Raw genomic sequence first — 144179 nt, 5'->3', positions numbered from 1 at the left:
GGTAGTAGCTGAACACAGGGACTTTCACTCTCACTACACTTTTACAAAGAGAGTTCTGCCAGCAGTTTGACAATTAATCGTATATATATAAAGCAGCTACTGCACATCCGGAATCGTGCTGAAGACTTTTTTTTCAAAATTGAAAATGCTAAGCATTTAAAGGGATCTATTTCCCCATCTCTGGAAATTTTTGCCTGTTGGGCTCAAGACAGCTTCTCCTTCCTCCCTGCAGAGGTTTGATTGCCATCTCTCAGTGGACTTTTAATGTCAGCAGAAGGATAGTGCCAAAGAAACGGAGCCAAAATAGTGGTTGAGGAAAGGAGGCCTTGATTGAATTCACTCCTACGGTCACTAGAGGGAGCAATAACAAGGTGGTCAGCATTGCGAGGTTAGCGGTACCCATGAAGATGATTGTTAGCATCAGAGACTGCGGGGGGGGGGGGGGGATGATGATGGTATGGAAATGCTTAAGTACTGTGTGTTATATAAATTGGTTTTGGGTCTTTTGACAGTAGTTGGGTTTTGTTTTGCTTTTTGCATATTCTGTTACTGTTAACCCTCAAGGTGAGCTCAGTTCTTGATGGATTTTATGGGCTAAATAACCAAGCAGTTTTCTTGGAGAAGTACTGAAATAGTTTGCCACTGCAAAATTTTGGGATGTTTTTCAACTTTTCATTCTAGTCTATAGCTCTAGGACTTTCTACTGATCTCGTATCCATATACTAATAATGCCTAACCCTGCTTAGCTTCCATGTTCAACCAAATTATGCCATCTACAGAGAGACCTATAATATACACATAAACACAGGGCCACACAAGTCCATTATAGCATGAGGCACCCACAGCATTGATTCAAAATGTCCCCTCTTTCTTGGGAAATGTACAACAATATTATTATTATTTTTTTGAGAAATGGTTCATCTACACATATTTACAAGCTGGAGATGATAATAAGGGGATGAGAATCTTTTTCTTTATTTAAATACTTGCAATCCATCCTTATCCATTTTAGATTAGAAGTGGAGGTGTGTGTGTGTGGGGGGGGGGATGTCATTCGATGTTTCCCAAGAAGCATCACCCAATGTCTCTTAAGATTGTATTTCCAGATTTGGGAGATAAAGAAGAAGCAAAGTAATTTTAGGTGCAGGAAGTGCTTCATAACAAGCTTCAGTGGTTAACTTTTGACGATATCTATAAGATTAATTTACAGAACAACAATATATTATGAAAACATTGAAAATAACACATACATAGCCCAATCTATTTATACCAACAGTTATTGCAGTCCAATAGAAATAAGCATATTTGAAGCTGTTAGTAAGAGTTGACTTTGTAATATATGTGCATGTATGTGTGAGACAGAGAGAATGCGTATATATAGCTGTATAAAATTGCAGCCCATGGCTAATTTTACATACACCATAAGGCTATTTGTTTGCTTATAAGTTACAATGCCATCACACTTGACTTGGTGTGAACTGTATTAATCACAAATGGTTCAACAAAAAAATAGTTTCATATATCTTGTGAAACCAGACAGTATATTAGCCAATAATAAGGCTATTCAACTCACTAATAAAGATTAGCATTATTGAAACAGAATCTCATATAACTTGTTTGTTTGGAGGTTCTAGCAGGGGAGCGCAGCTATAGTATACCCTTGACCGAAGATCGGTACACTCCTTCTATCTGGGATGGTCGTCCTCTTCCACCAAGTGCGCAGCTTCGGGAGGGACGCACATGGAGCGGTGAGGGAGGAAGGGGACACCCGCCTAGCCAGCCAGTCAGCCGAATCAACCCTGGCGATCAATGGGGTGACAGATGTCGCAGCCAGATCTCCCTCACATCCCTCATATAACTTAAATGATCTGAAGAGTAGAAAATTGCTTTTCATCTTGTGAAATATAAACAATTATTTTGCACGGATCCTAAGAAGCAGAAGAAGCAAGTAGTTAGCAATGTGGAAGTGAGTAGATGGTTGCACAGAACAGGTATTAGTGGGCCCCAGAACCAAAGAACAGGTTCATATAACCAGGGGTGGCCTGCTGGGGGTTTGCAGGGGTTCGGGAGAACCTCTAGCTAAGATTCTGTGCAGTTCGGAGAACCTCCAAATCCCACTCCTGGCTGGCCCCGCCCCTTCCACCCCTCCCAAGAGTCCCCACAAAGCCCGTTTCAGATGCAGGCAAGTGCAAGGCCCATGTAGAGGCTCGGGGAGAGTGAAAAATGGGCCTACCGGAAGTTCGGCTGTTTTTGCCCTCCCTGAGGCTCGAGGAAAACCTCCGGAGCCCGGAGAGGGCAAAAACACCCACCACCATGGCCACGCCCACCCAGAAACTGGGCAGAGAATCCCTTGCTAAAATTTTTGAAGCTCACCACTGCATATAATTGCAGCTTTAGAAAAGATTAGAAAGAATATACGTCTTACAATGCCCTGCACGGCTAGCTTGAAGTTCAGAGAAATGGAAACATATTAACCCTATGTTTTCACTTGAAGCAATGCTGTGAGAATGGGATGTTAGAAGATAGAAGAGAGCTTGTACAATAGAAGAGTATCTAACCTTATTTCATATTATAAATCATTTTGGGGATAATTTTATTTTATTTCAGCCAGGCTTCAAATTCAAAGCAGCTTTCATTGTGACAAATGATTCTCCTGCAGTATTTCTCAACTTTGGGAACTTTTAAGATACATGAAAATCAACTCCCAGAACCAGGATCCTGGTTGGGAAGTTCTGGGAGTTGAAGCCCACATACCTTAAAGTTGCTAAAGTTGAGAGACTGCTTTAGCGGAATGCTGTCTTGTCTCAGGCTTTGAGGTCACCTTGAGATCTCTCTGCCAGGATCAGGAAATCCAAGATGAAGGATTGGCAGGCGTCTAACAGGATGCTATCTTTTGTTTTTTTCTCCCCTCTATAACTGAGTAATTATTTTGTTATACGAGGATCAATACTTTCACATGGCTACTGGGATCAAAAGAGCCAATTACATTGCATGAGGGAATATATAATTCTGAACACCTAATTAAACATCACCTTGAGACAGATTGCAAAATCTGGATAACGGTTGAATGACATCAAAGTCTTTTCTATAGTTCTTTGCTGCTATCTAGTGGCCATCTGGATGCTTATAGGCTAGGTCTGGTGGCCTTTTATTATTATTAATAAGGATTATGGTTTTTACCATGACTTCATCATCATCATCAACAACAAATAATTTGAAGAATTACTATGCAATGTATGGAGGAATACTATTCAAATAATCTCTCATCTGAACTCTGGGAGAAAAATAGATTTGGGACTGAGCTTTGAATCAAAGGCAGGAGGCAAGTAGGAAGATAATTTCCGAGCTGGGTTTATTCTCCACACAAAATGCCTCCCTGTTGTGATAAGGGCTAAAATAGCTCCAGAAGAAGACAGCAACGAGAGGAAAGATTCTTAGGAAATGACCATTTCAGTTGCTAGGGTCACCTTGAAACAATAGCTCCCCCCCCCCCACCAAGGAGTCAGTTTTCGTCCTGTCTGGAAAGGCAATGGGAGAAATGAAATCTGCCTTGTAAGATAATGAGAAAAAGATTTAGGGAGGACCACGTTTTGCATAAAACACTGAGCTCTGGAGTAGCGGTCTCCAAACTTTTGGGCTTTGTGGATTGGCAGGGGGGAGAGGGGATTGTTTTGTGTGAGTGGTGGGTGAGTATTGGAAGTGGTATTCAGCAGATTCTGACCAGTTCTGGAGAACTAGTAGCAGACTGGCCACGCTCTGATCTATTCTCTGCCTCCTGAGTCCCAGCTGCTCGGAAGGGAATGGAGATTTTACAGCTTCCTTCCCCTGCCATGCCCACTAAGCCATGCCACACCCACAGAACTGGTAATAAATTTTTTGAATCCCACCACTGGCGAGTATGGGCAGCTCCATTTCCATAAGCGGCAGGCACATGCACTCGCTGCTTGCACAAATGTAGGTACATGTAAGCGTAAGTGGAACTGCATGCCCATTCATTCGCTGTTTCTACGTTCAGGTTCTGAATGGACTGTGGCCCTGAAGCAGGCCACAGCCCAAGGGTTGAAGACTCCTAACTTAGAGAACCTTCATAATAAGGGGTGGGTTGCTGCCGGCATTACTGCCGGTTCGGTGCACAAAAAAAATTGCGCCCGGGCGCTCACTTCACTCACCCACATGCCAGACGCGCACTCTTCACATGTGCACATTTCCACCTAAAAAGTTCTGCGCATGTGCATGATGTTAGAAAAGGAAAAAATTACATTTCTGCTTATGAAGATTGTTCTGCGCATGTGCAGAACCTAAAATCAAGATGGTGCCACCGGCGATAGAACCAGTTCAGGGGCGTGGCAGGCCGAGTTGCTATCTACTCAGCCAAACCAGTCTAAATGGGTAGGAATCCACTTCTGTTCATAGTATACCTAAAATATATTATACCACGGATGTCAAACTCGCTACGTCATGTTGCCATCATGTGACATATCACAACTTTTTTTCCCTTCGCAGAGCTGGGGTGGGCATGGCCTGTGCATGATGCACCTGGCCCACAGTCACCATTTTGACACCCCTGTATTAGACCAACAGCCTGAGGCCCCTTGTCTGTTCTGGGTACATGCCTCTTGTTGACTGTGATGATATTTTTAATTGGCCTTTCAGAATTTGCTGGTATTGCCTAATATATAATCTCCCAATAATTTTAATGTGTCTACCTATGGGATCCAAGTTAAGTTTAACTTTAATATAGTTTTATTTCTGTTCTATACAGCCTGGAATAGACAAGCCTTGCGTTAGCAACGATAAAATTCTCATTCCTACTGATACTTGCAAAATTATTATAAATTCACTCAAAATTGTAGCATGCCAAGGTTATTTATGAGTTGAATTGCACATACTGGGGACTTCCCAGGAGGAAGAAAGTGTTATTTAAGCAGCATTATTGATGTGGCAGACAGAGGGCCCCCTTGGACTATATAATTTTATAGGGGAAAAAAAGCTGAAGCAGTTCTAGATTTTGTGGAGAAAAAGATTGACTAAGGATTCCCACTTCTTCAAGTGAAGAAGAACGTAACTTTTTCACTGCCCAAGTATGTTTAAGAAAACAGCCTTTGCTCTGCAACATTCTCTGTGCAAAGAAGATTCATCTTTTTCCCTGTCATGATGAGCAAAAAATGAACAGGGGAAACTTGTTAAGCCGGATGAAAAGCTTGTATAAGGCAGTTATTGGAATACTGCAGTTTTTCTGTTTGCAGCAAGAGAAGGAAATGTTACCAGTTTCCAAAAGGTGTACCAATCTTCCACTGTTTCTAAGGTCTCTTTTACACAACAGCACAAAAATGAAGAGAGGCAGGAAGGAAAATACCTCCTTGAATGTCCCAAGTAGGATTGGGGTGCTGGCATCTACGGAACCGTGCTCAGCTTCTTTTCTTAATAATGTAGTAATGGAGACTTTAAATATCTTAACATCAACTGATAAACAAACTGCAGTTAGTAGGAGATTTAACAGGTTTCTGAGGTGCCTAACTGACAAGTTTATCATCCAAAAGATGGAGGCAAGAACTAAAAGATCATACCAGGGGTGGGCTGCTATGAGTGTGCCCGGGTTCAGGAGAACCCATAGCTAAGGTTATGGCCAGTTTGAGAACCTCCAAATCCAGCCCCTGACTGGCCCTGCCCCCCCACCCCTCCCCCTCCCAGGAGTCTCCATGTGGCCCATTTTGGATCCGAGGTAAGTGCAGGGCCCACAAGGAGGCTCAGGGAGGGGGGAAAAGGCCCTCCCAGAAGTTCCAGAAGGCTGGAAATGCGCCAGTTTCCAGCCTCTGGAGGGCTTCTAGAGCCTGGGGGAAGCAGTTTTGCCCTCCCAGAGGCTCAAGGAAAGCCTCCAAAGCCTAGGGAAGCCGAAAATCCCCCCCCCACCATGGTGTATGAGGCCAACTAGGCCACACCCATCATGGCCACGCCCACCGAACAACTGGGCAGAGAACTCATTGCTGAAATTTTTGAAGCCCACCTTTGAGCTATACCACAATATTAAAACAATGTTGAGATTCTGGAAAGTCTGCAGAGAAGAGCAACAAAGACGATTAGGGGACTGGAAGCTAAAATGTGTGAAGAACGGTTGCAGGAAATTGGTACATCTAGTCTAATGAAAAGAAGGACTAGGGGAGACATGTTATCAGTGTTCCAGTATTTGAACGGTTCCTGCAAAGACGAGGAGGCCAAACTATTTTCCAAAGCATTTAAAAGGCGAGAAGAGAAAGAATGGATGGAAACTAACCAAGGAGAGTCGCAACCTAGAACTAAGAAGAAATTTGCTGACAATGAGAACAATTAACCAGTAGTACAGCTTGCCTTCAGCAGTTGTCGGTGCTCCATCACTGGAGGCTTTCAAAAAGAGACTGGACAATCATTTTTCTAAAATGATATAGGGCAGTGATGGCGAAGCTTTTCAGCACTGAGTGCCCAAACCAGAACGTGTGTGCATGCACATGCCAGAGTGCCAGAAACCTGAAGACCAGCTGGTCTTTGGGTTTTGCACTGGCCAGTTGGTTTTTGCACACGCCAGAGTGCTGGAAACCCACATGTGCACCTATCAGCTGGTCTTCGGGTTTCCTGCATGCATGAAGACCGGTCACATTGGAAACCAGAAGAGCAGCTGGCAACGGCGCGCGTGCCCACAGAGAGGGCTCTAATTGCCACCTCTGGCACGCGTGCCATAGGTTCGCCATCAGGGATATAGGGTCTCCTGTTCAAACAGGGGGTTGGACTAGATGATCTCCAAGGTTCCTTCCAACTCTATTATTCTATGTTCCACTGGACAGAGTGGAATTCAAAAATTTTAGCAACCGGTTCTCTGCCCAGTTGCTTGAGTGGGCTTGGCCAGGGTAGGCGTGGCCTACTCTGCCTCCTGCACCATGGCAGGGGGAATCTTCACCCTTCCTAGGCTCTGGGGGCTTTCCTCAAGCCTCTGGGAGGGTGAAAACAGTCTTCCCCAGGCTCCAAAGCCCTCTGAAGGCTGGAAACGAGCCCATTTCTGGACTTCCAGAACTTCTGGGAGGCCAGTTTTTCACCCTCCCACAGCCTCTGTTTGGGTCCTGAACTTACCTAGCATCCAAAACTGTCTCCTGGGAGAGGTGGGGTGGGATGGTTGGGCCAGCCAGTTCTTGCAACCAGTGGTTTGATGAACCAGATGTAAAATTAGTATCCGGTTCGCTCGAACCGGTCTGAACCAGCTGAATCCCACCCCTGCCATGGACTTAATTCTAACTAATAGAGATAAACTGATTGAGGGAGTGGAAGTTTCAGGAACTTTGGGGGAGAGCAAACATGATATATTAAAATTCATTCTAAGGCGGACACAGTTGAGTGAACAATTTATGTCATTTGGATTGACATAAATACTGGGGGAAACTGGAAAAGATAATCAAACAGCAGATTTGTGAGCACCTAGAAATGAACAGGGCAATTACTAAAAGCCAGCATGATTCCAATGAAGATATGGCCAGGACTCTTTGGATTGTCGTTTTTTCCAACTCAACAACAAAGAAGGAACAGTCTTCCTTTCGTTTATCTGATTCTCCTGAGTTAGGCTCAGAATTATCCCTCAAAATCCTCCAGTAACAGCAACAGTCTGCCAGCAGTTTTAGCAACCGTGTTCCAAAATAGCTTGTGAGCTGAAACTGAATTTGAATTGAAACCACAAATACTTTGGGCATAATTCAGAAAGCTCAAAAGAAAAGTATCAAACTTTTGAAGATATACATTGACAGCAGCAAAAACAAACCTGACACAATACTGAGAAAGAAATTCTGCTGTTGATAGAAGATTAGGAGATTAAAATTGCTGAATAGGTAGTAATAGCAAAACTGACCATCTATAGTTATAACAGAGGTTTAACCAAATTTAAGCAGCAATGGCTCCTTGCAGCAAGGCAGATTGAAGCATTTGGAATATGGTTTCTAAGAAAAGAGTCAAGAGGCTAAAGACAACAGATGGGTGAAATGACTTAAATAGATATAAGGAAAAACCTCCAATGCTTTGTAAAGTATAGCACAAATATTTAAGGAGTGGTTAGTGGTCGGAGGAAAAAAATAGAAGTGAAGGAGAAAGTGTATCACCAAAAATTCCATTCATAATGTTTTACTTATATTTTATTTTTCACTTTGCTTTTTGTGTTGCAGCCTCGTAAGTCCTCAGACTTACGAATGACAGCTCGGCAGCAGCCAGGCGCGTCTTAGCCAATCAGACGCGCCTGCCGGTTGCCAGGCTGTCATACGCGAGGCGATTGGTTAAACCGTTTGACAGCCGGGTATAAAAGGCTGTCAAACGACGGAGACTTGCCGGTCTACTTACTGTTGATGTTCTGAACGTTCTTGCTTGAATAAAAGGTTACGGTTACCTCAGACGCCTCTGTTAATTACTGCGACCGATCTAACATTTTGCATCTTTATTCTGTTCTATACTCTTTAAATTTAAGCAGAGTAACAAAAAATAAATAAAAGAAAAAGACTAAATTAGGCACTATGCACATGCATTGAGTGATAAGTTGCGTAAAAGTTGCAAGAACAGGATTTCTTGCTCTGCAATCAAGAATCTGGAGCAGGGGTGTCAAACTTGTGTCATCACGTTGTCGTCACATATCACAACTTTTGCTCCTTTGCTAAATTGGGGGTGGGCATGGCCAGTGTGTGATGTGTCTAGCCCACAGGCTGTGAGTTTGACACCCAATCCAGTGGTGGGATGCAAATTTTTTTACTACCGGTTCTGTGGGCATGGCTTGGTGGGTGTCGCCTGGTAGGCGTGGCAGGGGAAGGATATTGTAAAATCTCCATTCCCTCCCCACTCCAGGAGAAGGTTACTGCAAAATCCCTATTTCCTCCCGATCAGCTGGGATTCAGGAGGCAGAGAATAGATGAGGGTAGGGCCACTCAGAGGTGGTGTTTATCGATTCTCAGAACTACTCAAAATTTCCGCTACTGGTTCTCCAGAACTGGTCAGAAATTGCTGAATACCACCTCTGCCCTGAATCTAGAGGCAAGAAGCTATGCCATGCATGGAACAGGGTTTTAAAAATCAGATGATCTAAGTACCGTATTTTTTGGAGTATAAGATACACTGGAGTATGACACACCAAGGTTTTGAAGAAGCAAATAAAAAAAAAAGTTTTTGCACTCTGCAGACCTATCAAAAACAGCCCATTTTTCACGAAAATGGGTCCTTTTTTCCCCTCCAAAACAAGGACATGAATAGTCATTAGGAGGCTTGTAGAGTGCTCCTGAGGGGTGGGGGGGCAAAAACAAGCACAAAAAACCCATTTTGCACAAAAACAGGCCCATTTTTTGTCACAAAAAGGGAATGCATAGCCTTTGGGAGGCTTATAGAGTGCTCCTGGGGGCTGGGAGAAGGCAAAATTGAGCAAAAAACGGCCCGGTTTTCACTCATTTCTGCCCTCCCCAGCCCCCAGGAGCACTCTGCAAGGCTCCTAAAGGCTCTGTACGACCATTTTGATGAAGGGACAGGGTTTCAGGAGGCAAAAAATGCTGTATTCAGTGTATAAAACACACCCAGTTTTTCAGCCTCTTTTTTGAGGGAAAAGGGTGCGTCTTATACTCAGAAAAATACAATAGCTTATGTTAAGTCAACTAGTGGTCAGCTATGTAATGTTTTTATGTAGGTGGACTATTTGACATTCGGGGTGGGTTCCGGCAGTCATTACTGCCAGTTTGCTCGAGGCTGTGCCATGAGCGTGTGTGCTTGATGCGCACTATACGTGCATGCGCAGTGCAATAAAAATTACTCTGCGCATGTACACAAGCAAATAACAAGATGGTGGCGCCTATGGTGCTAGCCAGAGAACTGGTTCAGGGGTGTGGCAGGCCTGGGTCGCTGCAGTTTCCAAATCACTATGGGTTCGGCCAAATCGGTCCAAACTGGTAGGAACCCACCACTGTTTGACATCCTCAATTAACCACAACTTCAATATATATTAAAGCATTTCTTTCTATGCCCTGTTTCTCAGGCATTCTTTATGTTGGCAGACCATAACCATGCAATCCCAGAAAGTAGGTGTATGATTTAAGGAAGGGTCAACAGCGCCCACCTCCATTCTGAGGTACCTTGTCACATTCTGACAGGCCTCTCTTTAGGACATATGAACACTTTCTGGGATATGGTCTCCTGAGTTCAGGAAAAGACCCAGCTTCTTTAAGAAGACATCATCATTAGCACCCATGACTGACTCAAAGCAACTTTTTTCACATTGCGGTCAAAACATTGCACATCATTACATTTAACTAATGAAATAGTCTTCTCTGCCTGTCTCAAACTGCTAGTACTTTGACCTCCAGGGGTCATCTCCTTGCCAAACTTGTAATATTTGTGCTGAAAACAATAAACCAGTGTTTTTTCAAAGACACAAGATGTATGGATTTCAGTTCCCAAAATTCCTCAACCATCGTGCTGGCTGGGGGATTCTAAGACTTGAAGTCCACACATTTGGCAATTTCCATTAAACAGAAAAAGGAACAATACTGTATGCATTCTTGTCTAAGCTCCTTTTTCTATTTTGAACCATTCCGTTTCTCCAAATTCAATTATAGTAATTTCCCATTGATTGTCAAGAGTCCTCATAAGACTACTATAGCCAGTTATTCAAATGCATTTAGCAGCCATAATACATTCATACGCTAACCTATGCAGTCATAACTCATTGTAATAAATGAAGCAAAGGTAAATCCTGGGGGATGGGGTGTCTATAGATTCCATAATAGGGTAGAAAGTAGCACTGCATCCTTGCTATGCAAGTTCCACCCATTTTCTGCGTTTGACACCACAATGAAGGTACAAAAAGAATGGACTGTCATTTTGTCATTTGTCTCCTGACTTCTTGCAAATGCCATGAGCTATGTCTTTTCTTGCTCTTTCCCTTATCCATTTATAGTAGCTGATGGATCTTGTGTCCCTCTACCTTTTCTAAAACATGCTCATTCATTTGGCATTTTTCTCTCCATTGATGGCTATTTTCTTCCTTCTAAGTCTTTAACTCTTAACTCCAACTCTACTGATCTGATGGATTAGTGCAGTTATCCAGTTTTTGTGCAATCTCTTGCATCTCCATTTTTCAATAAAAGCAGGTAGACCAATCTTTTCAATTTCTAGGTCATACAGGCTTGTTCCTTATTTATTATCAAACAGCTCCCAGTCTCTTTTCCTGAGGTTTTAAATAGTTCGCTGGGTATTTCATCTGCACCTGATGCTTTCCTGTCTGACAGCTGGTCTATTGACCTCACTTTCTACTGGAATTAGTTCCTGAACATATTCTCTCCCCACAAATGCTTCTGTCGTTTGGAATCTTGTTTGTAAAGGGTTTCAGTGTGGTTTTCCTATCTTCTTTTAACCTCATTTGCTTTTATCATATTTCTTTCATGCTTATACTTCAGCATTTCTAGATCGGTTGAAAAAAAAATCCTGTGATTTATTTGATCTTCTTTTTTAAAAAGAATGTTCTTTTTCCTTCTCTTGTTATATTTTAGTTGGTTGACATTCTGATTTGAGATATCCTTTCTTGTCCTTTCTTACTTAACGTTAACAGCCTGTGTTCAGTTGCCATATGCTATTTTAATTGCCCAGGGGCTTCCATTCTCTGTTTATATCTGGCCATCTGAATACTTTCTTGTGAAAGCCACTTAGATCTTTTTCTTTTTGAAATTTTAGGGACTTTTCATTGCTTAGTCTCTTATTTCCTCCCATAGTTCCTCATGTTCACTTTCTCAAAAGCTAGGAGCACTAAATTTTGTATTTACAACATTGAAATTATACCCTTGACTGCATGTACCCCAGGCCATATCCGGTTGATGCATATGCTCTAATGGGAGACAGATCATCCTGCAAATAACACAGTCCTGTGCCATGAAGGGTTTTATAGGTATTAAACAACACTTTGAACTTTACCTGGAAGCCTCTTCCAAGCCAGTGCAGCTTATACAGCTTTTTAGAGAAGGTGGTGGAGAAGACGATTACTCACAGCTCCAGAGGATCTTGGAAGAACTAGATTTTTCTGGGCATTTTTTTTAAAGTGAGGATTCAGGCCCAGTTACACGACAGCATTAATCCTGCTTGCGGAAGCCCTCTGGCAGGCCTAGGATGGAGGTAGTGCATACATTCTTTCCCTTGTTGATCTCTCAGTGGCTTTCAATACCATCAATCATGGTAGCTTTCTGGGTGACTCAGAGGGTTGGGAATGAGAGGCACAATATTGTGGTGATTTTCCTCTTTTGTATGGGGCCAGACAGTGCCAGATTAACAGTGAGAAGAACCATTAATCAATGGAACAACATGCCTCCTTGAGTTGTGGGTACTCCATCGCTGGAAGTTTTCAAGAATAGACTGGACAAGCATTTGTCTTGGGTGGTATAAGGTTTCCTGCTTCCAAGGACTAAAAGACCTCCAAGGTCTCTTCCAGCCCTATGATTCCATGGGTAGGGAGTAGAGGTTAATTAAGTCTGAGGTCACTGGTTTGTGGAATACTTCAGGGTCTACTCTGTCTCTGCTCCTATTTAACAACCTCCTATCTACATCAAATTGCTGGGGAAGATCATCTGCAAACATAGGATGCAATCCAGAGGTGGGTTGTTACCGGTTCACACCAGTTTGGGTGAATCAGTAGTGGTTTGTTAGCCTGGGCTGCAGAACTGGCAACGACCCAGGCTGGCCATGCCTCCGAACTGGTTCCCTGGTCACGTTGGCGTTGCCAGCATGGTTTTTTGTCCTTTTAAAATGTTCTATGCATGCGCAGAACAATTTACAGACAACTGCACACACACATGCAGTAGTAACACCAGCAGCAACCCACCCCTGATGCAATCTCATCAGTATGTTGATGATACCTAGTTATCTCCACCCTGAGCTGACCATATGATGCCAATACTGGTCTTTTCCCAGTGCTTGGAAGCTGTAAGAGTCTGGATGGGGTTGGGGGAGAAGTCTTTGGCTCAAGCCTGGGTAAGACTGCACCCCAGTTTTAAGTTCTGCAAGGGCAGGATGTATTTCCCTTCTTAGAGGTGGTGCCCTGGACCTCGTTCACAATCATTCATATCTTAATGTGTGCAATGGCTCCATGGTTAAAAACATTGATCTTGTCAGCTGGAGAGCTGACAGCCTGGGATTGAGACCTGAGCACCATGTGACAGGGTGAGCTCCTGTTACATACCACAGCTCCTGCCAACTAGCAGTTTGAAAGCATGCAAATGTGAGTAGATAAATAGGTACCGCTTTGGTGAGAAGGTAACTGGATTTTGTGCACCTCTGTGTATAGTCAGGGTAGCCGCAACCATGGAAAGAGTTGACTCCCTCAGCTAAGAAACAGAGATGAGCACCACTCCCTAGAGTCCCTAGAAATGATTGGACAGGGAAATCCTTTACTTTTAGGTTATGCATAATTATCTGCCTTTTTACCATAGTCTTCACTGAGAACAAACTTTTCCTTTGGAAGTTGTGTTCCTTCATCTCTGCCCATAGCAGATGTTAAGTGCAGCACTGGCTTTTTCACTTCTACAGCAGAGAACGCCTCTACTGCCTTACCTTAGGTTGGTCCCCACTGGAGCTGGCAGATCCAAAATGGTAAAGAAACTCCCAAGTCAAGCTCAGCTTGAGAACACGCAGTTTTCTTGAAAATAGTTCAGCACTGCCTTCTTTTAGGATTTATTTTATCAGATTACTTGGGAAATTTCCAGTAAAAATGGCATTTGAAGAACCCTGCTTACTATATGCGTCCTCTTTCGCACACTGAAGCACAGATTATTCACTCTTGAAATTAAAGGATTGTCTACTCCACCCTACCATTATCCATGCAATCTCACATATATCTACATGGCAATAAATTCCATTTAAACCAATTAACTGGAATGCTAAATCATGCAAACACTCCATTTGCAACATCGCCCAGTTCTTTCCACCTGTTCACTATGAAAATTGCTGGTAGCAAAACATTATCCACACTCTTTATTGAAGCCTAAACTGATTTTTTTCCTCTACCACTTGTCATCTGTGTATGTATTTTGGAGGAACCCCAGCCCCAATTTCAGGTTGTGTGACATAGCAAGGAAATATTGCTGGATGTAAACATGGTTCACTACGCAAGGGATGAGATGACAGAACAAAAAGATCTAACCCAGTACATGTAAACATGGCAAATTTACATATGTATCAATTAAGTTTCTGGGACAACTATTTATTAATATCTTTAGAACTTTAGATCTTATCAACAATCATATAAAATTGGATTCCATATATGTTCAGGATAATCCAACGTTAATCTTCTTTACCTTGAAAAAGGTAAACTAATTGCTGTAAGCTCATCATCATAGGCTCATCTAAGCTATCTGCTCAATAGGAGCTTTTAAAAAAGTCCACGTGTATAATTATTTTTATATTACCTGTTTAATGAGAAATGGGTGTTAGCAATCGGAATGTTTCAGCTGCACTTCTTTATGTGATCACCACAACTGAGGCCTTGTTCAGGTTGTTACCTATTGGATTTTTGGTCTTCAACGAAAAAGCATTAGCTGAACTGCACAGAATGTTTAACTGCCTATTTTTCAGAGGTCATCATTGCATTCAGTCTCTTTTTTTCTATGTTCGCAATATTCCTTTGGGCACTGGGCTAGATATTTTCACAAACAAAACACTAAAGTATATGAGCATGTAAGTGCTACTGCATAGAGATTGAGTTCATTGTTGTTTTATCCTGCAGGCTAAAAAAGATAAACTATTTAAAATTACATTTTCCTACTGTGAAACAGATATTAAGTTACAGGTATTAAAAAAATAATGGTAGGTCTGGTTTGTATTTCATAGAAATGGAACGAACTATCCAAATCTTTAATTGGGGGAATCAACTCCCTCTCTTAATGATGCTCTATAGCAGTGGTCTCCAACCTTGGCAACTTTAAGACCTGTGGACTAAAACTCCCAGAGTTCCTCAGCCAGCTTTGCTGGGTGCTCCACAAGTGGGTGCTGGGAGTTGAAGTCCACAAGACTTAAAGTTGCCAAGGTTGGAGACCACTGCTCTATAGGACTGTCTTACTCAGGATTAACTATCCAGATTTCAGAATGCACTCATCGCTAATTGGTTCTGGGTGGTATGATAAATACCAAAAATAATGATTACCAAACAAATTTATCAATAAGGAATAATGTAGTGAGTTATAAGGCAGCCGACACCAACATGTTCTAGCTTGTGCATTGTGCACCAAACCAAGGAGGAGTACTGGGACAGAATTTTCATATCAAAATGCATTAAATACCAAATTCTATGAGTTTCAAAGCAGTTGTGATGAGGTACATATGCAATACAGTCAGATGATAGGTCAAACGGCTCATTTATTGCTCCAATTTTCCCCCAAACGCTTCCACGTTTATGGCAAGTCCCAGAGCAAAACGCTCACATACACACCTTCAGCAGCCTCTGGCTGTGAATAGTTCAGCAAAATGCTATTAGCACAATGGCTTCTAGGCAGGACGTCCAGTGAGGCAGGTACAAGAGCCCAGGTGGCGCAGTGGTTAGGGTGCAGTACTGCAGGCCACTTCAGCTGACTGTTATCTGCAGTTCAACGATTCTAATCTCACTGGCTCAAGGTTGACTCAGCCTTCCATCCTTCTGAGGTGGGTGAAATGAGGACCCAGTCTGTGGGGGCGATATGCTGACTCTGTAAACCGCTTAGAGAGGGCTGAAAGCCCTATGAAGCGGTATAGAAGTCTAACTGCTATTGCTATTGAACAAGGCAATGAGTTCACGAAGCAAAAGACTTAGGCAATGAATCCACAAACTCCAAACATTGGCAACAGCACACAAAACTCCATGAATTCAGTGTTTGTTCCTGAAAAACGCCCCTCCTTAAGTCTCTGACCCCAGGTGTGCCTTGTGAAGAGGGCGGGGTGCTCTCGTTGAAGTGGTTGGGTCAACCTGCACTGTTCCCGTCTCATCTCAACTCTCCATGCTCAGGGATCAGGAGGGGCAGTCCTTGCTTGTTGCCTGAGCTCCGTAGCTCCTCATCTCCACTGCCTGCCCTCTCTTCCCCCCACCCCTCATTCATTCTGCTGCTGTTCTTCCCTGCTGGCAAGCCATCCCAAGCCCAAGGGACCTGGGGCTGCCTCATCCAGCTTCTCCCCACGTTCATCCAAAGCCAACAAGGCTGCTCCCTTGACCTCTGTCAGCCCCAGCTCCAGCTCATCCTCCTCCGTGGATTCAGGCTCCAATGGGGCAATGACAGCAGTTGAGTACCAAGGTATCACTGTATATCCAATATCAAGACTAAATAACAAGATTGTATTTTTCAGAACATTCCTTTTATACCACAAAATAGCTTCTGAAAATAGTGTGTGTGTATGTATGTGTGTGTGTGTATGTGTGTGTGTGTGTGTGTATGTATGTATGTATATATATATATATATATATATATATATATATATATATATATATATATATATATATATATATATATATATATATATATATATATATATATATATATATATATATACACTTAAAGTCACAACCCCTGGTATGCCCAAGTATGGGAGGAAGGTCACACTTCCACTCTCTGTCATTAGGCTCGTCACAAGAGACCATCCAGACAGAAACCCAATATTTTTTACTGTTTCCTTTTTGTTACATTTGTTATATTTATGCTGATAAATAAATAAAGAGAGACTAGGAGCACAGGTTCGATTCCCAAACATGGGTATGGCTAGCTGATGAGAGCTAAATAGCTTGAAATACAGGGCGGGGCATAACCTTTTCCTAGGGGGTCACAGCAAGATCGACAGCAGTTTACAACTTCCGCGACACCTCATTTTAAAGCCCATAAAAAACTGAATTGAATGAGCTATTAAATGTTAAATTTGCTTTAAGAATGGCTGGAAAATTCGATTCGGAAGAACAAAGGATCATTGACAGAATAAAATGCATTGCCTTTCGAGAGGCTCGCGATGCTGGAGCGACGTTTATCAATCGAAAATGGATTGCAAACAAATTGAAACGTCATCCGGATTGGGTTACTGATAATTGGAACAAAACAGCCCAAGAATGTTTCACAAAATTTGGAGAAGGGCGTCCTCTGCAACTGTCCCAAGAAAGCAAAGCCATCATTGCAACTGGCAGTCGCAAACAACGAAAAGGAAACCGAAAAGTGGCCCAAGAAATCCTTCAAATTCGTGGAAAACGAGTTGATCAAAGGACAATCGGCCGATATCGAGAACGAGAAGGTTTGAAGCCATTCCACGTCATTTGCAAACCATTGAAAACTCAAACACACGTTCAAGATCGGCTTTGGTTGTGCGATTGGTTGTCTGAATGGACCGAGGAAGATTTTCTTCATTTGGCGCCATCTGACGAATTCTTCGTTTATGCCATTCGAAAACTGAATTTCCAGAACGATCGAATTTGGGCTAAAGACGTCGACGACATCGCCAAACATGAACGATATCGACAAATCGTTCGCAATCCGACTTGCATCGGGATTTTCGTCATTTTCACAGCCAAGAAACTGCATTGGGTTTTGAAGGATAAAGGGGAATCCTGGGATGGCAGTTATTTCCGTGAGAAAATTTTATTGGAGAATGTCATTCCATTTCTCAGTGATCCAGACAATGTCTTGGTGGTTGGTGAGGCTGTCTTTCTTCATGACAAAGCTCCTTGCATGCGTGCAAATGCGACTCAGCAATTGTTAAAGGAAAACAATGTCGAATTTTGGGGCAATGACGTCTGGCCGGGAAATTCGCCAGATCTCAATCCGGCAGAGAACATTGGGGCCATAATTAAGGATGAAGTGGAAGCTCTGATGATTCAGGAGCAAGGTCAAAATCGATATTCGGTTGAAACTTTGAGAATGAATTTGGAAACTGTGTTGAAAAATCTGGAAAATCGAACGGAACTGTTTGAAGATTTGTTGTGTTCTTATCCACCTCGTTTGAATGCTGTTCGAAGGGCTAATGGTGGTCATACTGACTATTAAATCGTGTCAATAAACTCAGTTTTTGATGGGCTTTCGAATGGTGTATGAATTATTTGTGTTGTTATTACAAGTGTTGCTGTGACCCCCTAGGAAAAGGTTATGCCCCGCCCTGTAGATCTATACTAGTCTCTCTTTATTTATTTATCAGCATAAATATAACATATATATATATATATATATATATATATATATATATATATAGATAGATAGATAGATAGATAGATAGATAGATAGATAGATAGATAGATAGATAGATAGATAGAGGGGGGGAGATGTGTGTGTGTGTGTGTGTGTGTGTGTGTTTTATTTGTGCTGATAAAGGGAGACTAGTATAGATCTATTTCAAGCTATTTAGCTCTCATCACCTAGCCATACCCTTACTGGGATTCGAACCTGGACACAAATATAACAAAGGCAACAGTAAAAATATTGGGTTTCTGTCATGATGGACTCTTGTGACAAGCCGATTGACAGAGAATGGGAGCAGTTAGCTTCCTCCCATAATTGGGGCATACCAGGGGTTGTGACTTTAAATATATACCTTTCTCCCTGGCTCAAGCTGATATATGCCTATACAAAACCACAATGATGTTATGTGCATTATGAAGTAAATGTTATCTAGTACATAATTTCCATTATTTGGGTGATGTCACAAAGTATGTCAGGGGATGCAGTGATCCAGAGGCTAAGACGCTGAGCTTGTCGATCAGAAAGTTCGGCAGTTTGAATCCCTAGTGCTACATAAGAGAATAAGATCCCGTTACTTGTCCCAGCAGTTCTACCACAAAACCGCGGAGGACAAAATCGCGGTCGACGAAAGCGCGTATGTGACATCATCACAGTGCGACGGAAAAGATTGAAAAAGATCGAAAAATGTAAAAATAAAGCTAAAACCTTCCCCTAACCCCCCCAAACCTAACCCTAAACCTAAACCTAAACCTAACCCTTAACCTAACCCTAAACCTAACCCTAAACCTAACCCTTAACGTAACGAAAAACCTAACACTAACCCTTAACCTAACGCTAAACGTAACGCTAACGCTCTAACCCTAACCCTAACCCTTAACCTAACCCTAACCCTAACCCTTAACCTAACCCTTACCTTTATGTGAATCGGCTTGCTGTAATTTAATTTTTATTTCAATTTTTCGATCTTTTTCGTCGCGTTGTGATGACGTCACATACGCGATTTCGTCGACCGCGCTTTTGTGGAACGCGCTTTTGACGGGTCACGGTCCCAGCTTCTGCTAACCCCAGCAGTCCGAAAGCACATAAAAATACAAGTGGAAAAATAGGGACCACCTTTGGTGGGAAGGTAACAGTTTTCTGTGCACCTTCGGCATTTAGTCATCCTGGCCACATGACCACCTAGACAGTGCTAGCTGTTCCGCTTTGAAACGGAGATGAGCACCACCCCCTAGAGTCAGGAATGACTAGCACGTATGTGCGAGGAGAACCTCTACCTTTACAAAGTATGTGGCATCACTATTTCTCTCCCTCAACATCTGTAAGCCTATCTTAGTACAGCTAGCTGTTTAAATTAACACTTGCTATGTTGTCCCCCAAAGTACAGATATATGTTAAATACTCCATTAGTTTTATAATATTTTGTTATGTCCTTAAATGGAATTCCTGGGTGTGTCCAGATAAATAATTGAAAGAATAAATTATCAAAAAGTACTGTGTGGAATAGCTCCATCTTTTCCTTCCTAATGGATTTTCTCTGAAAATAAATTAAAAAGGAAAAATAGGTAGGACTACAAATTTGGGGGAATATTGTTTAGAGCCTGTGTAAAGTGTCAAATAAAGCAAAAGTTATTATGCAATAAAATTAATATCTAGAAACCTGAAATCAAGCAGCTGCAACGTTTGCATTTTTTTTGAGCAAAAAAACCTTATCTCTCTGAAAACCTGGCAACATAACAAAAGTGAAGTGCTTCCAAAAAAACATGTTTGGCAATTTGGATAGAGACTATTGATATTGTGTTGTACCTTGGGGGTGGGTGGGTTATATTGTTAAAGAGGGAATCTTAGGAAAAATTGGGCAGAAACAGCACTTCGAGTCTGAAGCCTGAAGATGCAAGTCAATGTTTTAGACAATATTTTAGACAAAAGAGCCAACACAGTTCTAGGCTGCATAAACAGAGGGATAGAATCAAGATCACGTGAAGTGTTAATACCACTTTATAATGCCATGGTAAGGCCACACTTGGAATCCTGCATTCAGTTTTGGTCGCCACGATGTAGAAAATATGTGGAGACTCTAGAAAGAGTGCAGAAAAGAGCAATAAAGATGATTAGGGGACTGGAGGCCAAAACATATGAAGAACAGTTGCAGGAACCGGGCATCGCTGGTCTAATGAAAAGAAGGACTAGGGGAGACATGATCGCAGTGTTCCAATATCTCAGGGGTTGCCACAAACCAACCCCTGAGATATTCCCCAAAGCACCTAATGGTAGAAGAAGAAACAATGGGTGGAAACTAATCAAGGAGAGAAGCAACTTAGAACTAAGGAGAAATTTCCTGACAGTTAGAACAATTAATCAGTGGAACTACTTGCCTCCAGAAGTTGCGAATGCTCCAACAATGCAAGTTTATAAGAAGATGTTGGATAGCCATTTGTCTAAAGTGGTGTAGGGTTTCCTGCCTAAGCAGGGGGTTGGACTAGAAGACCTCCAAGGTCCCTTCTAACTCTGTTATTCTATTCTATTCTAAATTACTTCCATTTCAGCAGGCCCCAACCCAGCCTCATTCACTGGGTAAAGTTAAGGAGAAAACCTAATAATGGGATTTGGTAGCCTCCATTTGAAAAACAAATGCTCCCTCCTTTTCTTATTAATAACAACCATTGCCAGGATAAACTTTAAAATGATTTAAATATGAATGCAGGAAAGTCCTTTAATTTCATGTATGTTTGGCTTAAAAAAATATTTAATTTAAGATAACCGAAACCATTGTACATGGATGTCAGTGAAAAGCCTCTTTTATTATGACAAGATCATTAAAAGCAGGTACTGAAACCCTTCTTATTCAGCGCCTTTCCAATCACATCTCCCAGCTCCCCAAAATGATGGCAGGGGTTTTCTGCCTATGTGCAAATCACAGGATTGGAGGAACATGCTGCTTGGCCACCCCGTTCATTTAGTGAAAGCTTGAAAATATTTTTCAGTTCCTATTCCCTTGATTGTAGGAATAAGCCCTTCAGTGACTCTTGCTGGGTGGTCCCTACGACTTGACTGATATCAAGCTTCCTAATGTTTGTTTTATTCTTCTCCATCCTTCCGTTTTCTTCCCCAGTACATTCCTTTAAGAAAGCTCTTTATTCAGTGTAGGTATAAACGGAGGGAGGTAATCTTAACACTAAACAGTTCAGAGCTGTGGAGTTCCCAGATATTTATGTCAGTGATTCTCAAGCTTTGTGGGACCACAGTCCCCCAAATGATTAAGTGACTCTGCATGGAGTAAAACGAATGATTTTATTGTGGTTATGACTGGACAAAAAATAAATACATCACCTGCAATAATTAAATGTTAATCTATATATTAATATGTACAGCAACTGTCCACGATGGGCTTATGCAAGCAAAGCAAGGAGCAAAATCCCAGAGCAAGCTCCCACTTTGCCCCCAAAAACTTGATTGGGACTTTTAAATATTGTACCTCCCCAACTGCTTATAGCACTTAGACTTATATGACGCTTCACAGCGCTTTCCGGCCCTCTCTAAGCAGTTTACAAAGTCAGCATGTTGCCCCCAACAATCTGGGTCCTTGTTTTACCGACTTCAGAAGGATGGAAGGGTGAGTCAACCTTGAGCCTGGTGAGATTTGAACTGCTAAATTGCAGGCAGCCAGCAGGCAGCAGACGTAGGCTGCAGTACTGCACCCTAACCACTGTGCCACCGCAGCTCAGTGACTGAGCTTATGGTTCTCACACAAACCTGTAGGAATTTCAATCATCAGCTCAAGAAGACTTGCTTTAGGTCTGGGTTGTCAAACCCACGGCCCACGGGCCCAATGCATCACACTGGTCACACCCACATCCGGTTTAGCAAAGGGGGAAAAAAGCCTCGCTATATCATGTGACGCCACCTTGACAACATGAGTATGACAGCCCTGCTTTAGGTTATATAAGAATAAGCTAGCAAACTGCCCTCATCCAACTTTTAATACAATAGGGCTTCCAGCCAGGCCTGGTCCTTTAGTAAGACCTGTGAAGCTGAAATTCATATACGGGTAGTCCTCCACTTATAACCAATTGTTTAGTGACTGTTCAAAACTGCAACAAAACTTTAAAAAAATGATTATGACTGGTATTCATACTTACATCTGTTGCAGGATCACTATGATCATGTGATCAAAATTCAAGCATTTAGAAACTGGCATGTATTTATGACAATTGCATTGTCCTGGGATCACGTGATCGCCCTTTGTAACCTTCCCAGTCAGCCTCTGACAATGGAGAAGTCAATGGTGGAAGCCAGATTTGCTTATTGACTGTATGATAATAACTACAGTGATTCATTTAACAATTATAGCAAAACGATTGTAACATGGGGAAAAACTCACTTGACAACTCCATTGCTTAGCCACAGAAATTTGGGGTTTAATTGTGGTCATAAGTCAAGGACTATCTGTATCCTAAGTCCTACCTAAGTAGAATTATTAAATGTTAGGCAAAAGGCGAAAACACACCCCTTTTTGTCCTTATCTCTCAGTCTGGCAAACCCAGCCTTGAAATCAAATATTGTCTGACTTTTTGAGTGTCTTGTATTCATTTATTTATTTAGGTCTATTTTCCAACAGTAGCCATTCAAACTTTTGTGTATTATGACTTGTAAAAATGACAGTTTATTTTCCTCATCCTCTGACAGCCTAAATTTATATGATTTAGTTTATTTTCTGATCCCAGCAGTCAGGATTATATAAACCAGTTTATTAGACTCGACCGAGAGAGCATGTTGAAGATACCATTTGCCAGGGACTACATTTGGTGGATTCCAGGTGGTGAAAGGGATGCAATGTCTCAGTGGCTAAGAAGTTGAGCTTGTCAATCAGAAGGTTGGCAGCTCAGCGGTTCGAATCCCTAGTGTCACGTAATGGAGTGAGCTCCCATTATTTGTCCCAGCTTCTGCTAACCTAGCAGTTCGAAAGCACGTAAAAATGCAAGAAGAAAAATAGGGACCATTTTGGTGGGAAGGTAACAGTGCTCCGTGCGCCTTCGGCATTTAGTCATGCTGGCCACATGACCACGGAGACGTCTTCAGACAGTGCTGACTCTTTGGCTTAGAAATGAAGATGAGTACTGCCCCCCTAGGGAGGAAAAGACTAGCACACATGTGCACCTTACCTGGGTGGTGAATCTTCTCTGTCATGGCACCTGCCCTATCAGATATTCTCCCTCCTGACATTATATCAGCTCCATTGCTTTTGCTATTTCAGAGGTTCCTCAAGATTTGGTTATGTTATCAGGCCTGGTCAACCCAAGGAACCTGAGGCTTGATTAGATGGCTCCACTCTTGAGGATGGATGCATTTGTTGTCTTTCAGTATGGGATTTGCATACTTTTTAGTTTTAATTAATCTTTATCCTAATGTTACTTTTTAATTTTTTAATGTCTTGTATGTGTGTATAGATAGGTAGGTAGGTAGGTAGGTAGGTAGGTAGGTAGATAGGTAGATGATAGATAGATAGATAGATGATAGATAGATAGATAGATAGATAGATAGATAGATAGATAGATAGATAGATAGATAGATAGATAGCCTCTTGTGAGATGGATGGCTATATACAATACAATACAATACAATACAATACAATACAATACAATACAATACAATACAATACAATACAATACAATACAATACAATACAATACAATACAATACATATAATAAAATCTGCTGCAATCCATCCCCTTCAATCTAGGATATCTCTAATCTGTAGATGACATAATTTGTTCTACATTTTGGGACAGAAATATTAAATGGATGATGTCGACTACATATAACGAAAAATTGTATTCAATGTTTTATAGATGGCACTTTACACTGGCCAGACTGGCAAAAATGTTTAAAGACAGATCAGCTAAATGTGGGCAGTATAGGCAAGCATCTGGTTCATACTATCATATGTGGCAGACATGCCCCAAAGCAAGAAAATATTGGACGAAAATACATACATAGCTGGAAAAATGGCACAATATATAGATTTGAAACCAGAGATATTTTTGTTGGGCATTCTACGATATTTTTGTTGGGCGTTCATTATCATAAACCTATGATAAAAAGACCACATATTTGATCTTGCATATCTTAACTGTAACTAGAATTGCATTTGCCCAACAATGGAAAGATGATGAGATTCTGTCTGAGGGGAATGTGACCAAGAAAATTTTAGACTGTGCAGAAATGGATAGATTAACACTTGCTATTAAGGATAAAGAAGAAACGGAATACTTTTTCATATGGGACATATTTTATCAACGGCTAAATAATAGAAGTTAGAAAGGAGTACAATTGGAGGAAATGGTAAAGAGGAAAGTTGTTAAAGAAGATGTCAAATGTTAAATATTAATGTTATGATATTATTATGTTACATTATGAATATGATGGTGAGGAATAATAACAAAAATGTATATGATTACATAAGCACAATTGTACCCAGAACACACACTGTTCGGTGAAAATTTGATGTTACATTAAAAAAATGAATAAACTTGAAAAAAAAATGTCCTACATTGCTATAATAAAATTTGAAAAGTACCGGTATGTTGCCATAAATTTCTACATAATTGCTAGCATATCTTCTTGAAAATATACATTTGTTGGAAAAGTAGATGACTGAGAAAGAACTGGAAAAGCTTGGGCATGCCTTTTCAGAACAGATAAGGAACCGATTGGATGCGGTATAATATTAAGACATCTCTCCTCAGAAATTACTCCTATTAAAAGCCCATGCATCTATAACGAGGAGGGGAAAACATATATTAAACTGTAGCCTACACAAGACAGGAATTTGGGAGAGATCACATCTACTCATTCTCTTTTATTTATCTGCTTTTTGGATTAAGAGTATTATAGGATTAAGTGTATAAATCTCAGATACAATTTTCCTGACTGCATATATTTCTGACATATATCACCCAGGAAGGGAAAGAAAGAGCAACAACACCTGAAATGACAAAGGAGAGAATGGATACTAGTTAAAATAGGAAAGGGGTACAGGGAGCTTGCTCAATACAAGCCAATCCTTGATATGATATAAATAAAATAACAAATACTGTGTGAGACACTTGCCTCCATTATTGTTTATTGCAGGAGTAGCAGCACAACGATTATCAAACAATTATGCAATACAACTACCGATAGTAGCAGTATAACACAACTAGCCTATTTCTAGCCTATTCTCCTAAGAAGTGGCCATCTCTCCCAGTATTTGGTGGGTATTTTCCTCATCAAAGGCATGGCTGAAATTTGAGTGTCAGGGTTATATATTAGAGGTTACTCAGTCCATCTCTGTAATTCAGAGTGGCGTCTTAATTCATTTTGTAAGTAGTCAATCCACCTTCCCTTTGCTGTGGGAAGAAGAGAGGGAGCAATGTTCAGTTTTTCTTTCCAGCAGCAGGATTTATTTATGTGCCAACGACGTAAGCCTACCCTCCCTTCTGCAACAATAAATGACATGCAGATTTAGAACGAGAGGTTTTGTATTATGTTGCTACAATCCCTCTGCACCGGCTTCCTCCCCCTCTCCCCCGCTCCCCGAACACCGGGGCATTTCCTTTTTAAGAGCTTGCAAAAAAAAAAAAACCTGAAAGGGAATGAAGCACAAAAAGAAAAATCTAGCCCCTTTTAAATTGCAATTCTGCCTGCCTGTCTCTCTTTAATCTGCACCCAAAGCCCAGGATCAGAGGCTGACGTCATCCTGCCCCTGAGCCTCCCTCTCTGATTGGCTGGGGATGACGTCAGGTGCTTTTTTTCAAGGCATGACCTAATCCTCAGTTCATTTTTAGTTCTAAAGTGCAACCTTCTGTCTTCCTGGATCCTTCAGCCCTGTTTAATGCTTATCTGTGCTATTCCCCCCCACCCCCACCCGCTCCTCACATAACACAGCGCGCGCCCGCCCGCGTCCCCGCTGCGGGAAAATGCCTGCTCCCTAGTTTCCTCGGCTGACATAATGACCGCAGTTCGGTGTGGTTGCGTGTTTGTGTTTGCAAAAGGCTGAGAACTTGCCTTCTCAGCGCTTGCCCAAGTCTTTCCAAGCTGTTCCCATCAAATCCTCTCGCAATTGTGGTTTAATCATCCTGGCGAATGTGCAGCATTTTGCAACTCGTCGGAGCGCTGCAGGGGCTTTGATCTTGGGCTGCGGAGGAAGTGCCAGGCGGGTAAGTGTTCCCACGTATGAAGGGGTTGCCTTGCATGGGAGTCGGGGAGAATATAGCGGGGGGCTTCCTCATCCCGCACAGCACTGCAGGATCATAGGTACGTTGCGGGTCCGAAATCTTGTGGGAACCTGACAAGGATTTTTCCCCTTTATGTACCGCAATGCCTTCCACATCAGAGTCCAAACGCCTCCTCCTGCGTACCGCAGATGGAAACGGGGATGAAATGTGGCTGCGGAATGGGTTTTGTTTACGACGGTGCGTGAATTTGGTCTGCCTTTCCCCCCCTGTAAGAGGAAGTTTGTTCGGGCGGGGGCAGGTCCTTTGGTGGCGGAGTTTGCCTGTGCGCGTTTAATGCACAATTGCTGCAGGGTCGAGTAGGAACGCTCTTGCGGGCGTTCGCAAATCCGCAGCAGCGATAGCGGTGATGCGGAGAAAGCAGACCTGCAACCAACGCATCGCATATTTATGACGTCTGTCGAAGTACAAGGAGGATTAAAGGGGGTTAAGGGGGGGGGGGGAGATACGGGTTATACTCAGGGTCAGTAAAAAAAAAGAATAGATCTGAATAGATCTGAAGGTGGTGGTGGTGGTGGTGGTGGTGGTGGTTATGTATAATAGCCTCTACTCCCCTTTATTGTCGTTCATGTAGAGACGCTTGGAAAGAAAGCCCAAAGGGAGGAGACCAGGTTCACACACTCTTTTTGGGATGCTGACATTTGAAGGCTCTGATGCTCTTGGGAGACGTGGTGGTGGTGGTGGTGGTTGTTTTACAGGACTGGCTATGCTTCTGATGCTACCAAGAGTTTGCTCAGCAGCCCCCAGAGCCTTGGGGATAGGGAACTTGTGCCTGTGCAAAGTTCCACTTGCTGGTGTCTTTGGCAGAATGGCTAAGTCAATACATAGTGAATTAAAGAGATTCCGACCACAAAGCGTTTGGAGCCAGGGCTCCTGCCAGCAACTGTGTTTGTACTGTGAGTCAGCGCTTGACTACTCCAAAACACGGACTTGTAAGCCCGGGTAGCCCTGTTTAGGAGCAAAAGATTCTTACTAAGGCTCTGCACCCCTATTTTCTTGCGTCTAGTTCAACAAAGCCCAGGGAGAAACTTTTTTCAGGGTGGGCCAAGGTAAAGAAGGGTTCTGGAAGTCTGCTAATGTGGTATCTAGGCCAGGTTGAAATCTTTCTTGTAAGAAAGAGTAATAGTGATGGAAAATGGGGATACTTAAAGACAAAGATCCTGGCTCCGCTATTGTATTGTGGTTCTACAACAACCAGGCCTTTTCAGCAGGTTTAAAAAAAAAAAAAAAGGTGGAACTGTCTTTATTTCCCTTTTACTAAAGGTGTGATGTGTGTTTGTTTCATAGCTTCATAGCATCGTTCTCAGCTTCATGGTCTATAAACTGAAGTTCTGTTTTTGATTAATTTGTAACCTTAGAATGAACCGTTAACATATGATTTCTAAAATTCTGCAACTTTTTTTGCAGAGGTTTTTGCAGAAACCTCACTGAGCTATGAAAAATTCACTGGGTTTTGCAAACTAGAATTTGGCTGCAGCGTGCCTTCAAAGTACCACAGTTTACTTTTTAGAATTGTAGAACATGTAAGGAATTTGAAACATCTCCAAACCTACAGGAGAAGGTAGGCTGTGAAGTAGTAAAGGTGAATAGGGTTTTGAATCTTGATTTAGTGTCTATGTGGGCAGGTGGTTAAGGAGTTGAAATGGCACCAGAAAGACTAGTCATACAAGCTCAGTGGATGATTTCCAGCCAGCCATATTCTCTATTTCTTTCTTTCTGTCTGTCTGTCTTGGTGAAGGCTACCTTACTAGTTCATTTTTCAGAAAAGTAGGAGGAAGGTGGGTCCCTTTGAGCTCTTCAATGCAAGGCTGGATGTGACTGTAATCATTCAAGCTGCTAAATCAAAGTGACTCTGAAACATGATTTAATGTCTGACCCTGATATACTGTCTTGACGTAGAAAAGAGAGAAAGAGTAAATGAAAGAAAATTATTTTTAAACCCAACATGCATTTTGACTTTTGTAGTTCAACTAATATATTTTACATCTGGACATTTCGAATAGCACTTTTAGTGCTATGGATGAAAAAGCCCTTTGTCGGGAAGCTTAAAGAGCCTGTGTACACCCAACCCAGGGAAGTGTGCTGAGCAGGCAGCAGTGAGAAAATCTGATGGGTCAGCTGACTCATTTTGCATGTGAACATGCAAGCCTGAATGAATTTATGCATTTGTGCCTGCGCAATTCTACGTACTTGTCTAGTGAGCATGCATGGATGTGAAAGGTATGATGGAATAAGAAGCTTTTAGCTACACTAGCCTAGTTGCATTGTGTTTGCCTTTCTGAAGGCTTGAAATCAACCATTATTAAAGATTACATACAGCTACACACTGGCATATATTTTGCCAAAGACTACCATGTAGCCCTATTTTATTCCATTCATAAAGTCCCAAAGAGTTCAGAGGAGAGCAGCCCACCTCTCCTTCAGTCCTATTACAGATGTGGCTTGCAAAAGACACAGCTTCATTGATGCTTCCCATTCGCTGCATGCTTGCCTCCCTCCTCCCTACCTTTTCTTATAATCTGTCAAGAGCAGCATTAAGATCTCTGCTCAGACAGGCAGGTAGAAATGGCTGGTCAGCCGGAGAACTGTACATTTGGAAAAAAGCCACAATTACTGTACGGTTATTCAAAAGGTGGTACTATATTGGTATAAATTGCGGGGAGGGTCTGTGTGTTGTGATTTACACTTCATTTGCATAGAGTCTCAGTCACCAGGGCAGCAATGTATCTGGTCAGGAAGAAAGGCTTGACCAAGAGAAATCACCCCAATTCCAAATAGAGTCAGATCTAGAATGTGTACCGGGGAATTGAACCATAAGAGACAAGGGGAATCCAGAGGTCTTGTTGCCTCCCCTGCAGAATATTCTGGCTAGGCAAGAAATCCATTTTCCTTTGTGATAGTATATCTTCTCCTGGTAAACATTTCCTAACTTTCAGTTTGATGTTGTCTGTGGCAGTAAAAGGCCCAGTCAGTTGCTAGACAAAGGACAATTTAGAAACATTTTTATTAGTGTGCAATTCTTTTGTAGCAATGAACAGCATATTTTACAGCAAATGCAAGGCCTTGAGCATTGAGAGTCTAACTAAAATAAGTCTGAACAAAGGTGGAGGATTTTCTTCGACACAATAGAAAGCGTAATCCGGAATGACTCCATACACATAAAATGAGGAGGTTGAGTTTTGATCGATTCTTTTTCTTTTAACAAAAAAATTCAATTTTTGTTAAGCAGAGTCAAGTAGTTTGGTTTTTCATTGAGAAATATTTGAACGAATACCGAACTGGAACAAAACCAAGCACCCAAGCAAGCAAACATTTTAAATAAAACCCCTTTATTCTCAAACAAAAGAAGGAATTATAGCCATGTTGGGCTATGAGAAAAATGCAGATTCCATAGTTGGGTAATATATTTTTATTTGGACTAAGCAAAATAGCACCAGCATGATAGTGTTGTAGTATCTTCTCAGTTCTTCCAAATATAAAATAACAATAACCACTACAATAGTAATAGAAAATAACACAAAGCAAAGGCCTGCAAAATAGAAATAGGACGACTGTGGCAAAGGAAAGCAAAAGTAGTACCAATACCAATAAGTGCTTTGGATGCAATCTCAAAACACCTGGAGCACCACTTGAACACCATCGACATTGACAAAACCAACATCAGTCAGTTGCAACTTTACTTAAAACAGTTTACTACTTATGACGATACATGTAACACCATAAAACATCCACATCACCCTATCCAGGCCCTTGGGAAGGACTCAATAGCTGGATAAAAATGCCAAATCCAATCTGAACATCTGGCTAACTGTGCGATGAACCATAATATAGGTAAGGCTGTTATCTCAAACTATCACAGGATTTGGACCAGAATCAGTTCTGGTTCGATGCTCCGATGCTGCACACGTGCATTTGGTGGATGCCGGCCCCGTTGCACCGTACCAGTTGCAACGGGATCCGGAACCCACCACTGCACTGATGTCATTTAGCCCAAAATGAAGAGAGATGATTGCCATATCAGATGATGAAGACACATCCGAGTTCTTACATGTATGAAGACAACTTTGGGCATGAAAAATCTACAGAATATTTAGATGAACTTGCAAACAGATCAGGCTTAATGAGTAAAAGTTGAGTAAAGGAGGAATTAATAGGGTATTTTACTAGTAAGCTCTTTGGAAGTGGCTTATTGTTATAAATATTTGTGAATTTGTGAGACTGAGTGCTTTGTGTCTTAGATTCTTTGGCATATTAACCCTTGATTGGACCCTATTCTCATTCTCCACTTTTCATTCTTTGAAACTTTTGAATAGTAGTCAGGTGGTTGGTTTCTGGACCAATTCACTGGCTATCATCCTACATGTCACTTTAGCCACAAATAATCCTTTTTGGAATTAGATATCAGATTGTGTAAGCAGGTCAGTTCTCCAAATGTAGGCCTGACTCACACAGTAGGGTAGAAAGTTTTGAAGAACTCCAAAGCCCTGCTCTTTTAATTTGCCAAATAAATAATTCTAAAAGTTCAAAAAGTTTGTGAATTCTGATGTATCTTAATAAACACACACTCTGATTTTAGATTATTCTGGCAGTTATTTCCTCATTGCTGTCTGCTCTGCGAATGAGATTAATATGGGTGACAACAATAACATCAGATGATTAAGATGGCACTTCGGTTTATTTGTATTTTGCTGTACAGTAAATTGTTCAGTGGGCTGAACTTCATAATTAAGCTGATATTTAAGCTCATAGCTTACTATTATGAATCCAACAATCTAATTATAAATGTTACACTATCTCTGTAAATAGCACTTTCTTCTCAGCTATAATTTTATGCAACTTGGAATGAATTGCATTGAGTAGAATGGGACTTATTTCCAAGTCATCACAGTGAGTCTTTCACCTGATGTTGAACTATAACTCTGAGTATCACTTACTATTGACCATTGTGGTTGGGCCTGATTGGATTTAAAGTTCAGAAATATGTGAAATTCAGATTGTACCTACATAAAAGTAACTCTGTTGTTGCTTTTTAGTATAAAGTATGTATAGGAGATGACCAGGTAGAGCTTGAGGGCAGAGTCAAAGGCATCATCAGTCTATAGTCCCTGCACCCCTGAAAGAGACTTAAGTCCCTGTCCTCTGAAGTCTGTTGACTGTTATCTGGCACCAATTTGCCTTGACTGTTAGTAGATCAGATTCTTGTGTATAGGTTGAATGGAACAAACTCACAGTGCTTTTGAACTCTATCCTGGCTCCTGTTACTTGCCCCTGACAGTGGGAATGTATATACTATATATAAAGTTGGTGGTTTAGGGAAGTATAAAGGCAATTTGCTCCTTAAAATATTCATTGTGCAGTATCTGTATAAATAAATCAGGATTGATTGAGAAAGCACTCTAGGTAAAGGTTTACTGACTGAAAATGGTGAAATGATGAATAAAACAGAACACAATATCAGAGTTAGAAGGGACATTGAAGGTCTTCTGGTCCACCCCCCTGCACAAGCAGGAGACCCTATTGCATTCGAACAAATGGCTGTCTAATCTCTTCTTAAAAGCTACAGAGATGGAGCATCCTCAACTTCTGAAGGCAACCCATCCCACTGGTTAATTGTTCTCACTGTCAAGAAATTTCTCCTTAGTTTGAAGTTGGTTCTCTCCTTCATTAGTTTCCATCCATTGTTTCTTGTTCTGCCTCCTGGTGTTGGGGAAAATACATTGATCCCCGTTTCTTTATAGCAGTCCCTCAAATATTGGAACACTGCTCTCATGTCAACCCAGTTCTTCTTTTAACTAGACTAGAAATACTGAATTCCTGCAACCATTCTTCATACATTTTAGCCTCCAGTCCTAATCGCATTTGTTGATCTTCTCTACATCTTTCCAGAGTCTCAACATCTTTTTTATATCGTGGCAACCAAAACTGGATGCAATATTCAAAGTATGGTCTTATCAAAGCATTATAAAACAGTACTAACACTCCTCTAGGCAGTCCCTTTACACATCTCATATCCTAGGATTTTCATTTTATATTTTGAAATCTGATGTGGTTAAGATATTGAGAATAGTAGCTACTGCATAGAATAGTGTATATTCTGATAGAGCAGAGAAGACAAAACATATCCATGTGACATCTTAAGATGATATTTCATTTGGCTTTTTAAGTGGTGAAAAAATGTGCATGATATTTAAATAAGGCATCATACTTATGTACGTTCTTTCTGAATTATATTCATGTTTCTGAGTATTTGTGAAAAATATCCATTAGTTCCACTGCTGACATAATGGGCAGCATATAATCTTTGCATACTGCAGATTTGTAGTGTCTTGCATCCTAATATGTGCAAAGGTTAAAACTGAAGCTGATGTTTTCATGGCATACTTCTTTCCTGTTTCTTTACCTGATTCTAAATTTTGGAAAGAGAAGGGGGAATTCTGTTAAAGAGCCATTCAAGTTGAAGTAGAAAGGACAAGGTAACATAAGTGTCACAATAGCAGTCCCCAGTCTTTCTGGCACTACAGACCAGCCGGGGCGGAGAGAGGGGATGGTTTCACACACATGCTTACCACTTACACAAATGGAACTTTGTGCACTCACCCATTGCTTCTGCAGCCTGGTTACCATTGGGCCATGAACCAGGGTTTGGGGATCCCTGGGTAAGAACTCATTGTATAATTAGAATTATCTGGTGGTTATGAATATAACTGATAGTTCAGCAAAAAAAAAGTGCATCAATTTTGATATGAAGAATTATTTATTTGTTTATTGATTTTAATTTATTGGTAGCTGCCTCCAGTGGGTTGAGTTGGGTTTAAGAAGGCAAAAGGGGCTCTTAAATGGTGAATGTATTTTTCTGTTAATTAGCAACTCTTTTTCTTTTGGTGCCTTTGAATGGTTTTTTTTTTTTACTTGTCTTGACTACCTGGGCAAAGCCTAGGAATTTTCTTGGCAAGATTTTTCAGAAGTGGTTGTACTTTGCTTCCTTCCCAAGAAAGACAGTTGACTTCGTTTCTAAGGCAAGAATAAAACTCATAAGAATCCCAGTTTCTAGCTTCATTCCTTAACAACTACCGTACACCATGCTTGCTCTCTTATATGTAAACCTGCTGCTTATATTTTAATATGCCTAAGTACATCTTTTGGGGAGATCTTTGATTATATTGTTGAAGGATGGTAGAAATTGTAAGTTTGCTCATCTGGAAAAGATCAGGTTAGGGAAAGCTTGTTAAGCATGTTTTCATATAGTATGGGTCAAGATACAAGATGGCATGTACAGCAGAAGTCCAACCCCTTATACATATTTTTGGTCTATGGCTGTCAATCTTTAATTTAATATAGGGTTCCCATGCTGTATAAATAAAAGGGATTGAGTTTGATTGCATGATTTCAGCCACCTTGTCCTCCATGGAGATCTTGATGGGTATTTGCATAATGTATATACAAAATAATTAGGGATTGATTTCCAGTCATTGTTGAAATCCTAAACTTTGCAGCTGAGCTAATAAAGTCACAGGGATGTAAGATTTGTTTTAGTGTGTTTATTTCTTTACAACTTGAGCAGTTAGATGAACCAAGACTTTATTTTGTAGTGATATAATGGAGCCTTCATGGTGCATTTATGCTGATTTAGCTATTGTTGGTTTATTCACTTTTCTGGCATGTTAGTGAAAACTGAAAGCAGATGCTCTCGTAAAGACAAAATGCTTTTGAAAATGTAATAGGCAGCTTTTGGCAATTTTTCTACAGACACAGAGTGGCTTCTTACAGTAATGTTAATGGACTGTTGAGAGAATAAAATTCCAGAGTTTTGCATCTTATCGCCATCAAACTGAATGAGAAGAGGAGGAGAAAATATAGTTAATAAAGCATATGTAGCAGAATAGCAGAAATATATAGAAATATACAGATGTACGCAGTGCAGGTATTTCTTCTTACCACAGTAAGGTATTACTATGGTTTGCAATAAGATATGTTGCATTTCTTATTTGCATAATTTTATAACATCTAGGCTCTCAGAAGTGTTTGTCAGCATTAAAAAATCCTGTGAAATAGGTAAAGCTGGAGCAAGAATTCTCTGCTTCATCTCCATCCCTTTCAAGGGAGCAGACATCAGGAGCAGATATTCAAATGCAATATTTGGGTACTTTGGCTTATTCTGAATTTTATAGATATTTATAATGCAACTTTGCCACTTCAACCTTAAAAGTACTGATCTGTTTTACAGTAATTTTGGTTATTGTTTGTTGGCTTCTGAGGCGATACTTGAATAGTCGGCTGCCTTGCTATTATTCCTCCTTTGAATTTGGTGGGCTATATTTTGAAGGACTTTAAGGCACCAAGCTGTCCTTTAAGTACGGTTCATAGAAGGTGCCAACATTGGCAATGCCTGTCCACCAACCAAAGTTTGCAAAATAAGAACAAAAATTGTGACATCTATTTCTAAGTGGTGTTTTAATAAGAGCATCCCCATTATTTGTGTTTAGAGAAACAAGAAATATAATTACCTTTTCCTTCACTAGAAACACCTCATAGTGATTAGACTAACTTTCGATTGATATTTGCTATCACACAGTTCAGTTACTTGATGCTGACTGATATGATTGTCAGGGTTTCAAATAGCATCCTCAAACAAGTAACACTCCAAGGCAAGAAGTTCTTGAAAGTTGCAATTTATTAAAAGAGCCATGTTGGTAAATCTGGGAAAACCCGAATCTGAAAGCTTCCAGGTTTTCTCACCTAGTTGAAAGTTCAAGATCCTGCCCCAACACCCACAATTTCATCACATGGTCCAATCTTTCACTGCCACGAAGACAGATTCCACCCATCCAGCCAGGTGCAGAGACAAAGATGACCTTGGCTTTCTAAGAAGAGTGTTGTTATGGCTACATATCACCCAACTTCATATAAACCCCCCTCCTATTTTTCCATACAGTAGAAAGTGTGGCAGGCTTGAAGTCCAAAAAGGGAAGATGGCTTGCAAGTATGACAATAATATTGATAAGTGAAAATACGCTTTGATTGCTTGTGCTTAGTCTGTTACCTAGATCCTGGCAATTGAGGTAGATTCAGCAAAGTGAAGTGAAGGAAATCATGGCTTAGCATGCTATGCCTATGAAGCTGTTAATTTTTCCGCAGGGCTTCATATTTTTTGAAAATGATTTGGGATACTAAACAGCAAAGACCTTCTTTTTAAAACAGTCAATTTTTTTTGCAGGCTTTCATGCAAGCCTGAAGGTATCTTGAACAAAGCTGCTTAAAGCAGCGTTGTCTCTTCCAGGCTCATATAGAATCCTAAAAAAAATTGAGCTGTCTAAAGATTCTATGTGTGCTCTTGAATGCATTGTGAAATCCCTCTTCTGAATAGATTTTGAGACCAGCACAGTTCTCTTATTTCCACAAGTGAAAGAACTGAAACAGAAGGTGTGGGGATTCCCCCCCCCTCCCTGATTTTGGTATAATGTTTACTTCTTAGCAACCATACTCTAATTCTACTGAAATGCTATAATTGAGTACTACAGCAAAGTATAGATGAGGTGGAAAGATTAAAACCTTGCATAATTAAATCTGATTCAAACACGCCATATTCTCTACAGTAGCAATTGAGTGTTAAGGCCCTCAATAGGCAGTTACATAAACAAAAGCAAATGTAAGCCTTCAGATGAACTCATGTCTGCTTCAAAGCAGATAGAAATGCTATAGCGGAGTGATCAATCATCTAATGGCCATTACATAACAAGCTTAAATCCTTGCCATTGACAAAATAGGATCGTATTGTGTTTCTGGCAAACTTTCAAACAGAAGCTCAGAACAGTGTGCATGATTTCTCTGCATGCCCCTTGCAAGTTTCTAAGCTATCACGAGCACGCGTAGGATTACCATTCAAGTTTTTTTTTTTTTACAAAATTATGTTTGCAAGCAGTGAGCGTTGCATGGTTCAGTAACTGTTCAGTCACACAGAATTTGTATCCCACCTTACTGGAAAGATAGCAGAGCTACAATGAAAGAGTTGTAATACCAAAACATGAATCCTACTGTGGCTGTAAGAGAAGGACAGGCAGACCCTGGGAGCTGAGCAAAGAGAGAAATCAGCCTAGAGTCATTACATTCTCATAAACAATCTTAATTCCAAGCCCCCTTGAATTCAGTTGATTTTTATCTAGTGCAATTTGGTGCCAGCTAGTTAGTTGATAAGATATTGTATACAGGCATGATCAATAAATCAGCTTAACTGTGGTCCTGGATACCTCAGACAGACAAATGGGAGGCTTATTGTTGGCTTTTTATACTAGGATGGTAGGGTTTATTTTTTTAATGCAAAACTGAAGAAGGTGAGCGATACACTCAGTTTGTGGCCAAGAACAAGCTATTGATTGGCTGAACTGTATCTGTCCTGATCTATTGGCCAATAAATTAAGATTGGCTTTCTGTTCTCCATCAGAGAAATAAGCATGCTCATCCCTGCAGTGGCATGATTACTTAACTCATCAGAATGATATATGTGAGAATACAAGATTTGGCCAACAGAAAAAAACTCTGTTTTTTTCCCCAATTTTCAGGATTGAAGACAAATGCTAGAAATACCTTAATTATATATCTAAAATCATTCACAGTAGAATAAATAGTCTTTCAGGGTGAAATTATTGAGAAAAAATCTTGGTCAAAGTGGTGTATGGTCTGTACAGACTTCTACATTGCTTTTGAAAGCACATTGACATCTTCTGTTTCTCCTTTCCCAACCAAATCGATTTAAGAGCTGATCCCTTTTGCCAGCTGGAATGTTGTAGTCCATCTGAAATTGTTAATCTTGGTCTCAGTTGTTTAAAAGAAGGTGGGAACAACAGAAGAAATTTTTCATTAATTGTGCAGTATGGTGAATATTGTTCCACATATGGGTGGAGGAACGAGAGTAAGTAGTTAGTTTCCCATTCTCATCCCCCAAGGATTATAAAATGTTTGCTTTTAAATTGTAAATTCTAAACTAAAAAAATGAGAATGTTGTCTTTTATAATATTAGCCCCAACATCTGAATGTCAGATGCTCCTTCTCCTTTATGCTTCATGTAAAGATGGTGACATAAGCAAAATCTCTCCAGATTCCTAGAGTATTTATTCTTGTTTTTTTAAAAAAAAAAATAGTGCTAACAAGTATATGTATACAAGAAGCTATTAGATTGTTAGCAGCACCTAACAGTTAAGTGTTAAATACAACTAGTTTGCCATATAATTGTGGTACATTTCAGTGTGCTATCATGTTTGGAAAGTCCTCTCACTAATCCTAGGTTAACCTTGTTGATGAACTGCTGCAGAATGAGATGGATGAAAAGAAGGGATCTTTGGGCAAAACAATCCGGGAACAGAGCAATACCACTTCTCTCTCAGTAAAACGTTGCTTAGTGAGTTGAACTGATCTACTCATGTAAGCGAATGGGTAGACCTGACACTCTGAAAAGTCCCTCAGTTCTTTCTGAATGTTTACTAGCATGGTGGTGCTTTCACAATGGTGGCCTGCCATATTTAAACATTCCAATGGTCAAATCTCTATATTTATATTTTAATAGAATAGAATAGAATAGAATAACAGAGTTGGAAGGGACCTTGGAAGTCTTCTAGTCCAACCCCCTGCTCAGGCAGGAACTCTATACCATTTCAGACAAATGGTTGTCCAATCTCCTCTTTAAAACTTCCAGGGTTGGAGCATCTACAACTTCTGGAGACAAGTGTTTCCACTTATTAATTGTTCTCACTGTCAGGAAATTTCTTCATAGTTCTAGGTTGCTTTTCTCCTTGATTAGTTTCCATCTATTGCCTGCCTTCAGGTGAGTTGGAGACTAGATTGACTCCCTCTTTTTTGTGGCAACCCCTGAGATATTGCAATACTGCTATCATGTCAACCTTCTTTTAATTAAACTAGACATACCCAATTCCTACAACTCTTCTTCATATGTTTTAACTTCTAGTCTTCTAATAATCTTTGTTGCTGTTGTCTATACTCCTTTTAGAGCATGGGTGTCAAACTTGCCACAATATATTATCATCATGTCATGTTTCATGACCTTTTCCCCATTCATGGACTGGGGTAGGCATTCGCCTGTGAATGATGCGTCTGGCCTGTGGGCCACCAGTTTGACACCCCTGTTCTAGAGTCTCAACATCTTTCTTATGGTTACCAAAACTGCATTCACTATTCCAAGTGTTGCCTTACCACATTAAAAAAAACTTCATCTACCTGAATTACTCACTGATTAACACAGACCTTTCTTAGTCTACTCTATGAGTTGGCCTGTGTACCCAAAAGTCCCATCAGGTTGAAGCAAGCATGAGGTGCGCTCTCAGAGGGGAAGTAGTAGAAGTAGGAAGTAACCTTGCCCCCAGATCTGTGAACCATAGCCTGATTTTGTCTGCCTCTCTATTCAGACATCCCATATTTCCAAGACCCAGTGCAGCTGTATATGTTGGACTCTTTTAAAGTAACTCTAGTCCTTTGCAGAGACACAGTGGGACTTATAACATGATAGGAAATAATGTGTTCCAAAGTAATATTATTGGAAATAAACTTTTATGTGTGAAGTGATTGACTTGGATAATAGCCTCTACTGACTATTCTTCAGTGTCAAATTAAATTTCAGTTATTCTGTGAAGCGTAATATAGCATATATTTACTATCTTTTAAGAGTTGATATATTTACTTCTCTTATAATATTTAGTATTAAATCTGGGTTCCTTTGTATACCAAGAGAACAGCAGAAATTAGGGTTTTTCAGTGTTCCAAGTAACACCTCTAACAAAAAAAGACTCCGAGGCTTGAGGTTCCTCAAAGTTCCATTTTATTAAAGATGTCAGATTGGCACATCTGGGAAAACCCAAATCTGAAAGTTTCCAGGTTTTCTCCACTGAAACAAAAGTTCAAGTCCCTGCCCCAGCACCCACAGATCCATCACATAGTCCAGTTAGGCACTGTCTCCCAGTCACACCTCTCCAGGTGCAGGGCAGGACATCCTTGACTCTCCGAGAAAGGAATGTTATTTTGACTATATCTATCCCACTCCATATGATTCCCCCCTACCAATTTCCCTGTGGCACGTCTGAAGGCCCAATGCAAAAGATGACTTCCAGGCCTAAAAGGTGTAATATGAAAGCAGGGATTGGATATTTATCAAATTCATAAAGCCACCCTCCTCGCAAATGTGACTCACTTGTTTATCCTAAAGTGAAAAAAGACACACAAAATTGTATGACATATGAATAAATGCAGTTGGAATATATTCCAAATTTATACCTGGAATTATATAAAATACATTAGTGTATAATCTAGTATTTATCATACTCATAACTCACGTAATTGAAAATGTCAATGCTAATTAACTTTTGCAAAACAATCCTGCTTATCCTTAGTCAAGAGAAATTAAATTTTACATAGGCTATAGATTTTGGGCTGTGTATGTACCCTTGCATTATGTTTTAAAAGACTTCATTGGATCAGGGAAGAGTGATCGTCATGCTATTCTCTTCCATTTAGAAGCATACTACTTCATCACAACAAATAATTATGTAATGTACGTAAGCTTTTGGGCTTGCATTCCATCCTTCAGTATACCCAGTTTCCCTGTCAAGTATGGTAATAAGCATTGTAAGCATGCAGATGATATGCAGTGTGCCTTCTTTAGTGGTGCTTGTTTAGAACATTGGTTGGTTTATTTATTTATTAGTTTGTCAAACATGTACAAGATAGCAGGTATAAATATGAACACAGACATGAACAAAGGAAATGAATACAAATAAATGGGGACAGTAGGACAGAGACGGTAGGCACGTTGGTGCGTTTATGCACGCCCCGTTTAAGGACCTCTTAGGAATGGGGTGAGATCCACAGTAGACTGAGGTTGAAGCTGTGAGGGTTTGAGGATGTAATAATGGAGTCAGGTAGAGCATTCCAGGCGTTGACCACTTTGTTGCTGAAGCTGTATTTTCTGCAATTGAGTTTGGAGTGGTTTATCTTGAGCATGTATTGATTGTTTGCCCGTGTATTATTGAGGTTGAAGCTGAAGTAGTAGTCGACAGGTAAGGACATTGTAGCAGACAATTTTGTGCACTATGCTTAGGTCCAACTCCTGGAGGCACAGTTCCAGATTGTCCAAGCCCAAAATTTTGAGCCTGGTGGCATAAGGGATTCTGTTCTGAGCATAGGAGTGGACTACTCTTCTCATGAAATTTCATTTTATGAACCAGCCAAATATATTGTAGGGACCAGTCAGAAAAGAGAACAAGCCAAGTGGAAATCCCTCTGATACAGTAGATACAAATCCCCGGTTACACTGACTCAGATATATTAAATTCCCCCAGCAGATCACCTTAGCTTAAAGTGTGCTACCTCTAACAGGGCAGTAATTTACATTTTGGATCCTATCGCCAGATGTTCCAGCTGCAAGAGGTTTGTTTCAGTGGCTGAGAAACCTGAGAGCCAGGCTATCTGCACTGCAAATCCTGATTAACTTTTGCCTGGCCTCTAAGGTAGAGCGGTTGCCTGGCATTTCTGAAGTTGCTGTGGAAACGTAAGGTGCTAATTCTTTAATAAGACTTACGCCTTTTGATTGGCAGTGCTGCAGAAATATGAATAATTTGGTAGTAGCACTGTGATTTGAGGGGATTTTTCATAAGGCACTGAGTGGGTGGTAAGAAAGCAAGTTGTTAAGCTCTCAAAAGGAGCAGGGATGGTTGGGGGATTTCCTCTGCAATGCCTAATTTGCATCTTAATAAGAATAGATAGCTGCTTAGTTTAAGCCATCCTGCCACCATTTCAGATTCTAAACCAACAGTTCCTTTTGGGGAGGGTAGGAATCCATCCTACTTATAATAAACTGCCATTCTTGAATCTGAATCAAGGATTGCATTCTGGCATTCCTATAGCTACTTTATTCTGAAGTTTGACATGCAGAAGTATAATTTACTTTACCAATAAACATGAATATTTGTAGCTCTGGATTGAAATGAGGGGTCCTTGGTGCTCTCTGAACTTGGTTGTTTTCTTGCAGATGTTTCATTACCCAAACGAGGTAACATCATCAGCGCTAGTCACTAGCATGTTACCTCGTTTAGGTAATGAAACATCTGCAGGAAAGCAACCAAGCTCAGAGACCACCAAAGACCCCTCATATTTTACTTCTTAATTGCTGTCCTAGGAAGTAGGTACCAAATGTAGTATACTTTAAATTCACAGCATATCATTTTATAGAACAAAAAAAAATCTGTGGATGCTGGTTGCTGCAACTCTGAGAATCCCTCATCAGCTTCAATCACAATAATACACGGGCAAACAATCGATACAAACTCAAGGTAAACCACTCCAAACTCGATTGCAGAAAATACGACTTCAGCAACAGAGTGGTCAATGCCTGGGAATGCGTTACCTGATTCAGTGGTTTCTTCCTCAAACCCCCACAACTTTAACCTTAGACTGTCTACTGTTGACCTCACCCCATTCCCAAGAGGTCAGTAGGGGTGTGAATAGCACACTAGCATGCCTAACGTCCCTGTCCTACTGACCCCATTTATTTGTACCCATTCCTGTATTCTTATTCATGTTTATTCTTATTCCTATCATCTTGTCCATGAGTGACAAACTAAATATATATAAAAATATAAATATAAATATAAATATATATATATAAATATATATATATAAATATAAATATAAATATAAATATAAATATAAATATAAATATAAATATAAATATAAATATAAATATAAATATAAATATAAATATAAATATAAATATAAATATAAATATAAATATAAATATAAATATAAATATAAATATAAATATAAATATAAATATAAATATATAAATCTGGAGAAGTGTAGACTTCTCATAACTATTTCCCCTCTCTTGTCTTGAGAGGAAAAGAACCCTATAACATGCTTTGTGGCTACTCTGTCTCATTCATCCTACTCTGACTTTGCACTTTTAAAAAGAAGTAAACACTTGATTGGTACTTTTTTGTTTCAAGTATTTTAAGAGAGTTTGACCTAGAAAGACTAATGTGCTTGTGTCAGTATTGTGTTCAGATGTGAAGCTATCAAGTCTATGTTTGCCATCAGATAATCCGTTCATTGAAACAGATTTCTTCTATGGGATGAAATACAGGTAGTCTTTGATTTACAACCATTTGTTAAGTGGTTATTTGCAGTTGTAATGACACTGAAGAAAGTGACTTGCGACCGTTTTTCACACTTATGACTGTTGCAGTATCCCCAATAGTAACGTGATCAAAATTCAGATGCTTGGCAACTGGCATGTATTTGTGATGGTTGCAGTATCCCACTATCCTCAGCTTTTTCTAGGAATGTGAAAATTTGGAATATAGTGATCAGAGATGGAATTCAGCAGGTTCTGACCAGTTCTGGAGAACCAGTAGAAGAAATTTTGAGTAGTTCGGAGAACTGGTAAATACCACCCCTGACTGGCCCCGCACCCATCTATTCTCTGCCTCCCGAGTCCCAGCTGATCGGGAGGGAATGGGGATTTTGCAATAACCTTTCCCCTGGAGTGGAGAGGGAATGGAGATTTTATGGTATCCTTCCCTTGACATGCCCACCAAGCTTACAGGTAGGGACATTGTAGCAGACAATTTTGTGTACTATACTTAGGTCACACAGTAGGTGGTGTAGTTCCAGGTTGTCCAAGCCCAAAATTTCGAGCCTGGTGGCATAAGGGATTCTATTGTGAGCAGAAGAGTGGAGGACTCTTCTCGTGAAATACTTCTGGACCCGCTCCGTTGTATTAATGTCAAATATGCATTGTGGATTCCAGGCAGACAAGCTGTATTTGAGAATTGGTCTGGCAAAGGTTTTGTATGCCTAGTTTGCAGTACAATGTATTGGAGAAGAAGCTTCGCAAAATTTGGTTAACAACTCTTAATGCCTTTTTGGCAATTCTGTTACAGCGAGCTCTGGGGCTTAGATCATTTGAGATGAGTATTCCTAGGTCCTAAACAGAGTGAGGGTCGTTTATTTAGGATTTAGGCTAGAACTTTCAACTATCTGAAATCTCAGTCCCTTGTACTGTAATTGGAAATAGGCAATGTAATCTTAACAGTTAATGCTGTTTTCTTCCCTCAGTTTTATTGCCTATCTTTACTCTTCAGCATTTACATTCAGGGAGTTTAGTGCTTTCTTGGCATGACTATCTCTGTTGTGACTTCCTCCATCCTGGTTCACCATGGGAATCAAATGCTGTACTTAAAATAGATAGCTTATTTATTAATCAATTTATATGACCTCCTAATTCTCACCTGTCTTAATAAGATGTCCACCTTGTACTAAGCATGTGCCTGAGGATCTCCGGATTTATTACTTTTATTCAGGCCCTGTGTCTGTCTGTTCATTATTACCATTCAAGAGTGAAGTGTGGGATTAAAGGATTATGGAAATGTTCTTAAGAAGCACTCAAGAGGATTATGGTGGCTTTGATAAACTGATAAAAAGGTCCCCAAAACCCTGATTTAGGTCCCATGTTAACCTTCTCCCTCTTTTAAGTGTCAGTATGCCCTTATTGTCCTGGGATGGTAAGACATGTGTCAACCCTTAGTTTTATTTCATGCCTTACTTTTTTAATTACTTCAGAACTATTTAGGATTATCACTAGGTTGGCATGGAAGTCCATAGTGCCTTCTTGTTGATATAGTACACATTTACTTCATAATACTTGTGATGTAATTTGGTAAAGCTCATCTGTGACAAGTCAATACAATACAATAACAGAGTTGGAAGGGACCTTGGAGGTCTTCTAGTCCAACCCTCTCCCTAGGCAAGAAATTTCAGACAAATGGCTATCCAACATCTTCTTAAAGACTTCCAGTGTTGGGGCATTCACAACTTCTGGAGGCAAGCTGTTCCACTGATTAATTGTTCTAACTGTCAGGAAATTTCTCCTCAGTTCTAAGTCGCTTCTCTCCTTGATTAGTTTCCACCCACTGCTTCTTGTTCTGCCCTCAAGTGCTTTGGAGAATAGTTTCACTGTGAAACTTACATAATTATGTGTAAGTCTCTATGATATCTGAAATGGACTTTCAGAACCTTTCTTTTTTAAAAATTGAGGCCTTCTTAGCACATTTACTTTGAAAGCAATTATGTCTGAGAGAACATTACTTCTTCCATTTTGCAGAGATTGAGAAATAGTACATTCCTCCAGGTTATTAAACAAGTTAGGTTAAATTGTAATCTTAGATCTATTGTGTGCAGCTTAAGTCAAGCTTTCTTATGGTTCCCAAGAAGGTGTCATTACTTGAGTTGGCAATCTGATCAAGAAAGGACTGGAAAAGTTTCAGACTCTTCCCTTGAAAACATGTTGTTTATTTATCTAAGAAGTATTAAAAAAAATGTTTGAAGGAATAATCTTCAGTTGCTTGTTATGTAGCTTCAAGGAGTGCAAAAAAGTAAGATTTTCAATCTGGTATATTTAGGTTTGACTTTTTTTTAATGACCACATCACAGAAAGGCAGATTGCTGACTACCAAAGCTTTATGTTGGCTTCACCAGGTGTTTAATAAATATTTTTATTCCGGTAGACTTAATTAAATTAAGCTTAACGTGAGTATATAACATAGGACATTATAGAGTTTTCAGGGGATATCATGATGCTTTCACAAAATGATTGCTGGGAGTGAGAATCATCAGTCACAAAACACTCATTTGTCAACAGAGTGAAGGTATATTTCATCACACCTAACATGTAAGGTGTTTGCTTTTGTGATTTGGGAGTGGGCTGCAGCCATCCATTGTTTTATTTTCTGGGGATGGCCATGAAGATGAAGTTTGGCTCAGATTTACTATGGGAGAAAAAGATTATATTATAAATTAGGCCTTTGTTTTGCAGTATATAATCCAAACATATGCAAATTATAAATATATTAAAGGCAGCCAGGAACTTGTCTCTGAAGTAAAATGGTATGCACAAAAATGGAAAAAAATACGTTCATTGCAGATATTCTGCTGAATAATTTTAGTTGGGCTGAGGTTCAGCGAATAGAAAACCCAGAACACTTTGATAGTTTTAGAATTTGGATAAAACATATCTAGACAGATTCTAGAGTAATTAAGTGTCACCTTTTAGGGGAGACACAGAGCATAAACATTTAATAAACAGACAAATCCCACAACAGCTGCCAACATGGCATGTCCCACTTCCTTGTCCATTTTCACCTTTTCTGCGCCTTCTGTCGTCTCCCCATCTTGTCTCCCCTGAACAGCTGATTTACCAACATGTCCCACCAGTTTGCCCATTCCTAATCTTCCTTATTCCTTACCTCCTTCTCTTCAGCTACCACCACCAGTGTCCCAGTACAGCTTATCCACAAGTCGGCCGCCCATACCGTATGATCTTCTTAGCACCTTCATTTCCTTTCTTCCCCCCCTGCTACCTATGCCCTGACCGATGTTTCTGTTTTCTTCACATTCCATCAGCTTGCCTGCAGTCCTGTATTTGCTTCAATTTTAAGTTCCTGTGGTGAGGAGGGGAAGAGCAGGCAGGTGATATGCTGGGATCACAGCAGTGTCTGAGCCAAGAGAGGGAGAATGGAAAAAAATGCTGAAAGGTTGGGCAGGCAACCTTTCAGCATTTTGCTGGGGAATTGCTGAGGGAAGGTGCTGGGAAGATCGATTGATTGAGTGGATGGGAATGCCAGTGGACAGCAGCAATTCCTTTCATCCATCAGGACTTTTGTTATAGGTGATGCTTCTTTGCAGGCAGTGTTTGCAGAAAAATATTCCTTTAGAAGCTCCCTGAGAGGCTCCTGAGAGAATGGCACTCTCTGCAGAGGGCTGTTTTCATAAGGGTACTCTTGCCGGTTCTAAAAATGGGGAGGTCAACCTTCAGATTTCACTGATATCTCATTGACTCCCAATGAAGGCAAGATTATAACTGTAGAAACATTCCAGAACCATTTAAAGATTGGGCAAGGGGCTTCATTGGTATTTTATACTTTGATAAGTTTAATAAAGTGATTATTTAAAAAAAAGGTTAGGAGAGAGAGAGATTGAGAGAGAGGGAGACAGTGCTTCTACAGTAGCGATGCCTTACTGAGATGTACAGATAACCATGGAACAAAAAAAAGAAAGAAATAAATTCTGTAATGTAATGGTGTCACTTCGAGGGACAGGATTATAGGTTTCGGCCCATTCAGGGAGAAAGATTATTCTCATAGGAGACGAGTAAAATAAAAATTGTGGTTTTTTTTTTTAAAAAAAAAAGTAGAAAAGAGATTATAGGCTTGAGACACTATTGCCTAAAACAGTGGGGGCTAACCTTTTTGTCATCACATGCCGAAAGCGTGCGCCCACCTGCACCCATGACACAATGCGCATGCGACACCCCCTGTGCATCCTGACCCCCTGCCACATGCGCATGCACATGTGACTCTCCCCTCCACCTAGTAGGAGGCCTAGTAGGCCTCCCTGCAGTCTCCTGGCACCAAAAATAGGCCACTGGAGGGCGCTGTTCCCCCCACCCGCTGCACACGCATGTACGATCCCCCTGCCTGCCCTCCATGCGTGCACACGCATCTCCCACATGCAGTCCATCTCCGTGCATGCACAACAGACCCAAAAAATCAGCTGGCCAACAGGAGGCATGCGCGGTGGAGCTGAGCTGGGGTGAGGGCTCTGCATGCCACCACGGGCCTCAAACGTATGTAAAGGGATGGTGATAAAATATTGGTTGGAGGTAATATTCTTCCCTAGCAGCCTGGTTCTGCCAATTCTAAAGGATGATCACTTCTCATCGTGGATATCAATAGTAGACTTGAGACTGCTCACTACAGATTTGTTCCATGCTCTCAAAGTTCTTCCTTTGTTTTAAAAATGGTAAAAATGTCTATTTCTCACTAAAGAAAGATTGCACAATATGTGTCATCTACGGCAGTGTTTCTTAACCTTGAAAACTTAAAGCATGTTGGTTGGGGAATTCTGGGAGTTGAAGTTTGCACCTCTTAAAGTTACTGAGGTTGAGAAATACTGATCTAAGGCATCACACGCTCATAAAGTTGTTGATTCTATTTCTGGAAAGCAGCTTGTGAATATCTGAGCCTGTCTCTGGGTTGATGGTTGACATTACCAAGGCAAATGCGTGAAGAAATGCAGAACATTTTAGTTAGCGAAGTCATCCTAAACAAACCATTTTCACTGTTGGAAACAAAGGGAGGAGGCAGTGGCTGGAAATCCATTCTGCAGAAACAGGTTTATATTAAATACATACTCTCTTCCTTTGAATAACATTTTTAAACAATTAGTGCTAATTTTCTCTTCTGCATTACATTATTTCCTATTTGTTACTGAAGTACTTTGTGTTTTTGTCCAGAGAAAATCCAAGACATGATAGATAGATAGATAGATAGATAGATAGATGATAGATAGATAGATAGATAGATAGATAGATAGATAGATAGATAGATGGATGATTGATAGATGATTGATAGGTAGGTAGGTAGGTAGGTAGATAATGATAGATATGATAGATATGATAAATAGAAACAGATGAAGAGAGAGAGAGAGATTTGTAAAAACATTAATATTTTCCAAATCTTGACCTGTCTTTTGAAAACCCTGGATCTTGGCCCTTCTTTGTGAGCTTGAAAGTGGAAATAAAGATGGAATTCTTGTTCATTGGCTGACCTTTGCTCTTTGATCAATCCTCAGTTTCTTTTTACTGTTTCCTTCTCTTGCCTTTGCCTGTGTAATCTAGCTCTCTTTAGGGAAATTCCTTTGTCCATCTGTTTCAATTAATATTTCTCCAAGTGGAATTTGGAGAAATGTTCAGCTGGTCCTTTCCTCATTTTTCCTCTCCTCTCCCTCTCCATAGATAAAAGATTGAAGAAGGCAAGGAGTGTGGGGAGCAGATGAGAAGCCAATTAATTTGCATCCTTTTTGATTATCTTCATTTCTGTAGCAATAGGTACAGCAGGGAATCCTCTGGGTGGCTGAAAGCACATAATGAAGTATACTTTAACACTCACAGGAGCCTCCATTTTCCCCTTCAGACTTCTCTTAATTAGGAGCTTTTCAGCTTATCCCAAAATACCAAAGAGAGAAAGGGTTGTTCCAGCCAACTGCCATAGGAGCAGCTCATCTTTTACCAAAATACAAATAATAAAAATTAAAATCCACACTGGAGAGAGAAAGGGATGGGCAAGTGATGTATTGAAAAGAGGACTTTTGGTATTGTTATCAGGGTTCCTCTACGGTACCCTTTTCATTTTAAAAATAGGCTACTGTGATTTCTCTCAGAAGGACGTCCTTCTCCCGCCAAATGTTTCAGGTAACCATAATAATTTGAGTCTCTTAGCAATGGGCCTGACAGAAGATGTGATTATACTTTTCATGCCTGGTAGCATACTATCAGTGTTTGTTGCAGAAAAATCAAATCCAGAAACACACACAGATAACCGATGCATCAGGATTCATTAACTTCTTTATATACATAGGAATAGTTGAATAAATGTGCAATATCAACAGGTGGTTCTTCCAAGTAAACACAAGGCAGAACACAAGCAGTTATTTCATTTCAGCAGACAAGCCCAAACAGACTGCTAGTTTACTTCACCCAGCAGCAGACTGGTTAAGTTTCTATTTCAATTCTCTGCACAGACTCAGATCTGTTTAAGTTCCCATTGGCTGACTTAGTTGCTATGCTTATTCATTGGCTGACCTTGTTCCCATGTCTCTCCCAGTCATGAATATTTTAACATAGGCCTTTTCAAGCCTACTTGATACCAATAAAAGGGTATATTTGGAGCTCAGGGTTGAAATGAGGGGTCCTTGGTGCTCTCTGATCTTGGTTTTTTTTCAGCACTGATGATGCTATCTAGTTTTGGGTAATGAAACATCTGCAAGAAAACAACCAAGCTCAGAGAGCACCAAGGATCCCTCAAACCTACTTGGAAATGTGGTCTATTGAAATGCACTGGGATTTAATCAAATACAACTATATATGTACCTTTTAAGTACCATTGAAGTTCATGAATCTTGTTTCTAGCCAGAACAGTGCAAGGTTTTCTGATAATAAGAAAGACAGGTTGTCTTTCTTTTTTAATTACAAATGTACTGCAAATCATTTATGTTTTATAATGGTTTTATTATCAATAGGCAACTAACCTATTTTTTTTTTAGAGAATGTATGCAGTTTGACAGGTTTAAGCTATGAGGCTAGTTTCTTATATCTATTCTTTTACTGAGAATCTCAGTAAGTAAGAATTTTTAATATAGTGGCTTCCAACCTTGGGTTGTGTTGAAACCATTAATTCCCAAAAATGAAAAACTGTTATTAAACTTGACTTTCTATTATTATTTTTTTACCAGCGGCCCAGCTTTCTTTTTTAAGGTGTACAGCTATACGAATCTTTTAACACTATAAAGAAGCTGTGTATGGATGCAATCTGAAGCATATCCTAGATCCGTGATGGCAAACCTATGGCACATGTGCCAGAGGTGTCACGCAGAGCCCTCTTTATGGGCATGCGCACCAAAGCCAACTGCTCTTCCAGGTTCTATCACGTGCATGTGTGAAGTCCAGCTGGCTGGCATGCATGCACACTCTGGAACCTGGAAGAGAGCAGCTGGCCAGTACGCATGGCCAACTGCTCTGTTCCGGGTTCTGGTGCTCCGGTATGCACGCACACTCCAGTTTCGGCACTCGGTACTGAAAAAGTTAATCATCACTGTCCTAGATGATGTTTGGTCCTCCAAACGCAGTAGGTGGTGTTTTATTTTATTTTTAAAAAAATTATTAGATTATGGTTATATACACCATCTTGCCTCTAGTAGTTCAAGTTGGTTTACTTGGAATCTCCCTTCATTTTATTCCCATAACAATAAACCCGTGAGTTGGATTCAAGCAATATTGGTTGGCTTGATCATCCAGTGAGTTTTGTGTCTGGATGGAGACTTTAATTAGTTCCTCTTAATCCCTGCCTGATGTTTCAACAAACATATGATCAAACAGAAATACATATGCATTTCTTAATGTGCAAAATTAAATTATGCATGCTCTGTCCTGTGATTTTTGCAATGGTGGAAAGGAGTTTCATATGCTAGCTTTTGTAGCTTTCAGCTCAATATTCCGGATATCCCTCTCATAATGGTTTGGGTAATGAAAAGTTTTGAAGGGATAAAATGCATACAATGTACTCTGAGGCAAACACGTGGAAGGCTGAGTTTTGCCTCAGGTGAATTAAAAGTATATGCAACCTGGAATATGTGATTCTGAAGGCTGTTGGATGGAAGCAAGCAAATTACTTTAGTAAAAGTAAGAATTCTGTATTTTGCAGAAGCCTTAGACTCTTCAAAACATCAAAAACTCTGTATTGTAAAGAAGATTATTAGGGAACAATAAGACAGTAATCAGTAAATTATGTGAAGTATAGATGAAGCATCTAAGATTAAATCAAAATCAGATGTGACACATGATATAAGCTATAACTTTAGGATACCTTTTTCTTTTCCTCTAGCTCATTCATTTATCCAACTTGGTGCCTGCTGCATGGGGAATAAGTTGAATGCTTCTGGAGGATACCAGGTTGAAATGGTAGCATTAGGTAGAGCTTTCTTTAGACTCTAGACTCTAGGCGCTTGACAATCCTAGACCAGGATGTCAAGGCCCGCGGGGTGCTTAGATCTCGCCTGTGGGGCCGACCTGGAAACAGCGAAGGACTGCATGCGGCCCTCTGAGCTCTGTTTTCGCTGGCAGAGGGTTGCAGTAGGTCGTTGCGGGCGAAAATTGAGCTCAGGCGCCCCTGATACGAGTTATGTCAAGCTGGCCATGCCTCCCAAGGTCAAACACAACCCTGATGTGGCCCTCAATGAAATTGTGTTTGACATCCCTGCTCTAGACCAAGGGTCTCCAAACTTGGCAACTTTAAGACTTGTTGACTTCTGGGAATCGAAGTCCACAAGTCTTAGAGTTGCCAAGTACCCCTGATCTAAAGACTATAGTTTTCCCCAGATCTGAGCTAGAGCAAAATATATCAGTACCAACATGGCATACTTACAAAATCTGACTACTTTTTCCTCCTCTTTTTCTTTTTCCCTTTCTCTCTGCACTTCCTAACAGGTTTGGCACAATGACTTGTCATACAGGGCTTTAGCAGCGTGGCAGAAGTTGGCTGTTTTCAAGTTGCCTTCCCCCTTCCCCCTCCTCCTTCACTTCTGGGATATCTGAGCTGGCTTCTCTTCCCTGGGGGTTCCTTTCCTTCTCCTACTTGCTGCAGAAGGGACCAGTCTACCATGGCCGGAGACAAACTTCCACCCAAAGTGATGGATCCTAAGAAGCTTGCCAGACTCTTGAAGAGCGGGACCGAAGGAATGTTGGTCATTGACAGCCGCTCCTTTGTGGAGTACAACTCCTGGCATGTTCTCAACTCTGTCAACATCTGCTGTTCCAAGCTGGTCAAAAGAAGGCTTCAGCAAGACAAGGTATCCATCACAGAGCTCATCCAGCCAGCCTCTAGTATAAAGGTACTTAACCTTAGCCCTTAGTTATCCACCAAATTCAAATCGTAGTGTGACTCAATATTCCTGTCTTAAGTCCTAATTTTAAAGAACCTGCTCCATTATACATAGCATTGGTGGGTTAGGTTTAAAAAAAAAACATCTTATAGTCAGAATTTCAAATGCAAGTCCTACATTTGATTTTATAGCCCTTTTCTTTCATGCATTTTTCTATTTTTATCTAATCCTATGGGGGAGGGGGAAGAGATAGCCCTTCTTCCATCATTCTTTCATTCCTGATTATAGGTAGATTTGTTGCATGATAACAAGCAGTGGAATACTCACTGGAAGAGAGCCTAATGCTTGGAAAGATTGAGGGCAAAAGTAGAAGGGGATGACAGAGAATGAGGTGGATGGATGGAGTCACTGAAGCAGTAGCCATGAGCTTAAATGGACTCCAGAGGATGGTAGAGGACAGGAAGGTCTGGAAGAAAGTTGTCCATGGGGTTGCAATGGGTTGGACACGGATTCGCAACTAACAACAAATAGAAAGCAGTGGTGGGGTATCTGTGGCTCTAACTTCAACTCTTAAGTTTCCTGTTTATTGATAACACTGGTTGGGGTTTCAATTCAGCAATATGGAGACTACTATGATAGCCACATTTTCGTTATTTGGTTACGAAGAATAAGAACTCCATGTAATGTGTAGTTCCATCTTAAACCAAAATATGGGCACAAGAGAGCCAAACATTATCTAACATGGGTATAGAATGGGTGCTGGGTAAAATGTACTGTTTCCTTTGGGATGGAGCTCAGTTGAGGAATCTTGAGTTTTAGTTTTACAAATTCATAGATTATGTGAACTTGCGCTTTTCTATCCCTATTTAGGGCCAGTGTTTTATTTCTTCCTTTCTGATTTGTTTATTAGTTCTCTTTATTTCTGGGACTTGTCACATAGGTGTTACAATATGGAGATCATGTATTGTCTCCTTATGACTATTTTGATTTGTGTGATGTCATTACTGAGAACAAATGAAGCCAATTCAAAGTGAGCTTTCTTTTGTGTTATCAGAAAATCCTCCCTCTACATGAAAAACAACAAGAATGAATGGGAAGAAGGTTTGTGTTAGGGGAATGACATTTGGATTCCAAATGTACATTTTAAAAATTATCCTGTCAACCAAGAGAATAAAGAAAGACATTAAAGTATCACTGATATATTTTTTCCAAGCAGGAATATAATTCAAAGGTTAACTATTGTGCTTTAGTTATGTTGGTAGAAATTTGCTTATATGTTTTAAATATTTGGAGGAATAAGTCTTGTTAAGAAAGCATCCATACAGCTTTAACATAAAAATCTTGTATCACCAACTATTTTGGAGGTGATAACAAGTAGGAACATGGCAAAAATCCAGTAAATTCTACTTGGATAGTCAAAAAACTGTTGATAGCCTTTCAACAGAAGCTACTTAGCTGACCTAGGCTATGAATCAGTTCCTGTATGGACAAACAATTGATTAAAACAGGAAGAGAAGGATAGAACAAATTCTATGGGAGCTATTCAACTTCCCTTTCAATAATTTACAGCAGCACTAATGCTATTTACTTGTTCTATGTAATCTGCACCAGAAAATGAAATTGAATTGAATCCATGCTGATAGGATGGGTGAAAGAGGAACCACTAGTGGATTTATCCATCTATCTCTCTCTCTCTCTCTCTCTCTCTCTCTCTCTCTCTCTCTCTCTCTCTCTCTCTCTCTCTCTCTCTCTCTCTCTCCCTCCCTCCCTCCCTCCCTCCCTCTCTCCCTCTCTCTCTCTCCTCTCCTCTCTCTTTTATCTTTCTCTCTCTCTCCTTTCTCTCTCCTTTCTCTTTCCTCTCCCACCCCCTCTCTCATCTCTCATAGTATAATGTTCCAAATTATATGGACCCAAAAGTACTGTACATAAGAACAAATTTACTGCTAACTTTAATCACTTATTCAGAATTGAAAACATACATTTAAGAATCAAGAATGATTACATCAGGCATTACACTATGGAAGAAATATATACTTCTTTGCTTTTTTTGATAATATTAGTTTTCTTCCACATTCCCCATCTCTGGAAAGCAATATCCTTGTTTAGCTATAAATGGGAAAATAATGGGAAGAATAGAATAAATTATCTCAAACGGAATTAGCTGGTTAAGATAAAACTATGTAAAATGCTATGTGGAATTTCCATTGCAGCTCTACTTTTAACTAATTCTGCTTCTCCCTGAACTCCTGGCCAAATGCATATATTCTGTTCTCAAGAATTTCAGGTTAACAGAAGTATAATCCTTTGAAGTGGGATTTATGTCAGTGACAATTACTGCAGGCAGAGCAAATTGTGTGCTGAAAGAGGAAGACCATAAGCAATCCTTTTACCTTACTAAGGTTTGAATGTCCATAGATATCAGAAAAGTTGTATATGTTTATTTAACTGAGAAAGTGCTGAGTGCTACTTTTCTGAAATTGGAGAGAGTAATTAAAGGAGAATATTTGTAGCTCAGGGTTGAAATTAGGGATTCTTGGTGCTTTTTAAAGTTGGTTATTTTCTTGCAGGCATTTTATTACTCAAACTAGGTAACATGAGTTTTAATGCTAACGTCAATAGCACTGATGATGTTGCCTAATTTGGGTAATGAAACCTCTACAACAAGGGTGTCAAACTCGATTTCATTGAGGGCTGCATCAGGGTTGTGTTTGACCTTGGGGGCTGGAGTGGGCGTGGCCCGGGTGGGCATGGCCAGCTTGACATCACTCGTGTCGGGGGCGTCTGTGGTGGCCCAAGCGCTCTGCCAGCAAAAACAGGTTCCAGAGGTCCGTTTTCAGCTGTGCCGCCCTCCTGCCGCCCTCTACTAGTGAAAATGGGGCTTGAGGCGCATGGACCCCACCTGAACTCCATTTATGCTGGCAGAGGCACCATGGGCCACTCCTTTGCTGTATCAGGGTGGCCCCATAGGCCAGATCTAAGCACCCCGTAGCCGGATCCAGCCTCCGGGCCTTGAGTTTGACACCCCTGGACTACAAGAAAACAACCAAGCTTGGGGAACACCAGAGACTCTTCAGAGTGGTTACTGTAATGGATTTGAGAGTCTGCAGGCAGAGTGGAGGTATTCCAAAGCAGTATAAAGCCAGTATTCTTTTCCAGTGAAAAAGTCAGGGATAGGGTTCAAGATGGGATGGACAATTTGACTTTCCTCCCAAGTCAGTACAGGTAGTCCTCAACTTAACAGCCATTAATTTAGCAACTGTTCAAAGTTACAGCACCACTGAAGAAAGAGTCTTATGACCAGTCTTTGCAATTACCAGAGTCGTAACATCCCCACAGTCAATTGATCAAAAGTCAGGCGCTCGGCAACATGCATTTACGATGGTTGCAGCATCCCAAGGCTGTGTAATCATCATTTGCAACCTTTCTAAGCGGCTTCTGGCAAACCAAGTTAATAGCAGAATCCCGATTTGCTTAATGGCCCCCTGATTCGCTTAACAATTGCAGGAATTCCTTGAACAATCTTGGTAAAAGGGTTGTAAAATTGGACGGGACTCACTTAATAACTACCTTGCTTAGCAATGGAAATGCTGGTTCCAATTGTGGTCATAGGTCGAGGACTACCTGTAGCGAGGACTATAGCAATAGATTTCCTTTTTGGGACTCAGATCTTTTCAAGAAGAAGGCTGAAGCATTAGGAATGTTTTATTTCTTTTCAGTTGCTTCCGTGCTTAATTGGATAGCTGGCTGAGGAATTCTGGGACCTGAAGTCCAAACATCTTAAACATGCCAAGGTTCAGAAACCCTGGCAGTTTTTACTCTTGTTCACATTCTAAGGTGTGTTTTTTTTTAAATTTGAGTTGCAATGGTTAATGATTGCTCAAGTTTGCATATAGTCGGAGGCTTCATAACTTAGTTTAGCTCTCTTATTCCTGAAATAGGTACTTTGTCCTTTTTACTATTTTTAAAAATCCTTTATTTATTGTTATTTTGATAGGTGGCTTACCTAAGCACCATGGACTGTTTGGGCCTTGTTTTCTGGATAAAAGGGGGACACTGGAGCCACTCATTTAAAAACGTAATCCTGGAGAAGAGGATTTCCTCTTCTGTTTTACCCAGATTCCAGAACATTGTCAGAAAAGGGGAGGGCTATCTTCTCACAACAGGTGGCAGCTGCTTAGCTTATCCTGAGTGGAATTCTTCCAACTGAGGCACAGCTATACCCAGATACCCGGAGGGAGATATCCGTCAGGCTTGTGTTATATGACCTTCCAACCAAAGGTGGTTCCTATTTTTCTACTTGCATTTTTACATGCTTTCGAACTGCTAGGTTGGCAAAAGCTGGGACAAGTAATGGGAGCTCACTCTGTTATGTGTCTCTAGGGATTTCTGTAGCCCTGTTCTATAGTGAAATTATGCTCGGTTGCCTACATTGCATAACGTGGTTGGTTACATGATGGAAGAAGAAGACCCAGGAGGTGGTTTTAAAAGAAGTCGGGGGGGTGGTACGGTGGGTGAGGTTGTGTTCCAAGGAAGTTTCTGCCTGGAATTTTTTTTTTCAAATAAGCACATTGCACATTTGGCAGTAGATCCCATTCAATTAAGTTGGATTATGTGACAAGGTAAGCCTGTAATGGACCAGAGGTTTAATTATCATTCTTTGGTACTGCATGTTCTCATTTACTTTAACCACAGTTCAATTTGCAGCACTTAAGCAGGTTCCCACCATGTTATCCAGATGCCAAGAAAAAGCTTCATTTTTTCCCTTGTTCCTGTATCAGAAATCTCCCTTGTTGTGGGGCATGCTTTTCTTTTTCTTCTTTTGAGTCCCTGGGATTTAAATCTTTGCCTGTGCTGCTCCCAGCCTAAATTAGGAAAAAGCAAGGTGCTTATATAGAGTTCCCTTCTTTTGGTCCACTGCATAGACCTGGCTTTTCTTTAGAAGAAGCCAGCTACTTTTTAAAGTTCAGCAGCCATTTTTTCCCAGAAGCTGCATTGGGTTGGCTTTTTTTTAGTATTTCTTCTTTGTTTCCTTCCCCAATTTTTATTGTTTTGTAGCAAAGGAGGGCAATTCAAGTGATTAATCAAATGCTGGGCCCAGCTGGAACCATCTGTAGGGTCTTCATCTTCCCCTCCCCTTAAATGTATGCATATGGTTTATTGAATTTGGCTAGCAGTGACATCATCCCTGCCTGAATCTTTGTCTGTGTGTGGTGGTGGTGGTGGATCTTTTGCCTTCTGTCTGCTATATTCAAGGCCATGAGGAATTATTTTTGAATGTTTTTCTTTAGCCACTGATAACACTGGAGAACAGAGGAACATGATGCATTTTTAGAGGTCTTTTTGGGTGAGCATAGATATATGTCAATGTTGAATTCTCAGAGAGCTTTTTGGCTTTATTAATATTTTCCAAATAGAAAGTAGCTAAATAAATTTGTGGTAAGGCACAGAGTCAAGAAATGGGCAAGGAGCCACTTCTAAATGGACATTGCAGCGTAATCCTGAGTTTCCTTCCTTCCTCCCTCCCTCCTCAAATTTTCAACCATTCTGGTTGTAACATTGGGCTTTAGATAAATAGATGGGAGAGTTGTGCAGCAGTCCAGATCTGAAATGACAGAGCACTTGTGGGCATACCTGCTGCACCTGGCAAATTGTTAAAGACACTTTTGTCTTTTCCTGGGATTATATGATTATATTTGAGTTGAAAATACTTTTGTGCTAAAGTCTTACTGTACTGTTGACAGTACATGGTAAAGAGCAGTGATGGGTTTCAAATTTTTTGAAAATTTCTTCTGTAGGTGTGGCCTGCTTTGTGGGAGTGGCTTGCTGGCCATGTGACTGGGTGGGAGTGGCTTGCCAACCATGTGACTGAGTGGGAGTGGCTTGGCAGTCATGTGACTGGCTGGGCATGGCCAACTTGTAAAATGTGGTGAAACTCATATAACAATGCTCTTGCTTAGCAACCAAAATGTTGGCTCAGAAACTCTGGCATTTGAAGCATGCAAGTCATAACGCTGTCAAGTTACAAGACCCTTGCACCCATAACCCTTTAGGAAAAAACCCCCAGGGGTGTTCAAACTTGACAGCTTTAAGACTTGTGGACTTCAACTCCCAGAATTCCTCCTCCAGTCATGTTGGCTCAGGAACTCGGGCATTGAAGTGTGCAAGTCTTAAAGCTGTCAAGTTACAAGACCCTTGCACCCCTAACCCTTTAGAAAAAAAACCCAAGGGTGTTCAAACGTGACAGCTTTAAGACTTTAAAGTTTAGATAGGACTCTTAGAGGTGGGCAGGGCGATTGGTGAGCCAGCCAATCAGTGAGCGGCGGGTGGGGCAAGCGTGGTATGGACGGGCGGGGGGAGGGAGCTGGAACTGGTTCTAAATGGTGTGTTATATTTGTTGAACCTATTCTATAGAAGAGGTTAGAACTGGCAGGAACCCACCCCTGGTAAAGAGTATTACAAATAATCAGGTACAAAATATAAGAAAAAAATGTTCTGTGGCAGGTGTTCTCAGACTTTGGATTCCAAAGCAAACAGTCAATCAATCTAGCAAATGATGAATGGAGTCCTTGGTGCTCTCTGAGCTTGTTTGTTTGCTTGCAGATGTTTCATTGCCCAACTAGATAACATCACCATTACGCAACTAGTAATTTCAGCAGCACTGATTATTTTATTTGCTTATTATCTATTTATTTATTTAACATGTTGCCCATCTCACTACTGATGATGATACCTAGTTGGGTAATGAAGTGTCTGCAAGCAACAACCAAGCTTAGATAGCATCAAAGACTCCACAGTTCAATTCTGAGCTACGTATATTCTCTTCTATGGGAAATGATATACATATCTGGGCTCATATCTTGCTAGATATGCTTGTCAGATATTAGTAGATTCTCCTTCAAGTCAAAGGCAACTCTGGATCACTTTGTACCAGTGGTGGGATTCAGCCAGTTCACACCTATTCGGGCGAACCGGTTGGTAACTTTCTAAGCAGTTCAGAGAACCAGTTGTTGGAAGAAATCTCCCCACCCCCCACTTTACAGAGCTAATCCTGTAAGGAAGGCAGGAAGGAAACATTCTGGTGTTGTTTCTAGCCTAATCTTTATTGTCCTGCTTACAGAAACTACCTCTCCAGTTAACCCTTATTACCATTGTAACAACTAAGGCGAAGTGCCCATCGACCTGAGTGACATTGACTTGGCCACGCCCACATGATCACATGACCACCGAGCCCCGCCTACCCAGCTGGTCATTAGGGCAGAGAACTGGTTGGTAATTTATTTGAATCCCACCACTGCTTCGTACACACATCCCTGTAACTTTCTTGGCAGTGGTGCAACATTTTTTAGGGGGAGGGGGGGTCTTCAAGTCAGGTTTTTATTTTTAACTTGTGGCAACCACCTGAACAATTCCTCGAAGTTTTCTTGACAAGATTTTGAAAGTGGTTTGCTATTGCCTGCTTTGTGAGGCTGAGAGAGAATGACTGGCTCAAGGTGTAATTTACTTGTCTTTGTACCTAAGGTGGGACAAACAAGTCTCTTGGTTTCTGGCCAGGTGCCTTCACCACTACATAAACTGGCTTTCAGGTTTGCCATTGGTATTTCCTTTTGTGACTTCCAGCTGAGCCTAAAGCCCAGGATCTCTCCTATCTATTCATCGGGTCCAAAGCTGCTTAGCTTCTGAATCCAGGTAAAACTGATCTGTTCTGCCACATGCTGAGACCCAGTTGGTGATACTTGTGCCAAAAAGAAATCCTAATGATCCCCTTTCTCTTAGGGTGGTCTTTTTTTATTCTACTATGTTTTTTCATTTTAACTTCCAGCTGCTTTTGAGCCCCATGTGGCTTTTTAATCATTTAATTGATACTCCTGTTTTGTACATTTTAAAATTCTACCCTACATAAAACAGAGTGAAACAAGAAAAAGGCCATAAAAATCTCAAAAGATAATGAATATGTCATGTTGTGCAGTTAAATAATTAATACTGAAGTCAGTTGAGTAGGGAATTAAATGTACAAGCAAATATATTTCTAAATAGTCTCCCAGCAGGTTCTTCAAAACACTGCACAATTGACAGAAAATGGGTGTCCTTCCCAGTTTACAGTGCCTATTTGTTTCAAATGATAAAAGAACTTAATATTCGTTTCTATTGGTAATTTTCATACTTGCTTTCTGAAATTCATTTTATTTTACTGGGAATCACTTTACATCTCTTTTTAGTAGATGCTAGCAGCCAAGATTGAAAAAATCAGGTTTATGAAGGAGATGTTAAACCAGGAGATTTTTATTTAATACTTTTTATTTCTCTGTCCCCTCCTGCCTCCATCTACCCTCAGGTTTCGTATTACCTTTTTAAAGGTGAAAACTGTTCATTGCTTCATATGAAGATCAACTTATTGAATATTCTGTTGAAGCAATTAGAAATGTATAACAAAATAGATTGACACCCTACCTTCTTCGTGGCACCTTCTTAGATATTGGAACATTGGTATCATGTCACTCCTAGTCTTTTCATTGAACTAGACATACCCAATTCCTGCAACCGTTCTTCATATGTTTTAGCCTCCAGTCCTCTAATCGTCTTTGTTGCTCTTCTCTGCACACTTTCTAGACTCTCAACATCTTTTCTATATTGTGGCGACAAAAACTGGATGATATATTTCAAATGTGGTCTTACCAAGGCATTATAAAATGGTATTAACACTTCATGTGATCTTGATTCTATCCCTCTGTTAATGCAGTTTAGGACTGCATTGGCTTTTTGGGGGGCAGTTGCAGCCCACTGCTGGCTCATGTTTAAATGATTTCCCACTAAAACTCCAAGATTCCTCTCACAGTTTCTGCTGTTGAGCCAGGTACCACCTATTCTGTACCTGTGCGTTGGGTTTTTCTTGCCTAGATATAGAATCTTACTTTTCTCACCATTGAATTTCATTTTGTTAGATAGGACCTAATGACACAATCTATCTGCAAAAATAAACTAGGTTCTCTCTAAACCAACCAGAGAATATTGCAATTTTGAGATTTGAACCCCAGTCATTCAGATCCATGTATTGCACCATCTCTCTTGAAAAGTTAAATATGAACAATAAAATAGTCTCTGCTGTGACTTCATTTCAGGCTTCTGTAATTTTATTACTTCATCCCACATGTTTTGAAGAAAATCTGTGTTGCAGGTCAGGCACAGCATGACTGTGCATTCTGTTTATATAGACCTTCCCTATCTGTGGTCTCTACAGGTATTAGAAATAATTCCTGATGTAGCTGCCAAAATAAAAATAATTTATTTATTTATGCCCCAAATGTTAGGAAATTGCTAACTCCTGCAGTATTTTCAATTTGCTTAGAAACAGGATTTCTCAAGATTTTGGCTATTTACCTTTTTTTAAAGTTAACATTTCATTTAATTTTGCAACACCATACACACTGTTGGAAGAAATATCCATCTGGTCCAGTTCCAAGTTGGGAAACGATACTGGAAACATGGAGGCTGATTGGATAGATGGTTTAATGGTGAAGCAGAAGCACATGGGTGACTCTGGACAGCTGATCACATGGAGTTGAGAGTTAATATCTTCTCCTGGGCTTTGAACTTGAACTTCCTGTTCCTATGCAAGAACATGCATTCTATTGTTTTATCAGATTCCTATGGTGTCATGTTTGTCTGAGCTCCCAGGTTTAGTTGAAGTTTGCTGAGGGATGCAATTAGGAGATTGTGCAATGCAGTGAGCTCTGTGTCTTCTGCTAAACGGTCTTATTATGTCTTGAGAGTCATGTCTTAATCCCATCATCCTGGAGCTGAAGGTCTTTTGTCTTGTAGATAGGCTGGCCCAGTCTTTCTTAATGGGCACTAAATATTTACTGGGGGTAGGGAGCTGCTTTCTGTCTTTAAAACATGATTCTCCATTAGGGAAATACAATATTCTGCATTTTTAATATTTCTCAAAATATTTCATTCTTCTAGGAGAGGGGATCTTCCCTCAATACTGTTGAATACTACTTATGACATTTCCTAATAGTTTTCAGTAGTAATATAAAGATGTATATATAAAGGAAAAGTTATGAACCGCTAAATGATTAGCTTATTTAAATAATTCACCTACATTTGATTACAAGCAAGCATGAAGGTCTGAAATCAGTTCTGCCTCTGATCTCTTTTAAGGAAGAGAATTCTGAAGGCACCCTCACACCCAGAATCATAAATGCAGAGGTCCATATCTACTCAGCATCAATAAGATTAGTAAGCTTGGTTGTACAAACAAAAGCCTGTCTAACTGTTAGTAAATGTATTGTAACGTATGTAAATGTATGAGAAAATGAAAAATATCCATCTGAGGACAGTGAACCAAAAGAGATTCAGGGACAGGATTAGTGTATGTTGTACAAAGAATTACTTTTTTAGCACTTACTTACAGCTGCTGGCCATGATTATGCACATGATTATGTTTGTGTATTGTAGGAGAAAGTTGAGAAAAAGTTGATTTGTGTCATACACGAAGTTCATAGGTAAATCATGCTCCTTTTCTTTAGATTTCCTCAAGTGTAGAGAAAGCCAAGGGACCACAGAAGCTATGGTTTGACTAATCCTCAGATTGTCAATGACATTTGATGTATTGGTATTTCACAAGATATAGTATTATTTTACTTTATAAATATGTTATGGGGGCAAAATAAAAAGCAGTAAACTTTTTTAAAGTCTTGCTTTCCAGATTCTAGTCCTCTATCATACTTTTATGGTAGGGGTTTTCAGAATTCTTGGTTGGAGGGCATATTAGGAATTATCAGGTTATTGGTGTTCCCACAAAATTTCTTCTAGAGTAGACGAGATAAGTTGCAAAATAGAATGTTGCTCTTTGTTATCCTCTCTAGTTACTAGGACACTCTCTATTACTTCAGCTACCAGGCCCTTCCTTCTATACAAGTAGATATAATTCTGAGCAAAGTACTAGGCTATGGTCACCCATCACATTTATTTTATAAGAATATCTTGAGGAATTATGTGATATCCAGAGAATTTCTTCTAAATTAGGGGGTAAGTATTGTTTTTGTGGCCACATGTTATCCATTCTATTTTTAATCTACTGCTTTTGTGCTTAGAAGCTTTAAGAATTTATTGCTCTATGTTGTTGAATTTTACAGTTCAAGGTAAGTACTATAAAAATGGAGACTGCATTTCATTTTGCTATTGAATTTCAGTGATACAATCTGATTGTTTCCCGGAAACAACAAGAAGGGAGGTTGGTGGATTGCATACAAGGTCATGGAATGTCTGCCTGTTATAAATGAAGATGATATCAGAGGCTTGTTTTGCTTTGTCAGCTGTCTCTGCATTTTAAAAGTTAAAATGATTGAATAAAAAATAAGGTCAGTAAAGGCGGAATTAAAATCAGGATGCTCATGGGCATCATGCTTACCATATATACAATACAATACAATACAATACAATACAATACAATACAATACAATAGCAGAGTTGGAAGGGACCTTGGAGGTCTTCTAGTCCAACCCTATACTGTTCCAGACAAATGGCTATCCAACATCCTCTTAAAGACTTCCAGTGTTGGGGCATTCACAACTTCTGGAGGCAAGCTCTTCCACTGATTAATTGTTCCAACTGTCAGTAAATTTCTCCTCAGTTCTAAGTTGCTTCTCTCCTTGATTAGTTTCCACCCGTTGCTTCTTGTTCTACCCTCAGGTGCCTTGGAGAATAGTTTGACTCCCTCTTCTTTGTGGCAACCCCTGAGATATTGGAACACTGCTATCATGTCTCCCCTAGTCCTTCTTTTCATTAAACTAGACATACCCAATTCCTGCAACCGTTCTTCATATGTTTTAGTCTCCAGTCCCCAAATCATCTTTGTTGCTCTTCTCTGCACTCTTTCTAGAACCAATTTTAATTGGTTCATTAGTTTTTACCCTCATCTTCAACTTGTGGCCACAGAGTCATTTCTCTGTATGCTGCCGAGATGGAAGAGAACTTCATGAGATAGTTCAAGGAGCACATGTGTTGGAATCATGAGCCTTAGGTATTCAAAAATATGGTGGTCTCTCCAGATTTTGCTCAAATTGAGCTCTGCCTCTTTTAGGTCCCTTAAGTTACCTTGAATTGTAGTTGTGCAGGGGATAGAAGAAAATTAGTTGTGTATGTTGGATCAGCCCTGATTTATGACATTGTCTGTTGCATTCCCATCAACACTTGGATCTTAATGCACATGGAAGGCAACATGTCTTCAGCCATAGATATGAAAATATTCTTCCTATGGATTGTCACCTGGAATGCATGGCTACCTTTTAGAGCCAGATTCATTGGGATGATATTGGTGGGAGGGCTTCAGTAAGGTCAGCGCCATTGAAAAGCATTCAGGGGGACACGTCACTTCACTGAGATTCCCGCTGCTACAAAATTCAGGAATGCAGCAGCTCTCTTATTACACAATATCACCACATTGTATTGCCACCAGTCTTGGCCTTCATTGTTGTGACTATTTAACAAACAACCCCCAATACATTGAGAATAAGGGTTGTGCTTTTCTTTTGTCACCAGTGATGCTTCTTCAGCCTCTCTCGGAAGGAGAAAGAGGGCACTGGCAAAGTAATTCCGTCTTCTGTTGTTGCACGAAGCCTTCTAGTTATAATGGGGGAGGGGATGGAGGTGAGTGGAACTGCTGCTGAATAGCAGATGGCAGGAAGGGTGACATCATAGGCACAATTGTCCTACCCCATTATTCTTCCTGACAGGCCCCTACCCTCCTTTATTGTTTCCTGTGGACATAATTGGAAGCTTGGGAAGGGGAAAGAAAAGCTTGCCAGAGTTCCTAAAAAAAAAGTCCTCCCTTTTGAGTAAATTGTTACTTAGTAGTCATCAGATTCAGATTATTTCTAGAGCAGTATAAGTAGATAATGATCAGAAAGAAGCAAGCCCGCCTTCTGACTTGTGATTTGAAAGAACGGCACTTAAAGAAAGAAAAGGGAGAGGAGTGAGAAGAATTTAGGCACGCTCTGTGAAATGGGAAGAAACTTGTGTCAATGGGTTTTGCAAATGATTACCATTCTAGAGCAGGTGTTCACTGGGGATTTATAAGAGACTGGGAGATTGTCGTCAGCATTTTATCCAACTGCTAGGGAAAGTAACTCAGACGGTACGGTTGATGTGTGTTGAAAGAAATGCCCATTTGGGTTCAGTTCCAAGTGGGGAAAAAGACACTGGAGACATGGAGGCTGTTTGGAAAGATGGTTTAATGGTGGACAGGATCACATGCCTTGGAGATCCTGAGTGAAAAGGGAAGAGATGCTGAGAGTCCCTGGGTTGTATGTCCTCTCTGGACTCTGAACTTCCTGGGGCACAGGAAGAGTATCCTGATTGATTGCTGTCAAAGGTCATCGCTAGCTTGGTAGGTTGTGTGCTATGTTTGGTTGAAACGTGGTGGGTGGAGCAATGAAGGGCAATGAAATGGGTTCTGCCTGAAGGAGGTAGATCTTTGTTATGTAGAATAGACTGGCTCAGGCCTTAATGGCCCATTAACAAAGGTGGGGGGGTAGGGCTTAGTTTCTGCCTCTCTGAGTTTCCACTTCTCTTTTTAGGGGAAATATTCTGCCTTTTTGATATTTCCTAAAACATTTCATCTTCTAGGAGAGAGGTGGGTTTTAACTTCCTACAAGTGTCACCCTCAGGAGGTGGGGTTGAAGTGTTTTCTGATGATGTTCTACTCCACCTGACATTGAAGTCTGTCTATCTAGAAGAGACCATGGAACCCATTTTTTTTTAAATGAGGTAGATGAAGACAAATAAATGGAAATTTAATCTCAGACAAGGTTGAAATCTCACAGGTAATGAGACTAAGTGTTGTTGATGGAGGTTTATCACCCATTTTGAATAGCTTTTCATTCCTCCTGAGGGCCTAAAAAGGAAGAGAAGGTCTGCACTATCTCTACATTTCCTTGGCAGGCATTGATGATTGTGATAGCCAAGAGTCTCTTCTACCAGCTTATGCCAGATGCAGAATATCTGGAGAGGCTCCGCTGCTAAATACAGTCTTCATGGAGCTGCTTTTGAAGATGACTCATAAATTTCACTGAAGCAGAAGAAAGCTTTTGATGACGGACTGATTTTGTGGCTCTATTCTACATAGTTGCATTAGTTCTCAGTGTGTTTCTCTGCCTCGTTTGAAGTGCTTGCATTTCTTAGACTGTTTGGAGCCAAGCAACTTGAAGAAAATTGTTCACCCAAGTCAACCTGCCCAGGGTTTAAAATCGGGAACAGACGTTCTTCCATTTTAGGGCTGCTTTTCTTCCTTCCTTCCTTCCTTCCTTCCTTCCTTCCTTCCTTCCTTCCTTCCTTCCTTCCTTTCTTCCTTCCTATCTTTTTGTGCCTTCAAGTCAGTTTTTATTTCTGTCGATTGCCTGGAAATCTTTTGCAGTTTCCTTGGCAAGATTTCAGAAGTGGTTTGCCATTGCCTCCTTCCTAGGATTGAGAGAAAAACACTGGCCCAAGCTACCCAGATGGCTTTGTGCCTAAGGCAGAACTAGAACTCACACTCTCCCAGTTTCTAGTCTGGTGCCTTAACCAACATACAAAACTGGCACTCTCTTAACAGCTTCTGTTGATTAAATAGGAGAGAAGAGAGAGACTTCTGGAGGCCCACATTTTTGGAATGCCTTGCTGTTTATCTTTGCTGGATCCCATCTTTACTAGTCACCCCATTACTGCAGTAAATTGCTGTACTTTTTCCCTCAGCAAATTTGTCCAGAAATTGGTTGGAACTGTTGTTTGTATTTTGTATAGTATTTTGTACTGTCTTTATTTCTGGTTTTCATATTAGTTTTTATTAATATATTATTTGAGAGGTGCAGTGCTCAGGGGCTTAAGGATGCTGAGATTGTCAACTTTCTGGTCAGCTTCCTGAATCCCAGCAGTTCAAGCCCTAGCACCACGGGAGTGAGCTCCCATCCCTTGCCTCAGCTTCTGCCAATGTAGTAGTTTGAAAGCATGCAAATGTGAGTATATAATTAGGTACCACTCTGGTGCGACTAAAGGTGGAAGCAAGAAACCAACTGGTGCCAGACCAGTCTGAATGTGAGGCGAAAACCGGTTGAGAGAAAGGCCCTGGATGACACTGACTCTCTTGCAGAACGCTTTGTATGTGGAGATAGTTCACCCCTTGTGGTGCACTAGATAGTGAGCGAGCAAGCAAGAACTTGAATGAACTCGCAATCTTAGACAGACAAACTACTACTCTGTATTAACCTTATAACCTGGCTCTTACACTAACTAACTAACTAACAAACAAACAAACAAATAAATAAATAAATAAATACATGTTTTATTCTTTTATTAGATGTAAACTGCTTAAAGGGGAGATTAACCCTTGAAGATGACTTATATATATTTTACATAATACAAACATTAAGGTGTAGCTCTTTAATTTGCAAATTTCTAACTCAAAGGTTTTCTTTGTTTTAATTGAACAGTCCTTCTCTCTCCTCCTCTCTTCCCTTTTTCTCTTCGCTTGACTGTGATGAGGAAAGCTTAGTTGATCGAATGCTTGCTTATCCCTGACTTTGGAATTGGCATTATAATGTTGCCAACACTGAAACCTTTGCATGGGTCAGTTTTCGGAATTCGATATTCCTTCTCCTTGCTCTGGATGCTTCTTAGCCCTCCTTCCTGATTGGAGCCAGGGAGAAGAAGATATTCCCAGAAGAGAAGATAGTCTTTCTGCAAATTGCAACAGATTGTGCTTGGAGGGAAAAGGCAAGCGTTTTGAAAAAGAAAAGAATTGACAGGAGGTTCAGGCCTTGAAGTGGCTTAGTTAAGATTTTCCTTCATTATGCCTGGAGCTGAGTAAGGAAGATAGCCTTAATACAATTATGCAAGAACCTAGAGCAGTGATGGCTAACATTTTCCGGACCGAGTTGCCCAAAGCGCACAAGCGCGAATGCGCATGCACATGCCCAAAGCCCCAAAATGCAATGTGTGCCCCCCGGATGCCCCCACGCATGCACGCACATCCCTGTATATGCATGCACACACCCTTCACACACACCCGTGTATGCATGCATAATCCCCGTGCATGCACTCTGTCTCCCCACGCACTTGCATGCAACCCCCGCCCCCCACGCATGTGTGGCAGAGACCCAAAGGCCAGCTGGTGGGTCGGAGGTGTGCACACATGTGCAGTTGGAGCTGAAATGAGCTGACAGCTCATGTGCAATGAGGGCACTCTGTGCCACCTCTGGCACACGTGTCATAGGTTTGCCATCATGGACCTAGGAAAAAGGAGGTAAAGCATTTTTTAGGCACTAAGAAATAAGAGTGTATTCAGAAGTGATTTGGGTAGATGACTCCCTGATTCACTGTGGTATAAGCAGGTGTGTGTGTTTCTTGTAAAAATCTTTATTATAACCAGGTATAGAGAGGTAGGATGAATTTATATTGCTTTCCTATAGATTTCACTGACGTTTACTTTTGGCACTGAATGGGAGCATTTAGGAACAAGATCTGATCAGTTTGTTTCTGTCTAATTTACAAAACTAGTTTCTACCTCACCTTCAGAACATAATTGACAGGGAAGTTGAAACCTGGGTGATATAATTGGCTTGAGGGAACAGACTTTTTTTAAAAAAGCGGGGGAAATCCAAAGAAGTTTGTACTTCATGAAGGGGTGACATCATTGGTTCTCTTAGATGTGCAAACTCTTTTCTGTAATCCAAGCAAGTTAAAGCATAGCCTTTTTTTAAAAAAAGAAAACTTTAAAAGATTTTTGGAGGCTATGATATTTCTATTATTTGAAAGATCCTTTCCTTGTATTCTCACAAGACAGAGACAATAGAACTTGGTTATCTGCTTTTGCTGGGAACTTCTTGGAAGTTTTTGCTCAGGGAACATAGATGCAGAGGAGGTTAAGGTCACCTGTAGCTTTCTCCAGCACAGCTTTTTACATAATTGGTGGGTGTAGCAGGGAGGGGGGGAATGATGACACAGGTTTAATGGCACAGAGTCCCCTCCCTCTTCCTCTCTAGAGAGATGTAGTTCCTTTAATGGAAGCCATACAGAACTTCACCTGCCCTGTAGCCTCCATTTAGTAATCCTCATTTGATCAGTTAATCCAACAGCTGCCCCTTAAAACACATCCATCCTTAACTGCTAAATTTTCTATAGATAAAGCCCTTTTATATTATGAAAAAGGCGGGAGGTAGAGGATAAATGTAGCTAGACTAGCCGTGCATTTAATTTCAGAGCATGAAGATGTGCATTTGAGTGATCCTTGATGCTCTCTGAACTTGCTTGCTTTCAGACATTTCATTAACCTAACTAGATAACACCATCAGTGCTAGTAAGGAGTGCTGTTTGCTTGTCAGTATATGCTATATACTTAGACGGAGGCTCGCTCTAACTTTCTGCTCTTGTTTCTCTCACAATCTGACCTCTGCTGTCTCAAAGAACAAGGAAGGGGATGGAACCTTCTGTGTTGAAGTAAGGGGGCTATGCCAGTACAGACAGTCCTTGACTTATGACCGTCATGGAGCCTGCCTATCATGATCATAAATCATAGAGATTTTAAATTGGATCATCCACCTGACCAATCCAATTTAATGACTTTTTCTGCATTGATTGTTAAGCGAATGCTATCATTGTAAAGCAACCACCACAGCTATTAAGTGGACACCATTAAGCAAACCAGTGGTTCTCTGTGGGCTGGTTTTATTAAAAACGGGAAGTAAATACCAGTTTTTGACAAATCCGTGATAAAACACAGTCACATGTCCACGGTACACTGCAAACAGCCATAAATTCAGGACCTGATATGCAATAATTGCCATAATTGCAGGAGTGGGACGAGCACTGGAACTTCAGAACTGAGTCATTAGTACTTCAGAGAGATCTGTCCTGGGTTGAAGACTACCTGTAATGGCTATGGTCCTAGAGTAGCAGCACAGAGATTGTAGGCAGTAATGAGGCAATTAAATGTTCTGTTCCTCTTCCCTTCAGAAAAAGTGTGGATCAGATACTTTAAATCAGTGGTCACCAACTAGTGGTCCGTGAGAAAATCTTGGTGGTCTGCAGAAAAATCTTTGCATTTTTGCATTTTTTATATTGCACTAAATCAGGGGTCCTCAAACTATGCCCCCCTATACAGCGCGCCGAAGCAATTACTCCCGCTCGCTGATGGGATGGGGTCCTTTAGGTACTTAGCTTGTTGTTTAGTAGGTCCAACCCTTCCCTCCCTCCCTCCCTCCCTCCCTCCCTCCCTCCCTCCCTCCCTGGGAGCTCAGGCACTTCAGTGAGCAGTGTGCAAAACTTCCGCCAGGTTCCTCAAAAGACAGAGTTTGCAGGTGGATGATCTAGTACCTGGGCTGGCTAGAAGACAAACATTCATTCTTGCCCATATTTGAGATTCCTAGCTGCAATGGACAGCAAACCTAGGGTTGACCCTGGGTAGTTCTCTCCACTAACGGCCAAGCTAAGTGCCTGAAGGACTCCCATCCTGTCACTAATTCATATTAGTGGCCCAAGGGATTTAAAATTATGAATTTAGTGGTCCCTAGGTCCGAAAAGTTGGTGATCCCTGCTTTAAATGGCAAGGAGATGTTGAAGGATAGGTTCAGGTAGATGGGAAAACCTGAAGCTAGAGGCATCAAGAGACTTGCAGTGGGAAGAAGGAGCTGCCAAGAATTCTCCAGCTAAGGAAGATTAGATGTAGCAGAAGTATAATAGGAAGAAAGTGTATCAATAAGGGGTTCTTGGTGCTCTCCGAGCTCGCTTGTTTTCTTGCAGATGTTTCATTACTCTAGGTAACACTACTAGCACTGATGATGTTATCTAGTTAGGTAATGAAACATCTGCAAGAAAACAAGCACCAAACTTGAAACAAAACGAAGGAGCCCCTCATTTCAACCCTGAGCTACAAATATTCTCCTTCAAAGTGTATAAATACTTGGACACCTTGGGCATTAGGGTACTGTGAACTCTTAATCAAGGGTTCCCAATAGGTGTCATTTTTCCCATTTCTGGTTAAAGGAAAAGAAATCCTGTTGAGCTGAAACAAATCATACCCTCCTTCTCTCGCTATCCTTTGCCCTTATGAAATCTGTCCACGCAGTGCCGTGTTTACTCAGCATAGGCTGCTTCTGCATTGCCAGAGCTTGTCTGGCATTTCTGTTGCCTGAAACCCTATAACTTTAATAAGATATAAACTGTGTTGCATCTATCTGCTGTTGCTCGGCAACTCTTCAATAATGCCCAAACAAAGCACTTGCCATGTGCAAGCAACCCTAATTCTGACTGTAGGACAACTCTGCTTCCGAGGCTGCCAATTTCCTCCTTAGTTAGCAGTCCTGCCTTGTTAGCTTGTTCTTTTACCTGTAGCAACAAGCAGGGTATCTAGGCTGTGCATAAATGACCCTTTTTCAAAATCATATTCGAGTCTAGGAACTGAGGGATTATTATTTCTATGTTGCTAAGTGAGACATTTGCTAAGTGAGCTTGCCCCATTTTACGACTTTTCGTGTCACAGTTGTTAAGTGAATCATTGCAGTTGTTAATTTAGTAACATGGCTGTTAAGTGAATCTGGCTTCCCCATTGACTTGTCAGCAGGTCGCAAAAGGTGATCACATAGAACAGAACAGAATAGAATAGAATAGAATAGAATAGAATAGAATTCTTTATTGGCCAAGTGTGATTGGACACACAAGGAATTTGTCTTTGGTGCATATGCTCTCAGTGTACATAAAAAGGCAAGATATATTCATCAAGAATCATAAGGTACAACACTTAATGATAATCATAGGGTACAAATAAGCAATCAGGAAATAATCAATTTCAATATAAATCGTAAGGAAACAAGGAACAAAGTTATGTCCTGCAGTCATAAGTGGGAGGAGATGGGTAATAGGAACGATGAGAAGACTAGACAAATGGAGACAAATGGCTGTCCAGTCTCTTCTTAAAAACCTCCAATGATGCAGCAATCACAACTTCGGGAGGCAAGCTGTTCTACTGATTAATTGTTCTAACTTAACCACATGCGGCTCCAGAGCCGCAGTTTGCTAACCCCTGCCCTATACCATTCGAGAATAAAATAGAATAGGATAGAATTCTTTATTGGCCAAGTGTGATAGGACACACAAGGAATTTGTCTCAGTGTACATAAAAAGTCAAGATACATTTGTCAGGAATCATAATGTACAACACTTAATGATAGCCATAGGATACAAATAAGCAATCAGGAAACAATCAATACAAAATCCTAAGAATACAAGCAACAAAATTATAGTCCTGCAGTCATAAGTAAGAGGAGATGGGTGATAGGAACGACGATAGGAGAAGACTAGACAAATGGAGACAAATGGCTGTCCAGTCTCTTCTTAAAAACCTCCAATGATGCAGCACTCATAACTTTGGGAGGCTAATAGTAATAGTAATGCAGCCTTAGTGAATGGTTTGACAGTGGTGAGGAAATTATTCATTTAGCAGAGTGATGGTGTTAGAGGGGGAAACTGTCCTTGTGTCCAGTTGTCTTGGTGTGCAGTGCTCTATAGCGTCGTTTTGAGGGTAGGAGTTGAAAGAATTTATGTCCAGGATGTGAGGGGTCTGTAAATATTTTCACAGCTCTTTTTTTGACTCGTGCAGTGTATATGGCCCACATGACCCTGGGACACAGTGACCATCATAAATATGAGCCACTTGCCAAGCATCTGAATTTTAATCATGTGACTTTGCTGCAAGGGTCATAAGTGTGAAAAATGGTCATAAGTCACATTTTTCAGTGGTGTTGTAACTTTGAATGGTCACTAAACGAACTGTTGTAACTTGAGGATTACCTGAATCCCTGCTCTGTTGGATAGATTCTCACGTAACACTGGCTCTGACATACATGTCAGGAAACAGACATGCAACGGTCAATCATGTTCTTAAATGTGATGAAAAGCTCAGATTCTCAAGTTCAAAATGAAAATTTTGAATGAGAGGCCAAACATTTTCTTCTTCCTCCTCAAGGAAAAAATAGTCCAGTTGCCTTTGGAAGGAAAAAAAAAGACCTTTGAAACAATCTCCACAGACATTTACAATATTGCCGTGTTGTTAACATTTTCCAGCAGGGATAATTGTTCTGTAATCTTGGACTGAGAGTCTGAATAACAGAATACAAGAGTTGGAAGCAGTGGTGAGTTCCGGATCCCGTTGCAACCGGTGCAACGGGGCCGGGCGTCCACCATATGAATGCTCGTACTTACAGCCAGCGAAGCTCCACGATGCCTCCGCAACGCTCCAGCTGCTCAGCGGAGTGTCACGCAGGCACCATACACTCTGTCCACGTGCGCAGAAGTCCCGAACAGCTCAAATACAGGTAAGGAGCGTGGGTGGGCCCTCCGGAGCACCGTACCAGAACGGTACCTGGTGCTCCCAGCAGGCACCGGTACGCCCGTACCGGGCGTATCCCACCACTGGTTGGAAGGGACCTTGTAGGTCAACTAGTCCAACGCCCTCACCCAAGCGAGAGACCCTACACCATTTCTGACAGATGGCAATCCAATCTCTTCTTGAAAGCCTCCAGTGTTGACGCTCCCACAATTTCTGAAGGCAGCTTCTGTTCCTTGGGTTGATTGTTCTCATGGTCAGAAAATTCTTCCTTATTTCTAAGTTGAATCTCTTGGTTTAACCTGGGTTTAGCATGTTTTGGGAACCCAACCAGAAAGCCCCAGTCTCTTTCCCTAGGCAGGACTAATCGATACAACCAAAGGCCGGCTCAAGCAACCCCCAAATTCAGTCCTCCTCCTCCTTATACGGGAGGCCGAATAAATTATCTGTGCTGGTGCCATATCAAATAAATGAAATAAATAAATTAAGAGCAATGCTCTCTGCTTCTTTTGGGACTCTGATTGTATCCTTTCATCAATGATAGCAAGATTTTAAATATATACATGCATGATTATACATGTTTGGCAATGATGAAACAGGTAGAAAACCTCTCTATTTTAGAAGGCAGTTCTCTCCCTTCCAGTCAAATGCTCGATGATCCTTCTGCTTCTTGAGTCGATTCCTCTTGAGTTTTGGATATTATGAGCAAAAGCAAACACCCCTTTCCCCTGGAAATATTTAGTGAAATCTGACATGCCTGGTAATTATTTCCGCAGTTCTCATATAGGGGTTTGTTTTGACAGTCATAATTGAGAGTTAAATTAGCATCCCTGAAGTTTCATGCTGTCAGGCAGAGGTGAGTCAATCAGAAGGGATATGTTGAAAGTTGCCAGGCAACTCCACACACTTAAACAGGTCCAGGGAATTCAAAACAATAAAACAGAACCTGTTTTCTATGTGGATTTGCAAGTGAGTTTCGCTCATTCTTCTGTGTCCGGAGAAAGGATTTGCAAGTGGGTTTTGCTCATTCTTCTGTGTCCGGTTGTCAAATTTGTTTGGGCTTGTATGGCCTTTTCAAATGTCTGTTGTTTGGAATTGTAGAAAAATATACTGTTCCCTACTCTGTAGTTAATATAACAATGCACTCAAAACCCATCTTGGAAATGGTTGTGTCACATACGTTCCAATGGGAATTATTCCAAATGGATTATCATATTCTTAACTCAGTGAAGACGCTCCTACTGCCATTATTAATTGATTCCCCAATTTAGGATGCTGCGATCTCTGTGCTAAATTTCCTTTTCTAGCGAGTAGCTTGATTAGAGGAATTTGCCATTGTATACAGTACATTCCCATATCAGCTTTATTTTGCTGTTCGCCTTCAATACATTCATCAAGCTTCATTATCCCAACTGGCCCATTTAATTCTGTGAAGATGCCACATCTGATTTGCTGTCTGAAATGCATGCCTGTATCTTAAGAGGAATGCGTTGGCAGCACCTGCATACAAAATGGAATAGACTCTTTCCCTTCAAATCTGAAATGGTAAATCAGCAGGCTGTAACTCTTTTTAATCCGTCATTTATCCTACCCATACGCGTGTTAATTGTGAATTCCACACTAAATACCCTGTGCTCACCCCACCCCACCCCCTATTTCTATATATTGGGTACTGTACAAGTACAGATGCAAGAGGAGGGGGACGATGAAGGGAAGAAGTTGCAGCTGTCTCTAGTTCTGCTTGTTGGAGTTTTTGAAGGTAAACATGTTTTCTTCTGCTTGCAACCTAGCAACTCTATGGCCATTGGGTAAATGAGATTGTAGCATAAGCTATTCTTGTAGCCTGAGAATCTTTTGCATGGAAGCAGAGAATGCCTTTTTCTGCTTGCCTGAGGCTCTGCCTTTCCAACTCATACTAGGATCAGTTGTCCTCGATCAGGAAAAGGGTAAGGTGAATGCTTCATGGTCAGGGAAAAGGGCTACATTGATATTTCTGGTGGTCTTCCCTAACCTTTGTAGAAATCTCTTGAGTGGGTACTGTAATCAGGTGTCTTCCTTCCTTCCTTCCTTCCTTCCTTCCTTCCTTCCTTCCTTCCTTCTCTCCCTCCTTTGATGGGGTGATGAGGTACATGAGATCAGGACCAGGTGTTGATTTGTACACTTTTCCAATTGTTAAAGAGAACCGCCCCATTAGAATTTCCAGAGTGCAACTATAAATACTGTAAATAAACGTTCCAAATAATTTCAACTCACTATTGTTGAGGGCATAACTCAATCATTGTTGAGTCTATAACTTTTTGGTGATGTAACACATTGAACATTTTTGCATGATGAAAATTATCTTGATTTTAAATTCCTTCCAGTATTGTTGTAGTCATGGAACAAATTGGAAAAAGCTATGTGGGGTTTCCCCCCACCCCTCCCTCTTATCTGTAGTTGGCTTCTTTTCTCTCTCTGCCTTTCTGTAACCTTGCTTCATCGCAGCTGCCTTTCTCTGACAGCAGAATGATAGATGTGCTTTGCTCCAGAGGGCAGAAGGCCACCAGCTCGGAAGGACGGCGTATGCCACTGATCAGCCTATTCAGTGGATGCACTGAGCCGTGGCACTATGAGGATTTCATCAGCCTTTAATGCATTAACCTTTCATTAGGCACAGCAACCCTTGCCTGTGCCTTGCTCTCCGCTTAGACTATTCATCTCATTGCCTGGCTATGCCATGTGCCTTGACATCATGAAGAATCCCCTTTTGTCTCTACCTGGGGAGCACTGATATATTCATGCAATTTTAATGCTGGTGAATCTTGTATCTGCTTTTCTGTAGAGATTGGTGCAATGGACACAAATGAGGCCGGCTTCGTTATTTTGTGTGAAAGAAATCTGCTAACCTCCTTCTCTGTTCCCAGTCCTCAGAGGACTGTGCATTTTGAGTATATGCCATACCAAAAAGATCCTATACTACTAAAATATGTTGACAAAGTAACTGATGGCCAGCCAGGTGGACGAGAAGAGTTAATTGTAATATGGAGCAATCACCTGCAATCTAGAATGTGCAAAGTTTGTTTCGGCTTTGGCTCTGAAAAAAGCTTTTTAACAATCTGGATTAAGAATCCCTCCATAAAGGAATACAACAGATACATTCCTTACATAGATTTCAATTTACATTCAAGGTTCTATATAAGCACTAGAATAATTATGGTTTATTTTGCTACCTAAAAGGAATTAATTCTCCCTTAATAATATCCAGATCAATTAAGTTAAGTTAATACTCTCTTTTTTTTAAAAAAAAAAATCTTCAAATAATTCTTTCCCTGCTGTAAGAACAATAAACAAACAATGCTATTGTTTTTCAGAGCATCCAGTTTCACTTTGCATTTGTGAGGGGAAGCAAAATTTGTCTCTCTTTCTCTCCTCTTCCCCTTTATGGAAGTATCAGTAGAATAAATTAATTGTATTTTTAAACTTCTGGGTCAGTCTTTAGATAATGAGATGTCATAGGAATATTATATGTCTGGAGAGGAATAGTGAAGACATTTTCAATTGTTTTTCATACGTGTTTGATAGCTCTCTAACATTTGTATGTTTTGAGTACCGTTTGCATCCTTCCACATGTTTTCTTTTTATGCTACTCCTGCAGGTGGAGGCAGAGAAACATCAAGATGTTGTGGTTTATGATCAGAGCACAAGGGATGTAAATGGGCTGGCAACCGACAGTTTCCTATCCATTCTTCTGGGCAAGCTGGACAGTTGCTTCCACAGTGTCTCCATCCTCACAGGTAGGATTTGGCAGCAGTTAGGATGGTGGGCTGAATTTCTTTTTTCCATCTCCTTGAAAGGCAGAAACCTATGTCCATGTCAATGCAGACTTTGGTAAAATGGTGGATGAATAATGCTGGATACCTTACCTTGCTATTTAGCATGCCCTTGTATAGGTAGGAAGGGTCATCCATTTTTGTAAAAAGTAATCTTAAAAACTTTTAGTTGATAGGTAAAGGTTCCCCCTGCACATATGTGCTAGTCATTCCTAACTCTAGGGGGCGGTGCTCATCTCCACTTCAAAGCCGAAGAGCCAGCGCTGACCGAAGACATCTCCTTGGTCATGTGGCTAGGATGACTAAATACCGAAGGCACACAGAACTCTGTTACCTTCCCACCAAAGGTGGTCCCTTTTTTTCTACTTGCATTTTTACATGCTTTTGAACTGCTAGATTGGCAGAAGCTGGGACAAGTAACGGGAGCTCACTCCATTACGCGGGACTAGGGATTTGAACCGCTGAACTGCCGACCTTCTGATCAACAAGCTCAGCGTCTTAGCCACTGAGCCATTGCGTCCCTTAAGCCATCATGTCCTTCAGTTGATAGGAGCACAAAAAACAAGGAACCAGAAAATATAATGCAATAAACATCTAGAATGGAAAAAAAGAACAATGGAGTAATTAAAAAAGAAATAGAGTTCACCAAGGCTAATGAATGCATTCAGGGTCTTTCTGCCTGGATGAGCTCATCTTGCATTCAAGTCCAATGCCTGGTGGAAGAGCTGGGTCTCCAGGGCCTTAGGGAGTCACAAAAGGATCAAGGCCAACAAACAGGGAAGTGGTGGTGTTGCATGCGTTGTAACAGAAAAAGCACAGCTGGATCCCACTATGTGAGCCAAGGTGGCGCAGTGGTTAAATGCAGCACTGCAGGCTACTGCTAGATCAGCAGTTCAGCGGTTCAAATCTCACCGGCTCAGGGTTGACTCAGCCTTCCATCCTTCCGAGGTGGGTAAAATGAGGACCCAGATTGTTGGGGGCAATATGCTGACTCTCTGTAAACCGCTTAGAGAGGGCTGAAAGCCCTATGAAGCGGTATATAAGTCTACTGCTATTGCTATTGCTGCTATGTGACACTTTCATAGAAAGGACTGAAGCATATTTTTCTGCCAGCTCTCATGGTCAAGCAGGTATAGTTGGAGGCAAGTAGTCCTGCAGAATCATTGAGGGCAGAATAAAATGAAAAATATTACAATAATCCTTGTAGAGTACTGCCCTGTTTAGAGACTATCTGCTACTTATGACAATGATAAAAAGTAACTTTGTGACCAATCCTTGAATTTACAACTTTTGCAGGTCTATAAAGCAAAGAAAAGTTAAAATCATAAGCACAGTCATGGTGTCATTTAACAACGGCTTCACTTAATGGCCAAGTTGCCAGTCCCAGGTGTCACTATAAGAGTTATCTGCACATTAATTTCCTGATGTGCTTATGACACCTTGGTTAATTTTAGTCAGAGAGGAAGAATTGCTGGTCCAAATGAGAGTGATAAGGGACAGAGAATCATTGCATTTTATAATTTATATGGAACAAACCCTGAATATTTTATGTATATCCCACATTTGGTATTTTTTATAAACATGAAATGTGTTAAATCTGCATTTAATGAGTCTCAGAAATTGTCCTTTTTTCATATTGTGATTTTGTTCCTTATTTATTTTCTTGCTTGTTGTCAAAAAGATAATATTGTCTGAAGTGGAATGTGGCCACTAACAGTAGTTTCCATTCTGAAGCAGGGTGGGGAACCTAATTTTACCATAGTGACAGCTGCCGAGGTGATGTGCTATTATGTAAACAGGTTGCCTTGAAGAGGAATTGCATTAAAATTCCAGAGGAAAAGCTTTATGTTCTGTAAAGCCACAGATTTTTTTTAAAGTGGTGGTTAACTGAGATTAAAGTGGGGATACCCAATGATTACTGAGCTCAAAGTATTTTCATCAGTCTGAAATATAAATGGTGGAAAAACATGTGATGCATTTTTTTCGGAGGTATGGAGAGTTCATATGACAATATCTTTTGGATTATCTCTGCAAGCACTGTCAGCCTTGAAATCTGGATGTCTGGCCTTGGTCTGCAAAACTGAATACGGGTGGAAGGTTTCTTCTTTACCACGTTTTGTTAAACAGAAATTAATGTTTATTTTGGAAAATATTCTCTAAAATAATAGAAGGTACGGTTTGTTTCATGTAGGGTTTTCTGATTGTAATGGTTAATGACATTCATCCTTTTGTGCTTTGAAGTCTTTATTTCAATTGAATATTATATTGTCGGAAATACAATATATTATAGTGCTGCCATATATGCTACTGTATGTATATTATAATGTTATATACTAATACTCTTTTATAGTATGTTCTATAACATACTAATACTACTATATATTATATACTGTAATGTAACAGTGTTAGTATATTATAGAATATAATATTAAAGACTATTAGTATATAATAGTATTATATATATATATATATCAGGGGTGGGTTTCTCGGCCCGTTCCAACCAGTTTGGTTGGAACGGGACTGGCGGCGTCCTCGTGCACGCGCGCAGCGCACGCATGCGTACTAGCGTCTGTGCGATGCTCCAGCTGCTCCTGGAGGATCGCGCAGGCGCTGTATGCGTCCTGTGCATGCGTGGAAGCGCAGAACTCATCAAAACCGGGTAAGGAACGCGGGCGGGCGGGTGGGCCCTTCGCCATTCCCGGAAGTTACTTACTTCCGGGTTCGCCGACCAACCGGTTTGCGGGGACCGCCGCGAACCGGTTGAAACCCACCCCTGATATATATATACAGTAGTATATATGATAGTACAATATATTATAGAGAATATTTGTGAAATGTTTATAGTATATCTGCATCATTTTTATTCATATATGAGTTAAATATACTCAGTGCTTAGGTATGTGGGAATGGGTATGGGGTGGTATGAAATAAAACATGGGAAATTGGCTATCACAACTTGATACCACCGGCTTAAATCAGACTTGATGGAGTGCCCGTCCATTAACAGACAATCCTAATGATGTGATGGGACTTGAAGTTCAACTGCAAATATCTCTGAGCTCCCATATTCTGAGGGAGAAATAAAATAGAGGGCAGCTTGAGTGAAGTAAGAGTCTACAGCCATGTATGTCAGATTTGGTCATATGATTGTTTGCCATTCATCATAGTGAGAAGAGATGGTGTATTTAGGAAAATATACTTATCTAGGTGGTGTCCTCCAAGAAGGCCTCTTCTAAAATCACCTATGATAAATTCTTTTTGCCCAGTAGAGGGTAGTGTTGCTCATCCACTGGAATCTGTGTGGCCCATGCTAAACAACTGAGCATAATATAATTGTTAACATGAGCAACACAATAACAAATCATTATGTTGTATAACAACAAGTCATTATATCATGCCCTAGCGAACTGGATCTTTTCTTTCTTTCTTTTCCCTTATTTGTGTTGCAACGTGTATAGTGACCCATAGGTTGTTTGGTATCATTTCCAGATACACTAGCACAGGTACATTTATGGAAAAGGACATGCACAGTTTAGTTCTTTGTATATATGCATTCACGTGTGCAGAAGAAAAGGTTTTAGGGACTTTAGGATGGCGGGAGGTGCCAGAGGTGGCATGTAGAGCCCTCTCTGTTGGCACGTGCACCGTCACCAGCTGCTCTTCTGGTTTCTGGAATGCACATCCATGGGCCCTAGAGCGTCAAAAATGGGCCAAAAAACAACCTGAAAATGGCCCTAAAAATGCCCCAAACCAGCCAAAAAAACAGGCATGTGCATGCCGGCCAGCTGGTCTTTGGGTTTCTGGCATTCTATGTGCATGCATGTGCTTTCCGATTTGGGCACTTGATGCTGAAAAGGTTCACCATCACTGGACTAGGGTAAGTAGATCTCTCCTCCTCTGATTCGGCCCTACCTGACTAACTAACTATTTATAGAATGAATGAATGAATGAATGAATGAATGAATGAATGAATGAATGAATGAATGAATGAATGAATGAATGAATGAATGAGCAGGGAGTTCTTCCAGCACTCTTAAAGTAAAGATTGAGTTCTTTTTTGGAAAGAGAAAAAGGAAGAGTAATGATGGGAGTATTTGTGTAATGAATCGGGGTTGGTGAGGACAGTTTAGCCTTTCCACAGCCCATGTGTTATTGTACTTATAGCCTTTCTGCAGACTGCATGGAACTCTAGCACTAGCAAGCTATGAGCAGGAGGCAATTATGAATGAAATCATCCAAGTGGTTAGAGCAAGAAGAAGCCAAAGGGAAATCAAAGTGCTCATTCATTCCATTGATATCTTGATCAAGGTTGAAGTACATTTTATAAGTTGTTTGATCTCATTCTTGAATGTGTATAAAGGTAGCCCTTGAGTTACAATGGCAGTTGGTATTGGAATTGTTCTCATTATGTGCCATGGTTGTAAAGTACAATGCCAGGTGACTGAGTAACAGCGATATCAACAGTCCCATTTGCCAGCATTAAGCAAGAACTGAAGGGGCCATTACATGATCATGACCGTGACCCGTCAAAAGCGCGTTCCACAAAAGCGCGGACGACGAAATCGCGTATGTGACGTCATCACAACGCGACGAAAAAGATCGAAAAATTGAAATAAAAATTAAATTACAGCAAGCCGATTCACATAAAGGTAAGGGTTAGGTTAAGGGTTAGGGTTAGGGTTAGGTTAAGGGTTAGGGTTAGGTTTAGAGCGTTAGCGTTACGTTTAGCGTTAGGTTAAGGGTTAGCGTTTTTCGTTACGTTAAGGGTTAGGTTTAGGGTTAGGTTAAGGGTTAGGTTTAGGGTTAGGTTTAGGGTTAGGTTTGGGGGGGTTAGGGTAAGGTTTTGGCTTTATTTTTACATTTTTCGATCTTTTTCGTCGCGCTGTGATGACGTCACATACGCGCTTTCGTCGACCGCGATTTTGTCGTCCGCGGTTTTGTGGTGGAACCGATCATGACTTCCTGCTTGCTTCCCCATTGACTTGACAAAAGTCAGCAGGGAACTTTGGAAATTGATTAATGTGACTATGAGGATACTGAGACAGGAAGAACTCTGAGGAATAGTTGTAATTCCCCCTTGTTCAACACCATCACAAATTTGAATGGTCACTGAGTGAGTGGTTATAACTCAAGAACCACACTTCTGAAACAATAGGAACTGGCTTTGAATACTAGGATTTTAGTTCTAGAGGGCACAAGTTCAGGAAATTTGTTCATTTAATCTTGACCTTTAGGTGTAATTCTCAGTGAGAGGAATATACTTTCAGCTATTTAAGCCATATTCCTGTTGATAGTGCATTACAACTACTACTCCATCTCTCAAAAGCCCTTCATACATACAATTATCTGCTCTATTCATACATTATATTCTTGAAGAAAGCAATCAGTTGCTCAAATTCTATCCAGCTGGTCTTTATAATACTTAGTCCTGCTGGGAGTTAGGTTTAGTTAAAGATTTTTTTTCATTTCTATTCAACTCTCTGTAGGAAACAAAATTAAACAAAAACCATCTTTTTTCCCTGTCTCCTACAGAATCATTGACATCTCATTTGCAGCCCCTCTGTGTCTTGAAATTAAACATATTCTGTCAGAGTTTACTAAATACATTCTGCTAAGCACATCATTAATAAGGGCCATTTCCTGAGTGTAGGCATGTACAATGGGATGGATGGATGGATGGATGGATGGATGGATGGATGGATGGATGGATGGATGGATGGATGGAGATAGATGGATGATAGATGGTAGATGGAAGAGGGTAGAGGGTAATTGTGTAGACGGGTGGATGGGTAGATAGATCAGTCTTCCTTCCTCCCTCAATGGAGTTGAGAGGATATGTTTGTGTGTAAAGACATTCATATATGTAAACATCAGAGAAAGGAAAAGTTTGCAGGCTCTGATACATGTCCACATAGGGAGGCTCCCGTTCCTTGCCCTAGAATCAGGTCTTGCAGTGACCATCACAAAAACTGAGTATCAGGCCAGCCCTGTGCCAAATCATTGCAGTCCGGACTGGAATGTCTGAAATTGGCTTAAGAAATAGCTGGGAGCCACATGGGGGACTTAGACTAAGTGAGTCTTATGTCTCCATTTAGGTAGGCATAACCCTCCTTTCCTTCCTTCCTTCCTTCCTTCCTTCCTTCCTTCCTTCCTTCCTTCCTTCCTTCCTCCCTCCCTCCCTCCCTCCCTCCCTCCCTCCCTCCCTCCCTCCCTTCCTTCCTTCCTTGTAACAGCTTGCTTTAAAAGAAATAATAACACTGAAGACAGACTTTGAAATATTGATTAGCCTTACCCTAAACATTGCTATACCCTAAAGCATTTAGACTTATTCACAACTTAAGACAGGAAGTCCTCTGAATTTTACGCTGACCAGAAGGTGCTGAAGCCCTTTGAAGGACTTTGTGTTGTGATAAGACGATTGTTTTCCACATGGGCAAATGCAGAGATATCATATCTCATCAAGGCTGTCCTTATTGCATACAACAGATTATCATGAGAAAGCCTTATTCGGTTTGAAGAATAATAGCCTTGAAAAGCCTGTTGAGTGCAACTATCTTGATAACATGTAATCAGGCATTACAATCAAACAAATTAACTTAAATCCAACTCATGATGTGCTGCAGTATATAACTTCATCATGAACTGAAGAGCACTGCATTACAGAATTCTGTTTACAATTTAATTAAACTTTCCCAGCCAGCATGATCACATTTAGTGCTGGCCTTGGGCCAGCATGATTCTTTTTGAGTACAATTCTATTGTTGCAATACTGTGTTTATCAAGATGGAATGAATGCATAATAATGTAGATGGGGTGGGGATAGCGTTATACTATGTATGAGCTCATAGGAAAAATATGATGATGCAAGGTGGAAAACAGTGTGCATTTTAAAAAAAATCTCTCAAAAATATTAAGGATGTATTTACTGCAACGTAGCTTTCACCAGCATAATTCAAGTCCCAACATTTTCATTATTTATTTATTGCCATATTTATGTACTGCAGTCCTACAAGGGCACCCAGTGGTTTATATGTATTCACAAAACAATAAAGCCCTAAAATCTTTATAAAGAGTGCAAGGTTGTTGGATATGAGATGGGAAGCAAATAAATTGGTCATTATGTAAAAAATATGATTTACCCATATCCAGAAAGTCATGGGAACATAAAGTGGAAAAAGTTATCAAAAATGAGAAGGTGAAGATCTTGTGGGAGTTTTGAATAAAAACAGATCGTCATTTGGAGCACAACACACCAGATATCACAGTTGTACAGGGCTGAACACCTGGAAAGTGACATAATTGAGCAAGGATTATTGGATCAAAGGCGCTTCATCATCTGTAATAAAGTTTTCACAGAAGTGGAAATGCAACATCTAGAAATATTGGCTGAAAAGAAAACAACAAGTGATGATGAACAAGCTGAAGAAATTGCTCCAAAACCTGAACAAATTGACCAGCCAGTGGAAGAAATGAACATACAGGATGAAGACCCTACTGTGCAACAAATTGAAAGTGTAGAGCTAAGTGATCTAGCAAAAATGCTGAAAGAAAAAATTGGAAACTACATCAAAGAAAATGTAGAAAGAAAAAAAATTACCTATCATTCTCAAAGTACATAGCAAACAAGTGAAATATCTGTTAAGTGTCGTGAACAACATTTTAACTTCCATCCCATCCAGCACACTATATGAAACCAACCAATTAATAGCCACCACTTTAACTGCAGGACTAGGTTATAAAATGCCAAAAAAGAAACCCACTGGAACACCAAAGTGGAAAATTCAACTTGAAAATAAAATTAAAAAACTATGAGGGGATATCAGCAATCTGAAGTACTTAAAAGAAGGAAAACTAAAGAACAAAAAGCTGAAAAATAGTTTACACAAAAAATACAACCTGGAAGAAAAAACAATAATGGAAATTATGAAAGAACTAAAACAACGTGCAATGGCAACAGCAAGCAAAATTGAAAGATATGAAAGACGAATAAAACAATATCGTGAAAATGTCCAGTTCAGAAGTAGCCAACACCTTTTCTACTGGTCCCTTGATGAAAATCGAATCCAAACTAATATTTACCCATGTAAAGAAAAAACTTAGAACTTTTGGAAAGAACTGTGGGAAAACCCAGTGGAACACAACAACACTGCCTCCTGGATCAAAGATATTCAACAACAAGCAACACAAAACAAGATGGAAAATATTGTAATAAAAACTGACATGTTGGCAAAACAAGCAAAGAAGGTCAAGAACTGGAGTGCACCTGGCCTGGATGAACTGCATGGATACTGGCTAAAACACCTGACAAGCCTCCATCATCGCATGGCCACTCAATTTGATCAAATGCTTCAAAATGCAACAAGCGAAGAATGGTTAACAGCTGTCTGAACATACTTGATAATGAAAGATCCAGAAAAAGGCACAGAACCAAGCAACTATCGCCCAATTACTTGTCTGCCAACAACGTTCAAAAATTTTACAAGGATACTGGCAAATTTAGTATGCAATCATCTGATGGAAAACAGTTTGTATCCAGTAGAACAAAAAGGAAATTATAAAAAATCAGGAGGAACAAAAGATCAGCTGCTCATAGACAAAATGGTACTAAAAAATGCAAAACAAAGAAAAACAAATTTAAATATGACATGGGTTGATTACAAGAAGGCATTTGACTCATTACCCCACAGCTGGATTAACACCTGTCTGGAAAACTTTGGAATCAGCAAAAATATCTGTACATATTTGACAGCAAATATGAAAAAATGGGAAACAGGCCTAACAACAAATGGGGAGAACATTGGTGAAGTCAACATCAGATGAGGAATTTTCCAAGGGGATTCACTTTCACCACTACTATTCAACATTGCATTAATTCCACTGACAATAATCCTACGAAACACAAAACTGGGATACCAAATCTCAAGCCAACATGGCAAGATAAACCACCTACTATACATGGATGATTTAAAAATCTATGCAAAAAGCCCCACTGAACTTAAATCAATACTCAACACAGTTCAACTGTTCAGCAGTGACATCAAAATGAACTTTGGGCTTGAAAAATGTGCTATATTATCCATGCGGCAAGGAAAAATGGAAAAAAACAGAAGGAATAGAACTGGGAAATGGAAATATAGTGAAAGCATTAGCAAAGGATGATGGTTGCAAGTACCTAGGCATATTGGAAGCAGATAATATCTGCAAAGAGTCAATGCAAAAGGAATACATCAGGAGGGTCCACAAAATATTAAAATCAAAGCTGAATGCTGGAAACATAATTAAAGCCATTAATACATGGGCAGTTTCAGTGATACGCTATTCAGCTGGAATCATCAATTGGACTCTGGCTGAACTGGAAAACCTGGACCGGAAAACACGCAAACTTTTGAATATGTACCACGCTTTACATCCACAAAGTGACATAGACAGGTTGTACCTGCCAAGAAAAATATTGCAAATCCATCAAACTGTAGAAGAAGAAAGATGAAGTTTGAATGATTATGTGAACCAAAGTACAGAAAAATTGCTGCAGGCTGTGAAAACGGAGAACAGCATAAAAACAACAGAAACAAAGGCAGAATATAAGGAAAAACAGCTGGATGACAGATTAAATAGATGGAAAACCAAAGCTTTGCATGGACAGCACTTGAAAAACATTGAAGGAAAATGTGATGACAACTTGACATGGACATGGCTTAAGATGGGAACTATCAAGAAAGAAACAGAAGGTTTAATATTGGCTGCTCAAGAACAAGAACTACAAACTACCGTATTTTCACCCATATAACCCGCGGGTTATATGCGGTTTTTACATGCACAGCGCCCCCCTGCGGGTTATATGCGTGGGCGGGGTATACGGAAAATATTTTACACGATCGGAGGCTTACACGATCGGAGGCTTGCTTCTTTCTCCGTTTCTTCCCCCACCCCGATCTCAGCTGTTTCCTTCTCCTCCGTTCCTTTCCTCTTCCCCAGCGTGCGCAGGCTTCTTTCTCCGTTTCTTCCCCCACCCCGATCTCAGCTGTTTCCTTCTCCTCCGTTCCTTTCCTCTTCCCCAGCGTGCGCAGGCTTCTTTCTCCGTTTCTTCCCCCCCCATCTCAGCTGTTTCCCTTCTCTTTTACTCGTCGCGGGTTATATGCGTGGGCGGGTTATATGCGTGGGCGGGGTATACGGGAAATATTTTACACGATCCGGAAAACCCGCGGGTTATATGCGTGTGCGGGTTATTTGCGTGGGCGGGTTATATGGGTGAAAATACGGTAATGCCATGAAAGCGAAGATACAAAAATCCACTGACAACCCAAACTGTCAACTTTGCAATAACAAAGTCGAAACTGTTTCACATTTAATATGTGAATGCAGCAAAATCACACAAACTGATTACAAAGCTAGACACGACCGAGTTGCTAAATTAATCCACTGCTCATTATGTAAAAAATTTGATTTACCTGTATCCAGAAAGTTATGAGAACATAAAGTGGAAAAAGTTATCAAAAATGAGAAGGTGAAGATCTGGTGGAACTTTTGAATACAAACGGATCGTCATTTGGAGCACAACACGCCAAATATCATGATTGTAGAGGGCCAAAGTGTACAGTTTATTAATATCGCTGTTCCTGGAGATGCCAGAGTTGAAGAAAAAGAACTAGAAAAAATCATGAAATATCACGACCTGGCCATCGAAACTACACGGCTATGGATGAAGCATGTAACAGTGATACCCATTGTCATCGGGGCACTTGGCACCACATCCAAGAATTTTACAAGGTACATCAACAAATTGCAGCTTCCTACAATAACACCACCGGAACTGCAAAAAACTGCGCTACTCGGAACATCTTATATTTTAAGAAAGTACTTGGTTGATACCTAGGACGCTGGCAGCAAACCGTATCAATCATTAGCACCAGTTACCGGTATTTGTAATGCATTCTTGAATGTTCAAGTGGCTGAGTTTCATGTTTAATGAATAAAGTATATAATAATAATAAAAAAATGACATTAATAATATTCCCCCTTGGTGTACAAACAAGCAACGATCTAGGCCAGTGATGGTGAACCTTTTTGACACCGAGTGCCCAAACTGGAATGCGTGTGCATGTGCTACAGTGCCAGAAACCTGAAGACCAGCTAGCCGGCACACACATACCACACATACTTACTTTTTGGCCCATTTTCAGGCTGTTTTGGGGGCAAAAAACGCCCTGAAAACTGGCTTGAAAAAGGCTTGGAAAATGCCCCTCCCAAAAAAGGCCCGTAAAACGGCCTGTTTTTTTGGTTGTTTTTGGCCACTCTGGCACCCGCAAAGACCAGCTGGCCAGTGCACATGTGTGTGCCAGAAACCAGAAGAGCAGCTGGCGACGGCATGTGTGCCCACAGCAAGGGCTCTGCGTGCCACCTCTGGCACGCGTGCCATAAGTTCACCATCATGGATCTAGACTACCAGTTCAACATTCTGGAATAAACCCATATTTTATGAGTATAGGTTTCATTTATGTAGAATAGTCGTGCCATCAACCTGCAAAGTTTTTTGACAAGCAGATTCATTTTCCTTTATTTCCTTTTTATATGCAAAAAAGGGCAACGTGAATAGTAGTGTTTTATCAGGAGGTTGCTGCTATGCAATAGTATTGTTTCCCAGAGTTTTATTATCCGATTGTGTTGCCTAAAGATGCTTACTGCTTCTACTACAGAAAGTATTAAAATAACAACCAGCCGTACAGGATTATATCTGTAATAAAGGCTTTACAGCCTGCTGCCCAGACCTCAAGTTGCCTTTGGTTTGATCTTTGGTTGCGGAACTCAAAGGTGGAGAGTAAGTGGAGCAGTGATTCAAGTGTGTGTTTATTGTGCTCTGAAGAATTTCACACGTTAGCAATTCCTACTGCAGGGGAACTGGCACAGGCAGAGCGTGAGCCACTATTGCAAAGTTCATGACAGTATGAAATGAGGGCAAGCAACTCTGTATATATTGTACAACATGGGCTCTTACATCAGTTTATTGAATAGGTGGGGCAGGCACATCTGAAACCTGTTGTGATTAATTCTGATTCATAGACATCTTTTCTGCTTTTTCCAGGCCAGCAGGGTGGGGTGGAAGCATGTTAATAAAAATACGTAACCAGAGCCCAGCTGAAAATAACAAGCAAGTTTCTATTAGAGGTGGACCAGTTTACTTCTCAATGATACATACATCAATATTCCTTTTTGTCACCCTGCAGTACTTGGCTATTAGTTGCCTCTGTCATTTTCCCCTTCATTTCTCTTTCACTGGCTTTTTGCTTATAGTATGAGAAAGAACTACTCATCTGATCCACCAATTCTACCTTTCCTGTACTCCCTTAGCAATGGTAGATCTTATAAAATGGCATTACTATGTTGATTGGAAAGGAGAAATTTGTTTTGCCTACAAATAATAGACTTTTGAAATGGTAGGATTGTCTTCAGTTTGCTGAGAATATGAAAACAGAGACAGATTTTTCTTGCCTTTTCTTTTAGATGTGTCTTCTTAAATTCAGAGTTCCTTTTTGAAGACAACAAGGAAGGGAGTAGGTACATATTTAGAAATCAGAAGAAAGTTACTTTTACACTATAACCAGTGATCTGCTAATGGATAATTGCTATTCTTCTGCCTTGATTGTCTTAAGAGGGAATAAAATAAAATATTTATTCATTTATTACATTTATATGACACCCATCTCACGATTGAAGGGACTCTCGGTGACTTACAAAAAGATCATCTGAAATGATTGCAATTAACAAGAATTCCATGGAGAGCAAAAACCAAGCCCCCACCAGCCTAGAATACCCCCATTCCCATTGGTACCCCCCCCATTAACTCCTAGAGGAAAAGTAGAATCCAGTAGGATGCATTTTAAAGAAAAGATAAGTATAAATGAGAAGGAAAGGTGTCCTTATGTTTTGTATCTTCAGCAGAACTTGTGTCAGTAAGGATGGTGCTTTTCTATTTTACATTCATTTATCCCAGCTTGCACACATATATACTCTGTTTCTCTGTTGGATATGCCTGTGCACATGCGCACATCCATGGACTGTTCTCTTTCATTCAGGAAAGGGAGGCAGCCTGTTCCCAGAAGTTGCTGTTAATTTCCTTCCTGAGGTTTTGGCAAGTGCTCATCTATGAGTTTTTGCTATGGCGTCATGAGCTGCATGCCCTGGAGCCTATCAATTCGCTAATGTCAAATGCAGACCACTAATGTGCTGGTTGGAGGAAAGGGACTGAAATGTAGAACAGTGGGTCACGGCTGCTGCGTTTTATGTGGAAAGCATGACTCAAAGCAAGAAAAAAGCTGCTGAAAATTTAATAGGCAGGCAGAGATTTCTAACACATACACACACACACCAATGCACAAAATTTCCTCTTTTGTCTAATACAGAAAGTAGGCTATTGAAGTAAATTAAATGGGTCCCTGCTTGGGTGGTCTGGGGCTTGTAGCTTCATGTAATGCACAAAAATATGTGCCTTAAGATATTGTGTGGATACCACTGTAACCAATCCCAATTTTCACATCTGCTTCCTTTTCAGAGAATGGCTTTGCATAAACTTTCCTTGAAAGATATAGTACTGTGTATTCCCAAAAATAAGACAGGGTCTTATTTTCTTTTGACCCCCGAAATAAGCACTTGGCCTTATTTTCGGGGAGGTCTTATTATTTTTGAGGTGCAGGAGGCAGTGAACGTGGTCACCTCACTGCTGCTGCTGTGTTGCAATATTTTTGGGGAGTGCTTATTTTCGGGGGAGGGCTTATTTTAGCACATGCGCTCAAAAGCCCGATTAGGCTTATTATCCAGGGAGGTCTTATTTTCAGGGAATCAGGGCATTCCTTTCAAAATTCAGCTTTCTATTACCTTAGGTCACATATGGAAATCTTTTTTTCTATTGAAAAACAGCATTAACAGGAATAGGTAGAGATCTTGATGCTCCGCAGCTAAAATTGGATATGTGAATCTATTGCAATTTAAAAATGCAAAAATACACTGAAACTGAGTTCCTTTTCATAATGGGATAACTGGCTGTAATATTGAGATACTCAATCATGAGCTCTGTTCAGGTATGCTTCCCCCCCCCCCCCCCCAATAATTAATTAACAGTTGCATCTCCTGCTGTCCACATGCTCAGGCAATATCTGCCAAGGAGAACCCAGCCAAGTGCTTACCATGCTCTGGATCCTTAAACAATCAAGGCTCCTTGTCACAGAGGAAGTCTCCATGTGTCTGGCAGATTTCCCTACTGCCGACTTTATTCCAGTGAGGGGAAAGTGGACGCATCCAGCTGGCACACTGCCCTTGATCATATGGTAGGGAATGCTTGATGGGGCTTCTCGACTTATTGCAAAGATAATGGGAAGGTGGCTTAGCTTTCATTTGAGGCAGCTGATAATATTTGGTATCTACCCAAAGCTTATTAAAATTGAATGACCTCCCTCCCATGTTCTAAAAATACAACTTGGTACCTTCCAGGTGAATTGGACAACCATGTCCATCATTCCCATCCTGAATGGCTAAGTCTCCTTACTCTGACTGGAAATGTCAAATGAAGCAGTGGTGGGATTATTATTTTTTTAACTACTGGTTCTTTGGCCGTGGCTTGGTGGGCGTGGCAGGGGAAGGATACTGTAAAATCTCCATTCCCTCCCCACTCCAGGGGAAAGTTACTGCAAAATCCCCATTCCCTCCCAATCAGCTGGGATTCGGGAGGCAGAGAATAGATGGGGGCGGGGCCAGTCAGAGGTGGTATTTACCGGTTCTCAGAACTACTGAAAATTTCCGCTACTGGTCCTCCAGAACTGGTCAGAAGCTGCTGAATACCACCTCTGATCTGAAGAGCTCTTGATTGGGAATGTTTGTTCTAAAGAGAGAGCTTTCCTTTCATTTTATGAAGATTTATAAGATCAGTATGAAAAAAAGCATATCCTATCATTATAGGAAAAGGCATAAAACAGAAACAAAATATTTTAGACTGAATTAAAAGTAAAATGATAAGGACCATTAGCAACCCGATAATTATGTTGCACATTGAGCAATCATTAACCTTTGAAGATAATGAAGAGTAGCAGGAAGCTTAGCAACCTTCTCTATGTGATGAGCATTTTTGTTTGCTAATAAATAACATGCATGCAAATCATCAGTGTGCTCAGGGAATTCAGCTAGTAGGGAGAGAATGAAGGTAGAGCTACTTATTTTAATCCAAATAGTTGTTACAATGGAGACTAAAGATTCTACTTGGCCCGGCCAGGTGTGGCCTTCCATTCTAGAAATACCTTTCTCTCAGTGCTGCTAACAACCTGTTAAAACATGCCAGAGAAAATGCTCTTCTTAATTTCTGGGGCTCCAAAGAGTAAAGAGAAAAAGTTAGTCTGGACAGAAGAAGGCGAATTAAAAAAAAAAAAAACTGCAGTAACCAACTGACTTACACTGTCAGTCTTTATCCAGAATTTATTGCTTTACTGCTGCTTTAATTTTTCTAACTCGCAAAATGTGAACCACAAATTAAACATCCATAGACACCACCAGGTTGAGTGGAAAGAATCAAGCAAAGTATGTGTGGTTACTTCCTCTTCATATGACAAAATAGGAATGACTTGCTAGCAGGGAAAGATGGGTGACAATATTGATTCAAAAAGACAAGGTACTGTATGTAATTCAGGAAGTTATATAGTTCTATTACTTGGCATTTTGTCAATTAAGTATCCTATTTCATAGCCAACCTTGGTTATTGCATCTTATTCCTAATCCAGATATCAACATACAAATTACCGGTATATACAGAAAAAAGAGGTATCTCTGCTGAGCTGCTGCATTCTTAGGCAGCCATTTTTTAAAAATAAAATCAAGTATATAATGTGATGTGTGTTTACTTATGAATAGCCATATTGGTAGCCTTTTGTCAATAAGGAAGGAATGAAAGCTCTTTCCCATTTCCAATATTTTACTGAATTTCTGTGCTAAATGTGGAGGGGGAGATTCCCTCCCCCCTGTCTGTATACTTAGTTTCTGCATTATGCACAGAGTTCTCTATCACACCTCGTATAACTTACTCTCTTGTGTGAAATTCTTTGTCATTTGCTTTTATCAGGCTAGTACTTAAAGTGAAAAGCTGATTTCCATAATGGAATAATTTCAAAACGTCTAATTAGAATCAAATAATTTGCAGTGGGAAAGCTCCTTTATGCTTTTGAAGTCATTGTCAGAATCAAGCTCACCTCAAAGGAGACTTCAATTTCTATATTTTCAAATGCTTAAGAAAACAAGGCGGCTTAATTTTTTTATGTAAGCTATGGCTGATCATAAAGTTAGATGTTTACGGTCTTTTAAATCATGGTTGCGCAGTGGTTAGAATGCAGTACTGCAGGCTAACTCACTGCTCACTTCAGGAGTTTGATTCTGAGCTTGCGTTGACCCAGCTTTCCATCCTTCCGAGCTGGGTAAAATGAGGACCCAGATTGTTGGGAGCAACATGCTGATTCTGTAAACTGCAGGGTTGTAAAGCACTGTGAAGCAGTATATAAGTCTAAGTGCTATTGCTATGTGTTATTGCCATTGCTGTTTGCTATGTTCCCTGATCAACATGTTAATCAGTGGATACTTCCCTCCCATTTTGAATAAAAATGCAATCTTAAAAGTGACAGAGAAGAGGAACAAGAAATATGATTTTCTTTTCTTCCTTGCACAGACAGGTTTGGAAACTAGGAGGCTATATTTTAAAGAAATCATAATTGGGCCTGAACTGCATGCTTCCCTTTATGCGTAGCGCGCTTGTGTTTGAATTTTAATGTGGATCACCTGTATCTTACATTATCAAAAATCTTTTTATCTTTTACTGCTGTTAGTATTCTAAAAATGAAAGTGGCAAAATATTCTGGTGAAAAGCAAGCAAGCAAGCACACAAGAGTAATTTTGATTTCATTTTCTTAGGTATGGAAGGATAACAAGATTTCAGACAGCTAAATTGATAGTTAAGCAAATGGGGATATATCCCGTGTAATGTGGCATCCCTTTCTCTCTTAAGCATACATCAAGAGAAAAGTTGCTGGAAGTCTATGTTTACCAAGTGTTCTCACCCACCACCCACCCACCCACCCACCGAGCTCAGAAATCCCCAGCTGGAGTTCCCCTTTTATCTGTGAAACTGGTTACCTTCTGAGAATTCCCCAGTGTTACGGAGCTGAAACACAGAGTGGCTTGCTGTCTCTTTTTTGACAGTGTTCATATCATATCTTAGGGGCCCACGTGTATCTGCATTATGGATCATGATACTATATAACAATGATGGCGAACCTATGGCACATATGCCAGTGGTGGCATGCAGAGCCCTCTCTGTGGGCACGTGCGTCATCGCCAGCTGCTCTTCTGGTTTCCATTGCGCACATGCATGCTGACCAGCTGGTCTTCACGCACACCAGAGAACTGGAAACCCGAAGACCAGTTGGCCGGTGCATGCATGCTCATTAGCCATGTGGTCTTTGGGTTTCCAGCACATGCGCATGCATTCTGGTTTTGGCACTCAGTGTGCCCATGCATTTCCGCACTAGGTGCCAAAAAGGTTCACCATCACTGACGTATAGCATATACATTTAATAATTACATATATGCATGCATATACCCATACACAAGTGTGTATGCCTCATAATATTTTTAAGATGCTTCAAGGCTTCCCTGAGTAACAAGCTGGTGCTGAAGTTCTCCAAGGAATTCAGTAGAGGTTGTTTTTTTATCAGAAGCACCCCAAAAGACTTATAAGAACTAGAAGGAAGAAAGCCTTTAGCTCTAGTGCAGTGGCCTTCAGCCTTTTGGGGACCAGGGACTGGTTCCCTGGAGAGAGGTTTTTCCGCGGACTAGAGAGGGGTGTGGTTTCACATGCTGTCTGCATCCTATAGATGGGGCTTCATTTGTTTCTTGCATGCTGCGGACCAGTGCCGGTCCATGGACCTGCTCTAATATGTATGAGTATTTTTGGATGACAAGAAGCAATGACAGAGATGGATAGTTGGATAAGACAAAGAAATCAAATTCTTCCTTCCTTTTGAAAATCTGCTTCTTGTTAAATAATATTTTGCCAAGCAAGCTCTGCTTGATGCCTCTTACTTAAAGGAGGAGAAAGCATGTTGATTTTAGATGAATTTTCTGATGTCACAAAAAGTGTTGAAAAAAACCAGAATGGAGCCAACATTTTTTCTGCATTACATACCAGTATTCTTTTCTTTACAGAACTGCTATTCCTGCAGAAGCCTGACTGTTCTTTAACCTCTTGATTCTAGAGCAACATCTGCAGCCCCTCCTTCAACACCTCTGTGTTTCTATTATAATTGACTTATCAGACATGTTGCCTGAAGTCCTCTTAAGTTCAAGCTGTCAGCAGCGATGGTGTCAAACCAACAGAGGCAAGATACTTGCACCAGTCTTTCTTCTCTTTGGAAGGGTGAAGAGTTGGCATGCTAGATCCAAGTACTAACATAATAGCTGCCTTTTGTGTGAAACCGCAAGGGCTTTTTTTCCTTGGTAGAGTATATGGGGTATGCATTGGCTATCTTTAGTAGGAATAGGAGAGAGATCTGCAGATGGAGGGCAGCAGAGCCATTCAAAAATAGATCTGGACTTCACTGTATTTGGAATTGATTATTAAAAGATGAACAACTCAGGTTTACACTTAGTTAATAGAGTTTGGTGATGTTTAGTCCCAAGAAAGTGTATGGATTTGAGTGAAACTTTTCTTGAGACAATTACTTCTCCTTTCTGGCCTGCTAGCGGAAAGTATTGATGGAGCGGAGGGTTTTTGGCAGTGAAATCTGAAAACTGAAACATTTACTGTAGACCATTTATCTGCAATTGACTTAAAGTACTACATACCGCTCCTTGTGTTGGCCCAAAACAATGCAAATGTTAGAATTTGCTACTGTCTTTGCATTGCCAATTCCTGTCTTGCTAATTCAACACTCTGTTATCCAGATTTGCAGGTATGCAGGTAGTGATAGACAAATTGGTTGTTCTTCTCTTTTGACTTATAATATCATGCTCCTCACCTTCACTAGACATCTGTCTAGTAAGACAACATCTGTCATTCATGGGCTGCAGCAAGAATAGGGTGGGTCTGATATGGTTCTCTCATGGAATGGCAGGATTCCATTTTGATTCTTCTTGGCTACCTTCTCTGATGTTCTTGCCATTTGGACACCTTGCAAAATAATAGAAATGAAGAAACATACAGAAATGTTGTTGTTGTGGGAAAAATAGGAGGAAGATGTGTTGGATAAGTTCTCTGCCTTGAGTTATTTGTAAAAATAAGGCAGGATACAAATAAATAATACTGCTCCCAGTCACAAATTGCAAAACTCTCTCAATTACTTGAGCAGTACCAAACAAAGTCTAATTCAGGTAGTATAATCAGGTGCATAAAGAAATATAAGACTAGAAATATCCCCAAAGAGAAGAGAGAAAAGCCCCATCATTAGTGTGCAGATAGCTACATCCTACCAAGTTGGACTTTCTGTTGGGCATCTATGATACTTTATTTTTTAACTGGAGAAAGTGATTGACACGGGAAAAAAAATAGGAAAACGACAAATCAATCAAAACGTACAGCTTTTTTTTTATAGCTACAATGAGAAAAGTTAAAGGTGGTAAAGAATACTATTTTGAAGTTGTGCAGATTGTAGTCCAACAAATATATCCCCTTGTCTTTAATCAAATAAAATAATTGGAGTGTGTTCCCTCCATAGAGAGGAGATGATAGGTATGGTGCTGTGATGGGGAACCTATCGCATGTGTGCCAGAGGTGGCATGCAGAGCCCTCTCTGTGGGCATGTGTGCCAATGCCAGCTGGCCTTTGTTAGCACCAGAGCACCAGAAAATTGCCCGAAAAATGCCCAAACAATAGACTATTTTTTTGGGGGGGGCATTTTTTCAGGTCATTTTCAAGCTCTTTTTAGGGCTGCTTTCTGGGCTATTTTGGAGGCATTTTCAGGCTGGTTTTGGCCTGAAAAACAGCCTGAAAATGCCTCCAAAATTGCCTGGAAAAGGCCTGAAAACAGCCCCCCTTATGGTCAAAAAACAGACATGCGTATGCTGGCTAGCTGGTCTTCGATTTTTCTGGTGCTCCGGCATGCATAAATGCATATTTTTTATAAATGTGTATTGCATATATAAGTGCTTAGTAAACAGCGTATTCTCTGGATCAATTTATTTATATGCACTAATACTTTCCCTTTTTGAAGCTTGTGTATAGATTTGTCTTTGAGAAAGTCCTTTCAGTTCAGCCACACTAGCAAGTCTTAACAAGAGGAATAGTAACTCAATGAATTTGGAGTTTTTTTTCCATAGAAACTGCTTAGAATTATTTTGCATATGAACAGAGAAATACACACAGCAGGAAATAAAGATTTATTATTTATCTGATATATTATTTCTCTCATATGTTGAGAGCAAGAGAGATAGGGAGGGAGGGAGAGAGAGAGAAATCTACTCTATGCTCTACTCTTTAAACTCAAGGTTGCAAAGTCAACACAAGGACAGAAAATCACAGGTCTTTCTCAAATGTTTTTTGGAGATTGGGGAAAGGAATGATGGTAGTTTACACCAGTGGTCATCCGTGGACCACTGGTGGTCTGCAAGAAAATTTTGGTGGCCTGCAGAAAAATTATTTGTATTTTTTATATTGCATTAAATCAGAGGTCCTCAAACTATGCCCCCTGGTATGTTCAATGAATGTTTGTGTTGCTGTGGGTTGGAGGGGGGAAGAAATTTCGACTTGGGGTCTGCTTCAGCCTCCTGGTGCGGAGCTTTGGGTGAAGGCTGGAGGGAAGTGCCACTGGTGGCGAAGAGCCAGAGGGCCTTGTTCCAGTGGGACTGCATCATGGCCCACTGAGCGTCCAGGCACCGGTACCTGGCCTTGCACTTACGCAGGTCTTCTCTCTGCTTGGAAAGTCTATGCTCATAGTCCTCAGGTGAGACGCTTCTACTGAGCCTCCTTTTCGGTCAAATCCAATTTGAGCTGAGCTGTTTTGCCAACTCTTTCTCATGGTGGATGCTTAGCTCCAACAACTGTTTCCTGTTGGGGCCTGAAGGAGCCCGGCGGGGAGGTGAGGAGTGACTGGGAGGGGCGAGTAGAGCCTGGCGAGGCACCCCTTGATGTGAGTGACATCGAGTTGACCACACTCACTCAGTCACATGACCACTTAGCCACGCCACCCAGCCGGTCATTAGGCACATCATATTAGTGGTCCATGGGATTTAAAATTATGAATTTAGTGGTCCTCGAGGTCCAAAAGGTTGGTGGCCCCTGGTGTACACTATGATTTCTTATTTCTACAAGGTAGGAACAAAGGAATGGATCTCAGGGTGAAAAGCAAACCTTGAAAGCCTCTTCGTTTACCTTGGACATTTTCTTCATTTGCAGCTAACTAATAACTCTAAAATTGAAGATGTTCCAATGAGGTTTGCATTTTCTGCCCAGATAATCAATATTAAGTCAGACGTAGTTACATCTGATAGACTTACAGTAGTACGAGTATTGTTTATATGGTGATTGATACAAGGAAGCCACTTTTTTTTCTTATTCAACAGCACACAAATCTAATTCACTACCACCTCCTTCATGTTCCTGCCGCTGCATGTTTTAATCCGTATTTGTTCGTGATGAGACTGTGCAAGTGATCGCTTGGCAGGAGAATCTCTTCTCATGGCTCTCGCTACAGCTTCCCCCAAAGTCTTCAGGCAAGTGCCTGGTTGCTGGGCGCTTGTGTCATGTTTATGGCTCTAAATAGGACTCTGAATGATTGGCATAGCATCCCATACAAACGCACATGTGTTCAGGAGCAGGAATGACTGGCTGTGGATGTTAGCTATTTTTAAATGGTTGTTGAAGTGTTTGGTGAGAAGATTATTGCTACAGCAAGAGCTGTGGTAGTTCAGAGGACTGGCTAGCTGGAGGGGGAATGTGGGCTGCCACATGGTGATCTGAGCAAGGTTGCTGTATTTTCCAAAGTCACACATCCAGTTTCAGCATGGTTTGAAAGACTTGAGCAGTGGAACTTGTGTCAAGTCCTTCAAACCGTGCTGAAACTATAGGTTATAGGTTATAGGTTTATTATTTATAGGCCGCCCTTTTCCGTGAGGGGACTCAGGGCGGCTTACAATGTATAGGGAGGGGAATACAAAACAGTAAGACATAAACAACACATAAGTAAAAATAGAACACAACATTCATTCATCATTCGGGTGGGGACGGATTACAATCTTTATCCCCAGGCCTGACGGGATAGCCAGGTCTTAAGGGCTGTGCGGAAGGTCTGGACAGTGGTGAGGGTACGAATCTCCACGGGGAGATCGTTCCAAAGGGTCGGAGCTACTACTGAAAAGGCTCTCCTCCGCGTAGTTGCCAGTCGACATTGACTGGCGGATGGAACTCGGAGGAGGCCTAATCTGTGTGATCTAATAGGTCGTGAGGAGGTAATTGGCAGGAGGCGGTCTCTCAAGTACTCAGATCCACTACCATGGAGGGCTTTATGGGTGGTAAGTAGCACCCATGACTTTAGGTCATTGTCACCCAAAACACAACAACTTCCAAAAATCTCAGTTTTTATAAGAATATAAATAACAGAGTTGGAGGGGACCTTGGAGATCTTCTAGTCCAACCCTTGCACAAACAGGAGACCCTATACCAGGTGGTCACAACCTTAAACACTCAAAAAGCCACAAAGGTCCTAAACGGAAGTCGTCCGTTCAATTCTGGAGCCGACCGGAAGTCCAGTTCCCCCATCATAGAGTCTCCTCCTAGCGCGGCATCCTTTTTCCGCTGCTGACCGGAAGTCCAGTTGCCCCTCAATAGAGTCTCTTCTTAGTGTGGCATCCTTTTTCCTCTACCTGTCCTAACCGAAAGCCCTACCGATTGTGGTGCCGACCAGCGATGGGGAGTCGCAGCAGAGGGATGAAAAAACCACATGCGGCCTCCAGAGCCGCTGTTTGCTGACCCCTGCCCTATACCATTTGAGAATAAAATAGAATAGGATAGAATTCTTTATTGGCCAAGTGTGTTTGGACACACAAGGAATTTGTCTTTGGTGCATAGGCTCTCAGTGTACATAAAAAGACAAGATATATTCATCAAGAATCATAAGGTACAACACTTAATGATAGTCATAGGGTACACATCAGAGGTGGGTTCCTACCAGTTCGCACCTATTCGGTAGAACTGGTTCGTCAAATATACCGAACCGGTTAGAAGAGGTTCCACCAGTGGACCCAGAAAGCAGGCCACACCTACAGAAGAGGTTCCAAAAAAATTTGAAACCCACCACTGGTCCTTGGATATGATTATTCTACACTATCATGCTCATATTTATAAAACTCAGTGCCTCTGTGAAAGGTAAGGATGACTACTGCGTTTGTGGTGCAATCAGAACATTGCATGTGTTGAAGTTGTTTTAATGCAAACCAAAGATGCCTTTTAAAAAACAAGTTTACATCATATTCTTATGCATGCCAGTGCTGTGTGTGAGGTAATTTAAGGTGGTTCTGACAAGTGTCGTCGGCATCTTCATATCGGGTCACATGGCTGGCAAGCCACTCCCATCCAGTCACATGGGCAGCAAGCCACTCCCACAAAGGAGGCCACACCCACAGAGTATGTTCAAACAATTTTTGAAACCCACCACTGGTACAAATAAGCAATCAGGAAACAACATCAATATAAATCGTAAGGAAACAAGAAACAAAGTTATGTCCTGCAGTCATAAGTGGGAGGAGATGGGTGATAGGAAGATGATGATGAGAAGACTAGACAAATGGAGACAAATGGCTGTCCAGTCTCTTCTTAAAAACTGATGCAGCACTCACAACTTCAGGAGGCAAGCTGTTCTACTGATTAATTGTTCTAACTAAGGAAATTCCTGCTTAATTCTAGGTTGGATCTCTCTTTGATAATCCTCCATCTGTTACTTCTTGTCCTGTTCTCAGTTGCTTTGGAGAATAGGTCGTTCCTCTCTTCTGTGCCACAGCCCCTCATATATTGGAAGATTGCTATCATGTCACCCCTAGTCCTTCTCTTCATTAGACTAGCCCATTCTTTGTAAGCTTTAGCCTCCAGTTCCCTATTCATCTTTGTTGGTCTTCCCTGCACTCTTTTGAAATTCCAGGAGTCTGTACATCCGAAAGTTGCCATATATGAAACAAGTACTGTAAAGTGAGACATTTCTGATGAAATTGAATTCTTGTGTGCCTACGTGCGCCCTAGCATGCAATAAAGAAATAAATCAGTGGCATGGAAATATTTGATTAAAGCAGGGTCAAAATCAACATAGCCTGATCTTGTGCGTTCCCTAGGAGCAAGTTTTATTTCAGGGGGAAAATGAGGCTTTGCAACAGTTCAATTCAGAACCCGGGTGGTTAGGGAGAATTCTACTGTACATTCCCGTGATTTTAAAAAATGCTGCAAGGAGATTGCGCGTGCATTTCCTTCTCTCTCAATCAGAAACCTGTGCTAAGGCCTCTCATTTCCTTTCTGGAGCTTTTCATCTGGCGCCGATATACTTGTGAGCTCATCTTCCCCGCTCTTGAGTTTGTACCAATTCTGAGAAGAATGTTTAGATTTTTCCAGCCTTCTTTCTAAATTTGGAGCAGCCATTTACACTCATTATTTGGAAAGAATGTGGCCCAGCAGTAATTGATGAGAGATCTCTTCCTTACTCCCAGCTCGTCTGCAAGCACATTGCCTTTGACAGATCTGGCCCGAATCCCAGGCTGCTTGCAGCCCTGCAGGGCCGTGTAGCAGGCCTGTCTCATTCACAGCCATATCATGCATGCCCATTTTATTTTCACTCTATTTCTATACCCTTGGCAAGTCAGCTTATTTTTTTTCCTCTTGTGAGATACAGAAGTGTGTGTGTGTGTGAGAGAGAGAGAGAGAGAGAGAGAGATGGAGGGAGGGAGAATCGGGAAATAAAATACTTAGGAAAGGTTGCTACATTCAGCTGTGGAGAAATATTCTCATACTCATCCAACAAGTCAGGAGCTAATATTTGTGCCAGGCCATTTAACATTTCCATTTGTTTATGCTGGTTTGCTTAATGGTTCCTGGTAAATGAAGCAAAACAGGGTTCCAGTGTACATGCGTGTGTAAAGGAAATGGTTGAAGTGGTTACATCAGAGTATTTAGTTTATTTGAACATCCAGAATGAGACCATGGATGTTTTTGTTTGGAGTCTATTATGAAAGCTGTGTAGCAGCAGGCATGAGAGGAGAATATAGATTAGAAAGTGAAGAGTAAGTATTAAATCTGGGCTGCCTACCTGCCTGATTCATTTATGAGACAAGGTGCTGCCATCCCTTGTTCTCTGTATTGACTTCCAGTTGAGTTTGGTAGCTGATGAAATTAGATATGGATGATTAAGTGATTTGGGAGGAATATAGGTAAAGGTTCCTCTCACACATACATGCTAGTTGTTCCCTACTCTAGGGGGCAGTGCTCCATTTCTAAGCTGAAGAGCCAGTGCTGTCTGATGACAATTCCGTGGCTGGCATGACTAAACGCCGAAGGCACAAGGAATGCTTTACCTTCCCATCAAAGGTGGTTCCTATTTTTCTACTTGCATTTTTACATGCTTTGAACTGCTAGGTTGGCAGAAGCTGGGACCAGTAACGGGAGCTCACTCTGTTACACGGCGCTAGGCATCTGAACCGCCGAATTGCCAACCTTTCAGATCAACAAGCTCAGCGTCTTAGCCACTGAGCCACCGTGTCCCCTGGGAGGAATATAACCCTATTCAATACTAATTCTATGGGACAATGCTATGTAAAGATGTGGAGTGCAATCTTTGGCAGAGGCACAACTACTTGAGACCTTCTGTGTTTGAAGATACTACAGAACATATAGGCATAGTCGTCAACTTAACAATCGCAATTGAGCCTGGAGTTTTAATCGCAAGTTATTGCGGCCATAAATGGAATCATCACATGACTGGACTCGATTTTACAGTTGTTTTTAGTTTGACCATTAAGCAAATCAAGTGGTCATGAGTCTGAATCTAGCTTATCCAATGGACAGTTTTGCCATTTTTCAGCAAGAAAATGTCATAAAATGTGAGCATGTGACTTGTGGGATGCTGCAACCTGTCATAAATGCAAACCCGGTTGGCAAGAACTTGAAATGCAATAATGTGAACACAGAATGCAGTCATAAGGATGGGTTGTAAGTAACTTTTTTTGAGTCCATCATAACTTTGAACAGACTCTAAATGACTTGTTGTAAGTAAAGAACTACCTTATTCATTTTGGTGTGTGGATTTTTAGAGGAGGTGTGGACATTAAGATTACACTAAAGGAAGGTGTAATGGGGAAAAAATGGAATTCTTGGTCTAAAACAAGCTCTTGAATTTCCATAGAAAACCCTACTAGTAGGATTTGGGACAAATGGATTTTTTTAAGTACGTAAATAGGATACAACTTGCATTAATATTTTTAACCCTGTTCCTTAATAACTGTCTCAAATTGAATATTAGATGTTCTGCAGAAGCACCATAAGTGCCGCTTCAGCTGGATGTTTGACAAAGCGCACTTTCCCATTGCACTGTTTCCACTCCACTCACAAAGCACTTTGCAGCCATCCTGCAATTATGTTGATGCCCTAGAACCACTGGGGACCTTCGGGGGGGGGGGGGACTTGAATCAGGCAGTACTTATCTCCGGCTGATCATTGAATATCAAAAATGGTTTTCCCTTCAGCGCATGCTACTACTCTTGAGTTCTGAAGCAGCAAAAGCCTTTACCTTCATTCCAAATGGAAGTACTTATGTTCATGCATAAAACTTTTCAGTATGTATTACAAACCTTTGTTCACTATTTGTAAGACAATTGTGAACAGTGGCCAGGAGAGAAAACCTTCTGACAACAGAAGCATTATTCCTTTCTTGTATTGAAAAAGATTTTTTTTGCCAGCTGTGAGAATGTAAGGTCAGCATCCCTTCAGCCCACCTTCCCCCACCCATCCCATGTTTCTGTCCGTCATCACATGCTGCTATGGTGGCTGAAGCTGGGGAAAGATAGGCATCATTTAGAAATTCTTATCAAATGTGTTGAAGGAAACTGGAGGAGCTCTACAATATTCGATACAATCCGTAAAGGGGGCGTGCATAAGTGTACCAGCCAGAGGTGGGTTCCTACCGGTGCGGACTGGTTCAGTCGAATAGGTAGTAACTCGGCCTGCCATGCCCCCAAACTGCTTCTCTTGGCGGTGCCATACATACCACCATCTTGTTTTTTGCTTCTGTGCATGCGCAGAAGCATTTTTAAGTAATGCGCATGCACACATAGCATGCATCAAGTGTGCCCAGCACATCCCTGAGTGAACCGACAGTAGCAGCATCCGGAACCCACCCCTGGCACCAGCGCCTAATGTCCCTGTCCTACTGTCCCCATTTATTTGTAGCCATTTCTTTCAATTATACCCATGTTTATATTTATACCTGCTATCTTGTACATATTTGGCAAACTAATAAATACAAATACAAAAACATTCCATTATGGCTTGTTCAGAAAATCATCGAGAAAAGGAGGCAGCCATGAAACAACTCCTATAAAGTAAGCAGCAGCTCCAACAGTTAGTTAATAATTTTAAAGATTGGCTTATCCTTTCCTCGTCTGATAAGAAACCAAATTTATACTAGCTTGAAGGTCTAGACCCCAAATTACATGTAATTCTGGGAATAATGTTATAATATTCACTTACAATGCCAGCTTCACTTCAGTAGCATCATATTGCAATATTGCCTTTGCAGCAGAAGACTTACCATTGAGTGGAGAGATACAAATGATAATTTATTTATGCAAATAAAGGCTTGTTTGTTTCCTTTCTTGGAAATTACATAGAAGTGAGCTCAAGAGAGGTGGGGCACCATGGAATTGAATGCACTTGTATAGATTTGTCTATTCAGAGATCCAGCCCTGAGAACAGCCAGTTCTTTTATTAAAGGCTATTAACTGAAGTTCTTTCCATTCAATATTTATTTGTTTCATTTGTCTGAATTGCAAGTTTTCAACTGTGTTTTGGAAAATTGCCTGCTTGCACTGTCCAGTGGTCTGAAGTCATGCTAATACCCATGAAGGCTTCTGCAAATATTTTAGGCCATTCATTTTTTTTAAAAGACACAAAGGTCATCTGTTTGGTTAGATTAGCATATTGTGTCTCGGATTCTTATTTTAATAAATGATACATATTTGAAGAAAATTGATTTCTATCCAAGGTGAAGAAGAAACTCAAGATTTTGAGTAGCAAGTTAATAGGCTATGTCTGCTCTGAATTTCAGAGGGAAACAGTTGGCTAGAACTTACTGTATATACTCAAGTATAAGCCTAGTTTTTCAGCCCACTTTTTGGGCTGAAAAAAGCCGCCTCGGCTTATACTCGAGTCAGTGAAAAATTTGCCCGAAATGGAGGAGAAAAGGGGGCGGGGCCATGCCGCTGGGTGACGCTCGTGAATGGCCCAGCGCCCCTGTGAGTTTCCCCTCCCTCTGTGTCAGTTTGCCGCGCAGCATGCACCGCACCATCCCCCCTCCTCACGTTCTAATGTAATGCAGGGCTATCTTACGATTCCCCTTCCTCCCCCTCCTGCCGCTCTGCAACGATGTCCCACCTCCTCCTTGTTATGGCAAGCAGCCACATAGCGATGTCCCACCTCCTCTGGTACAGTGATCCAATGATAGGAATCACTGTGCCGTGTGTCATAGGAGGCGGGACATCATCATCACAGCGGGACATCAGCATCATGAGGTGAGTGAAGTATTTCATTGAATACACCAGTATTGTGTGATAATAATTTGTTATGCAGAGCAAATTTTTACAATGGCTACTGTATATTTAATGGGCACAGGCAGGCTGTATATGTTATTCAATGGGCAATGGCATTATTGGTATCTATTTTTATTTTTGAAATTTATCGGTAGCTGCTGCATTTCCCACCCTAGGCTTATACTCGAGTCAATAACTTTTCCAGTTTTTTGTGGTAAAATTAGGTGCCTCGGCTTATATTCGGGTCGGCCTATACTCGAGTATATACGGTAGTGCATTTTGCCTTATTTAAGGCATATTTCCGCAGGTCAGCTCTTCAATTTTCTTACAAGTCTGGGTTGAGTTAGAGAGTGAAATGTAATATGTCTCCAAGACGAACATGCTTCAGTAGAATGCCAGTGACTCTGCAATTAACCTTAAGCTTCTTTGTTCTATCAATTAAAAGATTGATTGATGATGTGCCATCGGGTCCTTTCGATTCCTAGTGACCGACCGATAGATTTTTCTCCATGACAATCTGTCTCTAGCCTGTTCTTTTGAAGGTAGTCATCATTGCCACTGTAACTCTGTCTATCCACCTTGAGGTAGGTAGTTCTCTTCTTCTCTTTCCTTCGACCTTTCCCAGCATTAGAGCTTTCCCCAGAGTCCTGGGTCTTTAGATAAGGTGTCTAGAATAGGATAATGTGAACCTGGTTATTAATGTTTTTTAGTAAAAAAACTGTGGTTTAGTTTGCTCAGTTATCCATTGTTTACTTGACTATCCGGGCTATTTCTCAGGAGTCTTCTCCAACACATAGCTGCTTTTCCACTTCCATTGATCATCTCAGGGAATATAGGATTTGTACAATTTGTTGGTCTCCATCTTCTATCTTTTTTTTCCTGCCCATTCCTCTTATCTTTTTCTTTCAAGCAGCTTTGAGAGAAGGATGACTATATGAAGAATTGCACCTTCTTTTTCCTTCTTTCCTTTCTTTTCCTGGATCTTCAGGCTGAGACCTACCAAGAAGACAGATATATGTTTTCTTGCTGGCACATTTTAATCCTCTTGTCCATTTGAATTAGAACTGTAAAGGACAGAAAGTGTGAGGATGGCTGGCTGGCTATGCTTGCTGGCAGAACTTGGAACCTCATTCACAGTGAGTGGCCATTAAGAGCCATTAGAAGCCAAAATTGTAGATGTTTCTGTGTGCTCCCTTCAGGAAAAAAAACCAGGGCCAGGTCACGTGGTTGGTGAATTGTATTCCAGCCTTGCATTCTGGCATTGAGTTTGGTAATGCTATCATCCGAAAACTTGTTTTCCTGATTTTATAATTATTCTTTGGAATGCACTGCCACCCACTTTCTTCTCCTACAGCTTTTGTAACAATTGGACCAAGAACAAAAAAAAAATGTGGAAAGGAGAAGTGAAGAAATACTCCACAGGACTGAAAACACAGAAAGTTTAAAGAATAAAATGATGTTACTCTGTAGTTGATTTCTGAAAGACAAAAGGGAATTTAGGGAATAATAATGTAAGAAATTATCCTCGGATTGATCAAGTTGACATCATGTTCTCCTTTTATAAACCTGCATTTATTTTTGATAAAACACTCTTTTCCTAAGGAAAAAGAAAAGAAAATTATTGTTGCAAGGAAGGAAATAGTAACTTTGCCATACAATAGGTAATACATTCCTAACCAGAATGGCTTCATATCCTGTCATCTCCACCTATCAAAACTGTAAGATTTGCAAAGCAGGTTTTTTTTAGGGGAAACACCCATAGATGTGTAAATGCTCGCCCTTTCATTATAAACAGTTTAATGCATGTGAAATGTTTTTTTCATAAAAGGACTCAGCCATAATGCCTACATGGAATTTGAGGATTATTTTGAAAATAGCATCAGAAATCCATTCTCAAAAATAGAATGGAAACCGGTTTGCTCTATTTTTCCGGGTTAAAACTTTCGGTAGCAATTTGTATTGATCCTCTTAAAAATAAATTTCATAATAGGACTGTGGCACGACATATTGATTCATAGGTGAAGCCAGATAAATTTGGAAGTACGAGGGACAGCATCTTGGATTATCATATATTCCAACTGTTTAAATAGTGACTTTGTTTTCCTGGTTAGATTTTTTTTTTGGCCTGTTTTTCTCCAAATCCCAACCCACAGCTGACAATAATCAACCCCACATTTGTTACAATAACAAGTCTCATTAGAACACTGGTTCTAATCATGGAGTGAGGAGGTAGGAGGGTTCATTCAGCGTGGATGATTTCATCTGGAATGATGTCACTGCTAAGGAAAAACACTGAACTACCATTAAGCAGTTCAACCTTGGATTCTCGTCCTTGTAAATATCTGGATTTAAAGAGACAAAGCATCCTATCTAGTGCATTTAATCCTGGATGGGTTTTTTTTCTCTCTCCTGAACTTTGAATCACTGATTTATAAATGGAACTAGAAAACATTGAAACCCTGCTTAATAGATACTTAGAAATCTGCGGGAAAGGAAAGGAAGAATAAGACTATTAACCATAAGGGCTAGTAGCTTTATCAGGCCTGTTTGGCCCTCTTGTCACCTGTGTCCCACTACAATTTGTATAAATTACAAAACCAACAATACTTGGAAAATATAGGCTCTGGGTGTGGGTCTTGTCTTTTGTCCTTTAAAAACAGTTTCCTTGACCAAAAGGGCTGCCTGCAGTATTTTACACTGATTACTGCTGATTTTCTAGAGCAGGCGTGTCAAACTCACTTCGCCATGGCGATGTCATGTGACATATCAAGACCTTTTTCCCCCTTCACTAAACCGGGCATGGGCGTGGCCAGCGCGTGACGCATCCAACTCACGGACATCCCTGTTCTAGAGTTTTTCCATCTGCCAGTAATGAAGTTATTTAATGCAGCCAATTTACTAGGAGATGTCCAGAGTCTTCTCTGGTATAGTAACAGTTTTTTAGATGCCCAACTCCTGGTTTCAAAAACGGTGAATTTTGTAATCCCGATTCTTATCCAGAATTGAATGCTTCAGGTATAACTGTTCCAACCATGACTGGTGAAAGGATGTCCCTCCTCCCTCTTCTGTAATCTTTTAACCCCAGGTCCTTTTCTCAGGGATGGCAACCCGCAGACACCTGGAAAGTGTGCCTCCTCTGAAGCTTGGCTCCAGGCGTTAAAATGCTTTCTTGACCTTCAGAAAGTCCCTTAAGAAATGACTTCTGGGTAGCAGGAAGACTATGACTGCTCCCCCACTCACACACACATGCACACTGCATTGAGTTTAAAGGTTTTTAATCAAAGCACCAGTAGTTCCAAAATATATCACACATGACGAGCGCATCAAGTTGCCACGCTCAGCAAGACTGCAATGATTCCGGAGTTCTTGACAAGGCTCAGTCCACAATGTGTGGACACATTGTTCCAGCAAAACCCACCTTTAAATAGTCAACACTAGTACAGGAAATCCTCAACTTACAACAGTTCATTTAGTGACCGTTCAAAATTACAACGTCATTGAAAAATAAAACTCATCACTGTTTTTCACAGTTACAACCTTTGTAGCATCCCCAGTGATCACGTGGTCAAAATTCAGATGCTTGGCAACTGGTTCATATTTATGACCTTTGCTGTGTCTTGAGTTCATGGGATCCCCTTTTACGACAACCCTTGCTTAATTATGGCTTCTTAATTTATTATTAATTGGCTCCGAAATTTCTGCTACTAAGCAATTATAGTGTGATATCACAGGGCTGCATCACTTAGCAATGCCAATTTCAGAGGTCTCCATTGCCATTGTTAAGTGAGGATCGTTGCTTGTTAAGTGAGGACTTCACGTGATTATGACTTGCTAATTCCTTCTGTCTTCTAAAAAGCAGAGACATTGGTGAACCTGGTAGAAAGTTGCAATCAATGGGCAGCACGAGGGTGTGTGTGCTGCACCACAATGCAAGCATGTCCAGTTGAGGTGCTGTGGTGCTGTGTGGTTATAGGCAAAGGAGGGGTGCGGGAGGGTGCTGTGGAGTGAGGACAGGGAGGTGCTGCAAGTCTGCACCATAAGAGTACAAGTTCCCTGGGAGCAATTTGTGACCTTCTCTGCCGACTTCCCCGTTGCATGGAAGGTTGCAAATGATGATCATGTGACTGCAAGACACAGCACATGCCCTAAGTACAAGCCAATTGCCAAGTGCCCAGATTGCAGATACGTGACTTCAGGAATGCTGGGATGGCCAGAACTTCGAGGATCAATCGTAAGCATCATTCATTCAATGCTGGCCCAACTTCAAGTGGTCATTGAATGAGTCATCTATCGAGGACTATCTGTCCTTTGTCACTTCACTTACTACCATGATGTCAGTTTACTTACTATCATAATGTCAGTAGACATGGAATTTTGTCATATGGACAAAATTCTTGGAATTTGGAATTCTTCATATGGAAGCTATAATACAACTTTTTCCAGGTGATCTTCCCTCTAATTTATTCTGTGTTTCTGCACTGGCGCATGTACCAATCTGTTCTTTTTATTAATTCACCTGTTAATTGAATTAATTTGTTTTTGTAGCTTGGCAGGTCAAGTACCTGTTTTGGCAGCCTGAAGGGAGAGATCTTGTCCTCCTTGTTTTAACAATGTACTTACAAATCTGTGTGTTTAAGCACATGGTGCCCAGAACAGAGACTCCTGATGAAATTATTTTCTCACTTCCGGGCAGTGTCTTCATTATTCTAGGATCATAAAGATAATGCTGTTCCCTGACAGCTGTTTTCTGTGGGTCCCCATGACATGGATTGGATTAGTAAAATATACCCATTAACCCAATAAGGTTGGAGACCCCTGAAATGGGATAACAGGAACTGGGTTGCAAAATATGAACAACCACTGGGTGGCAGCAGACATTGAGGGAGGGGGGAGATAACTTGGTTACCATCTAGTTCTAGTAGTTCAAAGTTTTGCATACCTGATTTGGTAGCATTGCCCTGTACCAGTGGTGAAATTCACATTTTTTACTACCGCTTCTGTGGGCATGGCTTGGTGGGCGTGGTGTGGCTTGGTGGGCGTGGCTTGGTGGGCATGGCGGGGGAAGGATACTGCAAAATCTCCATTCCCACCCCACTCCAGGGGAAGGATACTGCAAAATCTCCATTCCCACGCCACTCTGGGGCCAGCCAGAGGTGGTATTTGCCGGTTCTCCGAACTACTCAAAATTTCCACTACCGGTTCTCCATAATGTGTCAGAACCTGCTGGATTTCACCCCTGCCCTGCATTGTTTAGTTGTTTAAATCTCGTGCCATTTGGTCTAGTTCCAAAGAAAGTACAATTGCCACTTTCCTTACAGGCAGTATGGTTAGCTTGGCCGAACGTGGTATTAAGTGGATTTTATATTGTACGAAAGCTCTAAATGTGACTCACAAACCCAATAGTTTAAAATCACATGGCATACTAAGCCAAAACTGAAGAAACGACGTTAGTTCAGGATCAGATTTCTTCACCATCACTATTTTTGTTAATAGCATAGGTATTAAAAAAAAAAGAAATTCTGTAGGAGAATGGGGATGTAGAGTTGCCTCTGTCTGTATTTGAAGTCATGAATGCAGAAAGTAGGATTTCTCAGTGCTTTGCTTTAGTTTCAAAAAGTGTCAGCAATGTATTAAAACAGATGTGTCTGTTTTCAGGATCCCTGTTTGAATGATTCACCAGCAGGTGCTGTGTTTGTGCTCTTGTGCATGCCAAAGCACCTTTTTGGAAATGAATTCTAAACATTATGCATTCCTGTTAGAGGAAAAGGAAGAGGCAATTCAGAAAAAGGGGCCTTAAAGGACAAATAATTAAGACATGCAGTCCAGTGATGCGTATACTAGTTTTCAACAATCCAGTGTCCATCACATATTTTCTACAGGTAGTCCTGGACTTACAACCACAATTGAGCCCAAAGTTTATGTTGCTAAGTGAGACATTTGTTAAGTGAGTTTTGCCCTATTTTATGACCTTTCTTGCAACAGCTGCTAAGTGAATCTCGGCAGCTGGTGTTAGTAACACAGTTGTTAAGTCAGTCAATAGGTTGAGAAGGTTGGACTTTACAGATTTTTCAGATTCTTCCAATCTTATCTAGATATGTCAGTGTGCACATGTGGTCCTTTGTGTTCTCTACAGCCGTGTGTGTTTGTGTGTGTGTGTGTGTGTGTGTGTATTATGCTACAATTATGTCCTTTGGCCATACTGAAAAAAACTTGCAAACGCAACACATCTGGAGACCAGAAAAGCACATCCAAAGCAATTATTAACTGCAGCTTGAAGAAGAAGTTTATCATTTGCTTCACAGAGATGCCAACAAATCTGGGTCTCTCTTTATGCAAAATATGTTCAGTAACACTGAATTTCTGACTAGACCACTGGTGGGATTCAAATAATTTAACAACTGGTTTTCTGCCCTAATAGCCAGTTGGGTAGGCGGGGCTCAGTGGTCACGTGACTGGGTAGGTGTGGACAACTCAACGTCACTCCCGTCGATGAGTGCTTCGCCTTAGCTCTTACAATGTAATCAGGGTTAACCGGACAGACAGTTTCTGTAAGCAGGTCAACAAAGATGAGGCTAGAAACAGCACCAGAATGTTTGCTTCCTGCTTTCCTTACAGGATTAGCCCTGTAAAGTGGGGAAAAAACAAAAGGAGATTTCTTCCAACAACCGGTTCTCCAAACTGCCTGGAAAGTTACTAACCGGTTCTCCCGAATAGGTGCGAACCAGCTGAATCCCACCACTGGACTAGACCTAGAACTGACAATTGGATTTAGACTCCAGGTCTTTTAATACATTGTTAACTTTAGATAAGATGCTGTGATATACTTGCTATCTTTGGAGCTATCTCCTTCTTGTATTCATATCACAAATATGGTCAGTTTTTCTTCCCATTCATAATAGAGTCAACCTTGCCAGATTTCCCAAATATTTAAAGATCTGAATAAATCTCCAGATACAGGTGTTGGGAAATTAGCTGGAGCCCATAGAATGTTCTAGTTTGCTAGGTTGGTTTTTACCTTAGTGGTCATTAAAGATTTTACATATTGGTTTGTTTTCTGTTGTTATTTTGTGTAGTATTTTTATCCATTCATAATTGCCAGGAGTGACTATGGTGAGATGGGCGATTATATTAATTGGAGAAAAATATAGAATAATAAGAGTGCTGTTCTACAAATGTGGCACAACAACTTAAAAAAAATTGTGGCTTCTTATCTTGCTTGCTTTAATAAGAATGTGTCTGAGGATGTGTCTCAGCTAAAGATACCAGTTGATAAATACGTCAGTTCATTACTTGTAGGAAAAAAAATGGACCTTAGATTAAATTAAGACTGGAAGTGCTTCAAATATCCAAATTTCAATCTTGAGAAATCAAGGAATTAGCATTAAAAGCCATGTTGTATTCTCAGATACATACTTGTCAGTAAAGACTTAGTTTAGCTTTTTGTGCTGAGATGGCTTGCAATACTTGTAAATTCGGGGATTGAGACTTGATTTTGGTCTTTCAGGTTGGATTTAGATTGAGGAAGATTGCGTCATTGCTAAAGTTCTGCAGGGTGGCAATCCTTTCAGTCATCCTTTCAGATGAGTTTCTGTTTGAGACACGCTAAGATGATTCACCTCAGATATGAATTTTTATGCAGAGTGTATTGAGAAGCTTTGGGATAATAATCTCAATCAATAAAAATGTATCTGTATATAGAATTTGGTGGATACTATTACATGTAGGTACCATACTTCTAAATGCATCTTTTAAATTTCCACCTGTGTATTTAAAGGAAGTCATACTGACCAACCGGTCAATCTGGATGAGGCTCATAAATGAGCCAGAGGGGAGAGAATTCATTGCCTCAGTTTGTGTCCTGATTAAAAGTGCCCTAAAAGGAAAATGCAGTTGAGATGCAAATGCTTTCCTAGCTTAGAGTATATCCAGACCAGCATTCCTGCTTCTTTTTCTTCTTTTTCTTTTATTGTTTAAATTATGCTCTCATTGTCCTGGAAAAAAATACCAGCTTGTTTTCAGTATATATCTTATGTAGTACATAGTTTTGGAATGTAGAGGAGAAAAGGACTTGATTATAGCTGTTGGAATATTTGAACAACACATTGATATAAATTAGTCTAACACTCCTATAATTGGAAAAGGGATGGGATAGTGGACAGTACACCTGTGTGCAGAGCAGAATTTAAGATTTGTGACAGAGAGGGAAAAGTGAATGTTGTACAGCTGGGAAACACTAACGATTAAGGCACCAGACTAGAAACTAGGAGGCTGTGAGTTCTAGCCCTGCCTTAGTCAGGAAAGCTGAATGGCTCAAGCCCAGTCACTCTCTCTCAGTCCAACACACCTCACAGAGGCATTGTGGAGAAAATAGGAATATTGGCTATGTTTGCCACCTTGAGTTGCTTATAAAAATAATAAAGATGGTATGTTTTAATTTTAAAAAAGAATAATAAATAAATAGCACTGAAGAGTACACTGGAAGCTGTTAGTTTGAATGGACTCGTCCAGGCGAGCTAGCAGACAATTACGCCACGCTTTCGTCGGTGCTTTGGAACGTGCAGCAAATGGATTAGCTGAACCGCACCATACTCGAACGCTCCCAGTATCGCTACAAATATATTAAATTGTCAGAGCTAAAGAGACTTGAGCTTATTCATCTTGCCCTTACCAGCTGCTGTTTGTGGCATTTTGGAACAAGAGCCGGAATCAGAGGGAGGGGTGGGGAAAAAAATGGGATGTTGTCTCTTTAAGCAGCTGAGCAAACCATATGCCAATAGCGTAGCTCTTGAGTTAAACTGCATGTCTGTGTGCTGAGTAAGGAATGTGGTTGCATGCCTGACCCGTTAGCTATGACTGCTCCTTGGTGGATCGGCTGTTGCTCATGTGCTGAGCTCATTCAGGCTCGCTGGAGTTGGCGCTGTGCATACACAAGGGGCGAAGTCAGGAGGAAAATAATCCTGCCGAGGAGGAGGAGGAGAAATATTTTTGTCCGATTACCTTCCTCTTTCCCTTTTTAATTTCTCCTCAAAGCTGGATCGGTGGGTGCCTCAGGCTCTCCCTTTCCCTTATTTTGGAAAGAGGAGGCTTTCTACACCCCCACCCCCCCCATCAACAGCTGTTGTTTGGCGAGGGCAGGGGATAACTCTGGGAAAGACGCAATCCAGCTGCCTGGATGCCTTTGGATGTTATGATTGCTTCCTCTGAGGACCAGACCTGGCCAGACATGCACAAGGGGCAGATGAAGCTGAAAATCAGGGTCAGGCGAATGAAGGAAAGCAGAGACATACGAGGTTGGTCTCCGGGATTATTACCCTTTTTTTAAAAAAAGGCAGAGGTGTGCATGAAAAGTGAATGGAAAAAAGAAAGGAGTGGGGCATGGAGAGCTTGCTTAATATCGACTGTGTGCTGGGGAAGGAGGCAGGTTGAAAGCTGACATCTTGCACTTTTAGGATTGGGAGAATGTCTGCATTAGGTATGTGATGGTTGGGTACAAATGCCCATTGTTCCCTTGGGTGTGCAGATGCAAGATATGAGCAGCAATCCTAAGTATGCTCCAATATTCTTCTAAAGAAATACGATCTGAATTGGGTTGGCACTGTGTGGCAAAATAAACATACATGTATATCTAATACATTATATACACACATGCATACACACCCACATTTTGGGAAATGTGCTGATTGTTGCTGTTTGCTGCAAAAAGACGGTGTGAGAGCCAGTGGGCATTTAGTGATGAGGACTCTTAGATTTTGATTTTGATTTAAGGAGGCTGGAACTTCCCCACCCCACCCCCCAAAAAAGCAAGCTTAATTTTGTAATTGTAATTTGAGACACGTTAAAACAGGAGTGCAAAGGAAAGATCAGAGAAGGAAAACAGATCTCTTATGTAATTCACCACATGTTCCTCTCTCCTGTATTCTCTTCTTTGGAGGTCACTGTCAAAAGGATGTGCAGATGGAGGGTGGGGTAGATGGCAGAAACAACAGATCCCGTGTTACTATCCTCAGCTTTGCATCCAGAATATTTTCTTTGTTTTCTTCCTATGACAGATAGCTTTCGGTCTCAAGAAAGATTCCTCAGCATGCCCATAATAGCTTATTATTTGCAGAAAGGGGTGGAAAGCAGCCTTTTAAAGATGTAGAGTGACCTACTTTACCAAGTGATGAGACAAGAGAGTTTCCCATCACTCTTGACGAAAATGGAAATTCTCCTACAATGCTTGACCTTTTTGTTTGTCTGGTTGTTGTTTTTTCAATATGTCAGGAAGGGCATAACTCAGAGATGGTGTCATTAGCAATAAGTCATTTGTGGTTATAACACATTTTTCTCTACTTAGAACCTGTAAAGCTGGTCTAAGTAAAACACATGAACCAGAGGGAAAATCTGGATCAACAGCACATAAACACTGGTTTTTCAAGGCTACCACTATTTCATATTGTTGCTTTTTCAGACTTTTTTCCCGTTTATACAAGCCTTTGGGGTCAAAAAGTAGAATAGAGTTGGCAAAAACTCAGAAAAAAATGTTATACATGTCTTTCTAAATTTTCTGCATATAATTGAAATTATCTGTTGGGCAGTCTGTGTACTCACTGGTGAAACAAAATGATTTCCTAATACAGCTGATATATTCTTCAAATTTCCTGGTTTTCGACGTTTACTGTAGCCATTGGAGGGCATCACATTGGAAAACACTATCCTAGGTTATTCTTTCTGATTAATACAGTCACATCTGTTTGCATCTGCATATATTTTCCCTCAGCAAGAGGAAAATTAGGCACCTAGAAATAAAATGCCTATTATGCTTGAGTATGAAAGATGACATTGACATTTGTATTGTATTGTGTTGTATTTGGATATCGCTTGGGAACACTGATTAAAATAGGTTTCCTATTCTTTCTGGTCCATGTTGGGATAATTAAGGAGTAACAATTTCTAATCTGTCAAATGGAAACAATTGATCTTTCTTTTTAAGTAGATAAGCATGGATAAATCACATAGAGTCAAAAAGAGAGAGGAAGGTATACTGATAATGATGTGCAGATGGAATCAATATGAAATTGCTTTCAAAAAGTCTGACTTGGAGAAGATAGAAATGGATGAGCCTTGAACTGCGGTACTGCAGAATGAACACTGATAGCATGGAAAGGGAGATCAACTGATGTGCCAGCACCCTGAAGTAGGAAGAGGCCAGATAGCAGCGATCTAGTAAGCCTTTATGCTGCATTACTAGCCTTTAAACAGAAGTCTAGTGTGAGATCCTAAAGCCATTTGAGAGCACAATATCAAAAGAAGCAGCTTCTGAAGAACATAAAAGCGGCTTATATATATATTTTCCCCCAGAATCTCTCTTATCTGCCGTTAAAAGGTCATGGTAAAACAGCAGATGTTCTCCTGGCTTGCACAAGGGAAGGCAGTGAGACTGCAAGAGAAATATGCAGAACATTCTCAGTGCCCTGGATAATACAAAAAAGGATATGGTGAAGAATTAGTGGAGCCGGGATGACCTAATGAAGCTGATATAAGGTGTGAGTTCCATTTGAGGTTAGTTGGCTTGAGGAAGGAAGCTAGTTCTGAGTTATGCTAATCCTATTATGGTGGGGAGCAGGGGAAATGATGCCAAATATCATTGCCCCATGCATGGTCTTAAGCAGTGAACTATTTCGGGCCTGATGCATCCCAGTCATCCTGTTCAATTCTGACTTAGCTATCCATCTTTATCCTGACCGCAGCAAGTTGCAAGTTGGGGAAAATTCATACAGCATTCTTGAGCAGGTTTTTTTTTTCCTTCTGGATACATCACCTAGTCCAACTTTAAGAATCAATTCAAAAGTCTTTTTTTTAAAAAATCCTAATGTAATAGTTTTCTCCTCTTTAAAAAAAACATGTTAAAGTCATGGTTTCTTAGAACATTAAAAGCAACATGAAAGCAAATGCATGTTATAAGCAGGAGAGTTAAATTCCAAGAAATTCCTTTTTTTTTGTCTTTAAATGTATGTGCCAAATATATTTTGCCGATAAAACCCAACCAAAATAGGGATTTAAAAGATTTTTTTTTAGCAATATTTTCTCTCTTCCTTTTCTTCCCATCACCTTTTGCTTTTATTTTCATCTGTTTTGGCTGTGGCTTATCCTGTACGTCCTCCTAAGCACACCTCTGCCTATCTCCATCCTCCCTTTCATTTCACCCCTACATCCTTAGCATGGGGAGGCACTGACCTGATTCATAATCACGTCGAGCAAAACAGTATATTTGTCTACATTCTCTTTTTCATTCTTCTTTTTCTTCTTCTTTTTCTTCTTCTTTTTCTTCTTCTTTTTCTTCTTCTTTTTCTTCTTCTTTTTCTTCTTCTTCTTCTTCTTCTTCTTCTTCTTCTTCTTCTCCTCCTCCTTCTCTTTCTCCTTCTTCTTCTTTTTCCTTCCTGCCTTTCTCCTTAAAATCTACTGTAGACAGAGGGTGGGGGAAAGAAGCAACAGTTTTCCTGAAAGATGCGTCACGGCTTTCTCCACTCCTTCAGCTAGATCAGAGCCATTTATTGATTGATAGATAGATTGATAGATTCACATAATTTGTATACCACCCTATTCTAAAGATTCCCAAGAAAAGCTTGTGTGTGTATTTTTTTTTAAAGCAGTGGGTTTTGCTGGTGACCAAAGCAGACAGCTTAAGACTGCTTTGTGTGGGAACAAAAGAAGCAAATTCTGGGCTGTTGTCTCACACTCAGGGGACTGAGTGGCAAGCAGCAGGCTCTTTAGCAAAAAAAAAAAAAAAAGAGGAAGCTCTCTTGTGAAGCACCCTGCAAGATTTTCAAAGGCTGAGTTCATTGTTGGCCCTGCTTATAAGAAAACATACAGAAACTTCTTTTAAGCAAGTGGCAGCTTCTCTCTCCCCCCCCCCCTCACTCAATCTTCTAATTAAGACAGAGATGCTGGAGGCAATATGAGGTCAGAGACTGGGGTCTTCTTAGAGACTTACAACAGGAAGTCCAACCTCCCCGTGTAGCCTCTTCCTGATCTTCCAAGAAGGCACCAGATTCATTCTTATAAAATTAAAAATGGAGGGAGGTATCTCTCCGCTCTCCTTTCTCTTTTTGACATTTGAAGAGTTGAGGGTTTTTTTTTTAACCTGCCTTCTATACATTGAATATATCATTCAAACATGTCACCTTTGTATTCTTGACAAAAATGCTTGCCTAGAAACACCCTCCCTTGATTCACCATGAAGCAATTAAAATATTTTTAATTATAGGAACGAGAATCTTAGATGCTAAATAACCTGAAATACAATCTTTGATCCACCTTAGCATTTTACAACTACCCAACTACAAACACCTGTATAGTGTATATTCCTTCTAAGACCAAAGTCTTTTAATTTAACTTCTGCACATATTTCATTAGTGTAGAGGACGGATATGTTAACACTGCTTGTATGAAATAGTTCATGCCTATGTTCTATACTTCATTGGAAATAAATACCATGCTGTTATTGAAGTGGATCATTCCCACTCTTTAAAAATCATGCACCTGGGTGATGAATGGTAGAAACAGGTCTTTCCATATATACAACACTAAATATAGTGTTGTATATATGTTGTATATAGGGCGGCCTATAAATAAATAAAACAAACATATAGTGGGACACGGGTGAAATTCAGCAGGTTCTGACATGTTCTGGAGAACCGGTAGCAAAAGTTTTGAGTAGTTCGGAGAACCAGCAAATAACACATCTTGCTGGCCCCAGAGTGGGGTGAGAATGGGGACTTTGCAATATCCTTTCCCCAGTAGTGAGGAGGGAATGGAGATTTTGCAGTATCCTTCCCCTGTCACGCCCACCAAGCCACGCCCACAGAACCGGTAGTAAAAAAAATTGAATTTCACCCCTGGTGGGACGGTTTATAATTTTGAACTCAGTGTGGGCTACTTTACTGTCTTTTAAACCAAGAGAGGGCAATCTGTAGTTTCTGGTCATTTTATTTCTTGTCCTTAATTTCATCATTCTCTCTCTCTCTCTCTCTCTCTCTCTCTCTCTCTCTCTCTCTCTCTCTCTCTCTCTCTCTCTCTCTCTCTCTCTCTCTCTCTCTCCCTCCCTCCCTCCCTCCCTCCCTCCCTCCCTCCCTCCCTCCCTCCCCCCCTTTCTCTCTCACACACACACACACTCCCTCTCTCCCTCTCTCTCTCTCTCTCTCTCACACACACACACACACCAGACAGACACATCCTATTTCTCTTCAGAATAAAAATAGCAACACAGTAAGGAAAGGTAATTTTTTTAAAAAGCAAACAGGCAGTATTTGTAAAACATGATCAATGTTGGCATATCCTCCATAAGAGATTCCCTTGAGGCAATGGAGTCCTTCATAGAAAGGAAAGGAAAATTTCCCTCTCTCATGCCTCCAGCGCAGAATGCTTTAGAATCGTATGAACATGTCGACGTATTTGATCCCCATTGCTGATCAAACAGATTAGGATTATTCATTAAAACTGTTAACATAGGAATGAACAACAAACATTGCCTTCCGGTGCAAAAAAGAAATTACTATAGCACTAAGAAATTTGAAGAAAGTTGTGGAAGCTGGAGATAAACTGAGCTTAAAATTTAGCTGAATGGGGTTGCAACAGTTCCGCTCTCATGCATCTTTTTGAAAAGCTGCATTTTAGCACAGAAGTTCGCTACGAGCTTTTCATCATCTCCATAGAGGATCTGGGTTGGCTTGAAATCTTCTTAGATATATTTTAGTACAACTTCTTTTTCTTTATTAACCATATTTATATGGCTGCTCAACTCACTCCTGGCGACATCTGGTGGCTTGTTGGTGTATATTTTATCTTCCAGCCTTGCCTCGCATCCTTGGGGATGTTGCATCTTTAGAGAACAAAGACAAGTATTAAATCACGATCTGCAATGAAGCAAAGGGTTTTATACCACTGAAGCTAATGTTTTGGCTTGAATTATTGTGAGCAAACTAAATCAGAGTCAATTGTTGCTTCTTCTGGCAATTGAAGTGCCTCTTTTTTAAAAAAAACGTTGTCCACGGATACTTGATGGGCAGCTGACTTCCTGCAGAATATAGAGGGAAATGTGGTGACCTTTCAGTTAAAGAAAATCATTGTAAAACGCATACATATGAAAAAAAGAGTCCAAGTTGCCTAGGTTTTCTTTATTTGACATAGCACAAAACAGAAGGAAGGGTGGGAGGGATATTGTTCTTTAAATGTGGTAGACCATGAATTGCAGGCGTCCCTCGGTGTTTGATCAAGTGCCAGCATAGAGATCAGACCCGTGAGTGATCGAGGTTTTATATGGTTTGGTTTTCAATTAATTCACAACTGATGTGCAATTGATTCATGCCACAATGCAGATTGCAAATAAGTGCTGTCCTGATGTTAAGCTAGCTCATGGCTTTATGCATACAGGTGGTCCTCGACTTAGAACCACAACAACAGAGCCCCAAATTTCTGTTGCTAAGTGAAACATTTGTTAAGAGAGTTTTGCTCCATTTTACAACCTTTCTTGCCCCATCTGTTAATCAGTGCAGCTGTTAAATTAGTAACCAGGTTGTTAAGTAAATCTGGCTTCCCCATTGACTTTGCTTGTAAGAAGGTCGCCAAAAGAGGGGAAACCACATGACCTTGGGGCACAGCAACAGTTATAAATGTGAACCAGTTGCCAAGCATCTGAATATTAATCACATGACTAAGGGGATGCGGCAAGTGTGAAAAACAGTCATGTCACTTTTTTCAGGGATGTTTGTAACTTTGAATGGTTACTAAACAAATTGTAAGTAATTATTGTAAGTAATTTTTGTAAATGTTGTAAGGATTACCTGTTATATAAAACAACCCTAAATAATTTGGAAGCTAATCAATGGAATTTTCCTGACAAGAAAAGAGTTGATATAAATCAATGATTTTTTTTAAAAAAATCCAATAAATTTTAATTTGATTTCTGAAACAAAGTTTAGTGTCTCGTTACTTTTTTTAAAAAAAATAATAATTTGTAGATGATTTAAAACTGTATCATAACCAAATATATCCAGCACATTCCCATAGACTGATTTTCCACGTAGAAAAGATGCTTGTGAGAAAATAGTTAAAAGACGTGCTTAGAAAGAGGATTTTGGTAAGAATGCAGCATTTTTCTTTGAAATATTAAAACCGCCACTTCCTTTGTGAAGTTCACAAAGCTGTTTCTATTTGTCTCTGGGTGTATCTTTCCAGGTTGCCAGGTAAACCTTACAAGAAAGGTGGCTACTTCAATGCTTTCTAGGTGCTGTATGTGCTTTATTACAGTAACATGCTTTGCAAAGCTTTTTCCTTATATTAATTTCAGTCCTAATCTCATGTTATCTTAATGACTTTGGGTTTCTTTTGGACCCAACAGGCAAATAGTTATTACAGACATGAGGATACAGAATGTACCAGCGATGTATTACCAGGTTCAGCTGGGAAATATTGAACTATCTTATACTCCTGTTTTATGTTACGTAAAGTTTGTACTGTGTTCATTCTCAAGTTCATATTTTCACTACTAGGCAAACAGCATAATCTTATATTTACTATTTGGCGGGGTGGATATTAATTGCCTTAACAAGGATCATTTGGTCCTTTGTTTTTCTTCACTACCGACCTGTTTACATTAACTTGCAGTTTTTGTTGCATTCATATTTTTTGTTAAAAGCTTTGTGAAGTTTCTGTGAAGTTTCATAAAGTTCTGTGATGCACAGTTTGTTACAGGAAACCAACACTGGGGTTTTTTCCCCCCCAAGAAATGCACTAATTGAAAATGAAAAAAATCTTGTAAACCAATGAAGTCAGCCCCAAAGGTGCCTTTTTTTAAAGGCAACTGGACTTTATTTTTCCTTGAAGACATTTTGCTTCTCATCCAAGAAGCTTCCTCAGCATTTCTCCCCTCCCTCCTTACTTGATTCCTGATTTCACTTTGGATACCTATTCCAACCAGTGATGGGCTTCCATTTTTTTTACTACCTGTTCGCTTGTGCATGTGCATGACACTTCTGCACATGCGCAGAAGCATCCAGGCAGGTGGGCAGAGCCTCCCGCCACTGCTACTACCAGTTCACCCGAACCGGGAGCAACCAATCTCTGATCCCAACTGAATACATGCACCTGCTAATTTTCTTTGGCTTTAACCTAATTTCAAGAGTTTATGAGAAGAGATTTCTTTAGATTTCTGATCGGTTCAGATTTCTGTTTAACCTTGGTGCTTATCTGGTGTATCAGAAAGAGAAAGAAAACATATCTGAGAGAAGATCCTCCTATTTTTAACTGAGTCCTATCTAAAGCTTTTTTTTTCATCCTCAGTAGCCATGCAGTCTCCAATACACTTTCTCTGAGGGAATGTGGGTTTTTTTTCCCCACATTGAATGTTACAGAATTGTTCGATCTGTGTAAAACATTAAATGTTTAAACATTAAAATACCCAATATAGAATACATAAGGAGGAATAAAACCAGGATTGGATGAGGGTTCAGAAGGCAAAATATATATTTAGACAAATCTAGCTTAGGAGGAGAAAAGTAGAAAATTTAAGTATAAGAGAATTGTGGCAGGTAATGTTGCCTGTAATATGTACACTCAGAGCTTATGCACCGGAGGGGAATTCCTTGTGTATCCAATCATACTTGACCAATAAAGAATATTCTATTCCATTCCATTCCCCTATTCTCATATTTCATAAGATACGTTAACTTATATGCCTAGGATGAATTTTGCTTTTCCAGCTACATTGCCTTGACTCCGAGATCTGATATAACAAATCCTCCATTTTGGGGTTTTCTCCTTTTAAAATAGATTCAATATTTTGAATCACAAACATTGGCTTAGCAATTGTCACATGTGTGAAAATGTAAAAGTCCACATTCTTTGCCTCAGTAGTTAATGTGTCTTGCAGACACCATGCTCTCCTGTTTTCAGGCTTATTTTGGTAAATGCGAGGAAAGAAAGTTTACTCCACACTTAATTAAACTTCATGGCCTGAAGTTACAAGCAATAAATGAGAGGCTTCGAAAAGGATTGTTATAAAAGTCTGTGTTTGCAAAAGCACCAAGTGGGTGGTACACTCAGTCTCTGTGTAGTGTTGTCTACATCTAACACAGTAGCACACACAACAACTAACACACACATTCCATATTATTTTCTTTTGCCTACTTTGAGAGCGACATTCCTTGTAAGTATCCCAATGTTAAATAAGCCCAATATCTTATGCTCATCACAGAGGTGGTATTCAGCAGGTTCTGACCAGTTCTGGAGAACCGGTAGTGGAAATTTTGAGTAGTTCAGAGAACCGGTAAATACCATCTCTGACTGGCCCTGCCCCCATCTATTCTCTGCCTCCCAAGTTCCAGCTGATCGGGAGGGAATGGAGATTTTACAGTATCCTTCCCCTGCCACGCCCACCAAGCCACACCATGTCCACCAAGCATACTACAGAACTGGTAGTAAAAATGTTTGAATCCCATCATTGACTCATCATGGACATTCGTACCCTATATTCACCTAAGAAACATATAGCTCTTGTAGGAAAGCATGTTTCCCACAAGGAGGAGCATTTACAAGATTTCTGGTTCAAAAATGTCTCATGTAAGCAAGGCTTCCTTTCTTCATCTATTCTTTGTGTTAAGGGAAGCAAGGAATGCTGAATACACTGTATTGTAATTGGCTTAGCGTTTTTTTGCTCGTGTAGTGCTAATGTAAAGATGGTAAGAGGCACTTTAGACTGCTACTTTAATCATGTTGTGGTTCAGCTAATCGGCAGATTGCTAGTGTTTTCGTTGGCTGAGCCAGATTGTACTTTATGCATGTGCAAATTACAAGCAAACATAGTGCCACGAGCCTTCCTATTATGGTTTTAAGAGATAATGTACAAAATTATTGTTTATGGTTGCTGTGATCGGTTCAAGCAATTTTCTTGCTCCAGTGCAGGCCAAAAGAAATGCTATTGATAGTACAGTAAATAGTGTTTTGTGTAACCATATACATTGTCAAAGCAAAACCAAGAGTTAGGAAACTATTAAGGGTTGTGTCTTCTGAAAGGATACCAGACTGTGAAAGGCTGCCTTACTATCCCTAGGATTCTTTAAGGTACTTAAAGAGGGAAGTTGCTCCTGGGGGTGTCCAATTATATCAGTCCACTGATGAAATGGTGTTCACCGATAAAACAAATACTTCCTACCTCTCCTGCCCCAAATCTGTACTGGTGGGTTGGAGAAGTCTTCAGAGCATATCTGAGTAGAACAAAAGGAAATACTATTTAAAAAATGAAATGTAAATGCTGTGTGTGTTCTTCAACTTCTAAGGTTAATAAATCGGAAAAAAAAATGTTCTGAACCAACAAGAAAAGAAGTCCAGTTGCTGTGCTTCTAAAGTTGATGTTTCCCGTCTTTACTAATATCTAGGTGCTTTCTAGTAGGTAGAACCTAGGTAGACAATCAAAATCACTCTTCATACTAGATCTCATATTTACTTACATCCGTTCTGTTCATTTTCATCTTGGCATAGTGCGAGTACATGTCAATGATTGATTGGGAAACTTACCTAAAGTGTCAAAGAATGCAGCAACTTTGATTTGGGATTCCGGACTGGATAAGCAATCTTCTTTTTGCCAGGTTGCAGGCAAATTTCCTTCCAGTGTGGTGAACTACAAGAAACCTGAGAGCTGCTTCTACCAACACTGTTCCACTTAGGGAATCAATTCCCTGTCTCAATTCCATTCATGCCAAGAGAATGCCATTTCCAAACCAGATATCCTGCCAAAGAGTCATAATTGTAAAAGGGCCTGCTTGTTATATTTTCCTCTTTTGATTTCAAAGTAGAAAGGCAGCTATCATTGATTGTAAGCAAAAGCCAACCCACCTTCAGAGAGGTTGTTTTGCTTGTATTTTTTCATGGATTTTCAATGAAATTATATAAATGGCTTAAATAAATAATAAAAAAGTGGCAACTGGGAATCTTAAAGGCTAATTGCAGAATTCCTATTCTTTATGTGCTCTTTTCAGTTCCCCTATTTAATATTTTATTGTAGCTGTGAATGGTTACTAAATGAGGCAGAACTATCTATATGATCCAGGCAGTGGCCCAGTTCTCATGATGATAATAAACATGATAGCCAAATAAATGAATTTATTCTATAGATTCCAAGACTAACCCTAGGGGAAAGTTCTGACTGAGTGATTAGGAATAGAATCACTACATATTGTTGCTCGTTGTAATGTTCTGTGAGAAACCTCTTTGTCAGGGTTCCAAATAGCATCTGAAGGTAAATCAGAGTCCAAGACAAAGGATTCCTCAAAGTTCCAATTTATTAAGAGAGCTATGTTGACACATCTGGGAAAACCCAAATCTAAAAACTTCCCGGTTTTCCACCCAGTTGAAAATTCAAGATCTTGCCCCCACACCCACAAGTCCATCACATGGTCCAAACGTTCACTGCTGTGCTGGCAGCTTTCACCCATCCAGTTCCGATCAGATGCAGAGGTGCAAGGATAAAGGATGACCTTGGATTTCTAGAAAGACTTTTGTTATGGCTACATATCATCTGACTCCATACAATCCTTCCTCCCATTTTCCCACAGTAGAAAAATGTATGGTACAATAATAGAAAGTGTGTCAGGCCAGAGTAATCCACTTGTATGGCTGCAGGCCTGACACTTTTTGCTAATACTCCGATATTACGGTGGTACTACAGTTAGAAAGTAATGAAATATGAACCAAATAGTAGTGCACAGATGATGTACTATCTGTTCACAGCACTTTATAGATTCTGTAGATGGGATATTCATTAACACATGTGGAATACAAATCGTTCTAGGTTTTTTTTTCCTGATGGACATGTTAAAGATGGATCATTCTTGAGTTTTGAATATTTGGAATGATTTTTTAGAAAAGGAGGTTGAGCAGCAAAAAGAGGGAGGGTTCTGCATAGTGTGCTTTGCATCCTACTTGCTGCTAAAGCCCGTTTCCTTTTTGCATTGTTGGGTCAAATCTTGCTCTAAATCCTCAGATCTGACATCAGTACAGGTTAGTCCTCTACTTACAACAGTTTGTTTAGTGATCATTTGAAGTTACAACGGCACTGAAAAATTTATAACCTATTTTCACACTTACAACTTTTGCAGCATTCCCAAGGTCACGTGATCAAAATTCGGAAGCTGGGCAACTGTTTCATATTTATGATAGTTGCAGTGTCCCAAGGTCACAGGATCACCTTTGTGACCTTCTTACAAACTCAGTGGGAAAGCCCGATTCACTGAACAACCACATTACTAACTTAACAACTGCAGTGATTCACTTAGTGAAGTGTTGCAACTGTGGCAAGAAAGGCCGTAAAATGGACCAAAACTTACTTAACAGATGTCTCACTTAGCAACATAAAATGTTGGGCTCAGTTGTGGTCGTAGGTTGAGGACTACCTGTACTGCTTAGCCCTGGCCCTTGAGGAACAGCTATCAATTAGAATGAATGCTGTTGTAGGTTGTGAGATACTAACTGATAGAACAGTTGCATTGTACTACCGTAGGTGCAATATGGCTTCTTTTAGAAATGCATCTGGAAATGCTTCCGTTTTGACTGTCATCCTAGACGTGGTCCAAGTGAAAGGGCAGAAGTACATAGGTTTGATGAAACGGAATGCAAAAGGCAGAGGGGCAATAAATAGAAGTAACCAGAGCTCTTGGACACCTGCACTAATCTCATTTCATTCATTCTGATTTAATATCCTGGCTGAGAGAGTGATGTCATGCCACAGCGGTATGGGAGAGGTAGTGTTGCATTAACTCTCTGCATCTCAGATTGACAAAGCGATCCTGAAAACTCATATTTCAATATATTTTTTTAGTAGTTATCTAGTCATAGGGAGAAATAGCTATCGAATGGAGTTAGTAGTGGACTTTTTGCTTGCTTTCAATCTGATACTTATTGCTGGAGGGGGGGAAACATTGTTAGATCCAAATTAGGAGTTAATGAAAGCAAGTCTCCCACAATGGAAGAGTTTTTTTGGAAATAGTTATGTAGCTAAGGAGTGCACGAGCTGTTTAAAAAAAGGAAGGAAAAAAAGAAACTGAAAAATATGATTCAGATATAGTTTTCACTAAAGTTGCTCAAGGATTTGTTCAGAAATGAAATCCTGCCATCTCTGTCTAAATACCTTGACCACCCACTCAACATATAGACACATTTTCCTAATTAACCTATACAAGGGGCTGCTTAATTGGCCAGTTACCAGAGCATGAATTAGAAAAGATATTTTTTATGTACTTGAGTAGGAGCTAGAGAGAGGGGGGGGGGGAGGAAGGAAGGTGCTGAAACACTGCCAAAATGACATAGATCTCAGTCAACCGTAAAAACCCAGCTTCTGAAATGGCAGTGAATACAACCAGAGATGATTGATGATGGACAAAGGAACAAGATCTAAAATTATGGGATCAGTGCTTTTGAAAGAACCCTAAGAGTGATTGGTTCAGTCAATGGTCTTTAAATAGTGGTTCAGGGATAAATCCGATAGCTTATTAGGTGTTCCTCAATTAGAAGACATATCATGCTTCCTTCAGACACACTACAAAACTCTTAGAAGTGTGCAAAGATGGGAAAGTCTTCTATGTGGTTTAGATCCATAGCATTCTATCTTTTAAGACCTGGGATACATCTTCAATTCAGCAATGCCTGCAGAACCCTTTTTCTCTATATTTTTTAAATCGTGGATTTGGCACAAACTTTTGTATGTTGTGGGGCTTAATCCATCACTTGAAAAATTAATATTATATTCTTGTTTCTCAGAAGATTATAGTTAATTCAGCATGTCTAAGCTGTATCTGAAATGATGCGATAACACACATGGGAAAATGCTTCTCAGTTTTCTGCAATACAGTAGACTTTCCTTGATGGAAAAATCAGCACAGGAGTGGTTTCTAGAAGTAAATATTTTTTAAAATCATTTCTCAAAGCAATGACTTGGACTCTCTTAAACCAGGATATAACAACACTGGCAACTGTTCAGCCTGCCGTTTGTCAGATGACAAATCTCGCTCACATGTGAGTGCTAAAGATTGTCAAGAGGACTATTTATAAAAGAGGAGTAAAATTATCCCTCAAAGCCCTGACTAAATTCCAGTCCAGGTAGTTTATTTCCTGCCTTCCTAGAATTACACGCATGCACACACACACACACGCTCCACCTACCCCCTGCAGATTCCATTTATTTTATTTAGCCCTGTCTGTTTATCTGCTCCTTCCCATCACTAAGATACTGATTTGTTTTGTAATCAGTTAAAAATGTGCACGCTGGAAGAAACCTATGCTGCTTGCTTATGCACTGGGAATGGTGATCTGTAAAACACCAAAAGAGTAATGTCAAAAAAATAACAGGGTTCTCTACAGAGACTTGGGGTTTTTATTAGATAGCATAGATTCTGAAAACTGCTGGAATCGATGAGTGATAAACAGACAATCTTTTAGAAATAGAAAAAGAATGGTGAAGGGAAAGTCCAACCGCTGTCATTACAGTAAGCACTGAAAGAATGAAGTGATTAATGCATATGATAAATGAGCTGACTCATTAATCTCCGGTTTAAAATGTGGATTTTTATTGGAGCGTGCAATATATGCAAACTGATGCTTTGTCTTGACAGCAACTTTGTTGTAAGTATCCCTCATCTCTTGCTTTAGATAATACAGTTATTTACCAAAGTCTTAAGTGATTTCTCTGGTTGGTTTACATAATTCTTTTCTAGTATTCATTCATAAAAATAGTATATTTCTCCAAGGAGCCGGAATTCCTATTTGAACAATATGTTATAAATCTGAAGACTTCTAGAAAATACTTACTTGTTCTTTTGAGAGGCTTTGATTGATTCTTATTGGATTTAAATTTATTAAAGTTCTTTCTAGAATTATGGAACTTAGGTCTGAGGTTAATTTTCCAGTTTGTTTTGCTGATTTCTTTTTTAGCAATCTGGCTTAAAGAAAGAAGAAAGAATTGCATCCGTTTGAGTTTTGATTTTAAAAAAGTGCAAAAGCTATGGTGGCACAGAAATTAGAATGCAGTATTGCAGGCTAACTCTGCCCGTTGCCAGGAGTTTGATCCTGACCGCTCAAGTTTGACTCAACCTTCCATCCTTTTGAAGTCAGTAAAATGAGGACCCAGATTGTTGGGGCAATAGGCTGACTCTGTAAACTGCTTAGACAGGACTGTAAAGCAATGTCTTTTACTTACATACCACATACGAAGTGGTATGGTACATGTCGGAATTTAAAGAAAAGTCACAAAACAAGTATAGGAGAAACAAAAAAATAATGTATTGTAAAAATGTGGATTTTTCTAATAACATTTATATGTATATTTTTAAGTTTCAAAAAGATGTAAAAGGGATCAAATGAACTAAGGAGGAATGAGAAATTGAAGCCAACAATTTAATTCATTTCTCTAACCATAATTTCTTTGCTCATTCTCTTTCTCTTTTTTCACATTAATATTTATTTAATTATGTTTCTTAACTGAGTAATAATTTTATAATATTGAGATATGATGTATGTGTATGAAATTCTGTTTTATGAAACAGAGTTGTAAGAAAGTTTTACCAAATAGGAGATCAGGAAACATTTAAGAGAGATGAAATGGATATTAATGCAATACCTCATACAGCAACTCCCCACTCAGCAACTACCTTAGTTAACTATCATTTGCAAATACAATGATAATAACTAGTAGTAAAATAAATTCATGCAATGTGTGCACTTATAACCACATTTCTGCCCCCGACAATCAGAAACATCGGGGTGAGAGTAACCATGGTGCGCAGATTTTATTTGAATGAGCTGGAAGCAACCAGCAATCTTTGCAGTGTCTCTTCTCCTCTGTCTCCGAGTTATGTGTTCACCTAGGGACCATTTACTTACTAACTTACTCACTTAGTAACAAAATCTCTGAAACAGATTGCAGTTGCTAAACAAGGAGACAGTGTAGTAGGCAAGTAAAAAGATGGTTAAAATGTATGAGAATGCAACATTTTGACAAAGTCTAACGTCATAACAACTATAGCAATATCCCCAAGAGCCATATTTGACTCATAGCTAATGTCTAAGAAATCTGTTACAAAATCAATCATTTGCTTTTATATGCATGTGTAATGTTTTCATGAAAACTAAGGGCTATTTTTAGACTAAAATTGAAATGTTCTGTCACCAGATGGAAAGTTTAGTTCAATGTTGAAGCGATAGGTTATTAGAAGGAGTATAGAATGCTACAGATAAAATGCAGTTAATGAAAAAGAATCATTCCTCCTAATTCATATTTCCTTCCCTTCCTTCTTTCAGGGGGCTTTGCCACCTTCTCGTCTTGTTTCCCAGGACTCTGTGAAGGAAAACCAACTGCCATCCTGCCAATGAGTATCTCTCAGCCATGCTTGCCAGTGGCCAATGTTGGCCCAACACGCATCTTGCCTCATCTCTATCTAGGTTCCCAGAAAGATGTCTTAAATAAGGTACTCTATGACATTGAGGGAGATGGGCTTGTCTTGTAGAATCTGTATCTTCTTCTGTAAAAGGGTCATTGCCAAGAAGAGGCATTTGCTGCCTGTGCATCACCATACATCATCCCGTCAAACAATAGTGTCTTTCTGGACCTATGGAGTGTGCAGAGACAGAGACTTCATAGACTTCCCCTGAAGCATTAAAGGCATTAGCAGTGGGAATGTCAGGATGGTGAGGCTGTCCCTAAGAAATGTTATATGAGGGGAGCCAGTTTTGCATGCCAGTGTACGGTGCCAGCCAGGCTAAAGAACAACATTGACCTCAGCTTTTCCATGTCCAGCCAGGGGATGAGGTATTAGCCTTGGCATTCAGCTGTGACTGATGGTAAGCTGAGGTGCCAAGGAGTGTAGGCAGTGCAGCCTACAGTTGCAAGAGAGAGAAAAAACAAATCCTTTGAGAGGGCCCCCAAATGCATAAAGATGAGCATTGGGAATGGAAGAGAGGGAGGGGAGAGCAGCACTGTCCTTTCAAAAGGTGCCAGAATGCTTTGGCTATGATAGGTCTGCAGGAAAGAAAGAATAAGAAAGAAGTCATTATTACAATATCAGTGGGCATGTATCCCAGGCCAGAGGGAGCCAGTAGCGTATTGCTCACAGGGAAGGTGGGAGGAAGCATCTAAATTAGAGGTGCAGAAAGGAAGAAAATAACATTTTTTATACAGGGAGTAGAAAGACACAAGAATGAAAAAATGTTAAGAATGTAAGCTTGGGAGTTTGGTTGGCTCCTAGAATCTGAGGTTACGATTTATTGCACAGGGACCGTGGAGAAAAAGGATAAACCCAACAAGAGGAACATCACGTTGCTCTTGAAACATACGAACCCGTCTGTGACGTATTTAGTTTTGATTTTTTTTCCCTTCACTGTAGCGAAACAATACTCGGAATATCCTAATGCCCTATGATTTAATCCATGGAAATGTCTCGTAGCCTTTCCCCAAAGTCCATTCTTCTCTTAGAAGACATGCTGCAAGCTTTTTTCCCCCCTTTCCCAATGGAAAATATAAGAAGTACATAGATCCGATGCCACCGTGAGTTTATGCCGTAAAGGCATTTTGAATGTCTGAAAATGTTGCTACTGAAGGTGCAGCTGTTTGCTATGACAGGAAGCTGCTAAACTATTTTAAACTGGCAGCTAAAATACATAGAAACCCTGTGGCTACAAAACGTGATGGCAGACAGTCTATTATAGAAGAGAGGGAGAATACAAGAGAGAAATACAAGAATACAAGAGAGAAAGGGGGAAAATGTCTAGCAGTGGAAAGTCTGTAACCTTCCCAACATTGTTGAAGTGCAATTCCTAGCCTTCTTCTCTTTGGCCATACTGACTGTGGCTGCTGAGAACTGTAGTTCAAGATCTTATGGATTTCCACTGCTTCTTAAAGCAAGAACATAATCAGAACCTCTGGAAGAACAGGGGAGAAGATTCTGCATTGAATGACAAATGAAAGAACCTAGCTCTTTTTTTCCTCCCCTTCAGGACCTGATGACCCAGAATGGGATCAGCTATGTTCTCAACGCCAGCAATTCATGTCCCAAGCCAGATTTCATCTGTGACAGTCACTTCATGCGCATTCCAGTCAATGATAACTACTGTGAGAAACTGCTTCCTTGGCTGGATAAATCGATTGAGTTCATCGGTAAGACCAGTCTTATTGGTAAAGAGCTCTTGAAGGTTTTTTTTCCCCCCATACTTTTTCAGTTTCTTTATTGTCAATGTAATATGGAATGATGACCAAATTGCTCCATTCCCCTTGTCCTGTTCCATTGATCCCATATTTCAAGATCTATGGCAGAGGTGCGGAACTATGGCCCCTTTATGACTTCTGGACTTCAACTCCCAGGATTCTGGGAGTTGAAGTCCACAGCTCATAAAAGGGACACAATTACTCACTCGTGATCTACAGCGTGCAAAATACCAGCCTTTCCTTGGACAGTGGACCTTCTTCCTTTTTTCTCCAGAAAAAAAGGTTCCTGGTGCTGATGCCCAGATGATAACACTAATGTAAATCTGGATATCGCAGAGGAACAATTAGTGCTACTTGAGATAATACTGCTCTTTCCTTGGATGAGTATGCTTTTTAAACTTCAGAACAGCCAGGCTTATTCAGATAGTATTTGTTAGTATGTACAAAGAAATAATTTATTTCTTAAGACATAGAATGTAGGCAGTGTTTCAGATTATCTGTGAAAGCACTTTTGATCATCCTGGTACCTTCTGGAGTATTGAATCAACTCCCATAATGAGCTTTAGGATTTAGGAGTGTTGACATCCAAAATATCTAAAGGAAGGAAGGAGGGAAGGGAGAAAGAAAAGGAAGGAAGGAAGGAAGGAAGGAAGGAAGGAAGGAAGGAAGGAAGGAAGGAAGGAAGGAAGGAAGGAAGGAAGGAAGGAAAGGTGGATGGAACATTTGCAAACAATTCTGATATTTGTTGATTTATTTAGTTGATGCTATGCTTAAATAAATGAATTCTGTGCCCAGATTTTTAATCCAGGCTTTATTCGTTCCGTAATTTTTATCATGTCAAAACAACACAATATGTTGCAAATGACTGTCAAATAGACAGCCATAGTCCAGGCTGTAAGAATGAAATCACCCCCTCATGAAGGATGTATTTGCCTGTTTGGTTACTTTAAATTATTTTAAATTTGCATTATGCAAGGAAAATATATTTCTCTGATTCCCATGTTATATATGGAGCATACATGTGGATTACAACATTTTTTTCATTTCAGACTACTGCTGGCTGGGCTAATTAGAGCTGTAGTCTGAGATCCTCAGATTCCCTCTCCTTGCTGCAAGTTAAATGCAAGGGTTGTGTAACCAGTATGACAAGCACAGTGAAACCTGAAACTGAATATAATGGAATTTGAAACAGTCCATAATTTATATAATGACGCTACTATACAAATGATGTGATTTGCATAAGGAGGTCATTACACAAATGATGATGCCGTAGTGTTCAGGTTACTAGAGTGAACATTTCCCCTCTCCCCTGCCCCTCAGTTAATCAAAACAAGGTTAAAGCAAGTTTTGACTTAAAGTGCAGATTTGTGCAGATATAAATATCTTGTTCATATAGTTTATTGCTTCTTCTTTCTGGTCTGCAAGGGAGAGCAATGTTAGTCTGTAGCAACAAAAACAAGAAGGAAGTTTATGACACATTTTAAGATTTTAGATTTGGTAAGAGAAGTTTTTTTGGAGTTGTCTTTACTTCACCAGATCTGAAATGAGTCTTGATAGCCTTTAAGGTTTCTGTGTTTGAAGTGACCTCTATCATCTTGTCCTGCAGATAAGGCCAAGGTTTCTAGCTGCCAGGTGATTGTGCACTGCTTGGCAGGGATTTCCCGATCGGCCACCATTGCCATTGCATACATCATGAAGACCATGGGCATGTCTTCAGATGATGCCTACAGGTAAGTCTATTTCCAGAAGAAGATGGTGGTTCTTTTTCCTTTCAAAGGAGAAAGGTTGGTTGGCTGGTTCGTCCCTCCCAGCCAATCCTCAAAAGCTCCTTAGGACAGGTTTTATTTTTTGGATAGCTATTTTTGGAGTCAAGCTTTGTTTTCTCTAGATTCCCCCCCCCCCCAAAAAAAAGAAAAATGGAGGCACATCAGTGGTGGGTTTCGAATCCCATTGCAACCGATACGGTTGCAACGGGGCCCGGCATCCATCACATGAACACATGCAGCATACATACGTCCTTACCTCTTGCAATGCCTCAGCGAGCCTCCGCAATACTCCAGCTGCTCGGCGGAGCGTCACGCAGGAACCATGCACTGTGTGCATGGAAGGACCAAGAGCTCAAATACAGGCAAGGAGCTCGGGTGGGCGGGCAGGCCCTCTGGAGCTCCGTACCGGAACATTACCCGGTGCTCCGGGCAGGCACCAGTACGCCCGTACCGGGGCGTACCACCTGCAACCCACCACTGAGGCACATAAAAAGAAAAAAATACCATAAATATTATACCAGTGAGGGAATGGCCTTTTGTGAAGTTGTAATTCTTAATTCTTTCTTAGTGTAAGCTTGGAAGCTGATTTATGTAACTGTCAGGCTTGTGGTAGCCACTTCAATTTCACCTGCTGATTGGCTCCCATTCTTTGATCATTTGGGATCAAATGTAAATTTAGTCATTTACATGTAAATTTAGTCATTTTGTGATTCACAGTACATTTGTTTGTTTTAAAAAAAAACTATTGGTAGGGCACATTCAGTGGTGGGATTCAAATAATTTAACAACCAGTTCTCTGCCCTAATGATTTCTTCCAACAATCAGTTCACCAAACTGCTCAGAAAGTTAACAACCGGTTCTCCTGAAGTGGTGCGAACTGGCTTAATCTGGCGAACTGGGCACACTGCACAAAAAAATAAAGTGCTGAACTAATACTCTATATAGAAAGGGCTTATATATGGATATGGAATCACCATACAGATTACATAGCCACCTTGCTGAATCCTTGAAATTTGTGGAACTTGGTAACAATTGAACTTCTACTGGACAAGGAGAGATCCTTAAATATATCTCTACTTTTTAAAGCCATGGGCATGTGGGAAAGACATATAATTAGTTTCTAGTGCTGCTTTGAATTATAGAGTTTTTAAGAATCTTTTACAACCATGGCTTGCTGATTAGATGTTGAAAATCTTGGTAAGACTTTCAAGATCTATAAAATATGTCTTTATTGAAAGTAAGAAAATGCCATTTAATAATCATGGCTCTTTGCTTGCCCCGACAGGTTTGTCAAAGACAGACGTCCCTCCATATCACCCAATTTCAACTTCTTAGGTCAACTCCTAGAGTATGAGAGAAGTTTGAAGCTGCTCAAGGCTTTGAAGGCTCAAGGAGAGAAAGGGGAAGGGGAATCCCAGCAAGAATACTTTGAGACTTGTGAAGGTAATAGACCCCAGACTCTTTCTCTCTCAGAAAAAACTGAGGAGGTATTAAAAAGCACAATCTTGGAAACATCCTGCATTGACTCTGAGCGATCACTAGGGATTTCAAAGGTTGTCTCACCCATGGCGTTGCAGCAAGGACTCAATGGGCTGCATTTATCTTCTGATCGCATCCAAGACACCAACCGACTCAAGCGTTCTTTTTCTCTGGACATCAAGTCAGCCTACTGTCCTACCCAAAGGCAGGAGAGCCCGGTTCCTACCGAAGTAGGGGAAACTCCCAAGCTTTGTAAGTTGGACAGCCCTTCGGGTCCCAATGGTACCTGCCAGTTCTCTCCTCTTCCAGACGGTTCTGACTGGCCCAGCGGACCTGACTTCATTCTAGAGGCCAAAGTACGACAGCGACGGAAGCACAGGCACCAAGCAGGCTCCCCTGCCCATGGGCTGAGCCTTAATTTCAGTGGGATGTGTGCCATGCACAAAAGCACCAGCATGGAGGACAATCTCAAGCAGACCCTTCGGCTGAGCCTTCCCAATGTAGGGCAGCAGCTGGCACAGCCAGCCACCGCCCCCTCCAACGCTGGTACTTGGGGGATGCACGTGGAGTCCCCAAGCACGCCTACCTCGGAGAACCCCTGGTACTTCGGCACAGACTCAGCAGCGGGCAGCAAAGGCGGCGGGAGTGGAACTCTCTTTGCCAGCGCCACCACCTACTCTTCATTCAGCTGCAGCACAATCCAGGCAAGCTGCGAGATCAGACTGAGGGACAAGCAGCGAGGAGAGCAGCGAGAGGTGCGGCACAGCTGGCACGAGGACACCATGCCTGAGAAGCAGTTCAAAAGAAGGAGCTGCCAGATGGAATTTGAAGAAACCTTATCGGAGAGCAGATCTCGGGAAGACCTGGGCAAAATTAGCAAACAGTCTAGCTTTTCAGGCAGCATGGAGATCATAGAGGTGTCCTGATGTTCACTGTGTGAGATTTGAGAGCAGATGCGGGTGCATCTGGGGGTGGGTGGGAGGGGAATGGAGGTAGGGGCGAGGAAGAAGATGGGTGATATATTTAACAGAGGAGGAGGAGGGCGTGGGTGTGGGTGTAGGAGCATTTTTATTCATGTGCCCATGTGCATTTCCAACGGGCATATCCTCTAAAACGAAGGCTAAAGCTAAAGGAATCTGAAGTCAAGAAACATAATGGTGCATGCTTAGTGCCTCCTTTGGTTCCTACCTCCACCACCAGGACAAACCACAATCACATTCCCTTTCTTGGGTAGGTGGAGAGTATATTAACTCTTTAAATATTGGGTTCTTTCCTTTTGCATGCAAAGGGTGCTTTCTCTTCCCCTTTGGAGGGAACGGGGAGAGCTGATGCATGTGTCCTACGATGGGGTTGAAAGAGAAACTAGGGAGAAATTGAAGCTTGGGAGGGAGTGAAAGTTGTCTGGGAGAAAAATGGTTGCTCTTTGGTCCGCAGATTTGCAACAGGAAGAGTTAAAGGGAAGCAGGTTCTTTTCTTTGAAGAGTGTATTACTAATTATAATGAGTACATTCCTATCTAACTTATAGGAAGTAACTGAGATTTTTGCCTATCAGTTTCCATTACAGCAGGGGCATTTCCTTTCTATTCCATCAGGGTTGGACAATATATTGGTGGCTCTTTCCCAAATTCAGGTGCAGAAACCTGGAAAGGTTTCTTTTCCGGGGCTCCCCTCTTCCTATACTGAGCATGGGCCTTTGTGTTTCTCTGGCTAGCGTTCTTTAAAACTGCTATTCCGCAGTCCTTATACATATATAAATATATATTATATATAATATAAAAGAGAGAAAAAAAACCACAAAGAAAAAAAGTTTAAAGGTTTTACTACAGTTTTTATTGAGACAAATAATTTTCGACTTTTCTTTCTAATTTATTTGAAGCTGTTCATTCTGGCAATGATTTTCAGACAATGTAGGGGCAGCACTCCAGCTCTGTTTTTATGTATATGGTATTTAAAATCTGAAACACGAGTTTCAAAGCAATATCTTAGGCCTGTGGCTCCTTCGATGGCTTGCATCAGTGGTGGAGGCACCCCCAAAAGAGATAAAAGAGGTGTGTGTGTGTTTGTGTGTGTGTTTGTGTGTGTGTGTGTGTGTTTGCATGTGCACACATGCGTGAGTGTGTGGGCATCTGCTTTTTATTTTTTTAAAAACGTGAGAAAATCTTTTAACTCAAACTGAGCCAGGAATCCTTCTTAATGCTTCTTTATTTTCCTTGTTCTATCACACCTTGCAATCAAAGCCATAAAACCTTCTCCTTCCTGGGACTGAGCAGGGGGTAATAATGAGAGTTGGGGCTGTTAAGAATAGGCTTGACTGTAAGAAAAAAAGGGTACCTTGAATAGGAAGAATGGAGCAGGGTGCATAGGAGCTATGTATTCATTTAAATATGTGCCATCTGTAAAAGGAGCACATTAGATCTAAACCCAGGGTTTTTTTGTTCAGTGGGGAGAGCTTTTCAGAAGGCCAGAGTATTTAATTTCCCGTTGATTTAGGAGAACTGGTGGGCTCTTAAACCCAAGGGAAGGCTACTCTGAATGGCTCCTCTTGTTCAAACAATGTTAAACCCAGTATCTGTGGAAGGCAGGTGGAGCTGGAAGAGAATTTTGGAGAACTAAGACCATGAAAATGTTGAATAAATTATGTTGTGGTACTGGAGTAAAAATCTCTTACATATCTTCAGGCCTATTTTAGGGAAGCTGCCGGGAGGCAGTGTCTTTTTACTACTGCAAGATCCGACATTTTAGCTTCAGTTCCACATCCAAAATCTCTTGTCTCCTCTAAGTATTCATTCACCATCGATCAGGGAATTTTTTCAGTGAATGCAAATCAGTCAGTGAGCAAATAGTCCAAAGACAAAGTTCACATAGCAGGTCATCAAAGTGAACAGCCTTTCAAGAAATGAAGTTCTAGAAAAGATATAGAATATTTTAGATGTAGTGTGAAGCGCTTGCCAGCCCATCCCAAACTCAGTTTTCATCATCTATCTTCTCGGCCTCCAGAATATTATTAAGAGCTTCGGTTCGATAAGAGATTTTGTCTTGAATTTAAGACACTAGTGTCGATGACTGAGACAAGAAAACTAGTTTTGAAGGTTTCATCTAAAGTCACTTGGAAGTAATTTGGATGAAAGTTTTTCTGCAGGTAACATTTTTCTTCTTAGGGAGGAAAGGTTTCTCTGGCACCTTTTAAAAGATGTACCATATTTTTCGGACTATAAGTCACTCTGAACTACGTATAAGACGCACATAGCTTTTGGAGAGGAAAAAAAACTACTACTGCCTCCCAGCAGTTTGCCTCCTTGCAGCAAACAGCCTGGTCAGCTTCAGCACAGCCTGATTTAACACAAGCAGCTGATTGGTAGTTGGATCAACCTCACGGAATACCGCCTATCAGCTGTTCCAGGCTGTGGGGGATTGCCATCGCCACCTCCACGTGCCCCATTTTTGGCCTCTGCGCATCCCATGTTCTGCCACTGCCTATCTCCGCCATGTGGAACGGGCCAAAAATGCGGTATATGGAGGTCAAAAATGGGATGCACAAAGGCCAAAAATGGGGCATGTGGAGGTGGCAATAGGCAATGGCAACAGCGGCGATAGGCGGTGGCAATCCCCGCAGCCTGGAATAGCTGAAAGGCAGTATTCCGGGAGGCAGATCTTATTGCCAATCAGCTGCTCGTGCTGAAGCTGACCAAGCTGTTTGCTGTTTGCTGCAAGGAGGCAAATTGCTGGGAGGGCAGAGGCTGAAGCGTGGGGGGGGGGGCAAGTGGATGGCTCTTTGGCAACATTCACTCTATAAGACGCACAGACATTTCCACCCACTTTTGGGAGGGAAGTGCATCTTATACACTGAAAAATATGGTATATCTTAAATCAGAAGAGGCCATGGTCAGCTCAGGATTTTTTTCACACCACAAGAGGATAATTGGACCTTTCCCGGTTGTTAAAATATGCTAATAAAATCACAAATGTAAAATAGATCACTTCTGACTGGTAGAAACACCCCACTCAATCAACTTGATACTAGAACTGGCCTTAGATGAGGGAAAAAATGGGTTTCACATTACTGAACAGTAGGCTGATTCAAATGTGCTAATGGTGGAGAAGATTGTTTGAGAAATACTACACACCGCTGGTTTTCCAGCAGGGTAGGGGAGATTATTTGTAAGCCACTGACTGTGTAGATGAGCTCAACCAAGCAGAGGATTTCCCCCTCAGTGGGTCACTTCCTTGTGACCCACTTGTGTGGAAGCTCTCCATGGAAGTGAGCTGCTTTAACCTGGTAAATGTTACAATCCCAGTGTTGTATGAAATATTTGTCGAAGGCCTCTATTTGAGAGGGCCATGTTGTTTACATTGCCTTGAACAGGTACAAAACGGAACTTTAGGGCAAGCAAATAATCATGCATGTCAAGATAATAATTGGCCACAAGTGTACAAACACAAGAGTGGGAAGGATGTTGCACACATTTTCATTATTGGCTACCCTGGACGTATTTGTGACGAGCAGCAAAGGATTCAGCTCCGTTCATGACACGGAGACACCCCAGGGGCTGCTCATCTATTTAAAATAAAGGCACAGAACTGTCTCCCTGAAAGCACATTTTCTTCTTTGTGTATCTGATTTTGCATTTGTTCCTTTCGTATCACGTGCTGGGTTGTCTTTTTTTTTTTTTTTGAGCCAATACCTCAGGGTTGTTTGTGTAGCTTTTAAAAGGAAAAAAAAATCTTTTTAGTGCATTTATTTTCCCATTTCTTTTCTTGTTCAGCTGTATTTTTTTTTAAATACACAAGACAAAAATAACAATCTCAGGTTCAGACTTTGCAAACCACAGGGGAGCAGCAATAACATGTTCTTGCATCAGGTTGTCTGTTTCCTGACCATAGTAATTGCTGTCTACTTTGCCAAGACACAAAGTAGAGAGATCTTCATTGTATTTATTTTACCACTGTCTGTTCAGATTAGATGCTGCAAGCTCGGGAGTGACTTATGTGGACCTGCATGCTATTTTGCAAGTAATATGCAGAAGGGCATTGGACAGTGGGACTGGAGAGATGCTATTAGGTTCTCACACTGGTAGTATAATTTTCTCTTTAAAAAACAACAACTGTTGAATTGTTATCGTGAAAGCAAGATGAAATATTCTGCTCCTGCTTTCTTGCAGTCTGGTTTTGTTCAGTATCCACAGATGCGAAAAGATCAAAATCCTCATTTCACCTGAGCGCTTGCATCAGAAGTGCAGATGAAAAGTTCCACCTTACGGATTTTTGATCTTGTGAAATTTTGATTAAAGTAGAATTAGCACGAACCAGTTAGGTTTGATGAGCTGGGGTTAGGTGCTTCCTCTCATCGATACTTATGAGAAATATAAGTATCACCAAAAGTTTTCAGATAGGCTGGGCAAATGAACAATCGGGATAACGTAGAAATATCAGATTCCTGCATTACTCTGAAATAACTTACCTTTCAAGATGCCAAGATCTTTTAAGCTGGCTTAAAATGAGGGTAAGGGGAGCAGTCACATACCTTACTTTTGAATAGAATGCCAGTGCTGACTTTCCTCAAATATAGCCAAAAGTCACATAAGGCTCAATATTTGCGGAAAAAATAAGGTGATTATCATATAATGCTAATCAGTGCCAGGTTGAGAACCATAAAGCAGTTTGTTTGGGGTGCAGCTGAATCTAACAATACCATTGTCTTGCTGCTAGCTCTCCATCTCCAGAATGTGGAGAGAGAGGCGGTTGGGGGCGGGGAGAGGTGTCACTTTGACGTCACACCAGGTACAAAGTTATCTAACATCCTTGGTCTTACATAGGGATTTTTCCGACTTGCAGCACCTTTTTTTCCTCCTCCCACCCCCCCCACCCCCGTGACAAAAAGTTTTGTTAGCTTTGTTTTGAAGGCTTTGCTGTGATTCTTCACTCTTCTGCCTGTTTTATCATGTGTCCATTGTGGTTTTATTTATTATTTCTGTCCTCTTTGTTTCTTGTATCCCATGTGCCGTTTTTCATGTCTCCTCTACTGGATGCCAATCCCTTAAAAGGATATCTTTCCTACTTTCCTCTGGATCCTAATGCTAATGATAATAAGCTATCAATGTTGTAATTGCAATGTATGGATTATAGATTTAAGTATTTATTATTATATTATTATGTAATTTTTGCTTCTATGTATGTTGATCTTTGTTTCTCTGTTGTGAATATATATGGGCTTTTCCCTTCTCCACCTGCCCTCTGCTTTCTCTGATTCCAACTGTATGCAAAGGCTGGTTAACACTATGGCACGGGTGATTGCCAAATCGTGCACCGATGGAGGTGGAGAAGTCCTTCTCTCAGGGATATCATGTTCTCTTAAAAACTCTGTCAGACACTGAAGCTTCCCTAGACCCACTGAAGGTTTGTAGGAAGAAAGGCAAAAGCTCTAATATGATTTAAGATAAGTAAAGAGTGCATCAGGAGGTTCAGAACACCTGTTTTTCATCTGACAGTAGTTTTCCTCTTCCGCTACAAATCCCAGCATCCACAATTATTATAGTCATTGTGCTGTGATGGGGAATTACGTTCCTACTTCCCTGGATGGTATTAGATGGGGGAACGTGGACCCAGAGCTAATGCAGACTAATTTCACTGCAACGATTTCCCCCATCCTCGGGATTAAAATTTGATGAGTGCTAAGAACTCAAAGAAATTGTTTGCACTCTGGAGAAAACCTAATTTCCCAACATCTTTTCAAGTCACGATTCTGTATCAATAGCCATCATACAAATACGTTTGATGGAAGCCAAAAGCAATTAAAAGGAGGCATTTCGTCTCCAAATCCTGTAATAAAACCCAGTTGAATTCAATTTTGTAGTATAGGTTTTTCTGTCACAATAGTGTCGTGATTACATTAGACTAGACAGTATAGAAGAGATACAGAGCCTGCTTCCCTATTGACGGTGAGGAGTTTTTCATGTTAACAGTATTCAGATATCAACATGAAAGGCCCAGATATTCCATTCTAAAGTTGTACAGATTTCTGTGGAATATTTATCATTTAATGTATTTAGTATTATTGCTCCAACAAAATTCAAAGCTGCAACTGTTTTCTGCATAGTTGCATGTCATGGACAAGCCTCTCTTGACTTCTTCAACAGTGAAGCAATTATGGCTGGTTTGCACACAGAGCAAGTGTCCCTCTCTAATTTGTTGTAGAACCTGGAGTGGCTGAAACCCCCAGGGGTGGTTCCTCTGTCTCTAGGATTCTTTTGGAGACTGATATCCCCCCCCCATTTTCCTTTATTGCTCAACGAATAGAAGTCAGTATTGCAAAACAGAGCTGTGAGCATAGGACGTTTGAGTCCTTTCTAACCATCTATCTGCCACATGTTTTCCTAGCCGTTCTCAGTAGGAATCAGTAGAATAGCCATTCAACAGATTGTTTTGAGATTTCGGAGAGGAGGTGCAAATTTTCTGTTGCAATATGTTGTGTTTATTTATTGTTGCTCAGAATTCTTTTGGAAAGAGTAGAGAAACCGACTTAACCCAACGTTCTCAGAAAGCAGACACAGAATCCCTCTTGTTTGTGGAGCCACATTTCTATTCTGCAAGTTCTTCTGTCTTGTAAAACATCAAGGAGGAATTAGGTGTCCAGATGCTGAGCCTCTGATGCAGGCACAGAACTGAAGATCTTCGTCTGCGAATATCCTCAAACAAGAGATGAAGACTTGGTTCTCGGGGCAATACATAAGAAAGGATTGCTCTTGGAATGGAAATTTGGATATAGAGATCTGTGTGTCCTGGGAATGAATTCTGAGTACCATCT

The 144179-nt window shown here is 40.6% G+C and overlaps 1 protein-coding gene across 3 annotated transcripts; it reads left to right on the top strand.

The window, feature by feature from the left end:
• The first annotated feature begins 26129 nt into the window (after positions 1–26129).
• Positions 26130–137312, top strand: DUSP8 (dual specificity phosphatase 8). 3 transcript variants are annotated; one of them, XM_014067654.2, is made up of 7 exons: positions 26130–26388; positions 51560–51921; positions 76941–77079; positions 131233–131399; positions 132925–133084; positions 134739–134862; positions 136184–137312. In XM_014067654.2, exons 2-7 carry the CDS (start codon positions 51733–51735, stop codon positions 137301–137303), a joined length of 1899 nt encoding a protein of 632 aa, XP_013923129.1. In that variant the 5' UTR covers positions 26130–26388; positions 51560–51732; the 3' UTR covers positions 137304–137312. The 3 variants fall into 3 exon arrangements, with proteins under 3 accessions (XP_013923129.1, XP_087572701.1, XP_087572717.1); XM_087716575.1 differs by having other exon boundaries at positions 51560–51963; XM_087716591.1 differs by lacking the exons at positions 26130–26388; positions 51560–51921; positions 76941–77079 and adding an exon at positions 114818–115199.
• Positions 137313–144179: the final 6867 nt, after the last annotated feature.

This window comes from Thamnophis sirtalis, unplaced genomic scaffold (genome assembly GCF_051295495.1).
Source record: "Thamnophis sirtalis isolate CommonGarterSnake01/CBP01778 unplaced genomic scaffold, rThaSir2_p1.2 scaffold_1, whole genome shotgun sequence".
Classification (NCBI taxonomy): domain Eukaryota; kingdom Metazoa; phylum Chordata; class Lepidosauria; order Squamata; family Natricidae; genus Thamnophis; species Thamnophis sirtalis.
The sequence above is the reverse complement of the archived record's forward strand: the minus strand, read 5'-3'. Positions and strand labels throughout refer to the sequence as shown.

What these genes read in the sequence shown, in the direction of transcription:
- DUSP8 (XM_087716575.1), top strand. Translation starts at nt 51,733, where the DNA reads ATGGCCGGAGACAAACTTCCACCCAAAGTGATGGATCCTAAGAAGCTT. An exon ending in AGCCAGCCTCTAGTATAAAG is followed by an intron (nt 51,964 to 76,940) that starts GTACTTAACCTT and finishes CTACTCCTGCAG; the next exon opens with GTGGAGGCAGAGAAACATCA. An exon ending in AGAAAGATGTCTTAAATAAG is followed by an intron (nt 131,400 to 132,924) that starts GTACTCTATGAC and finishes CCTCCCCTTCAG; the next exon opens with GACCTGATGACCCAGAATGG.